The 144,179-nt window shown below is 36.1% G+C and overlaps 1 protein-coding gene and 1 non-coding gene across 2 annotated transcripts; one reads left to right on the top strand and one right to left on the bottom strand.

Moving 5' to 3' along the window:
• Positions 1 to 50,051: 50,051 nt before the first annotated feature.
• Positions 50,052 to 136,443, top strand: LOC120854135 (low-density lipoprotein receptor-related protein 1B-like). The gene is made up of 10 exons (XM_040227931.1): positions 50,052 to 50,186; positions 51,786 to 52,022; positions 58,206 to 58,377; positions 63,491 to 63,634; positions 69,238 to 69,474; positions 109,272 to 109,452; positions 116,270 to 116,489; positions 117,831 to 118,020; positions 125,419 to 125,541; positions 136,277 to 136,443. Exons 1-10 carry the CDS (start codon positions 50,052 to 50,054, stop codon positions 136,441 to 136,443), a joined length of 1,806 nt encoding a protein of 601 aa, XP_040083865.1.
• Positions 77,829 to 77,900, bottom strand: TRNAC-GCA. Its single transcript has one exon. It is a non-coding gene; the product is annotated as a tRNA-Cys (tRNA).
• Positions 136,444 to 144,179: the final 7,736 nt, after the last annotated feature.

Below are 144,179 nucleotides of genomic sequence, written 5' to 3'. Positions count from 1 at the left end.
TGGAAGGAGTGATGTTAAAGCTGAAACTCCAGTACTTTGGCCACCTCATGCGAAGAGTTGACTCATTGGAAAAGACTCTGATGCTGGGAGGGATTGGGGGTAGGAGGAAAAGGGGACAAGAGGATGAGATGGCTGGATGGCATCACCGACTGATGGACATGAGCTTGAGTGAACTCTGGGAATTGGTGATGGACAGAATGCTGGCATGCTGTGATTCATGGGTCGCAAAGAGTCAAACATGACTGAGCAACTGAATTGAACTGAACTGTAATCATTAGTTCCCCATTTCAAGAAAAAAAAAAAGAAAACACTTTATAAGACTAAGACCAAGGTATGTTGAGAAAAAAAAAAAAAAAAAGGACACTTGACCTTTCTTCCTCCTTAAGAATTCCAGACGTCTATCTCCTCCTCAAGACCCCCAGACCCCTTTCTCCTCCTTGGGGATCCCAGACTTCTTATCAACATGACTAGGAATTGACTCTATCATTACTTTCTAAGAAGTCTCTGGGATTTGGTAAAAGTTCTTTTGAAGCTGTCAGGTAGTTGGTTGGCATATTGAATTTTTGATTAAAATTGACAATTTTAATCTACTTAAGTGTGTAACTTAAGTAGAAAAATATTTACTTTTGCTTTATTGACTATGTCAAAGCCTTTGACTTTGTGGGTGACAACAATCTGTAGAAAATTTTAAACAGATGGGAATACCAGACCACCTGACCTGCCTCTTGAGAAATCTGTATTGCTGGTCAAGAAGCAACAGAACTGGACATGGAACAACAGACTAGTTCCAAATTGGGAAAGGAGTATGTCAAGGCTGTATATAATCACCGTGTTTATTTAATTTATATGCAGAGTACATCATGAGAAATGCTAGACTGGATGAGGCACAAGCTGGAATCAAGATTGCCAAGAGAAATATCAGTAACTTCAGACATGCACGTGACCCCACACTTATGGCAGAAAGCAAAGAACTAAAGAGGCTCTTGATAAAAGTGAAAGAGGAGAGTGAAAAAAACGGCTTAAAACTCTACACTCAAAAAACTAAGATCATAGCATCTGATCCCTTCACTTCAAGACAAATAGATGGGGAAACAATGGAAACAGTGAGCCTTTATTTTGGAGGGTTCCAAAATGACTGCAGATGGTGCCTGCAGCCATGAAATTAAAAGATGTTTGCTCCTTGGAAGAAAAGTTATGACCAACCTAGATAGCATATTAAAAAGCAGAGATATTACTTTGCCACCAAAGGTCTGTCTAGTCAAAGTTATGGTTTTCCCAGTAGTCGTGTATGGATGTGTGAGCTGGACTATAAAGAAAGCTGAGCAGTGAAGAACTGATGCTTTTGAACTGTAGTGTTGGAGAAGACTCTTAAGATTCCTTTGGACAACAAGGATATCCAACCAGTCCATCCTAAAGGAAATCAGTCTTGAATATTCACTGGAAGGACCGATGCTGAGGCTGAAACTCCAATATTTTGGCCACCTGATGCAAAAAACTGAATCATTTGGAAAGACCCTGATGCTGGGAAAGATTGAAGGTGTTAGGAGAAAGGGATGACAGAGGATGAGATGGGTGGATGGCATCACGAACCCAATGGACATGAGTTTGAGTAAATTCTGGGAGTTGGTGATGGGCAGGGGCGTCTTGCTTGCTATAGTCCATTGCAAAGAGTCTGACACGACTGAGCAACTGAACTGAATTGTAGTATGTAACACATAACTAAAAAACTTTAAATACTTTTTAGTGAAAGGTGAGGATCACATTGCAATTAGAAAAATAATATTTGAAAGAGAAGGAAAGAGATAGAAGTGCATTTGTCATTGATGAGACATGAGTAGTTCATGAAATTGAATAGACTATTTTTGTTGTAAATTCCTTACTTTCACAAAGGGTACTCATATTTATGCTCTCAATCATACAGTAGAGACATAGATGTACCTTGTAAGAGATGGCCTTTAGCATGTACAAAATGATACCCTGACTTAAATTTAAAAAATAATAATAATAAATAAAAGGAAAAAGTTTCAATAAAATATAACAATGTTCACAGTGCCATCAGTTGCTTCTATTATTAATAAAAAATTCATGATGGCATGGTATTTAGAACTAGGTATGCAAAGATGCATAGAACCCAGGTTCTGTTGCCTGCTGTTTATTTAGAATCACTGTCTAGTCAGAAAAACAGACGGGAAACTCAATAGCAGTTGAATAGCTGTTTTAGGAGAGATGTGCCTTACTATGTCTTAGAAGTCAGATGAACTTCCTATAAGTGATAATCTGAGCTGAGTCTTGAACAGTGAGTAGGAGTTAGGAGAGGAGACAGAAGGAAGGGAGATATTTTAGATAAAGGGAAGAAGGTGAAATTTTTAGAGAAAATAGAACAGTAAGTCAGGGAACTGACATCGTTTGGCTGGGACAGTGCCTTGCAAATGGGCTAAAGAGTTGGGTAAAAAGTAGACAGAGATCATAAGGTAAAGTGATTTTGCCACAAGGAATAAGCAAATTTTTAGTACACACACCCTGCTAGACAGATATATTGTACTGCAGAGGAGGAAAACTTTCCCTCAACTTTCTTAGGATCCCTGGCTGATTCTAAAAATTAAACTGATGAGGACAGATTAACAGGAGAAAAGAATACACATTTTATATTTCATCATGCTATTCCCTGGTGGCTCAGATGGTAAAGTGTCTGTCTACAATGCGGGAGACCCGAGTTCGATCCCTGGGTCAGGAAGATCCGCTGGAGAAGGAAATGGCAATCCACTCCAGTACTATTGCCTGGAAAATCCCATGGACAGAGGAGCCTAGTAAGCTACAGTCCATGGGGTCGCAAAGAGTCGGACATGACTGAGCGACTTCACTTCACTTCACTTCATGTACATAGGAGACTTCACAAGACAATGAAAACATGAATAATGGCCAGAACAGAAAGGTTTTATACCTTTTGCATGTACACATGCCAAGTCACTTCAGTTGTGTCCAACTGTTTTCTACCCTATGGACTGTAGCCTGCCAGGCTCCTCTGTACATAGGATTCTCCAGGCAAGAATATTGAAGTGGGTTGCCATGCCCTTCTCCATTATACCTTTTACATACAAAACAAACAATAAATTTGTGAGAAATAGACAAGTCAGAGACATTAAGACTTAGTGTAGTGAATGGTGAGGAGTAACTGGAAAGATAATGGTTAGTTTAACAAAGTTTGTACAGATTTCTCAGTCCCAAATTACCCATCTGCAGTAATTAAAATGTCTTCTTTTCTTCTGGTACATGGAGAATACCTTTCAATAGGATTTTTATGACTTGTTTCAGGAAAGAAGGGTGAAGGGGGAGAAAGTCAGAGTGACTTCCTGTTTCTACTATTTTCTTAAATTCTTTCACCTTAAGGTGAAATATCTTAAGATATTCAATATACCAAGATGCCATGCTTTCAAGTAGCATGTCTGAGACCCCATGAGTATCATTAATTTGATGTTCCTTTTTTTTTTTTTAATGTCTTACATTTATTTAACTCTAAAACTGGTTTGATCTTGGATTACATCTGATCAAGCAAATTACACACAGAACACAGTTTGTATACATAGAAAATCTCTAAAAGATTATGTAAAAACATGATAATAACTAGTTATCTCTGGGTAGAAGAGCTAAAAGCCAAAAAAAAAAGCCATAGTTTGTGTTTTGAGAACATGGAGAACATGTGTTCTATAATGATTTAAGTAGTTGAGACAGAGTGTTTCTTATGGTAATGAGTATTTCTCATGCTAATGAGTGAGTCATTACCTTCATCAGATTGTCAGTCCTAAATCCTGTCATTTGAGCCATAAAATCAAAATTTTCATGATTGACAAAGAAGGCAATCCTGTGGTGAAGAGACACTAAGTGACTAACCCATAATTTCAGGAAGTTGGTAGCAGCAAATTCAGAATGTGACCTCTTTTTTTTTTTAAGGGACTTAGCTGCTGCTAAGTCACTTCAGTCACTTCAGTCGTGTCTGACTCTGTGCAGCCCCATAAACAGCAGCCCACCAGGCACCCCCATCCCTGGGATTCTCCAGGCAATAACACTGAAGTGGGTTGCCATTTCCTTCTCCGATGCATGAAAGTGAAAAGTGAAAGTGAAGTCGCTCAGTCTTGTCCGACTCTTCACGACCCCATGACTGCAGCCTTTCAGGCTCCTCCGTCCATGGGATTTTTTAGGCAAGAGTACTGGAGTGGGGTGTCATTGGCTTCTCCGTTTGAATCCTGCTGCTGCTGCTGCTAAGTCACATCAGCCATGTCCCACTCTACGCGATCCCATAGACGGCAGCCCACCAGGCTCCCCCGTCCCTGGGATTCTCCAGGAAAGAACACTGGAGTGGGTTGCCTTTTCCTTGTCCAAGGCAGGAAAGTGAAAAGTGAAAGTGAAGTTGCTCAGTCCTGTCCGACTCTTAGCGACCCCATGGACTATAGCCTACCAGGCTCCTCCATCCATGGGATTTCCCAGGCAAAGAGTACTGGAGTCTATTTTTAAGACACTTGAATGCCAAGCTTATATGTCTGCATATCTTTAGCCTGTTTTTGGCTTGTGTAATAATCAGCTGTTGAGGATAATTTAAAATGTGGTTAAATTACAAAGCAAAATATTTAAAATATGACTTCAAATGAATGTAGTCCTTGAAACTTTACATTCTTTTGTGAGAGGAAAAAATAATACTAAGAACAAAGAATATGTGAATGTGTGCTAAGTCACTTCAGTCATGTCTGACTCTTTGTGACCCTGTGGACTGTAGCTTACAAGGCTTCTCTGTCCATGGAATTCTCCAGGCAAGAATACTGGAGTAGGTTGCCATGCCTTATTCCAGGAGATCTTCCCATCTCAGGGATTAACCCATATCTCATGTCTCTTGCATTGGCAGGCAAACTCTTTAACACTAGTGCCACCTGGAAAGCCCTAAAGAATCCATGTAGTTATTGATTATGTGTATATTATAATTTTGTTTCTAATAGGTAAGAGTTCTATGAAATATGTGAAATATGTATTTTGCGTCATCATTTTTACTCTCCATCATGTTTATAATAATGTAACTTCAAGAAGGAACAAACATTGCAGTAAATATATTAAAGATATAACTACCTTCAGGTGTTCCATTTTAACAGAATGAAGCATATCTATGAGATATGCCTTCATTTAGAAATGGAACATTTTTGTTGTATCCAGATCAATATGGCAAAGTACTGAGCTCACTCTGCCCATGGACACAACAAAACTATATTAAGAGACATTATCTGTAAGAGTGACCTGAAAGCTAGCAAGACAGATTTTTTTTTTTTTTAATAACAACTAATAGTATAAAGAAAGGCCACTTTGAGACAGGTAGGGGAGAAACTCAGTCTAATCAGAAGCCACACCTCCATGAAGAAACCTTCAAGCAAGATGGATATCACAACTGTGAAGGTTCCTAAAAACTCACATCAGGCCTGTAGCCCAGGGACCTGTACCAGGAAGATGAACCTCCATAACATCTTACTTTGAAAACCAACAGGACTTCTGTCCAAAAGAGCTGATGACTATGGGAAAATGAGGCTCCATTCTTGAAGGGCTCAACACAGACTTCCCTGTTCCAAGTCACAGTGCAGAGTCAGCATCTTGAAAAGCATCTGGGCCATACAACAAGGAGATTCTTTGACTAGCGTATGTGCTGAAGGGATAAGGATCTGATAAAACATAATTTGAAGATGGAAGTGATGGCAGACTTGCCATAGCTGGCCCCTCCAAAGTGACCCCACACACAATGTGCCCACCAGTGTCATCTCTACTGCTCAGCCTTATAGATCCAGAGCCATCCAACCACCATGAGGCCCTTAATAGTGGCAGCCGAGCCTTCTAGCTACCTGACCTGGGGGCAAACCCTGCTCACCATCATGCCTGCAACAATCACAGTCCAACAACCACAGTAGGGTACATGTTGCTCACACAGGGAATGCCTCTGGAGCACCTGGTTCTGGTGACCAGGAAAGAATGTACCCCTGAGACCCACTGCACACTTTCTAGACAGTATCACTGTTTCATGATGGAGAGACCTAGTTGATATATCTAATATATAGAAACAGGCACAGAGAGGCAAAATGAGAGGACAAAAGAATATCTTTCAATTAAAAGAACAGGATACAACTTCAGAGAAAGAAGTAAACAAAATGTGGATAAGACATTTACCAGATAAAGGGTTAAAATCAGTAGTTTTAAAAATGATCACAAATTTGGGAGAATGAAAGAAGGAACTCACTAAAAACTTCAGCAAAGAGAAAACATAAAAAAGAACAAATCAGAACTAAAGAATATAGTAATGAAATGAAAAGAATGCTATAATGACAGCAGACTAGAGAATGAAGAAGAACAAATCAGGAGGATGGAAGACAGGGTAGTGGAAATCACTCAACTGAAACAGCAAAAATAGAAAATAATTTTAAAAAATTATACTAGATATAGAAAACTCTAAACACCTCACCCCACAACTTTTAGAACTAGTAAATTAATTCAGCAAGGTTTCAGGATACAAAACTGATATAAAGGAATTATTTTGTTTCTATACATTAATTAGAAATTATCCAAAAGCAAAATTAGGGAAACAATCTCATTTGCAATTGTATAAAAAATAATAAAATACCTAAGAATAAATTTAACCAAGGAGATTGAAGACTTGTTCATTAAAAATTACAAGACATTAATTTTAAAAAAAAAATTGAAGAAGACAGAAAGCAATGGAAAAGTATTCTGTGTTCATGGATTGGAAGACTTAATATTGTCAAAATGTCTATATCAGAAAATTAATCTATAGATTCAATGTAATTCTTAGCAAAATAGCGATGGCATTTTATAGAACTGGAACAAAAATAATCCAAAAATTTGTGTGGAAATTGTAGAGAAGACTCCAAATAACCAAACCAGTCTTAAGGAAGAGAACAAAGCTGTAAGTATTATGATATAGATATAGATGCACAAAATGGGTCATTATTCACCCATAAAAATAATGAAATCTTGCCATTTGTAATAACACAGATGAACCTAGACAATGGTATGCTAATTGAAATATGTCAGAAAAAGACAAATACCATATGATTTCATTTGTATGTGGAACCTGCAAAGCAAAACAAAAAAACAAAACAGAAATAGGTATAGAAAATAAACAAGTGGTTGCTGGGGCAGTCAGGGGTTGGGGCACAAAATAGGTGAAGGAAAACAAGAGATACAAACTTTCAGCTATGGAATTAAAAAGTCATGAGGATGTAATGAACAGTATAGGGAATTTAGTCAATAACACTGTAATAACTTTGTAGAGTGACAGAAGATTTACTGGACTAACCAAGGCTTGTAATTGGTAATGTACGTAAATGTAGTATATCAGTCACTGTGTTATACACCTGAAACTAATATGTATTCTATGTAAACGATACTTCAATAAAAGCAAAGAAAAAGTGAAGTAGAACATTTGCTTGGCATTAATATGCTTCCTTTCTTGAAATGTGTGTGCATATGGACAGATATGCGCATATTACTTAATATTGAGTTTTCCATGAGAATAATTTTAGTATTGCCTTCTTTTTATTTAATGTTTCTTTGTTTCATAAGTGTCCTGTTAAGGAACTACTCTTTAGGATTTTAGAGAATGGAGAGTTTTACTTTAAAATTGCATATATTTTCTAGTAGCTAACCAGGTGGCTCAGTATTAAGAATCTGCCTGCCAATGGAGGAAATGCAGGAGACATGGGTTAGATCCCAGGGTTGGGAAGATCCCCCAGAGTAGAAAATGGCAACTGACTCCAATATTCTTGCCTGGAAAATTCCATGGATAGAGGAGCACGGTTGCAGTCAGACAAGACTGAGCATTCACACATGCAAATTTATAAATGCACACATGCATTTATGTTACTGTTATCTCTGCATCCAAATATCTGAATAGTGACTGCTACCAACTTGTAGTGTGTGTATATGAGGAAAATATTACACATAAGCATCCTGGAAGATTAAAGGTAAAACATTTGCATTTTAAATATCATCTTTCAGTAGCATCTTGGTGTCAATCCCCAGAGGTGAGACAGCAACACTGGTATGTCTTAGTAATAAGGAATTCTTCCAAAGAATTAGAACTTTAAAAAAAAAAAAAAAAAGAGCACTTAACGCCAAACTTTATTTAGAATCTAATGCTGAATGGTTTAGACTTAAGCAGCCATTCAAACTTTAAGAAAAGGAGCTGAAAGTCCTCTTAAGGGATCCAACTAATCAATTGTTATTTAAAAGAATCTTTATTCAACATTGTGTAACCAAAGGCTTCATGAGGGTTCTTGTTTTAAGACAAGTCACCCTTCATTTTTGTCATTGTTTGCTCAAAAAAGCTTTCTAGTGGATATTTATTTTAGAAACATCCATGGTTTCTTCTTCTTCTTTTTTTCAATGAGCTTTTAGTTGCTCTGAAAGCAATAAATCTCTTTGGTTCACTGTCCTCTTTCATAGGCATTCTTTTCCTTGCCAGCAGTTTCTTCTTTATTGTTGCTAAAAAAGGCAGTATTATGCTTCCACTTTTAATTTCATGTCTGCAGTCACCATGTGCAGTGATTTTGGAGCCCCCCCAAAATAAACTCTGTCATTGTTTCCACTGTTTCCCCATCTATTTGCCATGAAGTGATGGGATCAGGTGCCATGATCTTAGTTCTGCAGTCCATGGGGTTGCAAAGAGTCAGACAAGACCAAGCGACTGAGCAGAACTGAACTGAAGCTGAGTTTTGTATGTTGGTTCCTTTCAGGAATAATACTGTAATTAACGACATCACAGGTAAAATTTTGTTCGTAGATATAGTGATTTCCATAGTACCAGGACCAGTTTCTAAAGAATTAGAGACCAAAGTTTGAACAAGTGTAAGGCTGTTTATGTATATTGTCAATTTACTTTTTCAAAAGGTGGTACCAGTCTGTATTTCTGTTGCAGACTTGATTTAACAATGCCCTGCTCAACACTGATGCACTTTTTTTTCCCCTAAAAAAAAAATATATATATTTCCAAATCTGATAGGTTAAAATAATGCTGCTTAATATTATTTGATTTAGCTTTCCCTGATTGTTAATCAGAGTTTTAATTTTTGAAATATAGTAGATTTTCATTACTCACTGCAGTTATATTCTATAAAGTTGCAGTGAACACTGAATTAACCAGTATTGAACCATTGCTCCTGGGGAATTCTAGAGTTGTGCTCTTGAGAGCCTCTGGTCACAACATTTTCAACAACAGATCAATACATAACCTTATTTTATGTCTGCTTCTATTTAAAGACACCTTATTAAATATAAATTGTTGACTCATTAACATTGAACTCATGGTCAATACCTCTATAACTCATGCCTCAATAAAGCTTACTTAACATGCTTTTTTTTTTTTTTCCATAATGTACATCTAAGCTTAGAATTACTAGACAGTGCTTCCACACAACACATGGGGGCCATTAACAGCCAAATCACCAACAAAAAGCACAAAAATGAGGAAAAAATAGTACTAAAAACACACAGGAAAAGTAAATTTGTTTATAGTATGAGAGTGGAAACAAGCATTGCCTTGTTTGACCTGAACTGGGAATGTGCACGTCAGGCAACTCAAATTTTTTGCTCCTCTGAGTATGTCAATGAGTGACCACAAAAAAAATACTAAGAGTATTGATTTGAGGTTACAGATAAATTTTAGCAAGTAAGTGAATTCACAAACACAGAATCCATGAATAAGAAGGACTGACTGTACCTGTTTGCTATTTGCATTTATTTTTATGTTTGACTTTATTTTTCTATAGAGGTTTTAGAATTAGTCTTACTAATTTATAGATACTCAGGGCTTCACTGATGGCTCAGTGATAAAGAATCTGCCTGCAGTGCAGGAGATGGAGGAGACACGGGTTTGATCCCTTGGTTGGGAAGAACTCCTGGAGGAGGGCACAGCAACCACTCCAGTAATACCATGGACAGAGGAATCTGTTGGCTACAATCCATGGGTTCGCAGAGAGTCGGACATGACTGAAGCAACGGACAAGCACCACATGCATTAAATATGTTCATCTGTCATCTTTGTCATATGCTTTCATTTCAGTTAATTTGCCTTTTCTTTTTTTGTGATATATTTTATTTTCTTATATGTTTAATGTATTATTTGATTTTAGTTTTATTGCATATAGCCAGAAAATGCAGCCTTTTGAATATAAATGTTTTTTGGCTATGGTATCTGGTTACCCAGTGGTCACTAGAGTGGATTCAACTTATTTGTCTGGATGATTGACATTTCTCCTTGGCTATTCCATTCTGTTAAGTAAAGATGCCTATCTTTGCCTCAATAGACTACTTATTTTATGTGAAAAATCTCTGAGCGCGGCTATATATTTAATGTGTTGGCCCACTTGGAACCCCAGATTTGGTATGAAAATTAAACTGTAAACATTTACGATTCAACAGATGCAGAAAGAAAGTATCCTCAGAACTTCCCTTATCTGACTAGCTACAGAAACTTCTGGGAATTGAGGCTGCCATAAATCCTCTGTATGGGGTGACTTCACTCCCAGGGAGACAAAGAATGAAGCTATCATGATTGCCTCTTGGAAGGACCACATGCACAAACAGGCATCTCAAATTTTCCTTTCTCATATTTGTTCTCCAAGAAACCTGTTTTGCTCACTTAAGGAAACCCTTATGGAACTGATAGGTGGCATTTTGTGGGGACTCCAAAGAGCTCCAATTCTTTATGTCTTGTGCAGAAAGAATTTAGTGAGAGGTAAAGTGATATATAAGAAATAATTTCTTAGAATAGGACTTACAGGTAGGCAGGGAAGTGAGCATTGAACTGCCCTGGAATACTTATTGTGTTACATTTTTATAATCCAAGGAAAAGAGGGGAGAGGGAGATGATCACCCTCTTCCTTGTTCTTCAAGTCTTCCATCATTAACTCCTTCTACCTTCCTATCAGACAGGGGAGGTCTCTGATCCTTTATGGTTCATCCAGGACTGTCATGATGCCATGGAAAAATTATTTCAAGTCTCAGTATGATGAGGGTCTTTCACTTTGAAGTGTCACATTTTCCTAAATTCTTTTTTGTGAATGCACAGAGCATGTCCTAAGGGGTATTCGTTTGCTGACATCACTGCAGAATGTAAGCCCTATTTTTCTACTATTGTTTTGTTGTCTTGAGGCATGACTTCTGCTTCCATTTCATAGTTTTGTTGCTAAGCAAGTTAGCTTGGTTTTGTTGTTAGGCAAGGCAGTGTAGCTCTGATGCTAAAAGATTTGCTCTGCTTCATGAGTCAAACAAGTGCACATTGTTTCAGGACTTTCCCATTGCTTCCTTAAGCGATCGTTATCTTACTATGGTCTCCCAAAGCCTCTAAAGTTCCCTCTCTATAATCCCTTAGTGGGATTTCTAAATGCTATTTGATTATCCTATTCTATTCCTATTAATAAGAGCCTTTTTCTCCTCTTCTCTTTTTCTTTATTAAGTTAGGTATATCAGCCCCTGATTTTAGCCATTTAATGAACTGTTTCTTCTGTGACCTCCCATATAAACATTAACAAACTTTTATTTTCTCCAGTTAGTCTATCATTTGCCACTTTTAAAGGCCTCCAGGGGAACAAAACCTGAAGGAAAATTTTTTCCTTCCTAACATTAGTTTTGTGAGAATTTGTTGCATATTATGTATGGCTTAATAAATATTATTTTGTGAGTATCTCAATGATACTATTTTTTAATTAAAAATTAAATTTTTATAATGGTTTTATCTGTAGATCAACAGTCACTAACCTGTGGGATCTAATGTTTGATACTCTGAGGCAGAGCTGAAGTAAGAATAATAGAAATAAACTGCAAAATAAATATAATGTCCTTGAGTCATCCCAAAATCACCCCTTGCCAACCACTCTACCCCCACCCCCACCCCTACCCCCAAACGCATGTTCCATGTCCATGGAAAAATTATCTTCCATGAAACTGGTCCCTAGTGCCAAAAAGTTTGGCATGAATCCAAACTAAATCCTTTTGTCACTATGCCCTTGTTTATTTGGTATATACTTTCTTTTAAAGAGAGATTTTTGTAATTTCACCTTGTCTGTCTAATATTTTTATACCATTGCTGTTTGACATAAATGTGCTGTTCAGAAAGTTTCAAATATATTGTATTTTTATGTAGGTAGTTTCTCTCACTCTGCAATTCCTCTTTACAGCTTCATCTTCCATATCACTATCATAGCCCTTCTTTCAGTTTGGGCTTCTATGGACTATTTAGATGTCCACTTGGGGTAACTTTAATCATCCTGCTTGGTTAAGTCTTGAGTAATTTGCAGTCAATTATTGATGAAGGCCCTCAGGCACCACCAAAGCTGACCTTTATTTGTATTTTCAATGTGACTCCAAATGTTCCCTTTAAAGGCAAGGAAAGCCTTACCTCCTTGCTTTGACTACTGTTAGCTTTCTCTAGACAAAGTCTTCTCTCTTTGACATCTGCCTTTCTGATGCCCTATATTGCCCTATATTGCACCCAGTTCTGATATCTTATCCCTCGGGCATTTTGTACAACGTTGTAGCCCCTTTTTCTACTTTTCCCCCAACCAAGTGAGTGACTTGTCTCTTCTCTAAGAGGCAGTGTTGTAGGATCTTCTTTCTCTCTGGTCTTTCAAGTTCCTTGTTATAATATGTTTGAGTCTTCTCTAGGAATTTTTAACTAATTCCCATCTGAAGGTCAAATAACTGAAGATTAATCTTTTCTTACTCTGCATTCCAACTATAATGATCTGATTGTTCCTTCATTCTTTGAGAGTTCTTTGAAAGACTGAAAAAGGATGTAGAAAAGCAGGACAGAAAGAACAGTTTATCTTTCTGATTTATTTTCTTTCAAAAAAGAACCTACTTTGCCCTTCTAAATTTGTTTTGACAGTTAAGTCTGTTCTGCCCAAAGTAGCTCAAGTATACCTATTTTCTCTATTATGTAAATCTTTGTTCATATTTCTAATTTTTTTAATCTTCATGTGTCTTTATTGAGTTCACCACATGTAAAATTACAAAAATTACCTGTTAGATTTTTCTCTTCATCAGAAGCTTTTCAAAAATGTCTTTACTTATTTCATCTTTTATGCTTTTATTTTATTTAATTGCTATTTTTAACACTTTCTTTGTGTTTTATCTATTTTTATAGGAGCCCTGCTTTATTTAGTTTTTTGGTGTTTACAAAAGTATATTTTCTATGTTTTCATCTGATGGTTTACATTCTCAAATAATTAAATTTTAAATTTCTTATTATTAAAATCAAAATATAAAATGAAGAATTTGTTGTTTAGATATTGTACTTGTAACTGAACGCAGGTTCAGTTGCTTGCCTGTCCAACAGCCAGCAAATTGATGGGCAAGATTTAGTAAAGAAAGGTGGTGTAGTCAGAAAAGCTGGCAATAAGGGGAGACAGTGGAATTATGTCCAGAGACCAACTCCAAAGATTTTGCTTAGTTATGACAGTTTTTAAAAGGAAAAAGGGGAAACAATCTCAGTTAATCATTGAAGCAAGAGCTCAGATTATTTTTCATCTTTCCTTTGTGTGTAGACTTTCTGACTTCTCCTGGTAATCCTTCAGATGTTGTCTTGCATGCATGGTCTGTCGGTGATTCTACGTTCTATTGCCTGCATGGTTGGCCTGTGTCCACATGGTCCACTTACAAATTTACTAAGAGGGAGCTAAGAGTAGAGGGTTAGTCTTAATTACTTAATGCTTCATGCGTACTCCTTCTAATCAAGGAAAGGAATCATCAGGTTAGGTAATTTGTTATGTAAATATATTTAGCAAAGCAAAAATTAAGAGCTAGATTAAATGTTGCCTAATGATCTCATCTTTATGATTATGGTCTAAAGATGGGGATGATCAAATAGAAAAGAGGTAAAGGAGTGCTTACAAATCCCCACTGTCAAACATTATTCCATTTCTGTGGGATTAGGTCCATTTTCTGTAACTGTTTCATGCTAAAAAAAGTGTGCTATATTCTCAGAGTGGAAGATGTCAATATGACTGTGTAGCAGCTCTTTGCTAACAATTTTAGTTGCCCACTTACATATATGGCAGAACAAGCTACAATTATTTTGATGCCCACAAAGATATAGATTATAATGAAGAGCAGTGTTAATGTGATTCTTTGAGGCCAATACTTGGAATTGTGCTAGTCACATATCCACTACTATTCAAGTTAAAGCAGCTTATGTCATGGCTATAGTCTGGTCATCATTCAGTTACCCCGCCCCCTACACCACCCCTTTGGTGGCAGTTACATTGTCTATTTAAAAAAAAAAAAAATCAGGAATATGCATCAGACACTGAGTTCATGACTGTTGTCCTGATGATTAACTGCTTGGTTTTACACTGGGGAGTGGAGGCAAAGGGACCCTGCAGGGTTCTTGCTCAATATTAAAAAATCTAATATTTTTTTAGATTTATTTCTCTCTTTAATCTCTTCCTAAATATTTTTATTCAACAACTTTTCAAGAACTCTTATTTGATTTATGTCTTGTTATAGTGGTATAGCTTTTCAAGGATGTATATAGTTTTCAATAGTTGTACGTGGTATCATGCTTTTAAAATCTTTTTGTATCTAATCATTTCTTCTGATACATTTACACATGAAGGACATCTGGTCAGGTTGTAGAATTCTTGTTTCAGAAGATAAGTAACTTCAAACTTGGTAGTGCTGTAGTATATAGTCGCACAAAATGTCTGAAGACTAACCTAGGTTTATTCTTATAAATGAAACATCTTTTTATCTGAATGATTCAAATACCTTTGACATTAAAATATTAAAATTGTACCTTGTACCTCAATCTGTAACTTATTAAATACCTTTTCATAATTATTTGAGCCCCTTCCCCTGCCCACCATATCTATAGTTCTGATATTAGAAGTTCTTAAAGCAGACACATTTAGACATGGATTCCATAGGAGGAAGGTAAATTTCTATTCCTTTTTCAGTGTTTACTTAAATGTCAGTGTTCTTTTGCTGAGGTATAGTCAGAAAATCCAGTACCCCCTAATAATATTTTAATTGATTATATTTGTTTAAATAAAATGAACATTGTCACTCTTCAAGCTGGTATAATGAGTACTTGGTAACACTGTACTATTCTTCCAACTGTGTATATAAAGGTATGATTTACCAATTCTAAAAAGCAAACTACACTTGGCTATGCATTGTAGAGAAAATATACTTTGATTTTACTATGCTAATGATCAGAATTTTGTTTGCATTAGAATATAGTCACACTCAATTACAAGCATAAGTAAAGGTTATACAATTTCCACCAATATTTTCTTTCAATGAATGATTTCAATAATATTGTATAAAATGAATCTCTTTATATAAAAAGCCAGGTAAATCTAATGCTCTCTAAGATCAAATGCAGCTTAAATATGATTTTTAAAAGTTCTAGTTTAAAACAAATTCTTTCAAAGATATAGTTAAATTCTATGTGATTAAAATTATATAAAGCATAAAATCATTCTAGAACTATGACTACAGATTTTATTTTTAGTTCCATAATTTGAAACACCACATGAAAAGTTTTCAGTGATATATTATTATCTACTAAGTCTTTAAGGTATAAGCAGAAATCATTGTTATTTCACCTATATTTTAATTTTTATTATAAATACTATGAAAAGCAAATATTATAAATTAACTATACTTCAATAAAAAGTAATAAATAAATAAATACTCTAAGGAAGAATATTAGATGATACATTTCTCCAAAAAAAATCCTAGGGAAAGAATTAAAGAAGTTAAAAAAATAGTAAAATCAATGAAACCATCTACTGGCTCAATAGAAAATAGCACAATATTAAAACAAAGAAAGAAAAATAATGGTTTTTAACTTGCAGATATCACAATTCACAAAAGAATTATATATACATGTATATATATATTTTAATATCAAAGTTCAGTTCAGTTCAGTTGCTCAGTCATGTCCAACTCTGCAACCCCATGGACTGCAATACCCCAGATTTCCCTGTCCATCACCAAACCATGAGCTACTTAAATTCATGCCCTTTGAGTCGGTGATGCCATCCAATCATTTCATCCTCTGTCATCCCATTCTTCTCCTGGCTTCAATCTTTCCCAGCATCAGGTTTTCCAGTGAATCAGTTCTTTGCATCTTGTGGCCAAAATATTGGAGCTTCAGCTTCAGCATCAGCCCTTCCAATGAATATTCAGAACTGATTTCCTTTAGGATTGACTGGTTTGATTTCCTTGCAGTCCAAGAGATTCTCAAGAGTCTTTTCCAACACCACAGTTCGAAAGCATGAATTTTTTGGTGCTCAGCTTTCTTTAAGGCCAACTCTCACATCCATACTTGACTACTGGATAAACCATAGCTTTGATTAGACCGACCTTTGTGAACAAAGGAATGTCTCTGCTTTTTAATATGCTGTCATTTTGGTCATAATTTTTCTTCCAAGGAACAAGCATCTTTAAATTTCATGGCTGCAGTCACATCTGAAGTGATTTTGGAGCCAAAAATAAAGTCTGACATTTCTATTTGCCATGAAGTGATGGGACCAGATGCCATGATCTCAGTTTTTCAAATGTTGAGTTTTAGGCCAGGTTTTTCACTGTCCTCTTTCACTATCAAGAGGCTCTTTAGTTCCTCTTCTCTTTTTCTTCCATAAGGGTGGTGTCATTTGCATATCTGAGGTTGTTGATATTTTTCCCAGCAATCAAGTTAAATAAGCAGGGTGACAATATACAGCCTTGACATACTCCTTTCCTGATTTGGAACTAGTCTGCTATTCCATGTCCAGTTCTAACTGTCGCTTCTTGACCTACATACAGATTTCTCAGATGGCAGGTCAGGTGATCTAGTACTCCCATCTCTTGAAGATTGTCTCACAGTTTGTTGTGATCCACAGAGTCAAAGGCTTTGGCATAGTCAATAAAGCAGAATTAAATGTTTTACTGAAACTCTCTTGCTTTTTCTATAGTCACTTTTATGTACATTCTTCCTTTTGTAGTAAATATAATTATTGTACCTTTCAGTTTTAAAAATGTGTATATTGTCATTGTGATAAATAGTTAAGAAAAACTATTTAAAAATATTTAGTCTTAAGAACCAATGTGTTTTTCTTAGCTTGTGGGCACCTTGGAAGCTGTAAACTAAACTGGAACTTTCCCCATTATAGTTTTTCTCCTACTAAATACATGAAAAGAAGTCTTGAAGACAGTATGTTTTAATTTTCAGGAAATTTTATTAGAAAATAATAAAGTTTTGAAATATTGTCAGCTTTACAAATATGAGATTACATTTTTAAAGTACCTTGTGGGTTTTTTTGTTGTTTTTATTTATTTATTTATTTTTTAATTTTATTTTTTTACTTTACAATACTGTATTGGTTTTGCCATATATTGACAAGAATCCACCACAGGTGTACATGAGTTCCCAACCCTGAACCCCCCTCCCACTACCCTCCCCATATCATCTCTCTGGGTCATCCCAGTACATCAGCCCCAAGCATCATGGAGCAAGATGAAGTATCAAATGATGAGCTTTATTTTTAAAAAGGTGTTGAAATATCAACTTAGAAACCAACTTAGTATTCAAGTAACTTTCTGTTTTGGACAGAAGTTGTCAGTGTTGATGGCCTCTGGATTCCCATAATCTCCCAAGTTTTTATTTTTGCTGCCCTCAAGGTCCCTAGTGCTTCCCAGGTGGTGCTAATGGTAAAGATTCTGCCTGCTAGTGCAAGAGACGCAAGAGATGTGGGTACGATCTGAGGGTCAGGAGGATCCCCTGGAGAAGGAAATAACAACCCACTCCAGAATTTTTGCCTGGGAAATTCCATGGACAAAGGAGCCTGGTGACCTACTGTCCATGGGGCTGCAAAGAGTCAGATATGACTGAGCGACTGAGCAACAGCAGCAACTCCCTGGACCACTCATTGGTTTCTCTGCCTCCAAAGTGTCCTCTCTCCAAATATTCCTCTATGCTAATTGCTGCAGAGTAATAATCTTAAAGCTCAAGTTCACTAACTTCCTTTTATGTAGATGAGTGTGGTCGCTCTGAGATTTCAATGACAGTTATGTTTCTGAATAATTATAAATTAGAGCCAGTGAAACACATGCTATCATGGGACCAAAAATCATGCATTTGGAAAATCACTTGAATTTCAGTGCAAGGTTTACAAAATTCATGAAATTTAAAATGTGTATATTTTGATAGAAAAGTCACATCCATTTGTTATTTGGTAGTTATTTTTCTGGCTTCCCTGGTAGCTCAGAGGACAAAGCGTCTGCCTGCAATGCAGGAGACTCGGGTTTGATCCCTGGGTTGGGAAGATCCCCTGGAGAAGCAATGGCAACCCACTCCAGTACTCTTGCCTGGAGAATCCCATGGACAGAGGAGCCTGGCAGGCTACAGTCCACAGGGTGGCAAAGAGTCGGACACAACTGAGTGACTTCACACAGCTATTTTTCTAAAAATTATTTCAGAGAATCAGGATCCAGTGATTTTTCTAAAATGTTTATTTTGAAAGTCTGTTCACTACTATTGCAGCCGTAACAAAATATTTTATGTTTTCTTTCTTTGCTTTTACAGCAGTGTCTACAGAGCTGTTTTTTTTTTATTATTATTTTTTCTTTTTGGTCTTAGTAACACAACTAAGGGTGTGTGGACTAAGTCTAAGTGCTGTATTATTTTGAGCTACAGAGACTTTAAAAAAAATCTTACAAATTAATCAAGAGATGGGAAGCATAAACAAAAGTAAATATGGCACAAAGATTAAAAATAGTTGAATTTTTAGAAAAAAGTTTAGAAATTCAAAAAAATATATATTTAAGTGATACTTGTCTTCTTCAAAGAATCAAAAACTCATATCTAAATTGATTGAAATCAAACATTATCTGGGTATATGAAATGCAGATAATCTGAAGAGATTTGTCAGTCCCCCACCCCCACCCCACATTATGAACAGCCTCAGGGATGTGAGTTATCTGCAAAACCTAAATGCTTTTCCTCATTCTAATTGTGTGAACAATTCTAATATGACAGACATTATGCTATGGTCATTAATACTACTAATGCTTTACTTATTGAATATTATATCAATCTAGGGACCACGTTAGGCCATTTTGTTCATTTCTTAGTCATCATAATATCTTTGTGAGATAGTGAGATCACTATAACTCCACTTTATAGATAAGGAAGTGGAGGTTTTAGACAGTTTCAAATTCACAGCTTTACTCAATAAATTGTTGTCTGTTGAAAAAATTATTGGGATATAGTTGCTTTATAGTGTTGTGTTAATTTCTACTGTACATCAAAGTGAATCAGCTATGCATATACACATGTTCCCTCTTTTTTTGAATTTCCTTCCCCTTTAGGTCACCACAGAGCACTAAGTAGAGTTCTTTGTGCTCTACAATTGTTGTTTAGTTGCTAAATTATGTCCGACTCTTTAGTGACCCCACCAAATGTTTATGCATAGTCTCAGCAGTGTATATGTGTCAATCCCAATTTCCCAGTTCGTCCCACAGTCCCTCTTCCTTGGTATCCATACATTGGTTTTCTGCATCTGTGTTTCTATTTCTGCTTTGTAAATAAGATTGTCTAGACCAGTTTTACAGATTCCACATATATGCGTGAATATTTGTTTTTCTCTTCCTGACTTGTTTCACTCTGTATGACAGTCTCTAGGTCCATTCATGTTTCTATAAATGACCCAATTCCATTCTTTTCTGTGGCTGAGTAATATTCCATTGTGTATATATATCATATCTTTTTTATGCATTTTTCCATTGATGGGCATTTAGCTTTTTTCCATGTCCTGGCTATTGTAAATAGTGCTTTAATGAACATGGGGATACAAGTCTTTTTGAATTATGGTTAAGTTGATGTCTTAATATCTTTTAGTGCCAATAGAAAGGTCAAACACTCAGTTTCTACTAAGAGGAAGCAAATATTGTTAATGAGTGAAGTAACAAAGTAACAGCTATAAAATAATCCAAAGGAGGAGGAATGTGGCAAAACTGGATAGTGACATTTTTGTCCAAAGTGAGATCAGCAGCAGCTCTAGTCTAGCTGATGGTTGTTTCGGAAATAATTCAGGTTCTTAGTTTCCAGAAATTTTAAAGATAAAACATAAATCTAGGTTTTAAAACTGTTGCTCAATTTTTAAGTTTTAGAAACAAGTTAAAAATAAATACAGATCCAAAAAAATGATATTTGTAAATTGAATCGAGCATCTAGAAGGAGACATAATAAAATTCTATTCTACCATTCATTTCATTTCAAATGATTCTACTAAAAAGAGGGCTTTCCTTGTGGCTTAAACAGTAAAGAATCTGCCTCCAATGCAGGAGACCCAGGTTCAATCCCTGGGTCAGGAAGATCCCCTGGAGAAGGGAATAGCTACCCACTCCACTATCCTTGGAGAAGGCATTGGAAACCCACTCTAATACTCTTGCCTGGAAAATCCCAGGGACGGAGGAGCCTGGTGGGCTGCAGTCCATGGGGTCACTGGAAGTTGGACATGACAGAGGGACTTCACTTTCACTCTTCACTTTCATGCATTGGAGAAGGAAATGGCAACCCACTCCAGTGTTCTTGCCTGGAGAATCCCAAGGACGGAGGAGCCTGGTAGGCTGCCGTCTATGGGGTCGCACAGTGTTGGACACGACTGAAGCGATTTAGCAGTAGCAGTAGCAGCAGCAAGTTAATTCTAAATGTAGTTGTTACAAAATGATTTCCTTATCAAAATACCCTTTTAAAATATTTTGCTGTGAGTGAAAAAAGAAACTATAGCAGTTTTGTACAGTTTAAACATAGTGTTTTCTGACATATCTACTATATAATCACTTATTTACACCATTTCTATTGGTAAATATTTTATTTAAAAAAGGGTTTCCTCTAAAGGAAAGCTTCCAATTGAATTCTCTTTCTTTCACAGCTGTGTTGTCAAGAGTTAAATAAACTTAGTGACTTGAAAATGTCTGTTGGCAAAGAGGACATAGCTACTGGAGCAGAAGTACACATATAAGGAACATTTTTACTCCTTTTCAATCAGCTGGTGAACTTTCCAAGAGAGAGTGTGTATGTGTGTGTGATGGCCCTGCCTCTGTGAGCACACTTACACTCCAATTTAATTAGTTGATCTGTGAGTGAACCCAAGATTGAATTCTGTTACTGCCACAACTGAGACAAGCCAATCTGATGAACCACACTGAGTGAGCAGCCAAGAAGTGGCATTTCATAAAATGAGTTCTTTAAATAATTTCCCTCTCATTGACAGCAAAACAATTATGTTCATTACCTTTCTTTTAATGTTTATTATAAAGAAAAAGAGGTCTCTTTTTTTTATTGCTTTAGATTGCAGATTTACTCTTGAGATAATTTTAAGGGAACTCAAGTTGGTTTGATATATTCAAGACATATAATTTCCAGATTTGTGCATAATGTTTTATAAGCTTTTGAAAAGATATTTAGAGTTGCATTTTTTGTGTGACAAGGATGAGGCAGCCTCTCAAATATCAGCATTGTTGACATTTATTTTAGCATAGATCATTAAAAATCAAGGATAAAGGTATTTTTAATTTGTTTTTAATAAATATTGAAATAAAATGATAAATATAGCATTGCCTTTAGTTGGCTTCATCACAAGATGTTATCATAATCTATGGTAAGCATGATAATATCATAAGATTAGTAATAATGTATGAAAATGTGGTTGGCATTCAGAATTTGTGCTGATAATTAAAAACTACCTCTGGGTAGATTTAACAGTACAAAGAAAAAGATTTTCTTATTATATCGTGATTTTCAAGTAATCCTTTAAAAAAGCTGAACTGAGTAGCTTTAACTATGTAAATGGTCTTGGTATACAAAAATCAAATTTTTATGTCAACTTGGTAGAAATCTTTGAAAACCTAACAATATTAAAGCATTCTTGGATTCACTAATATTTTCTGCTCATGTATTCCCTTCCATTTTCCTGGACTTTGGGACCTAAGTTGGTTTGCCTTTTTTAATGCTTTTCCAACAAATATATACCAACCACACATAATTCATTCCATTCAGTGTTCTTGCCTGGGTAATCTCATGGACACAGGAGCCTGACAGGCTACAGTCCATTGGGTTGCAAAAGAGTTAGCAACTAAATGACTTAGCAACTGAACAACAACAACAAATAGTCCAGAGGTTCCAACTTGAAAAGTTGGAGTTCAGATATATGTGAGTTTGAAGTTGTACTTTTTTATTAGTAATAATGATTTCCAGTTATATGATTTAAGGAAAGTTAATTGATCTTGTAAGACCTGAATGTCTTTGCAAAGTGACTTCTGATACCCACTTCCTAGTTCATTTGTTTTAGGAAATTAAATGCATAGAAATATTCACCTACTCGTTACACCTAGCATTTAGCGGTTACAATATTCACAAAGGAGGGGCTTTTATTATTTTGGTATACAAATACAACCATTAGTCTTTTGTATTTTGATTATGTGAACCACTTTTGCCACCTCTCAATTTTCTTTCATCTACAGACTAGTATATCTATAAGTTTAGAATTTCTGCATTTATATAGACTTTAGATGGAATTATCCAATGTACCAGATTGCTTACACTCAGCTATCTGCCCTTGGCAGCTACACATGTGGGATAGTTTACAATGTTCTACCTGGTTGTAAAGATCTCAGTTTTTATTTGTTGTTGGAGTCTTACTATGAGCAACTAAAGTGATCTCTTCTTTAGTAGAAGAGCTGTGTGTGTATGTGTATTTGTGTATGTGTGTGTACACATGAGTACATACATGTGTATCCAAATGCATGTGTGTTTGCACAAGCACTCATAGGCAGGCTTCCTGCAGAAAGCTTTGAAATCTATGCCATTTGCTCCATAAAAGCCAAAAGATAACAGATGTCTAGTGTCCATATGCATTTGGTGTTGAACAATTAGAGGAAGTCCTGTTAGAGGAAGTCCTGTTCCCTGCATGCTATATCTGCATTAAACAGATTTCTCCAGTGCAATTAAAATGTGATTTATCACTTTTTAACAAAAGATTAAAGAAGACTTCACTAGAAAGAAATTAATGTGCTAATATAAACTGCTTGATATACTTGTGCTTTACTTACATTCTAAAGAGCTACTCCTAGAAGGAAAACAAGAATATATCAAGGGCTTTTTCTGTCAAAGAATAAATTATAGATATTTAGTGAGTGCTGATTACAGGTGAGACACTGTGTTAAATGCTGTACTTAAGGAAGCCCTTTAGCACTAAATTTTTTTAAAGTGAGTTTTAGAATTTTAATATTTTGCAATTGCAGTATATTTGGAGAGATTACTATTTTCAGAGTCCCTTGGGTTTATATTTTTACCCGAAATCAAAAGATCCTTAATTTTTTTAATGGCCTTTGATCATTTAGGAACTGAGCAGCTAAACAAGTTCTTAATGAGACCTATTTTAAGGGCTATTGAAAATATCAATTAGTAGCCTTACTGAATTCATAGATGAGGAGAATATCACGTTAAACATGTTAGATTTATTCTTCTTAATTATCATGGAGCACTGAGGTCTGAGGTCATATGTCAGCTAGAATGGGATTTCATTACAGAGTTGGAGTATTAGCCTGAATAGAATCAGTAGAGAAGTCTGAGTATCAGTGATAGGTAAACAGTAGTTCTAAAAATACTCTAGGAATATTTAATGTATCTGTTACTATGCTTTCTTATAATACCTGAATAAAAATAAAACAGTACCACATGACACTGTACAGTAATCAAGTAGAAATTCATATTAACTGATTTGAAAGAAGCATTATAGTGTTTACAAGAATGAGTATAGGATATAATTGAATAGAGATATTAAAATAATAATAAATAATTATTGTGTGAATGAATCCATGTATGATATTTTATTTTCTCATCGTATCAAAATATTTTTGCAATCAGTTAAGATAGCAAATACTATGAATTAGATATCTAAGAAGTAGAGAGATATTTCAGTTTATGGCAGAAAGTGAAGAAAGACTAAAGAGCCTTTTGATGAAAGTGAAAGAGGAGAGTGAAGGAGTTGGCTTAAAGCTCAACATTCAGAAAACTAAGATCAAAGCATCTGGTCCCATCACTTCATGGGAAATAGATGGGGAAACAGTGGCTGACTTTATTTTTCTGGGCTCCAAAATCACTGCAGATGGTGATTGCAACCATGAAATTAAAAGACGCTTACTCCTTGGAAGGAAAGTTATGACCAACCTAGATAGCATATTCAAAAGCAGAGACATTAGTTTGCCAACAAAGGTCCGTCTAGTCAAGGCTATGGTTTTTCCAGTGGTCATGGATAGATGAGAGTTAACTGTGAAGAAAACTGAGCACCGAAGAATCGATGTTTTTGAACTGTGGTGTTGGAGAAGACTCTTGAGAGTCCCTTGGACTGCAAGGAGATCCAACCAGTCCATTCTGAAGGAGATCAGCCCTGGGTGTTCTTTGGAAGGAATGGATGCTAAAGCTGAAACTCCAGTACTTTGGCCACCTCATGCGAAGAGTTGACTCATTGGAAAAGACTCTGATGCTGGGAGGGATTGGGGGCAGGAGGAAAAGGGGATGACAGAGGATGAGATGGCTGGAAGGCATCACCGACTCAATGGACATGAGTCTGAGTGAACTCTGGGAGTTGGTGATGGACAGGGAGGCCTGGCATGCTGTGATTCATGGGGTCGCAAAGAGTCGAACATGACTGAACAACTGAACTGAACTGAACTGAATGCATTTGAATGCTCCCTTTTCATTTCTCCCATATTTGGAGGTACTACTGAATTTAATTCCTGTTGACTGTGTGATTTGATCTGAAAAAGACATCACAATGAAACTTTTCAAATATTGATAATAAATTAAATTTTCTATTCCAAACATAAAATTCTCCATGGCTTTATGTTTGCATCCTGCCAATTAAGTCACTCAGTCGTGTCCAGCTCTGTGATCCCATGGACTATACAGTCCATGGTATTCTCCAGGCCAGAATACTGGAGTTGGTAGCATTTCCCTTCTCCAGAGAATCTTCCCAATGCAGGGATCAAAACCAGGTCTCCCACATTGCAGGTGGATTCTTTACCAGCTAAGCCACAATGGAAGCCCAAGAATACTGGAGTGGGTATCCTAACTCTTCCCCAGTGAATCTTCCTGACCCAGAAATTGAACCAGGGTCTCCTGCATTGCAGGCAGATTCTTTACCAACTGAACTATCAGGGAAGCCCTAATTATAGACAAAAGAAGCATATAACACACAGGCATAAAAATAACAAACAAAACACAAATAATAATATTCATTATTCTAGTTATAAACTCTTAACACTGTCCTCTGAGTGTACAATATTACAACCCATATATCCCACTATATATTTCCCTCCAAACTGTTACTCCTTCTAAACTATATTATTCCACACTGTCCTTTCTCTTTTCAACTTTCTTTTTATTCTCCTTCAATATCATTCCCTCTTATGTCAGTGGGAAAAATGAATACATTACAAAGGATCCTTCATATGAAACTCTCTCCCATCAATCACATCTATAGGACCTAGAATATTCTGGTACACTGGAACATACTTGATATACTTCTATCTCAAGCCAGTTTCTTTCATTCTACACTACTTTCCTTCCACTCTTGGCTAGTTAAAAACAACTTTTCCTCTATTTATCCCATCATATTTTCTCTTGTAGCTATCATTTCCATAGGTCTTTAGCATGCAATAATCCCCCCTCATATGTTGCTGCTGCTAAGTCGCTTCAGTCATGTCCGACTCTGTGCGAAACCATAGACGGCAGCCCACCAGGCTCCCCCGTCCCTGGGTTTCTCCAGGCAAGAACAATGGAGTGGGTTGCCATTTCCTTCTCCAATGCATGAAAGTGAAAAGTGAAAATGAAGTCGCTCAGTTGTGTCCAACTCGTAGCGACCCCATGGACTGCAGCCCACCAGACGCCTCCGTCCACGGTATGTTCCAGGCAAGAGTACTGGAGTGGGGTGCCATTGCCTTCTCCTCCTCATATGTTAGCTATATATATATCTTGATGTCAATTACTGTTTTCTTTGCTTTACAGAAAAACTCATTATAAAAGTCTTCTCTTCTCTGAATCAATTCTTCTCATCCAGTTCTATCTTAAACCACTTTAGTTATTCTTTCTCCCTTGCTTCTTCACCAACACCAGTCTTCAGTTCAGTTCAGTTCAGTTGCTCAGTTGTGTCCGACTCTTTGCGACCCCATGAATTGCAGCACGCCAGGCCTCCCTGTCCATCACCAACTCCCGGAGTTCACTCAGACTCGCGTCCATTGAGTCAGTGATGCCATCCAGCCATCTCATCCTGTCATTCCCTTCTCTTCCTGCCCGCAATCCTTCCCAGCATCAGAGTCTTTTCCAGTGAGTCAACTCTTCGCATGAAGTGGCCAAAGTACTGGAGTTTCAGCTTTAGCATCATTCCTTCCAAAGAAATCCCAGGGCTGATCTCCTTCAGAATGGACTGGTTGGATCTCCTTGCAGTCCAAGGGACCCTCAAGAGTCTTATCCAACACCACAGTTCAAAAGCATCAATTCTTCGGCACTCAGCCTTCTTCACAGTCCAACTCTCACATCCATACATGACTACTGGAAATACCATAGCCTTGACTAGATGGACCTTAGTCGGCAAAGTAATGTCTTTGCTTTTGAATATGCTATCTAGGTTGGTCATAACTTTTCTTCCAAGGAGTAAGTGTCTTTTAATTTCATGGCTGCAGTCACCATCTGCAGTGATTTTGGAGTCCAAAAAAATAAAGTCTGACACTGTTTCCACTGTTTCCCCATCTATTTCCCATGAAGTGATGGGACCAGATGCCATGATCTTCGTTTTCTGAATGGTGAGCTTTAAGCCAACTTTTTCACTCTCCACTTTCACTTTCATCAAGAGGCTTTTTAGTTCCTCTTCACTTTCTGCCATAAGGGTGGTGTCATCTGCATATCTGAGGTTATTGATATTTCTCCCAGCAATCTTGATTCCAGCTTGTGTTTCTTCCAGCCCAGCGTTTCTCATGATGTACTCTGCATAGAAGTTAAATAAGCAGGGTGACAATATACAGCCTTGCTGTACTCCTTTTCTTATTTGGACCCAGTCTGTTGTTCCATGTCCAGTTGTAACTGTTGCTTCCTGACCTGCATACAGATTTCTCAAGAGGCAGGTCAGGTGGTCTGGTATTCCCATCTTTCAGAATTTTCCACAGTTTATTGTGATCAACACAGTCAAAGGCTTTGGCATAGTCAATAAAGCAGAAAGAGATGTTTTTCTGGAACTCTCTTGCTTTTTCCATGATCCAGCGGAGGTTGGCAATTTGATTTCTGGTTCCTCTGCCTTTTCTAAAACCAGCTTTAACATCAGGGAGTTCACGGTTCACATATTGCTGAAGCCTGGCTTGGAGAATTTTGAGCATTACTTTACTAGCATGTGAGATGAGTGCAATTGTGCGGTAGTTTGAGCATTCTTTGGCATTGCCTTTCTTCAGGATTGGAATGAAAACACCTTTTCCATTCCTGTGGCCACTGCTGAGTTTTCCAAATTTGCTGGCATATTGAATGCAGCACTTTCACAGCATCATCTTTTGGGATTTCAATTAGCTCAATAGGAATTCCATCACCTCCACTAGCTTTGTTCGTAGTGATGCTTTCTAAGGCCCACTTGACTTCACATTCCAAGATGTCTGGCTCTAGACGAGTGATCACACCATCATGATTATCTGGGTCGTGAAGATCTTTTTTGTACAGTTCTTCTGTGTATTCTTGCCACCTCTTCTTAATATCTTCTGCTTCTTTTAGGTCCATACCATTTCTGTCCTTTATTGAGCCCATCTTTGCATGAAATGTTCCCTTTATCTCTAATTTTCTTGAAGAGATCTCTAATCATTCCTGTTCTGTTCTTTTCCTCTCAGTGAACTAGATTACAAAAGAATATATTAACTAAGTATTGGGATTACATGAGTTTTAGCTGAGTAGGAAAGGAGTAGAATTTGGTAGTGAAATGAAGGAGGGTAACACAGTAAGAAAGATATTCAGAGGGATTCAAATCACAGAAAACAATCCTATGTGTTGAGCCTCCAGAAATAGCAGCCCACTATGCCCGAAGGATTGCTGTGAATATTGGTGCTGCTATTAGCATTCAGTTTGGACTATAATGGATTTTATTTAGACTTTACAACACTGCATCTCTTTCTAAGGATATCCACATGTTGTGAGAATATTGCCAGGTAGTCACTTAAAATATTGGGAGGTTTCATGTGACTCTATTTTCTCTGAAACTGTCTGTAAAAGTCACAGAAAAGCTTTACAAGACTGATAAAGGTATAACATGTGTGACTTTTGTTTGTTTGTTTTCTTTTTTAAGATCTAGACAAATCCTTTTATCTTGTCTCAGAGGACTCTGCATTCAACTGGCTATGGCCCTTGGGTATTGTCTTCTAACATAAGATGCCAAGGCAAAGCATGACATCCCTAGTCATTTTGACATTGATTTTATAGGACCAATACGTTTATTTATTTATTTATTTTTTATTCAGGACACCAGAGAGTTGCTTTCTCTGACAGTATCTGAAACAAGTACTGAGACCATACTTCTATTCACCTTGCCCTTTCTAGCAGTACCTGTCATAGAGTCTCCAAAGAGTAGGCACTCAGTAATGCTGCCAACTGACAAAGGCAAAATGACTGTAATCTTCCTATGGCTTATGACCTCCTGAAAGAAATGTAAGTCACTTTCATTTCACATAATACAAAGCTGCTTATGAGCACTGATGGAAGAAAGGTTTGTAGCAGCTAAGTTTCAAGTGTATTTCTCTAGAAATATCCTGGTCTGGAGTCCTCATTTTCAAGAACATTTTTTAAAAAATTGGCTTGTGAACAATATATTTTTCTTAACATTTTATTTTCCCCTTTATTATTTAGAATGGTTTCAAAAGATTCTTCTTTGTGGAACTGAGAGCACTTCAACAATTTCCACAGGATTGTATAAGGATTTCTGTTTGCACGTGGAAAAATTCTAATGCCCCACCCAAAGCCAAAGTCCCTGCTCAGTAGAATAGGCATGTGGAAAGAAAATGCCTTCTTCCCTCCTTGCTCCACCAGAAAGCAATTTGTTGGACTAAAAATATAGCAAGACTTAGAAAGCTAAGGTGTAAGTCTACCTCTTATCCACATTATGTACTTGTGGTCAAATTATTTTATCTCTTTGAACTTCAGTTTCCAAAGAATAATATCTGTCAGCAAATACATGTTGCAAGGGTTAAAAAAAGGCATATGTGAGGGCATTTTCAGTGTCATTTCCATTATGGTAGCTCTGTGAACAGGACTGGTATGTGAAGTTCCATGGGCTCAAGTCCTTCTCTGGGCTTTGCATAACTTCTAGCTCATCCTGATCTTCCTGGCAGACACCTAGTCTCTCTTCATGTCATCATTCAAGCCTCACATTCTTAAATTTTCCTGGAATCCTCCTGGCAGATTTAGGCATCTTCATCTCCCCTTGAGAGCCCTGCTCATCTTGAGTGCTCATTGTTGGTTTGCATCAGTGATTTCCTCCAGCTCTCTGAGCTCTTTGATAGCAAGAACTATGTCTTTTTATCTATCTGGCTCTCGTTCATTATACATTGCTGTCCCCTAGTATGTACTATATGAATATCTGGTAGTTGAATATACATAAAGCAGGTGAATAAAAATGACTAAAAATGTTTATAAGCTGTACACCGAAATCATCATTCACCATTACATAGATGGGATATGAACCCTTTTAGAAAGTCTAACTTGAATGGTGAAATTTTTCCTTCTATAGAATTTCTTGGTAGAATGGCCAAGTTGTCCCTTTTTGTTTTGCTTTTGGTGTCTGATAAGCTGACCTAGAGATGGAAAGAAAGTGAGAACCAGAATGACTACAAGTCAGAAGTAATGAACATCACTCTATTCTATGTCCTGTGTACCAGCAGAGTGCATGACACTGAATAAATGCTAAATAATATTTTTAAATGAATTGGCATCAGTCTTCTTTGTGACTCTGAGTAAATGCTACATTATATTTTAAAATCAATAAACTTCAGTCTATTTACAAGAACTGAAATTTTGGAGGGAATAGTCTGGTTATTTCAGAGAAGGCAATGGCAACCCACTCCAGAACTCTTGCCTGGAAAATCCCATGGATGGAGGAGCCTGGTGGGCTGCAGTCCGTGGGTTCCGAAAGAGGTGGACACAACTGAGCAACTTCACTTTCACTTTTCACTTTCATGAATTGAAGAAGGAAATGACAACCCACTCCAGTGTTCTTGCCTGGAGAATCCCAGGGACGGGGGAGCCTGGTGGGCTGCCATCTATGGGGTTGCACAGAGTCAGACACGACTGAAGCGACTTAGCAGCAGGAGCAGCAGCCTGGTTATTTAGATGCTTTTTTTTTTTTTTTTTAACATAATGTTTCTCTGAAATTCAGGTTGACAAATCTGCATTTCTGCCACCGCAAGCCTGTATTTACCCTCAGTGGTATATAAGCAGTTGCTTATTTTCTGTAAACACTAGTAATATCTTTAGACCACTTCAATAACTACCAATAAGTCCCTTCTCATTTCCATACATACTATGTATCATTGGCAGCATCAGACCCATCAGAGTGCAGAGCAATAAGCAATCTTCTGTTGATTGATACTTTTGATAACACCCTGCTGTTTATTGAAAGAACTTTCATTGATTGACTACTCCAGGTGTTTTTTGATGAAAAGATGGATTAAATAGGAGGGTTGGCTCATTGTTGGATCCTTTTTATTGGGCTGGGTTCTATGAAATCCTCACATGACCTACTTATTTGTATAGACTTTTTCCTGCTACTGCTTTTCTTTGATTTTTAAGACAATTTCTATACATATAAACTTTTATTTATGTGTAATGTATATTTGGCTATGGGCAAATGAGCTACTTCCCAAGTAGTTCAGTGGTAAAGAAACTGTCTGTCAGTGTTGGAGCTGTAGGAGATACAGATTCAATCCCTGAGTTAGGGAGATCCTCTGGAAATGGAAATGGCAACCTGCTTCAGTATTCTTGCTTGGATAATCCCAGGGACAGGGGAGACTGGTAGGCTACAGTCCCTGGGGTCGCAAAGAGCCAGACACAACTGAGCATGCACACATATTTGGTTATAGATGAATATAGATTCATAAAATTATCTATATACATATAATACTATATAATAATCTTCAAATTTCCTTTTCTTATAAAAAGTCCTGACTGAATTAGAGCAACACTAATGGCCTTCTAAAAAAAAGATGAATTACCTATTTTAAAACCGTATCACATTTTGAGGTACAAGGCATTATGGCTTTGATGTATGAATTGAGGGGGGAGGTACAAGATTCAGGCCATAAGAGGTTACATAAGGGATTGTCACATTTCTTAGGAAGTACATGTAGAACTGAAACGTGATATCTGCAATTTATTTCAAATGGTATAGCAGGAAAAAAGTACTACATGTCTATGTGTATGTATGTTTATTACACATATTCACACATACGTAATACACATTTTCTTTCCGCCTCTGTGTCTCTTTCCTCTCTCTCTCTCTACTTTCTAGCTCATCCCCCCTTCTCTCTAAGGACAACATTTTAATAATTGATGAATCTGCATAAAAAGGTAATCTTTTACCTTAAAATTTAAGAATTTTCAAAATAAGAATTGGAGGGGGACAAGAAATATAAGACATAATTCTGTCCTGTAAGAATCTTACAGTCTGGTTAAGAAAAGGAAGGGATATGTAATGAGTCTCAAATAAAATGATAAATGGTGAGATAATAGGTGCAGATTACATAAAGGAAAAGGAGGAAAAGGAATCTTTTATTCACTCTCCTCCTTTATCTGAGAACAGAGTTAATTACAGAGAAATTAAACTGTAACAACCAAATACGATAATGTGGCAGAAATTTAGCATTACTATGTGGTCATTACCAACATTTTCCATTTTATGTATGTGATCAGTACACTAACAGTACATCATGAGAAACGCTGGGCTGGAGGAAGCAGAAGCTGGAATCAAAATTGCTGGGAAAATATCAATAACTTCAAATATGCAGATGACACCACCCTTATGGCAGAAAGTGAGGAAGAACTAAAGAGACTGTTGATGAAAGTGAAAGAGGAGAGTGACAAATTTGGCTTAAAGCTCAACATTCAGAAAACGAAGATCATGGCATCTGGTCCTATCACTTCATGGGAAACAGATGGGGAAACAGTGGAAACAGTGTCAGACTTTAATTTGGGGGGCTCTAAAATCACTGCAGATGGTGATTGCAGCCATGAGATTAAAAACGCTTACTCCTTGGAAGAAAAGTTATGACCAAACTAGATAGCATATTCAAAAGCAGAGACATTAGTTTGCCAACAAAGATCCGTCTAGTCAAGGCTATGGTTTTTCCAGTGGTCATGTATGGATGTGAGAGTTGGACTGTGAAGAAAGCTGATTGCCAAAGAATTGATGCATTTGAACTGTGGTGTTGGAGAAGACTCTTGAGAGTCCCTTGGACTGCAAGGAGATCCAACCAGTCCATTCTAAAGGAGATCAGCCCTGGGTGTTCTTTGGAAGGAATGATGCTAAAGCTGAAACACCAGTACTTTGGCCACCTCATGTGAAGAGTTGACTCATTGGAAAAGACTCTGATGCTGGGAGGGATTGGGGGCAGGAGGAAAAGTGGACGACAGAGGATGAGATGGCTGGATGGCATCACTGACTCGATGGACGTGAGTCTGAGTGAACTCCGGGAGTTGGTGATGGACAGGGAGGCCTGGTGTGCTGCAATTCATGGGTGGGGTCACAAAGATTTGGACATGACTGAGCGACTGAACTGAATTAGACAAATTCAGAAAAGGCTAATATTTATTGGGGCTACTGCTGCAGCAGGAGCGAGCAAAAACAAGAAACACGTTTTCTTGCTCGTTCACTGATGCAGGGATGATTGGCTCCCTACATGGGATGAGGGTAGGGGTTGGTTTACGGTTCAGGTTGGCAGGGTGGCTTAGGTAATCTGCCCACCCCCTTGGTGGTGCTGTGTGTTTTTTTTTTTTTTATCTTTTTGTATCTTGTCATAATTTGCCCAACTGCACATGTATGCAGTTATTCTTAGTCCCTTATAGTTTCTTTGTATTTTGTTGCTTAGGAGACATTTGTCTAAGTGCGAGCACTGCAGCAAAGGGTCCAAGTCCCAGCCTTCTTACAAGGGTTATCGTCTTTATTTACAAATATAGGAAAAGGAATGAATCATGCACTTTCATCAATTAATCTTTCACAGTCTCTCAGCACATTAGAGCTCTAGCTACACTTATTTCAATGGTCCAAATACTCTGTAGAAACTAAAAAATGCAATTGTTATTCCTGTTACTTGTTTATCAGACAAAACTATTTTATATACTATAGAGACAACTGATTTTTTTTTTTCGCTAAAGCTTTTACCTTCTATTTGGAAAAGCAAGGTAGAAAGTCTAAATGCCATTTTTTATATTAATATTTATAAGTGATAGTTAAAAATTCACACAATAAAAGGTATATCAGTTCAGTTCAGTTCAGTCACTCAGTCATGTCCGACTCTTTGCGACCCCATGAATTGCAGCACTCCAGGCTTCCCTGTCCATCACCATCTCCCGGAGTTCACTCAAACTCACGTCCATCGAGACCGTGATGCCATCCAGCCATCTCAGTTTTTTAAGCTTAAAAAAAGAGAGAGAGAACTGGAAAACACTGGAAGGAAATTGAGCACAGCACATGTCCATAATCGAAGAGATCTGAAGTTTTATACCAAATCTTGTAACTACTTATCTGTATATCATCCTGGGCAAAAACACTTTATCTCTCCAGATCTTATAATTTAATAATCCTACTGTTCAAGGTGGAGAAAACATAATTTCATTAGGGTAGTACAGATACAACATTAACTCAGAGTTATTTTTATTTGGTACAATTAACCACTGCATTTCTAACTTTATTTTATTTTTTTGATAGCATCACTTGAAGTAAATTTTTGTTAACCATTCCTCATTTCTGGTTAGCAGACCCACTACTTAACATAATAGTTTGAAAGTGGCCTTTGAGAAGGCCACTTCTCACATTCCCTATGAGGGGTTTAAGGTCATGTTTGAGCGAAGAGAGAATGCTTCTTTCTTTATGGTTGCTTCATTACTTTTCTCTGTCTCTCTCTCCATACCTTTTATCTTTATCACTATCTCTATTTATCTCCCTCTCTCCTGACAAGCTTTTTCTGCTGCACTCATACATTCCTTAAACATAGCTAACCGGTTCCCTGAATGTATCTGTCATTCAAGCCAGAAGTCACTATGAGCTTCCTGTGTCATATTTTAAAAATAAAATCAGAAAACCTGATTCACTCGCAACCAGTTTTTTGGATATCTAATGGCTAGCTAACCACCACTGGTCTAATACAGGGAAAGGAATCAGGTTTAGGAAGGACTACAGTTGGGCTATAGGAGCTAAATCTTGTGGGGGAAGGACTTCTTCCTTGAAGAAAACAGAAGAAAAAAAGATCATGGACTGATTTAAACATTCGAAACTAAGTTTCCTAATCATAACATTCTGTATTTTACAAAGAGTATCAGTGCATCAATGTCAGAGCCCAGGTTCATGGTGGATAATACAGTGTATTTAGGATATCCTGGTTACTGGCCAGTTGGATATTAAGTCATAAAGCCTTAAGTTAGCTCACTAGATCACTGAATCATTTTCATTCAGCTGCACAACTTTCATCTTTCTTTTATAAATATTTGAAAACACTTTTGCCTCACAATTTAATTTCTAAAGATGTAAAACCCTATTTTAGTGAATATGTAAAAACTGTTATTTGGATAATTTACTTTATGGAATACAGATCTTCCTGGACTTATCATGGGGTTATTTCACAATATCCATCAGAAATGCATTTAATATTGCTATCCTACCAAACATCATAGCTTAGCCTAGCCTACCTTTAACAGTCTCTGAACTCTTTATTAGCCTAGAGTTGGGCAAAATCATCTAACACAAAGTCGTTTTGAAATAAAGTGTTGAATATCTTATGTGATTTATTGAACACTATATAAAAGTGCAATACAGAATGGCTAGATGGGTACAGAATGGCTGTAAGTGTATTGGTCATTTCCTCTTGTGCTCATGTGATTGACTGGGGATATGACTGACACCAGTGCCCAGCATCATTTGAGAGTCAGTGTCACATACTGCTAGCCCAAGAAAAGATTAAAACTCAAATTTTGAAGTACATTAGCTCCCCCACCCACCCACCCCTGCCCCCAGCTCACACACACACTTATCTACAAAGGATACATTCTAAGATCCCTGCTGCTGCTACTGCTAAGTTGCGTCAGTCGTATCTGACTCTGTGCAACCCCATAGATGGTAGCCCACCAGGCTCCCGCGTCCCTGGGATTCTCCAGGCAAGAACACTGGAGTGGGTTGCCATGTCCTCCAATGCATGAAAGTGAAGGGTGAAAGTGAAGTTGCTCAGTCGTGTCCGACCCTCAGCGACCCCATGGACTGCAGCCCACCAGGCTCCTCCATCCATGGGATTTTCCAGGCAAGAGTACTGAAGTGGGATGCCACTGAATGATTAAAACTGGGGATGGTACTGAGCCCTTTATGTACTCTTTTACTGTCCTGATGAGTGGGTAGCATACACAGCATGGAGTGCTAACAAAGGGATGATTCACCTCCCGAATGGGACAGAGCAAAACAGTGTGAGGTTTTATTAGTGAAGTCACTCAGTCATGTCCGACTCTTTGTGACCCCGTGGACTGTAGCCTACCAGGCTCCTCTGTCCATGGGATTTTCCAGGCAATAGTACTGGAGTAGATTGCCATTAATAAAAATGGTTCATCATTTAAAGCTTATGAATTACTTCTGAAATTTTCAGTTTAATATTTTTGAACCACAAATGACTATGGTAGCTGAAACCTCACAAAATGAAACCATGGATAAGGTGGGGATACTATGTGGCTTCTAGTCACTGATTATCACTTTCATACTATTGAATAGTCAAAAAATCATAAGTTGAACCATAATAATTCAGGGATTATCTATATGCATATATATATATTTGAAAGTTTTATTGGCAGATGGAGATTGCATTTATTCATAATGGAATATGAACTTTGTTATTCTACTTATGCTGTTTTCCGTGCAAAGCAAAACAAAGTTTGGGAGCTTTTATCGAGGAAATTAGTCATGTATGGATGTGAGAGTTGGACTATAAAGAAAGCTAGGTGCCAAAGAATTGATGCTTTTGAATTGTGGTGTTGGAGAAGACTCTTGAGAGTCCTTTGGACTGCAAGGAGTTCCAACCAGTCCATCCTAAAGGAAATCAGTCTGAAATGTGCACTGAAAGGACTGATATTGAAGCTGAAACTCCAGTACTTTGGCCACCTCATGCGAAGATCTGACTCATTTGAAAAGACCCTGATGCTGGGAAAGATTGAAAGCAGGAGAAGGGGATGAGAGAGGGCCAGATAGTTGGATGGCATCACTGACTCAGTAGACATGAGTTTGAGTAAACTCTAGGAGTTGGTGATGGACAGGGAGGCCTGGTGTGCTGTAGTCCATGAGGTCGCAAAGAGTCAGACATGACTGAGCAACTGAACTGAACTGAACTGATCAAGGAAATTATATATATTATAATCTTAGACTTCTGAATTTGCCAAGTATTGCTAAAAAAACATTGATTACTCAAATAACTTTTCCTTTCATTTAAATAAAATAAAATTAATTTGTGGTAGTTGCATATATATTTTTAAAATTTCCAACTTTCCTAAGTAATAATTTCATAATACATTTGTTGTCTGTGGAATATTTTACTTCTTTTTCCTGTAGTTTTGATAGGTGTTTCAATTACTATTTGTCCTAACTGTGAGTATTTATCACATAAGAATTTTCCAGTTATAAATGTTAGAAAACTCCATTCACTCAGCTTAAGCAGATAAGATGAAATTTAATGGCTCAGATTTCTGAATAAACAAGTGGTGCTTCCTATGGTGTAGCAGATTTAAGGTTCTAAAATATGTCCTCAGAACCTCTGTTTTCTTCATTTGGTTTACTGAACAAATCTGGTTCATTGATACTCTAATTTCCAGTTAGTTGAACTATTAATATCTATTAAATATTTTAAATTCACATTTAATGGTGGACTATTCTCCTAAATAGTTTTTATGCACTCTGTCAAAGTTCCAAAAGAAAAAAAAATGAACCAGTAGGATTTATAAAAAATGTATATATATTTTTTTTTTCTTAAGGAATTGACATATACGGATGTGGGGGCTAGCTAGTTAGGATGAAAATGCTTAGGGCAGACAGTCAGGAAGGCAGGCTGGAAATCTTGAACAAGGGCTGATGCTACAGTCTACATTTAAAATTTCTTCTTCAGGGAAGCTTTTGTTCTGCTTTTAAACTTTTCAATTGATTAAATCAAGCCCATCCAAATTATTGAGGATAATCTGAGATAATTATATATACAAAACATCTTCTTAGTAACAGCTGAATTGGTATTTGATTGAACTGGAGACTATAGCCTGTTAAAGTGGTATATAAAGTTGAATATTATATATACTGATTTAGAAGAAAAAATGTCGTGAAGGTTGAGCAGCAGACAATAACCTAGGAAACTTTCTAATACAAGATAAACCTAATTTGTTCTCTTTGAAAAACTGATTGGCTTCCATGTTAGAAATGACTAAATTGAGAAAAGATTACCATGACTGAATAGCCTGTGTGGCTGTGTTTAGCTGTTTAGTTGTTTCTGACTCTTTGTGGCACTTTAGGCTGCCAAGTGCCTCTGTCCATGGGGATTTTCAGGCAAGAATACTGAAGTGGGTTGCCATTTCCTTCTCCAGTGGATTGAACCTGAGTTTTCTGTCTCCTTCATTGCAGGCAGATTCCTTACCTTCTGAGCCATTGGGGAATCCCCTTGAGTAGCCTACTGTTTTTAATTCTTTGAGTATGACACTAATAAGAATTTGTTAGTAGACATTGCTTCTATCAATTAACAATCTGCAATTACCCAAGCTGATCATCTCTGAGTATTTCTTCATAAGTTATGATGCATATTTATCTTCAATAATCTTGTTCCCCATTCCCTCTAGAAGTAGAGATTAGATATTTTAGAATCCCCTGTTGTATTCCCAGAATCTTGAGCTCAGGAGATAACAAATGAGTACATCTAAGGAAGGAATAATGAGTAGGGATAAGGAAGGAAAGCTGAATAAAAATATTTTGCCATTGTTACTAATGTTATAGTGAATAACTTAGTGCATGTATTGTCTCTTATTTGTGAAGATTCATCTCCAAGATAAATTTCTGGAACAAATATTGTTGGATGAAAGAGATTTTACATGCATATTTAATTCTGTTAGGTACTCCCCAAATTCCCACCACAGTGATTGCAGAAGACGGAGATTTCAGCAAGATATCTAGATGCTTATTGTGTACAATAAAACTTGAAAATCATTGTTTAGAACATGGATATTTACCTTTGGGAATATTAACTTTTTGCCCAAAAACATCTGTAGGAATACATATTTGCTGGCCTACTTTTCAATTTTCACAGCCTGCAAAACTAGCTATGGATGGAGCCCCTAAAGGTCATCCTGCTCAAGAAACCCTAGTCTAGTCTAGAAGCATCTAGCAATTATCACAATTCCTGTTTTGCCAGGGGCTTTGGGCTTCCCTTGTGGCTCACCTGGTAAAGAAAGTGAAGTGAAGTCACTCAGTCATGTCCGACTCTTTGCGACCCCGTGGACTGTAGCCTACCAGGCTTCTCCGTTCATGGGATTCTCCAGGCAAGAATACTGGATTGGGTTACCATTTCCTTCTCCAGAGGATCTTCCCAACTCAGGGATCAAATCCAGGTCTCCCACATTGGAGGCAGACGCTTTAACTTCTGAGCCACCAGGGAAGCTGGTGGAAGCCATCAGGAAGCAATTCAGGAGACCTGTGTTCGATCCCTGGGTTAGGAAGATCCCCTGGAGAAGGGAAAGGCCACCCAGGGAAAGGCCAGTATTCTGGCCTGGAGAAGCCCATGGACTGTATAGTCCATGTGGTTGCAGAGTCAGACCTGACTGAGCAACTTTCACTTTCACTTTCTCTCGTAGCTCATTTGGTAAAGAATCTGCCTCCAGTGTAGGAGACCCAGGTTCAATCTCTGAGTCAGGAAGATCCCTGGAGAAGAAAATGACAAACCACCCCAGAGCAAGAACAGTCCTTTTCCTTAATCAGCTTCCTTTAGCCTCTGAAGTCTTAGCCACACTTAGTCTACACTTGATCCGGCATTTCAATTTAAAACTAAACCAAGACATTTGAGTAATGTCACTTATAAAGAAGTTCTTTTACAGGATGTTTGCCTTATTTTTCCAAGTATATATCTGCTTTTCACAGCTAGGAAGGTGAATATCAAAGAAATCTTTAGTTTCTACATTGTGGTTTTATCTCTGTAACCATATGATTTTATCATCATTGCAATATTATCACACATTTTATTCCAACAACAGACTAAGAGATGCATACAAGTATAAACAATGAATAATGTATTAAAAATTACTATGCTGCAGTTAAGCTTCATTTTCACCTTGCTGCTTTTTCCTCCATTTAGTAGGAATTTAAAATAGAAATTGACAGTTCAGCTAACTGGTAATTAGCATAGCAGTGAACCAGATTTGTTCAGCGGTCCACAACTTCATGGATACTTACCTTAGCTGCTTCTGAGACAGCCATCTATGTTATTTCATCTCAGAAAAATGCCTTTATAAACCAGTAGGACACCCTAAGTGTGGAAATTAGGTTATACATCTCTGCATATTTCAAAGAACAACTTTTTGCATCCAATATATTACTGCAAATATTCTACTATTCCACATGAATCAAGTATATTGAGCATGAGCTTTTCAGTACTGACATCCTGCATTCTGACCCCTGAAGAAGACCTGAGATAGTGTTGCCCTTGGTCATGGAAAGTAATATGCCCAAATTGTAAAATCCTTTCCTCATATTAAATTCAATGACACCTTGCAATCTTATGCCTGGCAGATTTCCTGAGAAAAATCTGAAGCCTCAGTATATTCCATAAATATATTTTGCGAAATTTGTTATAGAGCTAGAATGCTCCTCTCTAATCACCCTTATTTTCACTGAATTTAACTGTCAAGTCCTATTGATATAGACCCCAAAATACTCCTTGAAATTTCTCTCTTCTTTCCCATTTACCCCTGTGCTAATGCTTATCTACCATACTGGTATCTCCTTATCTAATCTTCTAACATTTGAGTCCATCTTCCTCACAGGGGACAGTATAGTCTTCAAATTCATGTTGATTATATAAATATCCAACTTTAAAGTAAACAAAGAAACAAAACTTTGCTATATTCTGGAAGTAGATGGTCTAAACCCCTTAGAGATACATGCAAATGTTGTTATAATCTGGTATCTACAGGTAGGTGGAAATTCGTATTGAGATTTCATTAAAACTGAAAATTGGCCAGATAAAGGAATACTAGATCTTACTATGATCTAATATCACTACTCCCTACAAGTTCTGTAAACAGAATTATGTACAAAAGAGGGCAAAGCAATAAAACTGAGGCCAGCAATAATTTTTTATTATTATTATTATTTTTAATAATTTATTAACTAATGATTTAGGAGCAAAGAATTCCAACCGGCTATGCTGGATAATGTGGAAAACCAACTTATTTTCATACCCTACAATGGCCTTATCCATATTTTTTGCCCTTTTAACATGCTTTTAAGTCTGAGTTTAGATTTTCTTTTCTATTATGGGGGGATAAATTCAGAGCTTATATAGATATATGTAGAGAGACAGAGAAACAATATAGGCAGATAAATGGTTCCGTCGTGAGTGTATAGTCCTGAATAAAGCAGATATAGTCTTTTTCCCCTTGGAGACTATAATCTACTTAGTAAACAGATCTTAAACTAACCATTGTATGTGTGTGTGTATGTGTGTTTGTATGTATCTGTTTTATGCAATTAAATAAGAAAGGATGTGATAAAAATACAGAATGCCATGAGAGTTTATCAGGCAGACCTAACTGATACATGAAAAACAGGAAAGGTCTTTCACAGAAATTGACATTTAAGTTAAAAGCTAAAGCCAGTTTTGGAATAGTGTGGTAGAAATTATTTTCCAGACTTGGAGACAGGATACGTCCCCTGGAGAAAAGAAGAAATGAAGAAAGGAAGAAATTGTGTATATTGTTTAATGAACTGAAAGATGGCCAAGTTATTTGAATTATATAGAAGAATACTATTAAGTTCAGTTCAGTCGTTCAGTCGTGTCCAACTCTTTGCGACCCCATGAATCGCAGCACGCCAGGCCTCCCTGTCCCTCACCAACTCCCGGAGTTCACTCAGACTCACGTCCATCGAGGCAGTGATGCCGTCCAGCCATCTCATCCTCTGTCGTCCCCTTCTCCTCCTGCCCCCAATCCCTCCCAGCATCAGAGTCTTTTCCAATGAGTCAACTCTTCTCATGAGGTGGCCAAAGTACTAAAGTTTCAGCTTTAGCATCATTCCTTCCAAAGAAATTCCAGGGCTGATCTTCAGAATGGATTAGTTAGATGTAGCTATTAAAACTGAGAAAGTGTTATCTCCAGACAGCTGGAGAGGTAGGTAGAGATTAAATTATCTGACTGTTTGGGGCAATGTTGAGAATATGAAGTTTTATTCTGATTGTTATCAACAGATAATTTTAATAATACATAATTTAACTTGAGGATGGGTGCTGTCATTGATGCAGTCTATTAATGAGACTCTTGAAAAAACATGAGATGTTACAAGATAAAAAGAGAGTAGTATTCTGGAATTAGTATTCGAGGAGGCACTGAATTTAGATCTACTCCTGAGGTTCTTATAAGAAGCCCACATTTTCTGTGACTGCTGGTAAAGAATGAGCTCAAGAGATGCTAAATTTCAGTAAAGGCAAAAAGGTGGAGTTAACATTCAAAGTTTAGTCTTAGGATATTGGGGATTTTGTGATCATAGGAGATTCAGAGGGCAGGTGAAAAGTGTCTGGGTAGGAAGAGAGGATGTTGTATCTGTGGACAGATGTTAGGCTGCCCTGTACTTTAGGCAGAGACCTGTGTAAATAAGGGTGAGGATATTGAAAACTTACATCTGGAATATAGATGAGTTTATAAGGTTTCAATTACAGCTTGAGAAAAATGGCTGCCTGAAAGTCAAAATGTTAGGCCAAGTACGTCATTATCTTTTAGGTGATTAGATGTGGTAGTTCCACTTTAAGTGTACTCATGTGTGGGTGGTAGATATGAATGAATAAATATAAGCCAAGTCTCAGGCAATGCTAACCCAGGGAAATAGGGTTAGTTACTTATCACATTGTGTCCCCATCTGTGTTAAACACTGATGAAATAGCTATGTAATAAAGATAAATAGAAATAATAATGGGGGCTTCAGAATCTGCCTGCAACGCAGGAGACCCAGATATGTGGTTTGATCCCTGGGTCGGAAAGATCCCCTGGAAGAGGAAGTGGCAATCCAGTCCAGTAATCTTGACTGGAGAATCCCATTGGAGTTGCAGAAAAGTCAGAGATGACTGAATGACTAAACAAAAACAATAATAATAATATTAATATGCAAATCTTTTTACTTTTCTTTTTTTTCCTCTCTTTGTTTACAGTGGGAAGCTTATTAGTTGCTGAATTAGCTTCTAGCTCTCAGAATATGGAAAGATGAAAAACAAATGGGAATTAAAGCTTAAAAGATAAATTTGCTTGAAATAAAAAAAATGAGTTAGAGGCAGGGTTAGGATAGGATGGAGATTGATAAGAGTTCATATATGAATTTGTGAAAGCATTTAGAGAGCTTGGAATTGGGAAGAACATTTGAAAATCTGTTGATATGTCCTGAGTAATATATTGAGTTTTTAAAAAATGAAGAAAGATGATTAAAAAAATATTATCCATTATTAATATCTTTCTTTTCTGTTTTCATGGGAGATTACAGAAAAAAAATCAGACGCTTTCTATTTATATATCTATATATATTTATGCCATGTTGGGGTTACATGAGGGTTACATGTGAACATTATAAAATGATTCCTTTACATAGAATTGGTATTTCAATATGTTTTTTCTGCTTTATTGACTATGCCAAAGCCTTTGACTGTGTGGATCACAATAAATTGTGGAAAATTCTGAAAGAGATGGGAATACCAGACCACCTGACCTGCCTCTTGAGAAATCTGTACGCAGGTCAGGAAGCAACAGTTACAACTGGACATGGAACAACAGACTGGTTCCAAATAAGAAAAGGAGTACAGCAAGGCTGTATATTATCACCCTGCTTATTTAACTTATATGCAGAGTATATCATGGGAAACTCTGGACTGGAAGAAGCACAAGCTGGAATCAAGATTGCTGGGAGAAATATCAATAACCTCATTTATGCAGATGACACTACCCTTATGGCAGAAAGTGAAGAGGAACTAAAAAGCCTCTTGATGAAAGTGAAAGAGGAGCATGAAAAAGTTGGCTTAAAGCTCAACATTCAGAAAACGAAGATCATGGCATCCAGTCCCATCACTTCATGGGAAATAGATGGGGAAACAGTGGAAACAGTGTCGGACTTTATTTTGGGGGGCTCCAAAATCACTGCTGATGGTGCTTGCAGCCATGAAATTAAAAGACACTTACTCCTTGGAAGAAAAGTTATGACCAAACTAGATAGCATATTCAAAAGCAGAGACATTACTCTGCCGACTAAGGTTCGTCTAGTCAAGGCTATGGTTTTCCCTGTGATCATGTAGGGATGTGAGAGTTGGACTGTGAAGAAAGCTGAGCGCCGAAGAATTGATGCTTTTGAACTGTGGTGTTGGAGAAGACTCTTGAGAGTCCCTTGTACTGCAAGGAGATCCAACCAGTCCATTCTGAAGGAGATCAACCCTGGGATTTCTTTGGAAGGAATGATGCTGAAGTTGAAACTCCAGTACTTTGGCCACCTCATGTGAAGAGTTGACTCATTGGAAAAGACTCTGATGCTGAGAGGGATTTGGGGCAGGAGGAGAAGGGGATGACAGAGGATGAGATGGCTGGATGGCATCACTGACTCGATGGACGTGAGTCTGAGTGAACTCTGGGAGTTGATGATGGACAGGGAGCCCTGGCGTGCTGCGATTCATGGGGTCGCAAAGAGTCAGACACGACTGAGCGACTGAACTGAACTGAAGGTGGTGTACATTTTGATTGTTCAAAATCTTTAGTACAAGAGTTATCTGAATCTTTAATATAAGACATTAAACAATGTAGTGTTTTACTTCTGGCACATTAGCTTCCAAGTACAGAAACACCCCACCAAAGCCACTCAAATGTGTATAGATTTCCAAGAGGCTATGATAACTCCCATGTGTTTACCTACCTGAGGACAGGAAATTAAAACAGACTCCTAGAGAATTTCTTGCCCAAAGACTGCATGGCTCCTTCCATCCTGTTTCTATCTCATGACCCCTCTATATCTATGAACATGCTCTGGTTTTCCTCCTCTCTGTACCCACCCCACCTCACCCCACTCCACCCTCCACCCATGTTGTCACAGCTGCCCTCTAGGTGAGCTGCATACCATTTGGTATGGATTCATGAGAGAAAGGGTCTTAGTGATTCAGCTTAGCCTATAATTTTATTTTGCTTGCATCAAGTCTCCCCAAGGTGGTCGTAGGGGGATGGGGAAGGGATAATATTGCTGCATAGGGATGCCACTCTCAGGAACACTAACTGAGTGGGGCAGATTCAGGTAAATGAGGATGTTAATTGACTAAGCCATGTTGATTGATATATCTAATTCATTAACACTTCCAGCAGAATTATTAGTGGGAGTATTTCCAGAATATAAAGTAGCCAGCTATATGTCAAGTTTAATTTCTGTGTGTTTATGTATGAACTGAAAACGAAATTCAAGAGAGATTTTTCAAACAATGAAAGCAAAAACCCCAACCAAGTAAAAATCAATAAATCACTGTCTTGAACAATCTTGGCTAGACAGAGAAAATAGTTTATGTATCTTCTACATCCCTTAAGTAGCACGAGCTAATAGAAATTGAATTTAAACCTGTTACTCTGAAGACTCATTATTCTTTAATATTCACAATTGCATTTTAGAATTACAATGATAAATATTTAATATTTTAACTTTAATTCAGTGTATACTTTAATTACTCCATATAATGTAGAAAATCACTTTCTTGTTCAATTTCTGTAAACACAATGGAAGAAAAATAAAGTATTAAAACTGATGCTTTTTGGATAACATAGTTACTTTTAAAATAAGATCAAAAACTGATGTTTCTAATGTAATTGTTGTTAAGAAAAATACATATATTTTTCCTGAAATGTGAAGATATGAAGTTCTCTAACACCTGATTAAAAACATGGAGAATGTGTTAGGCCCTTATCAGAACAATGATTTTTCTTCTAAATTTAGCAATATATGGCTTTTGAGTTTTATGCCTCATTCCCTTCTTATTTATTTCTTAACCAAAATCTTGTTGTATAACCTCATTTTTAAACAGTTAAATGAATGATAGATAATTACATTGTGAGAACTCTGAAAATTTCTAAATTCCATCTTTAAGCTATAACCAAAATGTTAGCAGTAAGAATGACACAAAGCCGGAGTGGACTCTACAGTTAAAGGATATGGAAGGGGACTTCCCAGTGGTCCAGTGGCTAAGACTCTATGCTCCCAATGCAGGGTTCCAGGTTTGATCCCTGGTCAGGGAACTAGTTTCCACATGCCACAACTAAGATTGAGCACAGCCAAATGAATGAATGAAGACTTAAGAAAAGGTTGTAGCTTTATTAAAAAAAAAAAAAAAAGATGAAGATAGGACTCTGGTATGTTTAAATTCCCCTTTGTCATTTTGGACAATGTACAAAAATATGGAAGAATTACTTAAAGCAGATATCATTTGAAAAACTAAACCTATTTTTATCAGTTAAAGGAAAAAAAAAAAAGAAAAAAAAAAGCACATGTTTTAAGACATCAGTATGTATAACAGTTGCTTTGCTTTAAAACGTAAGGATGATTGGGGCCATAACTCTGTAAGCACAGTGCTGTCACTGTCGGTCAGTGCTCCCTTTGTGACTTTTGATTTATGTCTGGCAAGTTTACCAACAATACTCAAAGTTTCTTACTATCCCCAACTGTATAAAATACTTATATGTCTATAGTAAGATAGGGCTAGTCATGTAATCAACAGGGACATCAGATAAAATCAGTTTCCCATATGAAATGAGATAAAGAAGCCAATATGACAAACTCCTATTTACTCCAGCTGTCAAATTACGATTAAGGAGTTGGATGAATAATTAAAAGTTTGAAGGACATTTTCCTTTCCTTTATGAATGAATAGTTAAGCATACATTAGAGACAGTAGTTGGGATGTTGTTTCACTTTAATTTTTGTGTTAGTGGAAATTGAATAGAATGGCATTCAAAAAGGAAGTTAAGAACAAGAGAATAGAAATCTCAATTTAATTTCTTCTACTTTCAAGAGAATAAAGAAATAATTGGTATAGGGTCTATAGGAAAGAACAGGGCAATAGGATATGCCAGTATTGTAATCCCAAGAGAATAAAGTATAGGACAAATTTGGGAACGATCTCCACCAGCCACCATGAGTTTCATATGCAGACAGCTACAAAGGCAGCTCCTTGGCTGTACTAGAAGCAGCAGAGGATGCTTGGTCCTTGTGAGAGGAGATGCTGAAAGGATGACTGAAAACCCTGGAAATTAAGAGTCAAGTGTTCAGAAAACACTGAATAAGATGGGATAAAGGAGATTTCAAACCACCAACTGTGCTTCATTTTAGGGAATTTCTTGAATAGAGCATAGGCTTACCATTGGTTTCTAAACCCAGAGGCATACATAATAATATATAAAGCTATTACATTTCAGTTCAAAAAGCATAAAATAATCTAATTATGAGAAAAATTAGGCAAACTCAAGATAGGCATATTGGAGATTTCTATGGTGGTCCAGTGGTTAAGACTTTGCTTTCCAATACAGGGGATGTGTGTTGGATCCCTGGTCAAGGGCTAAGATCCCCACATGCCTTATAACCAAAAAACCAAAACATAAAACAGAAGCAATATTGAAACAAATTCAATAAAGAGTTTAAAAATGGTCCACATTAAAAAAATTTTTTTAAAATAGATTTATTCTTCAAAACAACTCATGTTTACACTTTAGAAATAACAAACAAACAAACAAAAACCAATGCAAGGCTAAATAACTATTCAAAATTAAAGGAGTCTAGAGAGAAGGACTGGTGCTGAAGCTTAAACTCCAATAGTCTGGCCACCTCATGCAAAGAGTTGACTCATTGGAAAAGACCCTGATGCTGGGAGGGATTGGGGGCAGGAGGAGAAGGGGATGACAGAGGATGAGATGGCTGGATGGTGTCACCGAATCGATGGACATGAGTTTGAGTGAACTCTGGGAGTTGGTGATGGACAGGGAGGCCTGACGTGCAGCAATTCATGGCATTGCAAAGAATCGGACATGACTGAGTGACTGAAGTGAACTGAGAGAGAAAAGACAATTAAGTGAAGTATATGATTTTGGATTGGACCCTAAATTATAGAAAAAAAAAGAAATTTTTACTGTATAGAACATTATTACTCAACAGGCTATATTTGAATAAAATCTACCTATTGTAGCAGGGTTAAGTGCATCAATTTTGTTAGATGTACTATGGTTATAAAAGAGAATGTCCTGGTACTTAGGAGATGCACACTGAAATCTTGGTTGAGGAGGGTCATCATTTCTGCAATTTAGTGTCAAATGGTTCAGTTGGTACTAAAAATGTCCAGAGGAACAAAAGTTGAAAAACTGGTGAATCTAGGTGAAAGGTATACACATTTATTCTACAAGCCTTACATCTTTTCTGTAAGTTTGAAATTATTTCAAAATAATGCATTAAAAACAAAAGGCAAGACAAATATGTGTGTTATGGCTCTGACAAGCTGTCCATGTGGACTTGGAATCTATTTAATCTGTAAAATAGAAATAATCTGACCTTTCTATCTCACAAACATTTATTAAGATCAGTGAGATAATGGGATTCATTCTTTATAAGAAAGAAAAGAGTGATTTTATCAAACCCTAGCTATACTTTATCATGAATGAAATTTAGTTATGTTTCAGACAATTAAAACTATAGCTTCTGTTTATAATTATAATAGTCATACATCAATTAAACAATGCCCTTGGAATGAATCTTTTCTCTGTTAACAGTAGGAGACAATTTTAAACTAAAATCAAACTGTATTAAAACAAACAAAGAAACATCTACAGTCATAATGACAGCCATAATCATGTGACTATGGATATTTATTGCTTGCAGATTTATGTTCTTGGTGCTGCTATCCTGGAGAACACTTTCATTTCTTGAATTTCAATTATAAGTGAATTGAGCTTATCATAGTCAGTATTCTCAAAGCTGGGAAAGCTTAATTTGATGGAAAGACCTTTTATATCACCACTCAGCACTGTTCTGCTTTGTGCTGGAAGTACAATGACAAATTCTTCGCTGTTTCTTCTAGCTCAATGCTATTTCACATACCCAAAGCCCTCTTTTTCTTTTGGTTTTATGTTTTCATTAAGACAGCAACATTTTCATGAATCATATATTTATACTTTTCTTTCACACTTTTCTTAAGCTTATTCAGAGTTGCCTCAACCAGTTTTATTATGTCCTGCAATTAAGATAAGAATCACTTGAATCATCCCTGCAATAATAGGTTAGTCTTTGGAAGGAATGATGCTAAAGCTGAAACTCCAGTACTTTGGCCACCTCATGAGAACAGTTGCCTCATTGGAAAAGACTCTGATGCTGGGAGGGACTGGGGGCAGGAGGAGAAGGGGACAACAGAGGATGAGATGGCTGGATGGCATCACGGACTCGATGGATGTGAGTCTGAGTGAACTCCGGGAGTTGGTGATGGACAGGGAGCCCTGGCGTGCTGCGATTCACGGAGTCGCAAAGAGTTGGACACGACTGAGTGACTGAACTGAACTGAACTGAACTGATCACTGAAAATCTTCTTGGACAAATTATTTACATTTTCCCAACCTCCTTTATTATCATCAGGTTCATTTTTCCTCTATAACTAAACGTTTTTTTTTCAGACAGAAGTACCAAAAATCACTAGTATTCTAACAAATACCAAACTCAATGACATCTTTTAATTTGTATTCTTTTTTTTTTTTTTATCTTTTTTTGTTTTGTGAAGTGACTGTCGCTCAATCGTGTTCAACTCTTTGCAACCCCATGGACTATACAGTCCATGGAATTCTCCAGGCCAGAATAATGGAGTGGATAGCCATTCCCTTCTCTAGGGGTTTCTTCCCAACCCAGGGATCAAATCCAGGTCTCCTGCACTGCAGGCAGATTCTTTACCAGCTGAGCCACCAGGGACACCCGACTGACCCAGCCAGCCACTCCAATTCTTTATCAGGGAACTTTTCTCCCTTAGGCCTCTATAGAGTCTATGTCTTTGATCAGGCTTCCCTGGTAGCTCAGATGGTAAAGTGTATGCCTACAATGCGGGAGACCCGGGTTCGATCTCTGGGTCGGGAAGATCCTTTGGAGAAGGAAATGACAACCCACTCCAGTACTCTTACCTGGAAAATCCTATGGATGGAGGAGCCTGGTAGGCTACAGTCTACGGGGTCATAAAGAGTTGGACATGACTGAGTGACTTCACATTCCTTCTTTCTCTAATCTTTTTTGGTCTTCTTTCTTCAAAAATAGGCCTCCAGGCTTCTTGTCTTGGCACTCTTTTCTTTTTGTCTTTTTAGGATCACATCTAATTAAGTCACCTCAGGGTGACTCGAGAGAAGTTCTAATCTCGAGACTCATCTTTCCTATTCATCCTCATGTAGATAGTTGGAACCCCCTCCTTCATGTCACTATACGTAGTCTATATACAACATGCTAAACACAGTGAGCCAGAGCATCCAACTGTCTGTGCCAAAGCCGGGCTATCTGCATACCAGCATCTATCTGGTCTATGAAATGGACCAGTTGGAAAAGAAAACTGTAAAAGGACAGGTGTTTTGGTATGAGGTGAGAAAGAGAGTTTTTATGATAAGAACAGTGGACAGTGTTCTTTTTTTTTTTTTTTTTTTGAACAGTGTTCTATAGTAAGAAAGAGGTAAACTGGTAATCTTAATAGTAACTTAATTTGAGATGACCATGAACAAATTGATTAAGAAGTGAAGAAAGAGAAGATGAAAGATGAAAGCAGGAGGAGATTGTGGTAAAGATGAGAGGGAGGGAGAGAGGGAGGAAGGATGAGCCATCATAGGTGTAGAAGTTTGAGTAATTAGCATGACAATAAAATGTACCATATGCCCCTTTATTTCTTCTTCACTGGAATAGAAATCTCTTCACCTGAATGGAATGTCACTTGAAAAACATTTTTTAACTTATCATGATTTTTTTCCAGGAAAAATTAGGATGAAATTTATTTTATTTTTTAAATTATTGTGATAAATTGATCTTTCAACAGATTTGGGGGAATATATACTCATAATAAAATCTGGCTCACACTACATATGCATTAATGTTTAAAAATTAGTCACAGCTTCCGATAGCAAAAGAGCTAAATTAAAGCCTAAATAATATTCCTTAGTATTGAAAGATACCCCCATACTGTGAGCTGATGCAATAGTGTTGAGACAGGTAACTAAAAACTAATTCACCAAGTTTGCAAAATCGAATATTCTATACTCTAGGTAATCTTAATATTGCTCAGTCACTGGAAATAAGATTATTCTGGAGATGGGTTTTTAAATGAAGGCAACATGGTCCTCCATTTACGAACATAATTTACTCTCATGAGTAGATAATCTTGTTAAAATATTGTCAGGTTAATTGAAATTGATTTCTGTTTACTAAACATAGTGAATACTAATCAAATATTAGACACTGAGATGTTAGAGGTATTTAAACCTTTGACACATGCTGTTAGCACTTGATAGAAGGATTTCTTGTCTCAGAGATCAACATTGCTTTTCAGCCTTTTCTTTAAAATATATAAAGAGAAAATGAAAGGAAATGGCCTGCATTATCTTTATTAAATTTTGTCAGTTGGGGATATTTGGGAGAATTTGGGATTGGTTTGGGGGTGATTATTTATTTTCATTGCTATAAATGGCACATTTGCTTTTCCATCTGCTTAATTCCACTGCAGGGTTTCTATACTCTACTACTCATAGCATCATTGAGTCCACATAATAGCTTTTATAGGAGACAGACATTACCGGCAATTTGAAAAGCAGGTTGAAGATAAAGCCTGATAGCTCACATGCCCTGGCCTGGTTACTTGGCTCACTTCTGAAGCTTATTCCAAATGGGCTATACAGATCTCCTGTGGTATATGTGTACCAGCTCTATGAAGCTTAAAGAAACATTTCCCCTAATACAAAAATAAACCCACCATAATCATTCATTCTGGGGAAATTTTACAGTTGTTAGTTAACCTACTCCCTTATGCCCTGCAATATTCATTAGCAGATTTCCTTGTTTATGAGTGATATTATATGGAAATGGTTATGGGAAGCTAACAGATGTAACCCCTGAAGTAAATTAGAAGGAAAAGTTCTGGTTTTACAGATGGTTCTATTGACTATGCTGCCCCCACCCTTCCACTTTAACATTTAGTTTTCTTTCAACAGAAAACTTTTCTTTACCGACTATGGGAATGTGGCCAAAGTGGAGCGGTGTGACATGGATGGGATGAGCAGAGCAAGGATAATTGATTCTAAGACAGAGCAGCCAGCTGCACTGGCACTAGACCTAGTCAACAAATGGGTTTACTGGGTAGATCTTTACTTGGACTATGTGGAAGTAGTGGACTATCAAGGAAAAAACAGACATACTATCATCCAAGGCAGACAAGTAAGTACAGTTTGGTTGGAAAATGCAGCTAAGGTAATAAAATGAATGATCTCATACTAGAAAGAAGACTGAAAATTGCAGTGTTGAAAATTTCTTATGAAGTCAAGCTGCAGTGGATCATAAAAATTGTGATGTGTTTGCTATATGGAAGAATGTTCTTTTCACAGTGTACTCCATAATACATGATGGGGGAGGACTTGATCTCCCTCCTTCCCTCTATTTAAAAAAAAAAAAAAAAACAGCACACAAAACAAAAACCAACAGAAATAAATCAAAAACAGCCAATGCAACCAGAAATTCTACACTAGTAAGAAAGAAAAGTATTAGAATAGGACAGATGTTATAACCTACTTACTAAAAACTAATTTAAGTATTTCATTTGTAAAAACCTGAACTATCATTTGTCCTGTGTGGCACAATAGGACAATATAGCTAATAATGCAAATGCTGGCTCACAGAAGTGTTATTATTATTTTAATATATTGGATTATATTTTGCCTTCTGAAGTGTTTAAATATTTACTTCCCAGAATAAAAATTTTGTGCAAGACACCAAGGTCAAATTTTTTCTCATTTGTGTTTTTTTTTTCCTTTGCTGAATTACAAGGTTTTGTAAATAACATTCAGTTAACAATTGAAGAAGATCTCTAAGTGGAGATGTCTTATTCACTAGAATGCTTTTGAAATTCAGTTTTATCTCACTGATCTTACTAATTTCATGTGAAATTCTCATTCTATAGAACTGCAGTAAGTGGCTTTCTTTGCTTTTTTCTATAATGCAAGGTACAAATACTATGTAATTTTCATGTCAAGTTACTTTTCCTTTATAATCAGCATTTAACAATGAAATATTTTCACTTCCTTGGAAGATAAACAAATGCACTAATCTGATCTGGGTGTCTAAAAAAAAAGTGTCCAATATTAGAAGTGAGGCCACTTATTTTTCTCTCACCTTCGACTGCCCTCAAAATCTTGATTTCTTTAGCCATCTTTAGTTATGACCTTAGAGCACCTAGTCTCTGAAATGATTATGATGTACCTTCTTTGGTGTCTATGTAATTGAAATTTCACATCATGAAACAGGATGAGGAATTCAAATGATCTACCTCATGGCTACTTTTAAAAGGTTTTTTTTTTTTCTTTTTTAATGTCTGAAGTTTTTAATTATCCATTATTTCCCCATTTCTATTGCCTGTGTTTTGCTGGTTCCCTAAACATGTTTAGTCTGCCAGTAAATATTCCAACATAGATAAAATTTTGTAAGAATTTGTCCTGTAATCAGAATGGCCTGTATACCACACCTAGTTCCTCCCACCTCTGTTGGGGATTGTAAGCAGAGTAACACTTTAGGTACTTTATGGTAAATACATCCTTCTGAATGCAAGCAGGGAGGCAGAGAGTAAAATTTGATCTTTATCGTATGAACATGTTTTCTACCCTCATCAATTGCCACCTCTATAGTCATGCTTTCTCTCTTAGACTGTGGATTGGCAACTAAGTAGACAGCAGTGTGGGTATGCCATGACTTCACTCTTCCAGATGGTTGGTCCCACACTTAGAACAAAGCATGCATTAAAAAATGGAAATAATGGAAGACTTTAGCTTGTTTATAACTTTTATAGGAAAAACATATTGCCCAAATCAAAATTGAGTTTTATATATATATATATAGTGAATATGATGTCAGTTATGCAGAAAATATTATTGATAAATACACACATTCCCTCCTTTATGACACTTGGTTTAGTAGCTAAGTCATGTCTAAGTATTGTGACCCCCTGAACTATAGCCCGCCAGGCTCCTCTCTGTCCATGAGATTCTCCAGGCAAGAATACTGGAGTGGGCTGCCATTTCCTTCTCCAGGGGATCTTCCCAACCCAGGAATCAAATCTGGGTCTCCTGCATTGCAGGTAGATGACTTACCCTCTGAGCTATGAGGGAAGCCCTCCTATGACACTTACTGGGGACCTTATGACACTTACTGGGAACTAATACTAACATAAAAAGTGATTACTGAAGTTTTAACATAGAATAATTCTCTCCCTTAATTTCTAATCTTTCATTTGTTGCCTAGACATGAAGAATTGAAATATGTCCAAAAACAATATGAAAAACCAGTCTTTTAGTCAACATCTTACATGAGAGGATCAGAAATTATAATGAAGAGTCATTAAGAAGATAGCAAATCAAATGAACTAGCAAGATTTCCTAAGTATAAATGTTTGTGATTTTGTTCTATAAATTTTTTTATAATAAATCATGGATAACTTCTCAAATTCTTTTAACTAAAAATCTATAATAAAAAGTGGACTAAAAATGCAATATAATGCCAAAGAATAGTGACAAATGCTTTTTCATCAAAATCTCTATGGCAAATCAATTGACAGATCTACTATACCCTGGTCCAGGACCATTTTAAATTAAATATAATACAAGGAATTCCCAAAGGCCTTGCACCTAGCATGTGCCCTATTGTATGAGAAAATCAGTATACTCATTCTTCCTTTGCTTCACTGGAAGTTTTCCATCAATTCAAGAAGTCTATTCTTACCCATAATCCCTAAGACATCTGCCAAGCAGGAAAGTTATGCTGTTAACTATAAAATGGCAACCCACTCCAGTGTTCTTGCCTGGAGTATCCCATGAATAGAGGAGCCTGGTGGGCTACGGTCCATGGGGTCGCAAAGAGTCGGACACGACTGAGCGACTTAGCGAGTGATGAAGTGTCATGGAGAACAGTAAACACTGTTATTTTCATATCACAGAGTTTCATGTTCATTATAAATAGACTTTAGAAAGAATGTAATTTCTGAGTAGAGAATGCTGACATTATTTATAATTATACTAAATATATGATTTCATTGTTTATTAATTTCCATGCGGGGAATAGTAGTGTAACCTGTATTTTTTTAAAGGGGATTTTCAAAGGTGCTTTCTCATCAGTCCTTTCATAGGCAAAACCAGGATTTTATAGATTATGTATATCCATGATTATATACATAAGTGGCCCACAGAAATATCTCAAATTTTATGTAACAATGCATAAGCATATTATTGAATATGCTTGAAAGTTTGATTTTCACTAGCCTTTGAAAAGTAGCTACTGAAAATGTTTTCTTCATGAAACATGGGGTTTTTAAGGCAAGAATACTGAAGTGGTTTGCCATTCCCTTTTCCAGGGGACCACATTTTGTCAGAATTCTCCACAATGACCCGTCCTTCTTGGGTGGCCCTACAAAACATGGCTCATGGTTTAACTGAGTTAAACAAGGCTGTGGGCCATGTGATCAGATTGGTTAGTTTTATATGATTGTGGTTTTCATTCTGTGTGCCCTCTGATGGATAATTGAAGAGGCTTATTGAGGCTTATTGAAGCTTTCTGATGGGAGAGACTGACTGAGGGGAAAACTGGGTCTTGTTCTGATAGGCAGGGCCATGCTCAGTAAATCTTTGATCCAAATTTCTGTTGATGGGCTGAAGAAGCTGAAGTTGAATGGTTCTGTGAAGACCTACAAGACCTTCAGGAAATAATACCCCAAAAAGATGTCCTTTTCATTATAGGGAACTGGAATGCAAAGTAGGAAGTGAAGAAATACCTGGAGTAACCAGCAAATTTGGCCTTGGAGTACAAAATGAAGTAGGGCAAAGGCTAATAAGAGTTTTGAAAAGATATACCCTGGTCATAGCAAACACCCTTTTCCAACAACACAAGAGAAGGTGATACACATGGACATCACCAGATGTCAACCAAAATCAGATTGATTATATTCTCTGCAGCCAAAGATGGAGAGGCTCTATACAGTCAGCAAAAACCAGACCAGGAGTTGACTGTGGCTCAGATCATGAACTCCTTATTGCCAAATTCAGACTTAAAATGAAGAAAGTAGTGAAAACCACTAGACCATTCAGGTATGACCTAAATAAAATCCTTTACAATTATACAGTGAAATTGGCAAATAGATTCAAGATATTCAATCTGATACAGAGTGCCTGAAGAACTGTGGACAGAAGTTCATGACATTGTACAGGAGGCAGTGATCAAGACCATCCCCAAGAAAAATAAATGCAAAAAGGCAAAATGGTTGTCAGAGGAGGTCTTACAAATAGCAGTGAAAAGAAAAGTGAAAGGCAAAGGAGAAAAGGGAAGATAAACCTATTTGAATGAGAGTTCTAAAAAATAGCAAGGAGAGATAAGAAAGCCTTCCTCAGTGATCAATGCAAAGACATAGAGAAAAACAAAAGAATGGGAAAGACTAGAGGTCTCTTCAAGAAAATTAAAGATACCAAGGGAACATTTCATGCAAAGATAGGCACAATAAAGGACAGAAATGGCATGGACCTAACAGAAGCAGAAGATATTAAGAAGAGGTGGCAAGAATACGTAGAACTATACAAAAAGATCTTCATGATCAGGATAATCACGATGGTGTGATCAATCACCTAGAGCCAGACATCCTGGAATGTGAAGTCAAGTGGGCCTTAGGAAGCATCACTATGAACAAAGCTGGTAGAGGTGATGGAATTCCAGTTGAGCTATTTCAAATCCTGAAAGATGATGCTATGAAAGTGCTTCACTCAATATGCCAGCAAATTTGGAAAACTCAAATGTGGCCACAGAACTGAAGAAGGTGTTTTCATTCCAATCCCAAAGAAAGGCAATGCTAAGGAATGCTCAGACTGCTACACAATGGCACTCATCTCACATGCTAGCAAAGTAGGGTTCAAAATCCTCCAAGCCAGGGTTCCACAGTATGTGAACCATGAACTTCCAGCTGTTCAACTGGTTTTAGAAAAGGCAGAGGAACCAGAGATCAAATTTCCAACATTTGTTGGATCATCAAAAAAGCAAGAGAGTTCCAGAAAAACATCCGTTTCTGCTTTATTGACTATGCCAAAGCCTTTGACCATGTGGATCACAACAGACTGTGGAAAATTCTTCAAGAGTTAGGAATACCAGACCACCTGACCTGCCTCTTGAGAAATCTGTATGCAGGTCAGGAAGCAACAGTTACAACTGGACATGGAACAACAGACTGGTTCCAAATCAGGAAAGGAGTATGTCAAGACTGTATATTGTTACCCTGTTTATTTAACTTATATGCAGAGTCCGTCATGAGAAATGCCAGACTGGATGAAGCACAAGCTGGAATCAAGATTGTCGGGAGAAATATCAGTAACCTCAGATACGCAGATAACACCATGCTTATGGCAGAAAGTGAAGAACTAAAGAGCCTCTTGATGAAGGTGAAAGAGGAGACTGAAAAGTTGGCTTAAAGCTCAACATTCAGAAAACTAAGATCATGGCATCTGGTCTCATCACTTAATGGCAAATAGATGGGGAAACAGTGGAATCAGTGTGATACTTTATTTTTAGGGCTTCAAAATCACTGCAGATGGTGACTGCAGCCATGAAATTAAAAGATGCTTGCTCCTTGGAAGAAAAGCTATGACCAACCTAGACATCATATTAAAAAGCAGAGATGTCACTTTGCCAAAAAGGCCCATCTAGTCAAAGCTATGGTTTTTCTAGGAGTCATGTATGGATGTGAGAGTTGGACTATAAAGAAAGCTGAGCGCCAAAGAATTGATGCTTTTGAACTGTGGTGTTGGAGAAGAGTCTTGAGAGTCCCTTGGACTGCAAAGAAATCTAACCAGTCCATCCTAAAGGAAATCAGTCCTGACCGTTCCTTGGAAGGACTGATGCTGAAACTCCAATATTTTGCCACCTGATGTGAAGAACTGAGTTGTTTGAAGAGACCCTGACGTTGGGAAAGATTGAAGGCAGGAGGAGAAGGGAATGACATGAGATGGTTGGATGGCATCACCAGCTCTATGGACATGAGTTTTAATAAGCTCTAGGAGTTGGTGATGGACAGAGAAGCCTGGTGTGCTGCAGTCCATGGGATTTCAAAGGACTGAGCAACTGAACTGAACTGAATGAAACATGAATACAATTTTCCCCATACATTTGAAACTGCTTTATCTACTACTGCATAATGTATTATTTTTATAGAAAAATTTTATATTAGTGAAATGTTGAATTCTTTGAGAGAAAATAAATGATAATATGCTCATGACTCTCCTATTATGGGGGTTTTCCACAGTAGTAAAAGCAATTTTTTTTTCTTTCAAGTTGAAAGCAACATAATTTAAAAATCATAGTTATTTTTGCATCCTTTCATAGGTCAAACATCTGTATGGTATAACTGTGTTTGAAGACTACTTATATGCAACTGATTCTGATAACTTCAACATCATAAGGATAAACCGATTTAATGGTAGTGATATTCATTCTTTAATTAAAATGGAAAATGCTAGAGCAATCAGAATCTATCAAAAAAGAATTCAACCAACAGGTAAGATTCCAAGACTTCTTCATAGCCTTCATAATGGTGAATTCAGTGGGGATATGACTCATGCCTTTGTGTGGTGTCAAAATGGGTGAGCCATAAATTCTCTATTTTGATAGCAAAAATGTACATGTCTGCATGATAAAATATAATAGAGCTCCCTTCCAAAGTCTAAATGACAAATTGTTCGGTTCCTAGTGGATTATATCTACAGCCATATAATTGAAATGATGGCTAGGTTTAAATTCAGGAAGAAACTTTCACTCTTGAGGTATGTACACAGAAAACTCAGATGCTGAGATGCTAGAGATTTTTCTTTCTTTTTTTTTTTTTTTTTGTATATCATTCTGGAAGACAAACTTCAAGTCAGGTGACTTTCTTGCAGTATCTGTCTATTTTTTATTGCAGTCACTTGGGGGGTATCTCTTGACTTAACTTCCCAACCATTTCTTAACACATGTTAATTAAAAATAATTTTTACCAAGAAAGCTGCAACATTGCTAAGTATCCCTGAAAAATTATTTGGCATTGTAGGTTAATGATGCTTGTTCATCAATACAAAGTAGGCTCAATTATATAGAGAACAATGTAACATACAAAACTACCACCCAAATTTTCATTATCTTTTTGTGCTTCAAATTAAAACTAATTTAGAATTATTTATCTATTAACATAAATTCAGTTTTTCTGTAGACAAAGTATTGTTAAACATATGTTTACAGGAAATTCAGACTTGGGATTCTGTAGATAACCTTTTCAAAGGTTTAAATTTGGTCTTATTAATTTACCAATTATTTTTGATCATTTATTAATACTATGTGCCACTAACTATTCTATGTACATTGAGAATACAGCTGAGTAAAACATACTAAAACATTATTTCCCTTATAAGATTTGCATTGTTGTAAAAAATACATAATGTTTTTCTTTTAAAATAAGTAAATTATTATATTAAAAGATAATAAGTGCTATGGAGAGAGATAAAGTAGATGAGTGTCATGAATAAGATTAGTTTACAATTTTATATTTAATGATCAGAGGAAATCTCATTGAAAGATAAAATTGCATGAAGACTTGGAGTAATTAAAGGAGAGAGACAAGTAGAAAGATCAGTAAGCTCAGTTGTGTCAAACTTTTTGTGACCCCATGGGTTGCAGTACCCCAGGCTTCCCTGTCCATCACCAATTCCTGGAGCTTGCTTAAATTCACATCCATCAAGTTGGTGATGCCATCCAACCATCTTATCCTCTGTGGTCCCCTTCTCCTCCTGCTGTCAATCTTTCCCAGCATTGGGTCTTTTCCAGAGAGTCAGTTCTTCACATCAGGTGGCCAAAGTATTGGAGCTTCAATGAGGAAGAGGATGCTTGGATAGTGGATAGTTCAGTGAGCAGTAAGGAGACCCATATGTCTGAAGCAGAGCAAACACAAGGAAGAGAAGCAGGCAATTAAGTTGGAAAAAATGAAGAACAGTAACTAGTAGGGCCCGACAGACAGTTATAAAAAAGTTTGCTTATACTTTGCATGACATGGATAGTCCTCAGGAAGCCATACATAGAGGAGTCTCAAAACCTGACTTACTTTTTAAAGAAACCAGTAGGATTGCTATGTTGACAGTAGGCTATGGGGAACAAAGATGGAAGGTTAGAGATGACGGTGGAATGGACCAAGATGGTAGCAGTGAAGGTGGTGAAAAGTAGACTGAGGATATATTTGAAAGTATAACCAACAGGATTTCCTGATGAATTTGATATGAGTTGCACATTTAAAAGAGAGACAAAGGTGATGACAATGTGTTGGGCTGAGTAATTGGAATAACCAAGTTATTTTTGAGATTTAGGAAAACTAAGTTTGGAGAAAATTGTGTGTAAATAAGATATATATATATTTTTTTTTCACATATTATTTTGAATGCCTATCATAAATTCAGGAGGAGATATCAAGAAGCTATTTGAATATACAAGACTGGATTTCAGGGGAAAATCCTAGCTAGACATAGCAATTGAGCATCATTGGCATATAGATGACAATTTTTTTTCCTTTTAAAAGAAAGTAAAATGGATGTGATCACCAAGGAAGTAACTATAGATTGGCCATTGGACTCAACAGTCAACAGTGTGAAGCTCGTAGGTATCTGACAAGTGCAATTTTGTGGTGAGGAGAATGTCTGGTTAGAATGGATCTGAGAAAGGAAAGAAATAAATTGTACAAAATGAGCATGGATAACTTTGAAAAGTATTGATATTAGATGGAGCAGGGAAATGGGGAGCTGATTGAAGGATTGCTTGGAGAATTAAGATTAAAAGTAGTTATTTTCCCTCCAAGATGCAGAAGCAATGGCAGATTTATAAGCTGATGGGCATGATCCAAAGGAGAGAGCAAAAGTAATGCAGAAAGTTAAAAAGTGAAGACTTGCTAATTAGCTGACAAAAGATGTTCTCTAGTGTAGAAATGGGGTGAAATTGGAAAGTAAAAGCAGTCAGCTTAGTTCAGTCACTCAGTCGTGTCTGACTCTTTGCGACCCCATTAATCGCAGCACGCCAGGTCTCCCTGTCCATCAACTCCCGGAGTTCATTCAGACTCACGTCCATCGAGTCCGTGATGCCATCCAGCCATCTCATCCTCGGTCATCCCCTTCTCCTCCTGCCCCCAATCCCTTCCAGCATCAGAGTCTTTTCCAATGAGTCAACTCTTCACATGAGGTAGCCAAAGTACTGGAGTTTCAGCTTTAGCATCATTCCTTCCAAAGAAATCCCAGGGCTGATCTCCTTTAGAATGGACTGGTTGGATCTCCTTGCAGTCCAAGGGACTCTCAAGAGTCTTCTCCAACACCACAGTTCAAAAGCATCAATTCTTCAGTGCTCAGCCTTCTTCACAGTCCAACTCTCACATCCATACGTGACCACTGGAAAAACCATAGACTTGAGTAGATGGACCTTAGTCGGCAAAGTAATATCTCTGCTTTTGACTATGCTATCTAGGTTGGTCATAACTTTTCTTCCAAGGAGTAAGCATCTTTTAATTTCATGGCTGCAGTCACCATCTGCAGTGAATGCTTTTGGGCAAAACAGATATTTAAACTACACTCCAGCTATCTTTTCATTTAGAGAATGTGGAACATAAAAAGCATAGCATAGTTTTAAAAAACACATACATTTTAATATTAGAAGAAAATTATCATATTATTCATCACAATTCCAAGTGGTGATTAAAAAGAAATGTACTTACAATCATATAAAAATCTTACTGATTTTATTCCTTTTCTCTTTGACCTGTTTCTTTTTCTCATCTTCTCCACCTAGTGCTTTTCCTATTTTTTCATTTTGTTTTTCTCTAATTTCTACACCCATGAAATATTCTACTATTCCATAATACCTACATGCAAACTCAACCTTCTCCTTTAACAGTTACTATGCGCACACACACACACACACACACACACACACACACACACACACAATTCATGTATGGGAGGGTCCTCCAAATGACAATGAATACAAAATTGAAAAAAAAAATTCAGCACTTCTCAATAAAGGTGATCACTGAATCACATTTATTCTAGTTTAGTGAGCTTGTGTGCTTAGTCATTCAGTCATGTCCAACTCTTTGTGATCCCATGAACTGTAGCCCACCAGGCTCCTCTGTCCATGGGATTTTGCAGGCAAGAATACTGAAGTAAGTTTCCACAACAAACTGTGGAAATTTTTTAAAGAGATGGGAATATCAGACCATCTGACCTGCCCCCTGAGAAGTCTGTATGTAGGTCAAGAAGTAACAGAACCAGAAAGGGTACATCAAGGCTGTGTATTGTCACCCTGCTTATTGAACTCCTATGTAAAGTACATCATACGAAATGCAGGACTGGATGAAGCACAAGCTGGAATCAAGATTGCTTGGAGAAATATGGATAACCTCAGATACTCAGATGACACCACCCTTACAGCAGAAAGTGAAGAGGAACTGAAGAGCCTCTTGAAAGTGAAAGAGAAGAGTGAAAAAGTTGGCTTAAAACTCAACATTAAAAAGACCAAGATCATGGCAGCTGGTCCCATCACTTAGTGGCAAACAGATGGGAAAACAATAGAAACAGTGAGAGACTATTGTTTTTTGTTTTTTTTTTGCACTCCAAAATCATGGCAGATGGTTACAGCAGCTGTGAAATTAAAAGACACTTGCTCCTTGGAAAAAAAGCTATGACAAATATAGACAGCATATTAAAAAGCAGAGACATTACTTTGCTGATAAGGGTCCATCTAGTCAAAGCTATGGTTTTTCCAGTAGTCATGTATGGATGTGAGAGTTGGACCATAAAGAAAGCTGAGCACTGAAGAACTGATTCTTTTGCACTGTTTTGTTGGCGAAGACACTTGAGAGTCTCTTGGACTGCAAGGAGATCAAACCAGTCAATCCTAAAGGAAATCAGTCCTGAATATTCATTGGAAGGACTGATGCTAATGCTGAAATTCTAATATTTTGGCCACCTGATGCAAATAACTGACTCATTTGAAAAGACCCTGATACTGGGAAAGATTGAAGGCAGGAGGAGAAAGGGACCACAGAGGATAAGATGATTGGATGGAGTCACGGACTCAAAGAACATGAGTTTGAACAAGCTCCAGGAGTTGGTGATGGACATTGAAGCCTGGTGTGCTATAGTACATGGGCTTGCAAAGAGTCAGACACTTTGCGGTGTCAGTAAGTCAGTCACTAAGTCTAATAGTAGATTATTTCAGAAGAAATCTTTTCTGCTTTAACTACAAACCTGGGATATTTTAGTAGTATTTTTTTGTATTTGTCACAGAAATGTATTTTTTAAGTGTGATAAACATGTACCAAAAAATCATGTTACTTTTATTTGGTTTGCATGTTCACAGGTTAGATTAATATGAAAGCATTTTACTTCTTACAATTTTTTTTAAAGGTAGCCTTAGGAGTATTTGGGCAAATCCCTACCTTCCATGGGGTTTAAACTCTTTCCAATTGATTATGATATGATATAGTTGAGTAGATTTTTTTTTTTCTAGAATTCCCTCTTCTGTGCTGTCAAAGTTTCAACATACTGATGCATGTAATTATATCTCCTTTGGAGAATTTCAAGCATGCTGTTTTTCATTTGTTGTAGTCAGAAGCCATGCGTGTGAAGTGGATCCATATGGAATGCCAGGGGGATGTTCACACATCTGTCTGCTCAGCAGCAGCTACAAAACACGGACCTGTCGCTGCAGGACTGGCTTCAACTTGGGAAGTGATGGCAGGTCATGCAAAAGTATGTTATTGAAAATCAAACATTTGCCAGCAGCTAATGCTTCAGAGTAGGATTCTTAGAATTAATTAAGAGCATCAACATCAGCTAAATGTGAGCTATCACCAGGTCAAATTTGCTGTGAAATGTATACTAGCCATTTTTCTCAAAATCAATATTTAGGTTTATTTTTTCTTTTGTATGTGCATGGTAATGTGAATGAGAAAGCTAATTGGACTGTAGAGTCACTAAATTTATGAATCTTTGGGAAACATACTTTAGGGAAGATTTTTAGGAAATCCTTTCCTTATTACCTAAAAAATGTTTGTGATCTAATGAGCCTTAATTATTGGTTGGCCAGATTTTCTCTTTTCTGAACCAAGATGCTGCTTCTAATAATAGGTGTGTTGTTTAGTCCAACAGAAATTCACATAAAGTAATACTTCACCTTACCAGCATTGGGGGGTGAAATTTATTTTATTAGTTCATTTTCCATGTAACCAGAGCTATACTAATTAAATATCAATCTTTTTAATAATTTTGTTGAAAAGCTTTCTAGTAGCTAGATCTTTGTTGTATTTCTGATATATGCCAAAAAATTTCATTGTTCTTAATGTTCATAATCAGATATAGTATTAATGTTCCTCATAAAGATGGTATCCATGTCGAGACTATCAGTCTGTTTCCCAAATACCATAATTTTTAAGGTTATGATATCTGCTTTTTATAGTGTATATTTAATTGTTCTTAACTTAAGTTTAAATTTTGCACAAGTATAATTAAGGTCTTCATAATCAGATATAATAATATCCCTCATAGAAATGATATCCATGTTGAGATTAAGAGTGTTTAAATGTTTCCCCAAAACCATACTTTTTTATATTTATCTCTCTTTCATCATGACCTTTTTTTCCTGTCTGTGCTCTCTGTGGTCACTGTCCTGCCATCTCTTTTACTTTCTTGCCATTGGCTTGATGAAGATAGTGAGATGAAACCTCTAAATTTATTATAATTTTAAATCTAAGTGGTTAGAATTCATAGCATAAGTACTTTTAAATTAAGAACCAAAAAGGCTTAACTGTGATAAAATATATGCATTTTTGTACTGTTTTAAAATTTCTAACTTTGTGGCAAATGCTAGGAATATTATAGAGACACCAACTCTGATGTTCAGGAAGTCCTCTAGATAATTGAGGACATTGTGTCAGAAGCCTCAAGATAGGAGTGTGTGTGTGTGTGTGCATGTGTGTATGTGTGTGTAACCAGCCTTTAAGCCACTCTCCTTACCACTTGGAAAGTGATGGCATGTCATACAAAAATATAAACATGAACACTTCAGTTCAATTCAGTTCAGTCGCTAGTCGTGTCCGACTCTTTGCGACCCCATGAATCGCAGCACGCCAGGCCTCCCTGTCCATCACCAACCCCCGGAGTTCACTCAGACTCACGTCCATTGAGTCAGTGATGCCATCCAGCCATCTCATCCTCGGTCGTCCCCTTCTCTATGTGCATGTGTAGGTGTGCATATACATGTTTGTTATACCGGCAAACCAAACAAAAAGACCCTCTTCCTTTCCTCTTGACATACACAAAAGAAAAAGAGGGATGTGGAAAAATCGTTTCTCCACCACTGCTACTGCTGCTAAGTCGCTTCAGTCGTTTCCGACTCTGTGCGACCCCATAGACGGCAGCCCACCAGGGTCCCCCGTCCCTGGGATTCTCCAGGCAAGAACACTGGAGTGGGTTGCCATTTCCTTCTCAAATGCATGAAAGTGAAAAGTGAAAATGAAGTCGCTCAGTCGTGTCCTACTTTTCGCAACCCCATGGATTGCGGCTCACCATCCTCCACGGGATTTTCCAGGCAAGAGTACTGGAGTGGGGTGCCATTGCCTTCTCCAACCACTAGATGTATGTATATCAGCAGAAGCAGCAAAAGGCGGTTTCATTTCCACATTGCAAACTCAAGCTAGTCCATCCTGAGTACTAACCCAACTTTACATGCATATGTGCTTGGAGGGAAAATTGAAGAGCAGAGCTTCATAAGCTTCAGTTGTCTCTAACACAGTGATCAGTCAAAGTACCTGCATGCATGTTAAGTCGCTTCAGTCAGGCTCGACTCTTTGTGACTCTGGACTGTAAAGCTCTCCCTGCTCCTCTGTCCATGGGATTTTCCAGGCAAGAATACTGGATTGGTTGCCATTTCCTCCTTCAAGGGATCTTTCCAACTCAGGAATCCAGCTCAGCATCCTTTATGTCTCCTGAATTGGCAGGTACATTCTTTATCACTAGTGCTCCTGGGAAGCCCTCAATCAAGGTAAATTAAATTAACATTTAAATTAACAGAAACAGTAATATCTATTTTAAGCAGAAAGGATCAAACACAAATAGATAGGTACTTAAAAAATCATTGAGGTGCCTGAAGCAGCAGCTTCTAGACTGACTTAGGAATTTTCCTTTTATAGCCATCACAGATTAGCCTGGCTTAAGCTGAAACACCTACCACCATCAGAAGCTAGGGTATCAGGAGGCCACAAATGGCAATGATAATTTTAAAAGCACAATTTTAGCTGAGTTCTACTGATTAAGAAGTTTGTAACATAACTATTAGCTTCATAAATTAAATATACTGGCAAACAAAACAAAGTGCAATCAAAAGATGCCTTTTTCCTTGCCACTTGATATACACAATAGAAGATTAATGTGGAAAAATTCAGTTTCTCCATTAGATGAATACCAGCAGAAGCAGCCAAAGATGGTCTCATTTTCACATTCCAAACTCAAGTTAGTATATCTTGTACTAACTCAACTTCGATTTAGGTACTTAAATAAAAATTAGAGCCATGGCTATAATAGTGTCTGTGGAGTGTAATTTTTAGTTTTCAATTGTCTATAATAGAAGAAAACACATTAGAAGAAAGTTAAGGTACCCAATGATTGAAAAAAAAAACTGAATAAAACAATGGGAAAACAGTTACCATTCTTGTTTAAAATATGCATGCACACGTACACATGTATTAAACTGATGAGGTCTACCGATTACTAATTAAAGCATCAATTAAAAATAAACATATGTTAGAAGAAATAAATGTTAGCAAAAATGAGTATTGAGAAACCAGTTTTCTTATGCATTACTAATAGAACTGGAAAATCTATATATAATATACTGTATTATATATTATAAATTGATATCACTATTGGAAAGACATTTGATAATATATACAAAAGACACAAAACTGATAACATCCTTTAGCATCTACTTTTGACTAAAGAAATCCATTGTAAATGCATGTATGATAACAAAACCCCAGAAACCATCTGAATATCCTACACTATGTAAGGAGCTGACTATATTATATTGCCTCTCTAACAATATACTACCATTGATACTGCCTCTCTAACGTGATACTGCCACTGAAAAGAATGTTTTGAATATTTTTTAATAACAGAAAAAAATATTGTTAAATTTTTTTAAGTGCTAAAATGCATAGTTAAGATCTGGTTTAAAAAATAAAGTATGTATATAATGTTGGTAGGAAATGCACAGGAATGTTAATTTTCAAATGAATTTACTTTTTAATAGTGTACAATGATATTGTTTTTAAAAAATAAGAAGTAGGTAAACACTGAGTGGTTGTAATAGGAATGAGAAAGAAGAGGGCTGTTAATATTATTCAACCAGTAATTCCAGTTTTGGAAATATATACTAAGAGATCATCTAAGAAAATATATAAAATATCAGGTTGAAAAAATGCATATCTAAGTGTTATTATAAGAGGAAGATAAAACCAACTGAGGAATGATTTGACATATTTTCACATATTAGAATGACTATACTTAAGAAATGTTAAGACAAAACAATAGATCAACGTAGGATATATTTTAATGCTAAGATTTAGTAATGAAAACAGAATGCAAAAGTATCCTCTTCTCACTAGTGTGCATTAGGAAAATAGCTGGATAAATTAAAAATAGTCACACAGAGGCATATAATATATCCATGAAAATGAATGAATAAGAACCATAACAAGCAGAGATGAATATAAGTATATAATAAGAATAAAATCAACTCATAGCACACATGCAGTTCAAACATACAAAAGTCAAACAATCTACTGTTGAGAAATACAAACAACGTATGTGCCAAAACTTCTAAAAATTACATAATAAACACAATAACCATATTATTGTATATTACCAGAGAAATTGGTTGTCTCTGGGATGGAAGGGAATAGATTTGGGACATGTGCATGCATTCTAACATCCTAGAGATATTCTTAAGATCTGTGCTAGGTACATGAGATATGTTTTATTTCTATTCTTTAAATATTACAATTATATATACTATATATTTAATATGGGCTTCCCTGGTGGCTCTGACAGTAAAGAATCCACCTACAGTGTGCAAGATCTGGGTTCAATCCCTGGGTTGGGAAGATCCCTGGAGGAGGGCATGGCAGCCCACTCCATTATTCCTGCCTGAATAATCCCCATGGACAGAGGAGCCTGGTGGGCTACAGTCCATGGGGTCGCAAAGAGTCAGACATGACTGAGCAACTAAGCACAGCACCATATTCATTTACACTAATTTTGAAAGAAAATAAGAGAGACAATATATAAAATGATAATACAGTTTGGATTGAAGGTGTTGTGTTTATGAGTAATTACTTTGTTTTTTTCTCCAAATTTTAATAATGTAGTTACTTTAATAGGAATTACATTTATGATATATTTATCCAAATATAATAGTCTTATGTATCCTCAGTTTTAATGAAACTTTCTATGTTTTCCTTTCTGTATGAAATTTTCCCTTCAAATTATATAACTAAACTAAGTATAATGTGCCCTAGCAATAGGAGAGCTTTGTGTGTAGTTTCATATAAACATCAAAATAAGTTCATTCATTCTCTAGAAAAAACTTCCTTGATTCTGGCATTTTAACCCATGACACAGATTTTGTTTTCTTTAGTTTTTGATAAAGGCTGTGTTGTATGTCAGTTACTGGCAGACAGCATTAACCTCTAAAGTTCTAATTAAGATATGGAAGAGGAAGTGATGCTGTAACTGGCATTTGATTTCATTTCTTAAAGAAATAAATCACATGTTCATACAAACTAATATATTCTGTGTAAGTTATGTGATAGTGTGTGATTATTTTTGCTTCCCTTGTCAGTCTGCAAAGCAAATTCTGAGTAGGGGGCATGTTTTAAATATTCTGAAGTTTTCAACATTGTCAACATAATGAATGCTACAGTTAGTATCTACAGATGTGTTAGATAGATAGTAATGAGTGGTAAAATTAAATGTGCTGGATGTTTCCATAAATGTCCATTTTTCAGTTACAAGTTATCAATTATTTATCATGTTTTTGCTACATAGACAGTTACAGACAAAAGAATAATTAACTTAATATAACCTATTAATGGAAGTAATTTCTGTTTGAATTAAAGTAATACAGTTAGCTGGCTGGCCTTCTTACATCAAGATACATTTGGCATATTTTAGGGTTTAATTTTTGGTATTGAATTTAAAAAACACTAATTGTGCCAGTTAATTAAACAGTGGCATTATGCATTGTAAAGAAGATTAGGCAGCATCAGTTGTTTATGTTTGTAATCTTTCTTCTGCAGGACCAAAGAATGAGTTGTTCCTCTTTTATGGGAAAGGACGCCCAGGAATTGTTAGAGGAATGGACTTGAATACCAAAATAGCTGATGAATACATGATCCCCATAGAGAATCTGGTAAACCCACGTGCTTTAGATTTTCATGCAGAAACCAGTTATATCTACTTTGCTGACACCACCAGTTTCCTAATTGGCCGGCAGAAAATAGATGGCACAGAGCGAGAAACCATCCTGAAAGATGGTAAGTGACAATGCGTAACACAGATTTCAGACTGCCCACAGACAAAGCATTTTAAAAGGATAAATCTAATGTCTGTCAAGCTAAATTTAAGAAGAACCCAAGTGACTGTTGATTTTAAAATATTTGTTAATTTCATTTTCTTTAGTACTAATATTTCTAATGCTTTTTCCACATATCAGCTTATTAAAACTTTCATTGTAAAATAGAATTGCAGTTGTCCTCTATGCTTTAAATATTATGGGAATTAAATTGAGCAACGTATCCACCTTCATGGGAAATGCAGATTTACACTTTTATGTTTACAATGCTATACAGTAGAACATAAGATTTAACAGGACATCAGAGACTCTTTAATACTTGATTCTTACTAGGATATTGGTCATGTTGCTCAAAATGCATTAAAAATATCAATGTCCCCATTGTCATCACAATTCTTGCATATTGTTTTTTATTTTATGACATTGCATATTGAGTTCTTTAAAGTTACTCTTGAAATGTTCAATTATCTGCAGAGAAATTTTTATATCTATTTTTATTATAAATACATATGTTATTGCATATATATAAGTATATATGCATATACTTTATTAAAATGAGTGAGTTTCATAAATTGCTTGGCTTAGAACAACCAACCAATTAACAAAATTATATAACTTTTATATGAGTAGAAAACATCTGTAATAATCAGGCACACTATATCTTTGACAGCTAGTTACCTTTAGGCATGTTGCTAATGATTCTGGACCTCAGTTTCCTCACATAGACAGTTTGCTTACTTCTCAAATATTTAAAAACTGCTTGTTTTAAGGACATTAATCATATGCTTATTATATGAAGGACACTGTACTAGCTATCTGAAGAGATAAAACAAATGTTAAGAAATGGCTACTGTCTTCAAGGAATTCATAATCTACCTTTGGAGGTAATATAAGCATCTCCAAAATATAAAGACTTTGTAACATTTAATTTAACAAGTTCAGAGCTGGCCCAAAGAGATGCATGATTAATGGAGAATGTCTTTGTAATAAGAATACACAGGAAGTAAGAGATATCTTTTTTTTCCAGATTTTTTTTATGTATATATTTTTTAATTTGGCTGCATTTGGTCTTAGTTGTGGCACGTGGAATCTTTACTGAACATATGAGATATTTCACTGCGGTGCACACAGGACTCTCCAGTTGTGGCACAGAGGCATGCAGACTTAGTAGTTGCTTCCTGACATGTGGAATCATAGTCCTTCACCAGGAATCAAACTTGCATCCCCTGAATTGCAAGACCCATTCTTAACCACCAGACCATGGGGGAAGTCCCAGAGTTGTCTTTATGTGGGGATTCTCAGAGAACTTTTTTGTGAAGAAAGTGGTATTTGATCTAGAGCTTAAAGGAAGAATATCAAAGGGGAGTGGAGGATACTTCAGCATCAGGAATTCCATGAGAAAACAAAACAAAACACCAAAAGACATACTCAAGAAAGAGGATGAGAGGAACATTAAATAGGTCACTAGTGTAGTTTTAATTTACAAGTAATGGTGACAGAGCAGCTGTGGATCCCAAAAGGTGGTGCTATCAGAAGCCTTAAAGGTGAGGTGAAAGGGCTTGGATAGAATCCTGAAGGGGTAAGAGGAAATAATTTTTAGCCAAGGAATAATGTGAATGAAAAGATATTTTGGAGAATCAGTCTGGTAGTGGAGTAGAGTGAATCAGATAGTGGAAGAAGAGAAAAGTAGAGAAACAGTAGAGAAAAGTAGAGAAATAGACTAAAATTATTTACAGCATGAGTGGTAATGAATGGGGGTGTCTCCTGTCTTGTAGAGGAATTGGGGGCAGCCTAAGAAGATGATTCATTCACTGCATGTTCACTTTAACCGAAACCTTTAATGATAAAAGCTATACCTTCTGCAAGTGACAAGTGAAGTCCTAAAATGAAGAATATCCTTGTTTTTGTCTTTGTTATAGTTTACTGATTAAGGCAATATAAATTTACCATGACTTAAACACTCAAGGAGTGTCTAATTAGAGTTAAGATTTTTACTCTAAATTGAACGAGGCAGAGGCTGTCTGCCTACTTTTCTCTGAAATGCAATGACAGATAATAGGAACCTGACCATTTTAGAAGGACAGTGAACTTACATATTTGAACTACATGCATCTGGATGGCTCTCGTTTTGACCTAGACATTTTTAAGAGGGACCGAAATGTAATATAGAGGATTCTTGGTTTCTTTTCAAAAAGTGTCAGTTCCTGTGCTATGAATGAATGTTCCAGCTAACAGGTCTAATTTTGATAACCATGTCTTCTCAGTGACATTGGAGTTTTGTATATTCTACCATAGCTGCTGCTGCTGCTGCCAAGTCACTTCAGTCGTGTCCGACTCTGTGCGACCCCATAGACGGCAGCCCACCAGGCTCTGCCGCCCCTGGGATTCTCCAGGCAAGAACACTGGAGTGGGTTGCCATTTCCTTCTCCAATGCATGAAAGTGAAAAGTGAAAGTGAAGTCACTCAGTTGTGTCCGACTCTTCGCGACCCCATGGACGGCAGCCCATCAGGCTCCTCCGTCCATGGGATTTTCCAGGCAAGAGTACTGGAGTGGGGTGCCATTGCCTTCTCCGACCATAACAACAGAGGTCAACAAATAGCTGTTTGACTGCCAGGCATGTTCTGTACGGTGGTGCATTGGCAGCAGGAACGTTATAAAAACATTTTGTTGATTGTCATACCTGAATATATATTTAGCATCTTGATAATCCTAGAGAAGGTATAGCTTAATATCATTTTTGTTAGTTTATATTATTTCGTATCAGTAAGGAGAATAATAATAGACATTATGCTACAAGGTTAGCATGTCAGAACAGAACTTACATTTGGCAAATGACAACTTGTGATTCTTGGGATCAGAAAAGTTAAGTTCTGTATGTGTTCACTCATTTAACTAGATTCTCTACCAATAACCTGAAGACTGAGAACTAATGCTTGGTTTGACAAATGATTTTGTAAGCTTAATAGAAATTCTGAGTCTTAGATAAATTTGTACAGTTTGAAGTACTAGGCTTCATGATTTTGCTGATTTTACATCAAACATAAACATCTTGGTCATATCCTCTACAAGCTCAGATTCTTTCTATATAAGAAAAAAAAAACAGCACTTCAAGGAAAATACATATCTTTATTCATTTTTTGGATTTTGTTTTTCTCTTATTTTATTGAAAACTACCTAAATGTGACATGTCTTATAGTCTTTGTGTAATATTGTGAATTAAAACAGTACATAGTTAAATGAGTTAGAAAGCAAAACTTATCCATTTGAGATATTTGCAAATATCTCAATAATTATGGAAAATATCTATGAAATAAAGACATATTAGTGATTTAAAAAATATATAGACTTTCTATAAGGACAAAATATTTACCAGTCTTTATTTTGTTTTACTCTTCATTACTTTTGCCAAATTCTGGTAACATTTATACTCTTTATCTCTTTTAGTTAATTACTAGATTTATTTGGCTGGTCAATAAATATTCATTGACTGCCTTCTCTGAACCAGGTGCTGTTCTAGGTGATGGGAATACTGTAGTAAATAGCTTGAAGCTTCATGTTTAGTTGACAGCCAAGTGGTGAAAAATAGATATTAAATAAACACATAAATGAACAAGATAATAATAAATGTTCTAAAAAAATAAAAAGATATCAACAGGAAGCAAAAATAGATGAAATGGACAGATAATTGAGATTAGTCATGCTTTGGGCTTCCCTTGTGGCTCAGATGGTAAAGAATCCACCTGTAATGTGGGAAGCCTGGATTTGATCCCTGTGTTGGGAAGATCCCTTGGAGAAGGGAATGGGATCCACTACAATATTCTGGCTTGGAGATCCCCTGGAGAAGGGAATTGATACCAACTCTAGTATTCTGGCCTGGAGAATTCCATGGACTGTATAGTCCTTGGGGTTGCAAAGAGTCAGACTGTTACCAAAAGAGTCAGTCCATTACAGTCATTCTGTTACCAAATTAGGTCTTATGAACCCTCACTTGAACCTCAACACAGCCGGGCCCACTGCCTCAGTGGGGAGGGTTCTTCTCCCATTTGGATCTGCACAGTCAAAAATGAAACTGAAGCTGAGATTGAAGCAACACAATCATTATTCAATGACCAGAGAATGGAGAGATAGGAAGTTAATCACAAATCAACTTCTCGCCCAAAAGGCTTTTTTTAATTAATTATTTTTAATGGGAGGATAATTGTTTTACAATATTGTGTTGGTTTTTGCTGTACAGCAACATGAATCAGCCATAGATATGTGTTTGCCCTCTCCCTCCTGTACCTCTCCCCCACTTCCCAGCCCACACCACTCCTCTTAGGTTGTCACAGAGTACCAGATTTGAACTCACCCAGGGGACAGTAAAGGCAAGATTTTAAGGGTAAGGCTAACGAGGGGGAAGCATATATACTGGTTTTGTGGAAATAGGCGGGTTCTTCCTGGAACTAGGGTGTTACCTCTTTTCTGTCCTTGAATGGTCCTCTGGTCTCTCTCGGCTAGAAGCCACATCATCTCTCACATCATCATAGACAGCCAGACAAGGGTCTTACAGATACAAGATGGTAATGAAATGCAGGGTGACATTTGTCTCACTTTTGAAGTTGAACCTGTTTGCAACAGTTTTCTTATAGTGAGACTCTTGTTTCTGTGTTGTGAACAACTAGAGGGTATGGTTAGTTGTGATTTTCTACAAAGTTACCTGGAGGGAAGCCTTCCCAGGTATAGCTAGTGGTAAAGAACCTGCCTGATAATGCAGGAGATATAAGAGATATGGGTTTGTTCCCTGGGTTGGGAAGATCCCCTGGGAGATGGCATGACAACCCACTCCAGTATTCTTGCCTGGAGAATCCCATGGACAGAGTAGCCTGGTGGGCTAAAGTCCATGGAATCACAAAGAGTCAAACATAACTGAAGGGACTTACCACGCATGCAGGCACTGGGAGGGTGGGCCTGGGGTATGATTCCAGGGCAATAGCCTTGGTAACAATTCTTATGGATATAATCATTACTTTCTCTAACAGAACAAGACAGATGTTCTTTATAAGATTGAATTAATGTTGATCTTCTTGATGTCTTATCCAAGATTCATTTTTCATGGCAGAATGAATTAGAATTTCCAGCAGAAAGGGAAAAATATGAAAATGATAACTTAGTATTCAATTTATAATTGCATATACTCTATTAGTGCAGTACTTGTTTTTAAGCTATATAAGTTAATTCTACTGGGATACATATATCCAAATAGAAGGCATGTTAAACGAATCTTTCCCATTGTTTCATATCCTTAAAGTATATTAAAAAAAATCACTCAAAACCTTTTTCCGGAGTTTGAAAGTTATTAATGCCTGCAGCTACAACAGAAAAACTGTAGTTTCAATAGCTCCCATAATTAAACTGTAGCCTTGAGGTCACCAAGTTTGTGTTAATTTGTAACAATAGCCACAGGAACTAATGCAAAGTCTATGCTCTTAGCACTTTGCTATTCTGACCTTACATATTAATACTTCTTAAGGTAGATTCTACTTGATTGAGATCTGGAGTAAGTAGATATCTCCACACCTCAGAGTCTTCCTTTAACTGAAGACAGGATCCATTAAGTTAGAGAACAGTGAATAACTTCCGGCAGCATGTGAGATAGGCTTTCTTTTTTGATAGGAGTAGAAATGTAGCCATGAGGAAGAGGAGACAGTCTCTCTGGCAAAACATCTTCCAATTGATGTGTTTAAATATGTTGGCATACAATCAAAGTATCAAAGGGTGTATTTATGTGATTTTTTGTGATTGCTTGTCCAGCATCTGAAGGGTTAAACTGTATTCTTCACTCAGTCTCATCTCCAGTGTCTCCATACTGCCCTGGAGTGTTTTAGAATCCAACAGTTCCTCCAGATTTGTGTTGAAATATATAATATTATACCTGAGCCATAAATTATTAATTGATACTCCATCATTGTAATATTTACCTGCTACCACCACTGCCACCACACACACACACACACACACACACACAACCACCAACTTAAGACACACTTCAGAACTCTAAAAATATTCCCAGGCCTCTATTCTAACCAGTACTAGGGTAGCCACTCAAAACAGATTATAAGATGTGATCTGTCTTCAAATGACACCAAATAATTTTTGTTTCTGGAATCACCATTTGTTCTTGGATTCCAATGAACTTTACCATTATATAAATCTTTAAGAATTTCAAGTGTCTCATTGAGTGTTATAGTTGATGAAATAAACATGGTGAGATATCATCAATAAATTATGAAAGTTAGAAAGTTCCCTTGAACATAACATAGTCATTATGCCTTGCAAAACATTTTAAAATTAAGAACAAGCCTTTATTATCTGCTATTAGATTGCAGGTGAATATCAGTCTCATTTTTCTGTCATTAACTCCAACTTTTTCATAAAGAAGAGCTCTAAAGACTCTGGGAGATGTAGACTCTGACCAACCATTAAAGGAAATAATGAATACATTTGTCAGCCATGAGACATTTCCTAATTAAAAGTGAAGCAAAGATTTGCAAGCATTTGCAGCTCTTGAGAATCTAATGGATATTGTTGTCCTGCTGAGTAGCAAGGTTATAGCCTGTTTGTATACACTGACTCTTGTTGATTATCAATAAGATGTTTTCCCAGAATTTGCTGGAGATTTGAGTCCTGAAAACATTGGTTCAATTCATGTTTAGTTTGTATATTTCTCATAGTTATTGATGTTTCTCATAAAGTGTATGAGATATTTGGAAAAAAAAAACTTTAAGTCAATAAATGTCTTTTTTTTCCCCTGAAAAGTTGGCATGAATATGAAATCTAGGTTCTAAAATATATTAATTCATAAAAAAATAGAATTGGTCATGTGGCTAATAGGTTACTGTAAACATAAAAAACAGCTTTCCCTTCATTTCTACCCAACACAGGAATATATACATATGCACAAGCATGGACAAAGAGCTTACCACACACACACACACACACACACACACACACACACACAAGCTAAGAATAGATTTAGAAGTTTCTGCAAAGTCCACTATGAAAAGATAAAACATGAAATACTTCATAATCTCCAAAGTACCAGTGAAATATTATTACAAATATGATTGTTGCATTAAAATTATGATCAGTAGAACTTTTTGCACATGTTAAATAAATTTCAGGTTTCAGCACGAATTGAAAGAAATACATCCAACCTACTTGCTTAATTATTCTTTGCATTAAATAATCTTTATTACTTCAGAAACCACTTGAGAATCCTCTGTTAACCTAGGACTGGTATTATAATCATTGACTATAATTGTACTTTTGCTTAGGTTAATACAAATTTCTGATGAAAAATAAAAATTTGATAAATCAGTCTTGGCAGATTTTACTATGAGAGCTCTAAAATAGATATGCTAGCTCAAATTGTGGTGACAGTTAATACCGCAATGCCAGCTGAGCAAGTTCCCTTGAAACTAGTCTTTTTGAGAGGATTTTAAGGGAGTGATAATAGTCATTGTCTATATAACAAATAGGTCAAATAATGTGACTCTAACCTATCTAAAGCATAATTTTATTTTTGTCTTTCATTGACTATTAAAATGTATTCAGTAGAGTGAATATTCCTACCCTATAGAAAAACTTGGTCAAATCCCAGTCCTTTCTGCAATAGCCAGATCTCTCCATCATATTAAGTCAGAAGCACAGCCTCAGTTTGGTAATTAGCATGCTCACTCCACCATATACACATATATGAAAGGGAAAGTGTTATTCGCTCAGTTGTATCTGACTCTTCGCAATCTTACTAACTGTAGCCCACCAGGCTCCTCTGTCCATGGAATTCTCCAGGTAAGAATACTGGAGTGGGTTGTGATTTCCTTCTCCAGGGGTTCCCAACCCAGGGATGGAATCTGGATCTCCTGCATTACAGGCAGATCCTTTACCATCTGAAAATTCAGTGTATCATCAAATCTTCCCTGCTTCCCACTCATGTTGTTTTCTGGCCAGAAAAAAAAAAAAAAAAAGGAAAGAAAGGTAACTTTGATTCATTCTTTCTGTGCCATGTATTTCTTTTTCTTGCCATGCATTTCTTTTTCTTGCCATGCCTCCTAGCTTGCTAGTGAGTTTCCAATGCCCACTCACATCTCAGCATTGATAGGAATAGGTGAGAGTAAGATAGGTTAGGAATGACAGTGAAGTGAGTGAAGTGAAGTTGCTCAGTTGTGTCCAACGCTTTGCAACCCCATGGATGGTAGCCTACCAGGCTCCACCACCCATGGGATTTTCCAGGCAAGAATACTGGAGTGTGCTGCCATTTCCTTCTCCAGGGGATCTTCCCAACCCAGGGATCGAACCTGGGTCTCCTGCATTGCAGACAGACGCTTTACCGTCTGAGCCACCAGGGAAGCCCCTAGGAATGATGAGAGAGCAAAGGACTTATGCGATCTAGTTATATTATAAATTGACCTCTCTCTGAACCAGTCATGTCTTTAAAAGTCACTGTTGGGGAATGTATATGTGTATGTGTTTATGTGTACACATGCAAGCTATTTGGAGGTGTTCTGCTGGATCTCTCTACATTTCCCTTGGCCAAGGGGCATAAAACTCTATGCGTGTGACTCTGTGTCCCTGAACAACCAGTCCCTGTCCTTCTTCTTATTGTTTGAGTCCCTGTAAACAACCAGATTGCAAACATCCTGAAGGTAACACACTCCCCTGTGTGATCCACATATGGCACCCCCTACCAGATGATTTGTAAACTCTCTGCCTCAATCTGGGAGTTCAAATAGAGGAAATCGACCCCCACTAAGTATTCTGCCACCAGGGTCTACTTTAGCTTTGTCAGATGTGAGACTTTCTCAGGTGTGAGTTTTGCACATTTGGAAAAAAGCAAGAATTCAAAGATCTCTTAAATACCCAAGGCAAAGCCCCATCTCTAAGAGTTAAGGTAAAAAGCACCCTTCCATTCTCTCTTTCCTGCCACCTTGGTAGATTAAAGGATAGGGACTAGAAAATAATAGAACGGCAGCATCTCTCTCCAAAGAAATCTCCTTAAACTCTCCCTTTACATCAGGGGTCTCCAACCTCTGGGATCTAATACCTGATGATCTGAGGTGGGGTTGATGTAATAATCAGAAATAAAGTGCACAATAAAAGTTATGTGCTCAGGTTCAGGATTGGGAACACGTGTAACACCCGTGGCAGATTCATGTTGATGTATGGCAATAAAATTCTAAATAAATAAATAAAAAAAATTAAAAAAATAAAAGTTATGTGCTTGTTTAATCCCGAAACCATCCCCATGTCTAAATAAATAAATAAATAAAAATAAAAAAAATAAAAGTTATGTGCTTGTTTCATCCCGAAACCATCCCCATGTCCCTGATCCATGGAAAAATTGTCTTCCATGAAACTAGCCCCTGCTGCATTACACCATTCATCTGGTTGAGGTATTTAAGAGTTATGGAAACAATTGTGATCTAGTTGATTGTAAAATATGAGGACTTTCCCCCTCATACTCACTTTTTTTTTTTAATGCTTTTGACTTCTAATCAAAGTTTTAACATCCCATTACAAATGTTACAGTGAATTACTATTACTCCTAATTCTGCAACAGTGATCAACCAAGTTGCAGGATATTCTAATAGTCATTAGGTGGTAGTCCAAATGACACCTGAAAAGAAAATATAAGAAAAATAACAGTAAGACTATTTTGAAAATTCACTTATAGGTGACAACAAATAGTATTTTCACTTGTTTTTATCCTCCTAGTTTTTTTTTAATCAGGTTTTAATATCAGTTTAATTCTTTTAAACTGTAAAACTGATTTTGCAAGGCTTAGATTTGTCTTTACAAATTGAGTGTAAACAACAACATGAAAGTACACACAAATATCTCTTAAGAATCTCAAGATGGTCTCATCATTGGACATGAGCTGAGAGAGCAATGTCTCACCCTCTTATCCTTTCCTCCAAATTGTAACAATTCAGATGTCACTTTTGCCTATACTTGTAAGGAAAACCAGATTTGACATATTTTCTAAAATTTTGCATTTCAGTGAACAGTATTATCGGACTTAATTTTCTGTACAAATTCTTTAGCATGACAAAACATATAAAGTTGCATATAAAAATTAAAATTATTTTCAGTTTCAGATTGGCACTAGCTCTCAAGAAGGATGGAAAAATTGCTTATTTGCTATGCAGGACAAATGCTACAACTATTCCTGTTAATCAGGTCCCATTGCTTATACTGTTTTAACTCACACCCCAAAGAAAATTATGTTACTTTTGGAGATACCAGTCATGATTTGTGAATCATGAATATCATTTGAACAACTGAGTTATGGGAACTGTGCCCTAGCTGAGGGAACCTATGGTACTTGGCCAGTATATACACCCCATACCTGTTCCATCACAGATTGATTTTAAGGCAACCTTTGCCAGATACATTTAAATGCAAAAATCTTAGATTAAATGACCCTGCAACTTTGAAAAGCATTTTCAACAGGTTGAGGAGTTTGACAGGTTCTTATAAAGTTATACATACAATTCTTGTATTAGCATGTTCACTCTCAGAAAAGAAAACACATGTCCATATAATAATAGTTGTTATCTGGTATCATGTAGCTAAAACTCTAACCATTTTGTTATTTATTTTATACTAACCAGATGGCTGAATTAACTGGTAATTTGTTAGGTCCAAAATGGCTGCAAATTTGACTGTAAACACTTATAGTTTTCTTCTGATAAACTCTTGTATTTTAAAAAATTAGGTTCATTACAACATAATTTATAAATGGCAAAATTCACCTTTTTTTAGGTAAAGAGTTCAATGTATTCAGTTGAATAACCACCACCAGAGTCAAGTTGAAATAGTCCCATCACCCGAGAAAGTTCCCTTAGTTTTTTACAACCACTGAATCTGATTTCTATTCTGATTTGATTTATTTTTCTGTAGTTTAGTTTTTCTGAAATGTCAAAACTATAATCATAAAATGTATAACCTTTGTGTTTGGTTCATTTTAATAAGATAATGTTTTTAAGGTTTTTTTGTGTGTGTGTTGTTGGTGAGTGTATCAGACATTCACTCTTTTCATGTAGGGTTGTATTTTACTAAATGGATGCACCACAAAACTTTTATTCTTTTCCAAGTTAATTTTCAACTGGATTGTTTCAAGTCTGGTCAATTTTGAAGAAAGCTATTACAAGCATTTGTATACAGTGCATTATATGGACATGTGTTTTCTGAAAGTGAATTGCATACTAATAGAAGATATTAAGAAGAGGTGGCAAGAATACATGGAAGAACTGTACAAAAAAGATCTTCACGATGAAGATAATCATGATGATGTGATCACTAATCTAGAGCCAGACATCTTGGAATGTGAAGTCAAGTGGGCCTTAGAAAGCATCGCTACGAACAAAGCTAGTGCAGGTGATGGAATTCCAGTTGAGCTGTTTCAAATCCTGAAAGATGATGCTGTGAAAGTGCTGAACTCAATATGCCAGCAAATTTGGAAAACTCAGCAGTGGCCACAGGAATGGAAAAGGTCAGTTTTCATTCCAATTCCAAAGAAAGGCAATGCCAAAGAATGCTCAAACTACCGCACAATTGCACTCATCTCACATGCTAGTAAAGTAATGCTCAAAATTCTCCAAGCCAGGCTTCAGCAATACGTGAACCGTGAACTCCCTGATGTTCAAGCTGGTTTTAGAAAAGGCAGAGGAACCAGAGATCAAATTGCCAACATCCACTGGATCATGGAAAAAGCAAGAGAGTTCCAGAAAAACATCTATTTCTGCTTTATGGACTATGCCAAAGCCTTTGACTGTGGGGATCACAATAAACTGTGGAAAATTCTGAAAGAGATGGGAATACCAGACCACCTGACCTGTCTCTTGAGAAATCTGTATGCCGGTCAGGAAGCAACAGCTAGAACTGGACATGGAAGAACAGACTGGTTCCAAATAGGAAAAGGAGTATGTCAAGGCTGTATATTGTCACCCTGCTTATTTAACTTATATGCAGAGTACATCATGGGAAACGCTGGGCTGGAAGAAACACAAGCTGGAATCAAGATTGGCGGGAGAAATATCAATAACCTCAGATATGCAGATGACACCACCCTTATGGCAGAAAGTGAAGGGGAGCTAAAAAGCCTCATGATGAAAGTGAAAGAGGAGAGTGAAAAAGTCAGCTTAAAGCTCAACATTCAGAAAACAAAGATCATGGCATCTGGTCCCATCACTTCTTGGGAAATAGATGGGGAAACAGTAGAAATAGCATCAGACTTTATTTTGGGGGGCTCCAAAATCACTGCAGATGGTGACTGCAGCCATGAAATTAAAAGACCCTTACTCCTTGGAAGAAAAGTGATGACCAACCTAGATAGTATATTCAAAAGCAAAGACATTACTTTGCCGACTAAGGTCCATCTAGTCAAGGCTATGGTTTTTCCTGTGGTCATGTATGGATGTGAGAGTTGGACTGTGAAGAAGGCTGAGCGCCAAAGAATTGGTGCTTTTGAACTGTGGTGTTGGAGAAGACTCTTGAGAGTCCCTCGAACTGTAAGGAGATCCAACCAGTCCATTCTGAAGGAGATCAGCCCTGGGATTTCTTTGGAAGGAATGATGCTAAAGCTGAAGCTTCAGTACTTTGGCCACCTCATGCAAAGAGTTTACTCATTGGAAAAGACTCTGATGCTGGGAGGGATTAGGGGCAGGAGGAGAAGGGGATGACCGAGGATGAGATGGCTGGATGGCATCACGGGCTCAGTGGATGTGAGTCTGAGTGAACTCCAGGAAGATGGTGATGGACAGGGAGGCCTGGTGTGCTGCAATTCATGGGGTTGCAAAGAGTCAGACACGACTGAGCAACTGAACTGAACTGAACTGAACTGAACAAGAATTGTATGTATAACTTTATAAGAAGCTGTCAAACTCCTCAATCTGTTCAAAATGTTTTTCAAAGTTGTTTTTCAAAGTTTTGCTTTCTAGGGAGGAGAGTTCCGGTTGTTTTGCCTTCTCTCAAGCACATGATATTATCGGTCTTTTTTTTTTCCCATTTGAGTCGCTCTGATAGGTGTATGTTGATAACTCATTGTCTAAATCTGAAGGTCTCCATATCAAGGTCATCTTAAGGTCTGATTCTATTTACAGCTTTGCCTCTTTAGTTGACCATTTTATCTCAATTGGTTGTTTGTCTTCTCTTGCTTTCTGTCTGTCTCATAATTATTCTCTGAATTTCAAATAGTATATGTTGGAAAACCTTAGAGACTTAAATAAGTAAAAAATTATCCAGGAGCATTAAGTACATCTCTCTGTCAGTGTGTTAGTGTGAAGAGTTTGATCAGACATTGGGCTGCGTTTGGATGTTGTTCTTATTATAGTTACCTTTGGTAAACCAAACCTTTCAGATTCTTTTAGCAATGAGTTGATACTACGTTGTGCTTAGTGTGCACCCTAGACTGTGCCTGCTCATTCTTCAGCTTTCAGTACTTCCCTCATAGCTGCTTCACTGAGGGGTCTCTCTCCACACTCTTGCCCTCTTTTTGATGGTAGAATATCATGATCTGTTTTTAAGTGGAAGGCTCATGGTGGGTGGAAGAAGGATTCTCCATTCTCTTGGTCTGGCCTGTGGTCTTAGATTCTGTGGTTCTGAGCTCTGGAGATGGAACGTTCAATGCATCTCCTCCCTTGTCAGTCAGTATCTGCCATAAAACTATAAGAAGTCTTGGGCAGGAGATAATCTTTTTTCCCTTACCACAGAGTGACAAATTTCTGTGTTATTTTCGTTTTGTTTGTTTCTTTGTCCAGGATTCTGGGTCCAAGTACCTTTACTGTACACCCTCTAGAGGCAAATAGCTTTGCTCCAACTTTTCCCTGAGTGTCACCTTACCTTTGTTTTGGACTGTTGGTAGTAATTTCTTATGCTTCTCAAAGTGCTGGGCTAATGTTGCGTGTTTCAAGTAGCAGACTCGTGGTGGGACCAAGGGTGTTTCCTGCTCCACTCTCTGAGTCACATGGCTTTGGCTTCTATTCCTCCCTCGATGACAGTTTCTCTCTGCTGTTCACCTTACTTTTGGTGAAGGGAAGTTTTCCTGCCCTTTTTCTAGGGGCAGATGACTTTTTCTTTCTATTCCCCCCTCACAGGCAGAGGATCTTTATCTTCCTTCTAGGAATGGAACAGTCTGTTTCCCCCTCCCCAGTGGTTTAAGAGATTTCCTTTGTATGAGAGGAAAGTCTAGTGAACAGGTTGGGTTTTATGTGTGTGAGACACACAGGGTTCTCTTCTCAGTCCTCTTACTGTGCCTTCAGTTTTTCTTTTGTGAACTTAGTGACAGGAATCTATTGTATAAAGGTTTCCCAATAATTCTTAACTCTCACATTAATTCACACTTGGTTTAAAAATTTTTTTTTACCATTTTAGCTTTTTAAAAATACTATTTTTATGGCAGTTACCTCTTCCTCCATATATTATGGCAAAGGTACCATTCATGTACCTGTTTTTGCTGGAAAAGGACTGCCACTCTGGATTTCTTTTCATGTTTCCTTGGAACCCAGCTTTTATTTGGACTCAACAAAAATTGTAATTTTGTAGATTGTTGGTCTTTCTATTTATTGTTGTGTGTTTCAATATTCTTTTATGGCTTTCAGCATCCAAAGTGAAACCTAATTCTGCAAGTCTATAAGTCTTTAATAAAAATGAGAATTTGAAGAATTCTCATTGAAGAATGAAGTTGAAATATTTTTAAAACTGCTTTTTCTTCCTTCGCCTTAGCATTAGAATCAATTTTAAAAAGTAGTTGAGTTCTACTATGGATATATATGAATCCCTTGTGATGCTTTTAAACATCCACAGTTTATACATAAAGGCATTTCGCTTGAGGCAAAAAGATTTATGTGTTTTCTACTTTCGATAAACTCACTTTGTATTACATTTTAACTAAAAAATAATTGAAAGTAGTGATGGACATTTTCACTTTGTGAAAAGGAAAATTGATTAATGCATTATATTATAAGAAAAATTTGTTATTATTAAAGAGATGATGAAGGGAGATGTGATTAAGGGTTATCTCAAAATCTGATTATTATTTATGGCTAATATTTCTAGTCTTATACCTATATAAAACATTTAATTGCTAAAGATTTCAGATAGTAGTTGAGGTGTTTACTGAAAATGTAGCTGTCATTCTGAAAGAGTTTTCATTCAGTTTGAATGCATCTGTCATATTATAAATGGGGTGAAGGTTCACCCTGACTTTGCCCTCTTTATCCCCCACAAAAAAAGAAAAAAAATCACTGAAAAATACTTTTTTAACGGAGTAAATTGATACCAGCACTGCAAAATTGAAGAGTATATCATCATTGATCAGAGTTGATGGGAATTTCTTATCTAGAATTCATATGGGACCACACTGACTAGACTATGAAAAATCATAACCTAAAGTATTGTAGGTACAAACTTCAAATATATAGTCAGTATGATTCCTATCAAAATACCAAAGCTATTTTTTCACAGTACTAGAACATATAATTCTAACTTTTTTTTTTTAAGTACCACAAAAGCTCTCAGTTAGCAAGGCAATCTTGAGAAAGAAGTTCCAACTAAAAATGACTTTACACAGTGAATAAACTCATCAACAAAATGGAAAAGAATCCTAATGAATAGGAGAAGGTATCTGAAAATAATATATTTGGTAGGGAGTTAATAATCAAAATTTATAAAGAACTTATAGAAATCAACATAAAAGTCCTATTAAAAACTGGCAGAGAATCTCAATAGACATATTTCCAAAAGAGACAAATAGCCAACATGGACATGTGTTCAACAGCACTAATCAGTTAGATGCAAATCAAGTTCACTAAAAACCATTGTATACCTGTCAGAATGGCTATCATCAAAAACATAACAGAGTGACTGTAAGACTATAGAAGAAAGGAACCTTCATACATTGTTAGTTGAAACAGAAATTGGTATAACCACTATGGGAGACAATATGGAGCTTATTCAAAATATTAAAAAATAGAAATACTATAGATCTAGCAATTTCATTTCTGGATATTTACCAGAAATAAGAGCTTCCCTGGTGGCTCAGATGGTAAAGAATCTGCCTGTAATGCAGGAAACCTGGGTTTTCCTCAAGAAGGGCATGGCAACCCACTTTAATATTTTTGCCTGGAGAATCCCCATGGACAAAAGAGGCTGGCAAGCTACAGTCTGTAGGGTCGCAAAGAGTCAGATATGACTGAGCAACTAAGCACAGCACACAAGAAATAAAAACACTAATCAAAAAGACATATGCACCGCAGTGTTCACTGGAACATTATTTACAGTAGCTGAGACATGGGAGCAAGTGTCCAAAAATAAACAAGTGAATAAAAATTATGGGATGTACATATGCACATAATGGAATATTACTCATCCATAAAAATTAATGAAATTTCATCATGTGAGTAACACTGAGTAACATGGGTTGACTCGGATAGTACTATGCACACACAATGGACTATTACTCAACCATAAAGGTAAGTGAAATTTTGCCATTTGAAAGAATAGATCTTGCATAGGAACCTGGAATATTAGGTCCATGAATCAAGGAAAATTGGAAGTGGCCAAACAGGAGATGACAAGAGTGAAGATCGACATTCTAGGCATCAGTGAACTAAGATGGACTGGAATAGGTGAATTTAACTCAGATGACCATTTTATCTACTGCTGTGGGCAGGAATCCCTTAGAAGAAATGGAGTAGCCATCATAGTCAACAAAAGAGTCTGAAATGCCATACTTGGAAGAAATTTCAAAAATGATAGAATGATCTCTGTTTCCAAGGCAAACCATTCAATATCACGATAATCCAAGTCTATGCCCTGACAAGAAACACTAAAGAAGCTGAAGTTGAACAGTTCTATGAAGACCTACAAGAGCTTCTAGAACTAACACCCAATAAAGATGTCCTTTTCATTATATGGGACTGGAATGCAAAAGTAGGACGTCTAGAAACACCTGGAGTAACAGGCAAATTTGGCCTTGGACTACAGAATGAAGCAGGGCAAAGGCAAAGAGTTCTGCCAAGAGAACACACTGGTCATAGCAAACACCCTCTACCAACAACACAAGACTCTACACATGGACATCACCAGATGGCCAACACTGAAATCAGATTGATTATATTCTTTGCAACCAAAGATGGAGAAGCGCTATACAGTCAGCAAAAATAAGACTGGAAGCTGGCTGTGGCTCTGATCATGAACTCCTTATTGCCAAATTCAGATTGATATTGAAGAAAGTGGAGAAAACCACTACACCATTCAGGTATGACCTAAATCAAATCCCTTATGATTATACAATGGAAGTGAGAAATAGATTTAAGGGACTAGATCTGATAGACAGATTGCCTGATGAACTATGGATGGAGGTACATGACATTGCACAGGAGACAGGAATTAAGACCATCCCCATGGAAAAGAAATGCAAAAAAGCAAAATGGCTGTCAAAGGAGGACTTAAAAATACCTGTAAAAGAAGAGAAGTGAAAAACAAAGGAGAAAAGAAAAGATATACCCATTTGAATTCAGAGTTCCAAAAAATAGCAAGGAGAGACAAGAAAGCCTTCCTCAGTGATCAATGCAAAGAAATAGAGAAAAACAATAGAATGAGAAAGACTAGAGATCTCTTCAAGACAATTAGAGATACCAAGGGAATATTTCAAGCAAAGATAGGCACAATAAAGGACAGAAATGGTATAGACCTAACAGAAGCAGAAGATATTAAGAAGAGGTGGCAAGAATACACAGAAGAACTGTACAAAAAAGATTTAAATGACCTAGATAATCATGATGATGTGATCATTCACCTAGAGCCAGACATCCTGCAATGAGAAGTCAAGTGGGCCTTAGAAAGCATCACTATGAGCAAAGCTAATGGAGGTGATGGAATTCCAGTTGAGCTATTTCAAATCCTGAAAGATGACATTGTGATAGTGTTGCACTCAATATGCCAGCAAATTTGGAAAACTTGGCAGTCGCCACAGGAATGGAAAAGGTCAGTTTTCATTCCAGTCCCAAAGAAGGAAGGGCAATGCCAAAGAATGCTCAAACTATCACACAATTGTACTCATCTCACATTCTAGTAAAGTAATGCTTAAAATACTCCAAGCCAGGCTTCAGCAATATGTGAACCGTGAACTTTCAGATGTTCAAGCTGGTTTTAGAAAAGGCAGAAGAACCAGGGATCTAATTGCCAACATTCGCTGGCAAGAGAGTTTCCGAAAAACATCTACTTTTGCTTTATTGACTATGCCAAAGCCTTTGACTGTGTGGATCACAATAAAACTGTGGAAAATTCTTCAAGAGATGGGAATATCAGACCACCTAACCTGCCTCTTCAGAAACCTATATGCAGGTCAGGAAACAACAGTTAGAACTGGACATGGAACAACAGACTGGTTCCAAATAAGAAAAAGAGTACTTCAAGGCTGTATATCATCACCCTGCTTATTTAACTTATATGCAGCATACATCATGAGAAATGCTGGGCTGGAGGAAGCACAAGCTGGAATCGATTGCCAGGAGAAATATCAATAACCTCAGATATGCAGATGACACCACCCTTATGGCAGAAAGTGAAGAAGAACTAAAGAGCCTCTTGATGAAAGTGCAAGAGGAGAGTGAAAAAGTTGGCTTAAAGCTCAACATTAAGAAAATGAAGATCATGGCATCTGGTCCCATCACTTCATGGGAAATAGATGGGGAAACAGTGGAAACAGTGTCAGACTTTATTTTTCTGGGCTCCAAAATCACTGCAGATGGTGTGCCATGAAATTAAAAGATGCTTACTCCTTCGAAGGAAAGTTATGACCAACCTAGACAGCATATTAAAAAGCAGAGACATTACTTTGCCAATAAAGGTCCGTCTAGTCAAGGCTATGGTTTTTCCAGTGGTCATGTATTGATGTGACGGTTGGACTATAAAGAAAGCTGAGTGCAGAAGAACAGATTGATTTGAACTGTGGTGTTGGAGAAGACTCTTGAGAGTCCCATGGAGTGCAAGGAGGTCCAACCAGTCCATCCTAAAGGAGATCAGTCCTAATTGTTCATTGGAAGGACTGATGAAGCTGAAACTCCAATATTTTGGCCCCCTGATGCAAAGAGCTGACTCATTTGAAAAGTCCCTGATGCTGGGAAAGATTGAGGGCAGGAGGAGAAGGGGATGACAGAAGATGAGATGGTTGGATGGGATCACCAACTCGAAGGACATGGGTTTGGATAGACTCCAGGAGTTGGTGATGGACAGGGAGGCCTGGCATGCTGAGGTTCATGGGTTTGCAAAGATTCAGACAGGACTGAGCGACTGAACTGAACTGAACTGAATGGATCTTAAAGGAATTATGCTAAGTGAGATGTCAAAGAATTACAAATGCTATAGAATTTCACTTTATATAAAGTCTAAACAAAAAAAAGCCAAATGCACAAACATAAAACAAACATACAAAAATTTACAGATACACAGAATAATCATGTGATTGTCAGAGGGGATAGATTTATTTGGGAGGAGTAAATGTGTAAAGAGACTTGAGAAGTACAAACTTACATTTATAAAAAGCAAGTCATGCAGCTGTTATAAATATCATAAGGAATATGTTTAATAATATCTTAATACCTTTGGGAATAAATGATTACTAAATTTATGATGATATCTTTGTAATGTATGTAAATATCAAATAACTATGTTGTATACTTGAAACTAATATAATATTGTATGTCAACTATATTTAAATTAAAAAGTTCATAAGGTAAGCTATAAATACAGATACAAACAGAACTCCAGACAAACTGATAAAGTGAGCCAAACAGTGCTTTTTTTCTGGCAAGACAATCCATGTTTTATAAGTATTTTAAATATTTGGTAAAGTTAATAAACTGTTTTTATACTTTTTTTCTCTAGGGAGGGCCACTTGAATGATTATACTGCCATCTGATTGTCCTCTTCAAATACGTACAACATGAAATTAATCTATATCCTATTGAAGTAAGAATTTAAAAGAAAATAGATATTACAAACAAAGAAATGCAATTATTGGTAAACAAAAGGGAGGTTTAATGCAATTAGTGAAACTATGATCACTTTTGGTCACATTAATATAAGTATTTCTTCAAATTTACCTCTTAAATGAATACTACTTTAGTTTGTTTTTTTGCCTGCTACGGCCTTTCCCCATCTTCATAGCATTAAATTTCTCCCATCTATGTTTTCATCAGAGCTATTTTCTAAAACAAAAAGGGTTTCTTTTTGCAGGCTATTTGTGCTGCATCTTTGCCTCTTATATTATCACAAACTGTCATTCATGACTTAATTAGCTGCTAAAACTAATAGCTTCAGGACCAAATTTTTATAATCTACACAGACTTAATTATTTTGGTAAGTCTTATAGAACACTTCACTTTAAGACTACTGTATTATAAACTTAAAATGTAGCAAAAGGAAAAAATAAAGTTTGTTTCATAGCGCTTTAAAAAATTTTAAGAAATTATCGAATCAAATATTTAAAATACTAAGGATAGTTAAAATTATTGAAACTGTTAATCTCAACTAATATATGTTCTTTAGTGTATAATTTGATGAAATTTTAAAATAATTTTATAATTATTATAAAGGAAGAAATAAATTCCTTTATAAATATATATGTACATATGCATTGTATATAAATATAAATATTATATATATTTGACATTGTATATATATATAATACTCCTTCAGTTTAACAGTAATTATTTTTACAAATTTAATGACTTCAGTACTTAAATTATTTTAAACCAATTTAGATCTGACCAATTAGCACATTCTATTAGTAAGGCTTTCCTGGTGGTTCAGACAGTAAAGAATCTGTCTGCAATGCAGGAGACCTGAGTTCGATCCCTGGGTTGGCAAGATCACCTGCAGAAGGGCATAGCAACCTATTCCAACATTCTTGCTTGGAGAATTCCATGGACAGAGGAGCCTGGCAATCTACATTCCATGAAGTCACAAAGAGTCAGATAAGACTGAATGATTAACACTTTCACTTTTCACTTTTTTTTGTTAATAACAATAGCACTTACTAAGCTTCTAGTATGCACCTAACATTTCATATAAGATATTCTGAATCCTCATGCTAGGCTTTGAATGTAAGAAATATACATATATATATATTTATATATAATTTTTGCAAAAGTTAGGAACCTAAGTCTTCCAGGAATTAAAGAAAGTTCTCTTAAAATCCAACTGGTTTAGTGCTATGCTAGCATTTTAACCTATTTTGTTGCAAAATTCCCAAGTGCCATCTTCCTTATAAGAAGTCATATTTCCTCTAGTTATGCTGAACATAAATTACCATAGGTTGGGGATAATTATGGAGCTTCCCTGATAGCTCAGATAGTAAAGAATCTGCCTGCAATGTGGGAGTCCTGAGTTTGATCCCTAAGTCAGAAACATCCCTTGGAGAAGGGGATGATTATAAAACAGTTAGTTATAGAAATTTGGAAAAGAAAATGTCCTTCCAGATCATGGTAAGATAATACAGAAGTTAAATGAGCAGGTGCAGAAGTCAAAGTGTCTAAACTGGAATTCTGGTCCATGACTTAGTAGTTATGGGAGCTTGGGAAGGTTATGTACACTCTCTGAAGGTTTGTCTATTACATCTGTATAATGGGAAAACTTGTTCTCAGTTGTACTGAGGATTGGGAACCATGATGTTTTTAAGGCACTTATTATATGGTACACAATAAAGAAATGGATGGCCATATGTGTGTGTGTGTGTGTGTGTGTGTATTTTCTGAATTTTACATAGGAAGCCAAATGGATTCAGAGAAGATATATCATTTGCCCAAAGTCTATCTAATGGATAATTAGCAATAGAGTTGTAACTAATATCCCCATCTCACAATTTATATAACCATCCAAGTATTTAGTATGTTCTAAATTGTTGTTGTTTTAGTCTCTCAGTTGTGTCCAACTCTTTTGTGATACTATGGACTGTAAGCCATCAGACTTCTCTGTCCATGGGATTCTTCAGGTAGGAACAGTGGAGTGGGTTGCTACTTCCTACTACAAGTGATCTTTCTAATCCAGTATCGAACCCACGTTTCCTGCTTGGCAGGCAGATTCTTTATCACCAAGCCACTTGGGAAGACTAATATGTTCTAAATGCTAAATAATAAATGCAAAATCATTTTAAAAATAAATAAGTTCTACAATAATTATATTCTAGAAAACTGTGAAGTTCAGATTAATTTGAGTGTTTAAATACATGGATAAGAAGCAACTTTCCTAATAGTTGTCAGGGATCCTGGGGATGGTAAACCAGATGAGATAAATATGATTATTACAATTGCTACACATTCTTTAGAAAAAAATAATCAAAAATCTAGAAAGATATAATATTTATCAAATGCCTAGTTTCAAACTATAAGCACCTTTAATTATGGAAAGACAAATCTATTTCTTATTAAACAACTCTTGAGATTGCTCTTGGAATATTAGATAACTTGCTATTAAAGTGATACTCAATTTTCTATCTTATCTCAGAGATTTTTTCCCCTTACTCTGTTTTTTGTCTGTTTTTGTTTACTTTCCCTTTACTCTTTGAATTAAGAGCTGTTGCCCTGTAGTAACAGAATACAAATTATTCTTTATTGAATAAAATTGACCTATCCATGCATTACTGGCATTCCATATTCACTAGTACATTCAACTGTAGAATATCAAGAATGGAAATCATTCACTCCAGTATTCTTGCCTGGGGAATCCCAAGGATGGAGAAGCCAGGTAGGCTACAGTCCATGGGGTAGCAAAAGAGTTGGACACAACTTAAGCAACTAAGCAACAATGACAAAAACAACATGGGCTTGGTGATGATGAAAATAACAAAAATACATCCCTTATAAGAAAAAAAAAAAAAGAATGGAAACTATTTACTTCTTATTGAACTTTTCATCACATAGCATTTTTTAAGTAATATTTTCATCATCCAAGGTATTAACTAAAAGAGAAACACTTCCTAAATTTTGCCTTTGAAGCTCCTGAGAATACTGGTGGCATATGTCAAACCATGGGGTGTGATATATCTTTAGCCTAATTAAGACCTATGTCTCCATGTGAAAATCTGTGTATGTTCATATGTGTGATTTTTCTCTCTGATTCAGTTATCTGTAGGTGGTACCTATGAAAAACAAAATATTTTTTTATGGTTCCACATATTTGAGTATTTGAAAGGATCTAGTGGTTAAACTAAGAATTAAATTTTTCTTCTAGGTATTTGGTACTACATGGAAATACAGGAATGATAATCAGATTGAAACAATAAGTATTCCTCACTGATATTCTGGAGTAAATAAACTAAACAAACACACATGCCCAATCCCCTGTTTTTGTTTTTTTTTTCCATCCCTTGGATATGTAGTGCTTAATTTATTCATTTTTTAAATATTTTACAAATATTTACCAAGCCTTTAGTATTGATCTCTACTAGGGGTTTCAAGCATAAATGATACTTGTATCCTCTCTCCTGTTCCCTAGAGGCAATTGGAAATGTTGGCTTGTCCATACTTTAAGAAACTTAACAAGGCAATAGGTGGAAAGTATCAAGAATGGGACACAGATATAGTTCTAAGGGAGTTTAGAGGACAGATGAATTTCACAGGGATAATAAGAAAAGATATGTGTAGCAGACAAAAAGTTAATTGGGCCTTAAAAGAGGAGAAGGATTTAGAAAATGGAAATGCAAAAAAATAATGGAAACTATTTACTTCTTATTGACTTTTTCATCCATAATATTTTTAAATAGTAATACTTTCATTATCCAGGTAGTCTTATTATAAAAATTCTTATAAAGACTAAAACGAAAGGAAGCAGAAAAGTAGATTTCTCTCTGATACAAAAGTCCATGTTTTTCCAGAACAGCACAGCAATTTGCTGAAAGTAGTATCATCCAATGCAGAAGCTTGGCTCATACAGTTTATAAAAGGGTTAGTGGAAAATAATTACAGAAGGCATTGTGGTATGTCATTCAGAGGAAAGTTAGAATTATCCATGAGGTATTTGTGAGTCATTCACTTACGTGTTCATTCAAACAATTTATACTTATTGAGACCATTTTATATATGTTCTAAGTTCTGGAAATTTACCAATGAACAAAAGATAATATCTTGCAAAAATATATTGGAAAATATCTTGAAAGCGCAGGTTTCATAGATGACTAAAAGAGGGAAGTCATACGTACACCCGTGGTGGATTCATGTCAATGTATGGCAAAACCAATACAGAATTGTAAAGTAAAATTAAAAAATAAATAAATAAATAAATAAATAAAATTAAATTTTAAAAAAAAAGAGGGAAGGCATAACCCTAAATTCTTCAAGATATTTTATTTTTGACAGAAGTCTTGTTTGCTTTCTAGATTTGCAACAGCAAATTAGCCTATGGTATCTGTTTATACATGACCAGTTTTATTTGGTTCCAGCCTCACACTTATCCTAGGAAACTGTATTATGTGTACTTATACCTTTTTTATTTTTTATTTTTTTGTACTCATACCTTTTGCATATCCCTGACTGTGCCACATCCCTCCCCCCAAAAAAAGAAAAGGTAAAAGAAATGATGACTACTCAGACCTTCCTTAAATGACATATAGCATCTCTTTTCTCTTTTACCTATTACTTTTATTTTCTATTCACTATTCCTATGCAATTGGAAAGAATCAAAGTTCTCATCAAAATATGCATTTTGGCTCTGAGTTTTTCAGTTTTTGTTGTTTAGTCACTAAGTCATATCCAACTCTTTGCGACCCCATGGACTGTAGCCCACCAGGTTCCTCTGCGCATGGGGTTTTTCCTGGCAAGAATACTGGAGTGAGTTGCCATTTCCTTCTCTAGAGTTTTTCAGATATAAAACAATAAATCAGCTATCATCCAGTGTAATATGCAATATTTAGACAACTTGAATGAATGTATTTTAATGCTGCTACTATATTTTGTGGATGGTAATAGTCTGATAATGGTATGAAATTTTGATACACATTTGTTTTCTTCTTTGGTTAGTACACATCTACTTCCACAGGATAGCTGTGCTTCCCTGGCTCCAAAATTAGCACTTTTTGCCTCTGTTACTAAAACAAATTTTCATAAACCTTATTGTATATTTTGTGTCAGAGTTACCTTGATATTTTAGCTGTTAGGGTATTTAACTTCTCTCAAACAGTGAAATTTCAAATAGTAAAATTTAGCTCACAACTATTTCAAGTAAAAAACAAAATGTACCTTTTTTATATTAAAAAATGTATCTGGGAATATACATGAAAAATATCATTCTGAGATAAATGTTCCCAAGATATGTGTCACAATGTTTATCCATGAAATGTTCACCATTTTTCCTTTTATAGTATTTTTTAATATATGAAATTACAATGAAATTTAGTCCACTCAAACTGCATATTTTTTAAAGAGCAAAATATTTTGTATTGCTACAGTACTAGCTACACATATCTAATATTCTCTGGCAATTTTGCCACGAACATATTGCAAAGAACTTTTCATTTGATGGCAAGAAAATTCATATTTATAGAAATCAAAATGAACTAAAAAAGTTTGAGATTTATCATTTATTTACTTTCAAGGTAGAACTCCAACTTCATAGAGCAGGGTAATTTTGTTTTCCAAACAAAACAAAGGATATTGGCAATATATGGACTCATTTTTGGTTATCACAACTGGAAAAGGAGGTGCTCCTAGAATTTAGTAGATGAAGACTGGGGGTGCTAAACATCATGCCATGTTCAAGACAGTCTCCTATAACAAAGACTCATCAGGCCCCCAGTGACAATAGTGCCAAAGTATGAGTATTGGCATAATTGCACTGGTTCCTGGTCGGTCCCCAAGTCTCACAGGGCAATGTCATGGCCTGGATGGATGCTAAGCATGGGCTTGGTTGTGCTGTGTCTGAGGGACCCATTGTGTGGGCATAAGCACTTTTTGAGCAAACAGCTGATAATAGTGCAAATAGAAAACTTTCAAGTGTCCCTGTCTTGTAGAGTGAACAGTTTCATGGTAGGTGCCCTGTGGTAACGTTTCGTCACTTGTGTGACTGTTACAGACATTATTCAATATCAGAAGACAGACAAGCCTTACTGTTCAGCACACTCAACAGCAAAGTTCAGGGAGACGCTAGGTCCTTCGAGGACTGCCTCTCCCGATACCTACACACAGAACCCTGGAAATAAACACACATTATCATAAAGAATCACTTATGTCTATAGTTCATGAGGATTTTACATGTAATCATCTGAAAAATGTTCCACATAAGTACTTTTAAATTCATAGGGGAAAACAACAACAGCAAGGCATTAGTTGTTTTTCTTCTGTATAATCCATAATAACCCTGAGGCTCTTTTCTGAATTCTCTTTGTTATCCCGTGAACACTCTGAGTGTGGCTCCACCCTCAGGCATTTGCATGTCCTGTTCCTTGTGTCTGGGATGCTCTTCCATCAGATGTCCCCTTGCTTCCTTGCTTCTCTCCTTTACCTCTTAGAGGTCTTTGCTTACAGACTGCCTCCTCAGACAGTCCTTGCTGGCCAACTCATCTCAAATTGTACATCTACACATATTCCCCACCTAAATCCTTACCACCATTCTCTGGTTACTTTTTTTCTTTAGTACTTATCCTGGTGGCGCAGAGGTTAAAGCATCTGCCTGCAATGTGGGAGACCTGAGTTCAATCCCTGGGTCAGGAAGATCCTCTGGAGAAGGAAATGGCAACCCACTCCAGCATTCTTGCCTGGAGAATCCCATGGACGGAGGAGCTTGGTGGGCTACAGTCCACGGGTCGCAAAGAGTCGGATATGACTGAGCGACTTCACTTTCTTTTTCACTATCCTAGGTATATAGTGAAAGTCACTCAGTTGTGTCCGACTCTTTGCAACCCCATTGACTATAGCCTGTCAGGTTCCTCTACCATGAAATTCTTCAGGCCAGAATACTGGTGTGGTAGCCATTCCCTTTTCCAGAGGATCTTCCCAACCCAGGGATTGAGTCCAGGTCTTCTGAATTGCAGGTAGATTCTTTACTATCAGAACCACCAGGGAAGCCCTAAGTATATATTGTTTGTTTGTTGTCTTGCTATAAGAATGTAAGCTTAGAGGTATCAGAGGTGTTTGTTTATTTCATTCTTTGATAGGCCCTTAGGGTTTAGAACAGTGCCTGGCATATAATAGATAGGCAAGGAATATGCATTAAGTGAATGAATGAGGCCTTTTATTTGGCTATCATTACTTCCCCTGGTGGCTGAGACAGTAAAGAATCTACCTTCAATGCAGGAGACTGGGAATCAGTCCGTGGGTCCGGAAGATCTCCTAGAGAAGGGAATGACAACTCACTCCAGTATTCTTGCCTAGGAAAATCCCATGGACAGAGGATCCTGATGGGCTATAGTCCATGGGGTCAGAGTCGGACAAAGCTGAGCAACTAACACTTTCACTTTGAAAATAGTAATTAAACTGATTAAACACAACAAAGGATGATTGAAGAATGATTCTTTTTTCTAAAATAAGAGATAGTAGGTTGAATCATTATTATTATTCTTTGATTATCTTAAGTTACTTTGATACTTACTGAAATTGTTCTAATAAAGAGCTTCTCTGATGACTTTTAAGAAATCTAAAATTTTACGTATTTTCATAATTCATTTGAACTTTGTTGCTGTTCAGTCACTCAGTCATGTCTAACTGTTTGCGACCCTATGGACTAGAGCATGCCAGGATTCCCTGTTCTTCACCATCTCCTGGAGCTTGCTCAAACTCATGTCCATTGAGTCAGTGATGCCATCTAATCTCATCCTCTGTCATCCCCTTCTCCTTCTGCCTTCAATCTTTCTGAGCATCAGTTTTTTCTAATGAGCCAGCTCTTTACATCAGGAGGCCAAAGTATTGGAACTTCAGCTTCAGCATCAGTCCTTCATGTGAATATTCAAGGTTGATTTCCTTTAGGATTGACTGGTTTGATCTCCTTGCTGTTCAAGAGACTCTAGAGAGTCTTCTCCAACACCACAATTCAATAACATCCATTATTTGGCACTCAGCTTTCTTTATGGTCCAACTCTCACATGCATACATGACTACTTGAAAAACCATAGCTTTGACTAGAAGGACCTTTGTCAGCAGAGTAATGTCTCTATTTTTTAATACACTGTCAGATTTTCTTGCAAGGAGCAATCATCTTTTAATTACATGGCTTCATTTTACTTAAGTAACATTTTTAATAAAAATATTATTTTTAGTTAATATACATAAGACATCCCTGTCTTAAACGTTCCCAGACTTTCCAAGTAAACATCTCATTTGCTTGCACAGTTTCAAGTTTTACTTGCAGTTTCATACTTAGCTTGAATGAATTTATCAGTTCATATCAGTTCAGTTGCTCAGTCGTGTCCGACTCTTTGCGACCCCATGAATTGCAGCACGCCAGGCCTTCCTGTCCATCACCATCTCCCGGAGTTCACTCAAACTCACCTCCATCGAGCCCGTGATGCCATCCAGCCATCTCATCCTCAGTCGTGCCCTTCTCCTCCTGCCCCCAATCCCTCCCATCATCAGAGTCTTTTCCAATGAGTCAACTCTTTGCATGAGGTGGCCAAAGTACTGGAGTTTCAACTTCAGCATCAATCCTTCCAAAGAACAGCCAGGGTTGATCTCCTTCAGAATGGACTGCTTGGATCTCCTTGTAGTCCAAGGGACTCTCAAGAGTCTTCTCCAGCACCACAGTTCAAAAGCATCAATTCTTTGGCGCTCAGCTTTCTTCACAGTCCAACTCTCACATCCATACATGACCACTGGAAAAACCATAGCCTTGACTAGACGGATCTTTGTTGGCAAAGTAATGTCTCTGCTTTTGAATATGCTATCTAGGTTGGTCATGACTTTTCTTCCAAGGAGTAAGCGTCTTTTAATTTCATGGCTGCAGTCACCATCTGCAGTGATTTTGGAGCCCAAAAAAATAAAGTCTGACACTGTTTCCACGGTTTCCCTATCTATTTCCCATGAAGTGATGGGACCAGAAGCCATGATCTTAGTTTTCTGAATGAATTTATACTATATACTTATTTATATAAATTATTTAGCATTAATTTTCTTTATCAATTTTCTGTGGAATCATAAGGATTTATTTAACTCACTAACTGTTAGAAAATATAGCATTAATATCGACCTTTTTCACTATCCCTTTCTTCCTACAAATTATGCTCTAATTAACCTTTAACATCTTTACATTTTGTTGTTGTTTAGTTGCTCAGTCATGTTTGACTCTGTGACCCCATGGACTGTAGCATCCATGGCTTTCCAGTTCTTTACAGTCTCGTGGGGTTTGCTCAAACTCATGTCCATTGAATTAGTAAATTCCATCCAAACATCTCTTCTGTCATTCCTTTCTCCTTCTGCCTTCAGTCTTTCCCAGCATTGGGTTCTTTTCCAGTGAGTCAGCTCTTACCATCAGGTGGCCAAAATACTGGCACCTCAGCTTCAGCATCAGTCCTTCCAATGAATATTCAGGGTTGATTTCCTTTAGGATTGACTGGTTTGATCTTGCTGTCCAAGGAACTCTCAAGAGTAGTATTCTCCAGGACCACAGCACAAAAGTATCAATTCTTTGGTGCTCAGCCTTCTTTATGGTCCAACTCTCACGTCTGTACATGACTACTGGAAAAGTCATAGCTTTAACTAGGCAAACCTTTTTTGGAAAAGCAATGTCTCTGCTTTTTAATACACTGTCTAGGTTTGTCATAGTTTTTCTTGCAAGGAGCAAGTGTATTTTAATTCCATGGCTATAGTCACCATCTGCAGTGATTTTGGAGCCCCCCCAAAATAAAGTCTCTCAATGTTTCCATTGTTTCCCTGTCTATTTGCCCTGAAATGATGGAACTAGATGCCATGATCTTCATTTCTGAATGTTTAATTTTGAGCCAGCTTTTTCACTCTCTTTGACTTACATCAAGAGCTTCTGTAGTTCCTCTTCACTTTCTGCCATAATAGTGTTGTCATCTGCATATCTGAGGTTATTGATATTTCTCCTGGCAATCTTGATTCCAGCTTGAGCATTATCCCACCTAGCATTTCACATGATGTACTCTGCATATAAGTTAAATAAGCAGGGTGACAGTATACAGCCTTGACATACTCCTGTCCCAATTTGGAATCAGTCTATTGTTCCATGTCTGGTTCTAACTGTTGCTTCTTGACCTGCATACAGGTTTCTCAGGTGTCAGGTAAGGGAGGTCTGGTATTCCCATCTTTTGAAGAATTTTCCACAGTTTGTTGTGATCCACAGAAAGGCTTTAGCATAGTCAATAAAGCAGAAAGTAGGTTTTTTTCAGGAATTCCCTTGCTCATTCTATGATCCAACAGATGTTGGCAATTTGATCTCTGGTTCCCCTGCCTTTTCTAAATTCAGTTTGTACATCTGGAAGTTCTTGGTTTACATATTGTTGAGGTCTGGCTTGAAGGATTTTGGTCATAACCTTGCTAGCATGTGAAATGAGTACAGTTGTGGGGGAGTTTGAACATTCTTTGGCATTGTCTTTCTTTGTGATTGGAATGAAAACTGACTTCCTTTTCCAGTCCTGTGACTTCTTATTACAAATAATAATATATTTTTATATTACAAATAGTATAGTCTTTATATTACAAATAATATTTATATTATTTGTATTTATAAAACATTCTTTTAATTGATTAAATTTTAAAAATTAATTTTGAATTACTTTTATTTAGGTTGGTGGAAAAACTACAAAATGGTATAGAGATTTTTTGATATCCCTCACAGTTTTCCTAGTAGTAACATCTTATCTAATAAAACAATTATCAAGACTAGAGAATTAAAGTCGATACAGTCCTACTAAAAACCTTACTCAGTTTCACCAGTTTTTCCATCATGAATTTAGTAGTTATATTTTCTCAGTTTTGTGTATACTATAGCAATGTCTCAATTTTTCCTTGTTTATTTTAATATTTGACTTCCCTCATACAGATATTTATTGAAACTACATTATCAGCCATCTAATGTATTTAGGTCAGAAGTCAAATCTGCAGTTTATTGAGAATAATGTTTTGATTGGAAGGTTGTTAAATCCTCCTTTCCTTCAGTAATCTTACTTATCTCTACTCCTTTCTCTTTCATGCCCCACTGTTTCCTGCTACTAAATTGTTGCTTATGTTAACTTTCTTTGGATCTTGGTTCAATTTATAATTTTTCTTTTTACAATGCTAGAGATCCAACTTTATAGTGGATAGGTACATTGGAACATGAGCCATATTTCCAGACTGACTGAATTAACTACTAACTAAATGTGGGTTCCTGTGAATAACTTTAATTTCCAGGGTTTTTTTTTTTTTTCTTCCATGTTTGGTAGATCTATATGTTGGACTATATAATTCTCTTGTATGTATAGTCTCTAAGCTATGTCTGACTCTTTTGCAACCCCATGGACTTTAGCCCACCAGGTTCCTCTGTCCATGGGATTTCCCAGGCAAAAATACTAAAGTAGGTTGCTATTTCCTTCTCAAAAGGAGATTCCTGGCTCAGGGATCAAACTTGTGTCCCCTGCATTGCAGGCTGATTCTTTCCTACTAAGCCACCAAGGAAGCTCCATATGATTCTCTAGCTGCCTTTAGTCTCTGAAATACCAGCTTTAAAACTAGATCCCTGTCTAGTTTTATTATTGAATCTTCCCCTGATTCACTGCTTAAGTTTTATAAGTCTACCTGTGGACTAAAGAGGGTTATGACTGTATACATTTTCTTAGGTAGCTATATAAAGTTATTGTGAGATAAATTACTATTAAATACTATTAAGACTTCCTTTATTACGTTTACCTATTATCCACACATGTATTTTGCCTATCACTTTCCCACTAGGTACTAATGAGGGTCTGAAATAAGTACACTTTTGGTAATTTAATATGTTAAGCTAATCTGCAGGAAGATGGTTGGATGGGATGACACATTTGTTCTTTGTCCTGGTTATTATAAGTATAATGGAGATGTACAGCCTCTGACTTCTAAACTCAACATGAAATTTAATGGTCACTGTCTTTCACTAAACATGATGCCTAAGCAAAGTGTGTTTCTTTTCAAGGTTCAGTAAAAATTATAAACTGAAGTGACATCTATTTGGATGTTTAAATTACTAAATTCAAAAATATGAAACATATTAGAAAATAAAATATAGCTAGTAAAAACATCACTTTTTATGAAATGAAATTGTTCAAGTGACTTTTCATGGAGTTGCTTTTTCACTTAATAGAAAGAGATGGAGTAATTTAGTATTAGTGCAGTAAGTTCCAAAGTATTTTCTTTTTAAAAATGATAACCACTTCATAGGACCAAACGGAATATTCAAGAATATCTCCAATATTTTATGTTCAGATGTTGAGGCAATTTTTACTCTCTTCTCTCTCTCTCTTGGGCTTCCCTGGTGGCTCAGAGGGTAAAGCATCTGCTTGGAATGTGGGAGACCCAGGTTCATTCCCCAGGTCAGAAAGATCCCCTGGAGAAGGAAACTGGCAACTCACTCCAGTACTCTTGCCTGGAAAATTCCATGGATGGAGGAGACTGGTAAGCTGTAGTCCATGGAATTGCAGAGTCACACATGACTGAGCAACTTCACTTCTCTATCTCTCTTGCTAAGTGGATGGAATTGGGTAGCAAAAGGTTGTTAACAGAAGTTCGGAGCAAAAGCTTTTCCAGATCACAGGCATGGCAGTGATATATTAAGATTCTCTGGAGAAACAGAACCTATACATTGTATACATAAAGAAGAAGAAATAAAGATATATACTTAAAAGAATTGTTTCACACCGTTGTAGAGAATAACAAGTCCAAAATCTACAGGATAGAATTATAGGTTGTAGATTCAGGGAAAAGTTGATGATATTGCTGCTTGAATCCAAAGACAGTTTAGAAGCCACATTCCTTCTTCCTCAGGAGATCTTAGTCTGCTTTCTCTTAAAGCCTTCAATTGATGGGATTAGATCAACCTACATTATGGGGAGTAATCTGTTCTATTTAAATTACATTGATTTAAATGTTGATATCATCTAATAGTACCTTCACAGAAATATCTGGACTGATATTTAACTGAGTTTCTGTGTACCATGCCCTGACCAAATTGACTTATAAGTTAGTTATCACACATAGCTAGTTGAACAATATAAAATGTGGTAGTATAAATCAATAGAGAATTCCCATAGAGCTGTAGCCTGGAACCCCAGAAATGATTGTTATTTACAATCATGTTCATATGCTTCTTCACTTCATCTGCATTGTTAAAAACATAAATTATAACTTTTTAGGATCTTTTCTTAGGAGACACTCCTCCATGGATCTCTCAGATTTCTGCATATCTTAGAGGAAGGCACCAATTGCCTTTTGTTCTGAAATATTCTAACAAGGATGTTTGCATGGAACAGAAACTTGGAAGAAGAGGTAGAACATCCATCCAATGCAAATAGGTAGGGCTGCTTATTGCCCATTAGAAGATACTGGGTTTTCTAAATTCAGAATTCTTCTCCTATGTAATGGAGCCCACTGTGTGTGAAGGCATCCATATAGGCCCATCCCATTTGGGATTGTGGACTAAAGGGACATCAGTCTGCTGATGACCATGCTTCTAGCTGTGCCATACCTGAACTACAAGTTTTGTGTCATCCACCATCATCCATGAAACAGAAACAGCTTACTTGTAAGCTTGAAAATAGGGTAAACATCTCAGTTCTTAACAGGCTTTAATATGTTTCATTTTATTCATCACTTTAGATTACTGTATTGGTAAGTATGGTGCATGCTGTGACATTCTCTTTATGCTCATATATCACTTCATGGGAAATAGATGGGGAAACAGTGGAAGCAGTGTCAGACTTTATTTTGGGGGACTCCAAAATCACTGCAGATGGTGATTGCAGCCATGAAATTAAAAGACGCTTACTCTTTGGAAGTAAAGTCATGACCAACCTAGATAGCATATTCAAAAGCAGAGACATTACTTTGCCAACAAAGGTCTGTCTAGTCAAGGCTATGGTTTTTCCAGTGGTCATGTATGGATGTGAGAGTTGGACTGTGAAGAAGGCTGAACACCAAAGAACTGATGCTTTTGAACTGTGATGTTGGAGAAGACTCTTGAGAGTTTCTTGGACTGCAAGGAGATCCAACCAGTCCATTCTGAAGGAAATCAGCCCTGGGATTTCTTTGGAAGGACTGATGCTGAAGGTGAAACTCCAATACTTTGGCCACCTGATGCGAAGAGTTGACTCATTGGAAAAGACTCTGATGCTGGGAGGGTTTGGGGGCAGGAGGAGAAGGGGATGGTGGAGGATGAGATGGCTGGATGGCATCACTGACCCGATGGATGTGAGCAAAACTTTTGAGTGAAATCCGAGAGTTGGTGATGGACAGGGAGGCCTGGCATGCTGCAATTCATGGGGTCACAAAGAGTCGGACACGACTGAGTGACTGAACTGAACTGAATGCTCATTATTGGATCAAAGATGAAATATCTGAATGTTATAGAGAGACCACCTGTATCACCTTCTCCCCAGACTAAAAATAAAAACATGTTCTTTTTTAAAATAGAAGGAAATCACTGTGTTTGTAATATATTCTCTTCATCTAGAAATCAAGACCCCTATATACACTTTACAGATCTCTTTGAATAAAACAGCAAAATACTTTGTTTCCATTGTGAGTATCTTGTGTATTCACCCTCCTCAACCTAATAAATGAACTGAGGAAGGACCTGGAATGAAAAATGAGGATGAGAACATCAGCCTCAGCTAGCCACTGGGGGCAGATAATACAGAAAACTTTAGTCTGGCCAAGTACTCCTATAATCTTATGAGATAGGCAAACGTTGCCACAGTGTTAATGAAATGAACTTCATTCACACATGTCAGATACATATGAGCTATGACACCTTGGGCCTTATTGAAATGCACAGAAAGAATTTGTATTAATTGAACTATAGGAATATGAGGCAGGAGAGTTGTCCAATCACTAACTCTGGCTCTGGACGTGTCTACATTTGTAGGGTACTTTCAGTTATTTAAGGCATGTGGTCATACTTTGCACTCATGCCAACACTTCTGGAATTTTAATACTTTGCTCTAACTCAGAAAAATAATGTTCATACTAAGGATAGAAAAACTTGAATACTTTGGAAAAATCTAAGCCCTATGTTTTAATAGTGGCAGTGATGGGGTGTAATTTCCAATTAATTCCTTACAATATTAATCAAATTATTTTGTAAAGCATTAAGACTTATACATTAACCTGGAAATATGATATGCACCTTAAGGAAACTAAAGCCATTGCTCACATCCTTAGCCATTCATTCATTCATTTATTTATTTATTTATTTATTATCTTGGACCCATTCTTAAAAGTTGAAGGTTTCATTTTAACTATGAGAACTTTAATCTTCTTTTCCATAAATATGTAATATCTAAAAATCATACCTATAATAATGCTTTAGTTTTAGAATATATTTTCCAACTTCTTTTTAAATGCTTGTTTCGCCTAATCCTAGATATTACATTAATTAAATAGCTTTGTTTTATTTTAAATCAATATAATTGTTCTTTTTCATTTACATAAGTTTAATTATCTTTTCTTCATCTTCACTTCATTTATGGTAGGTATCACTTATAGGAAATAACAATACTATTGTCAAGAATTTTTCACTTCAGTGAAAAATCTAGATTTTCATGGAGATGTATATTTTTCTAGCACACTATTATATATTATGTCTATTTATAAAAGTTATTCTTGATGTACTAGAACAATGTTTACAAAGTAAACTTTAATAATTTGAGTCAAATAACATGTTAATCTTAAGTATTCACAGAGTACATGAAAAGTCTATTTTCAATCTGAAATTATATAGATAAGTGTCTCAATTCTTTACTTTAAAGGGGACATACAGACATAATCTCAATCTATAAAAAATTACAAGAAGCCATTATTATTAGAATTTTTGTTTTTTTGAAAAACTACAAGTAAGTTCTTTCCTATTGATAAATGAAAATTTTGACCAGATTTTTTTAAATCTGTGTAGTACTGATGATGCTCATGAGGTACTGAATGTGGATTTTGGAATGTAGACTACTTCAGCTCTTACCCAAAGGTATCAAAGCAATCTACTCTGGCAAGTTTCTTTTTAACAAACAACTTTCTTTCTTTTGAACAGTCATGTGTTTCCTTGAACTAGCAGTTAGTGTCTCTGTAGTTACCTATGTTTGTTTGAAGTTGAGTGTCATAAACCTTCATATGTCATTGATCACCTAGTTGAAGGTTTCTTGTTATGGAATTCCAAATAGTCAATCTCAGGCAAGTCTCAACCAAACCCTCTTGAATAAAAAATGATTTGTATATAAAACTAATGTTTTAGTTTTTCATCTAAGTCATAAGATAAAGAAATATGCCAAATGATATAGAGGTGGAGTTTTACCTTACCAGTGTATATTTGTTGGGAAAAGGATCCATTGATTGTTCAGGCTTTGTCCTACAATTCTAAGAGAGGAAATTTCTCTGTGTCCAGTTAAAGATAGCCTAAAAAAGATTCCCAAGTGGCACATAAGATTCAATTTTTACTTTTTTTTTTAATCTTAAAATTTACATTCAGCTTCATTCTTTCCAGAAAAGAAAAACACACACACAAATAATATTAAAAAACATTTTAAGCTAGTTGATTCATTTCTTTCTCAAAAGATAGATACCTAAAGAGATTATAGTTAGCAGTGATACTGTTAGTAATGATATTCATAGCAACATTTATATAGTACTTATTGTGTATCACATTATTTTTAATAATTTTGCATATATTAATGAATTTAATCCTCAAAACAATCCTATGCATTAAACACCATCATTACACCCATCTTAAAGATTAGGTGTAACTTGCTCCATTAGAGAATAAGTGAGTGTCAGAGCCTAGGAAGTGTGGTTCAAAAACTTGTGATTCTAATCTCTACTTTATGCAGTTCAAACATTTCATTTTTCAAAGACAAAACCAAACTAATTAGAGACAGGATCTTCCCACATTCTGCTTTTTAGAATTCCATTCCATTCCACTCTGTTTATTCACAGCTGATTCTGTATATCCTATTTCTAATTAAATTTGGCCATTGTTCAAAATGCAGGAAATCATTACTGAATAATCATTTTAAAAGAGAAAAACATAAGGTATATTCCTATCAAAAAAGCCCAAATATATATACATTTTAATCCTGATGAATTAATAAAACTAACACGTGTTGAGAATTTACAATATTGCAGGCAGTATGCTAAGTATTTTACATGCAGTAGCTAATTTATGTCTTGTTATCATCTCACAAAAGTAGGTGCTATTATTATCATTCCTTTTTAAATGGAAAAAATTAAGGATCAGAGTGACTGAATTGCTTACCCAAGTGTCAGAAATACAATTTCAATCATATAATGCTATAACTGTTTCATATAAAAAAGAAAACTGTCAAGTCGATTTCAAAAGATGTTTTAAAAGTGCAAAGGTTTTTAAAGAAAGAAGTTTCTGTGCTGGAATAGATTTCAGATGTAATATAAATTTTGAAAACCAATAATCAAGATAAAAACCAGCCACAGATTATGATAAATAGAAGAGAGTAACCAGCTATTCTTTTCCATTATGCTAGAGCAAGAGAGTGCTCAGTAGAATTAAGCGTCAATAAAGCAAAGGCAAAATTAAACTTTTTTCTAAGCATAGGCACAATTAACCTGTGCAAATTACTCATATTGGTTGTAATGAAGCAGATAGCTTAGTGAAATTGAGAACAAATCTGAATCACTCTAATGAGATTTTCAGTTAGATCAAATCACACCTTGCATTAGTTATCCTGAGCTAGAGCTCATACTAATTAGCAAAAAGGGTCACAAAAGAAAATTTTATTTTTCCTAAGGCCAGAAGGCCATGATTAAAGAATATGATAACAGTCAATATTTATGACATCTATATATATGGGGGAGTGTCATGTAGATGGGCACAATAAAGGATAGAAATGGTATGGATCTAACAGAAGCAAAAGATATTAAGAAGAGGTGGCAAGAATACACAGAAGAACTATACAAAAAAGATCTTCGTGACCCAGATAATCCTGAAGGTGTGATCACCAACCTAGAGCCAGACATTCTGGAATGCAAAGTCAAGTGGGTGATTTTGGCCATGAAATTAAAAGACGCTTGCTCCTTGGAAGAAAAGTTATGACTAACCTAGACAGCATATTAAGAAGCAGAGACATTACTTTGCCAACAAAAGTCCATCTAGTCAAGACTAGGGTTTTCCAGTAGTCAGGTACGGATGTGTGAGCTGGACTATAAAGACAGCTGAGCGCTGAAGCATTGATGCTTTTCAACTGTGGTGTTGGAGAAGACTCTTGAGAGTCCCTTGGACTGCAAGGTGATCCAACCAGTCCATCCTAAAGGAAATCAGTCCTGAATATTCCTTGGAAGGACTGATGCTGAAGCTGAAACTCCAATACTTTGAACACCTGATATGAAGAGCTGACTTATTTGAAAAGACCCTGATGCTGCGGAAGATTGAAGGCGAGAAGAGAATGGGAGGACAGAAGATGAGATGGTTGGATGGCGTCACCTACTCAATGGACTTGAGTTTGAGTAAGATCCAGGAGTTGGTGATGGACAGGGAAGCTTGGTGTGCTGCAGTCCATGGGGTCACAAAGAGTCAGATATGACTGAGCAACTGAACTGAACGGTCATGTAGATTTCCCAGGAGTGTGTGAATGCTCATCTCTGTCTCTGATAAACTCCTACCTGTTGTGTCCAGTAAGTGCCAGTTCTTTATCTCATACCAGAAGGAAAAGAGACAATGGTTTCCTGGGTTTTAAAGAAGAGGAGGAGTTCATGGTAATTTTTTCTGCCAGAGGAACAGTTATATTTATGATGTGTACAATTTGGAAATGAGGAAAAGACCATAGAAAGAGTGTAGTTATAAAAATCTCTACATTAGGGATCTATTCTACTGCTATTATGTGATAATAGACTGTCAACCTTCATTCATAAGCATCAGAGTTTACCTTTTTATAAAGATTTGAATTAGAGGAGTTCATATGATTGTATGTTTAGAGTATTCCTTTAAATTATCAGTGCTTGTCTCTTATAGGAGCCAGTGATGCTGTCCTTTTTCAAAATGAGTCTGGAATATACAGAAATATTTTAACATTTCTTTGAGTTCACTCTTCCTGCAGTTCTATGGAGACAACCTTTTCTGGGCTTTCAGAGATGTTCTTCCACTGAACCTCTTCATCTCTTGGCAAAAAGGCATTTGCGTTGTTTTGGTTATTCACATTATATATTACATGTTTAAACCTGCTTACTTTTGAACATGCTATTGTCATGCTGTCTGACATTTTACTTCTGAACAGCCTATAAAACTATATTTTTATTCTGAAGACTCATTTTCACCCTCTTATCTCTCATCATCTATTTTCCTATTTTTTTGGCAGATCACTGTTTCAATTAAAATATCTCAAGAAAGGGCCTGTCATTCACATAATATGATGTTCAAAACAAAAGTGAAATCTGTTCTATGGGATGATATTGGCAAAAGTCTGACTCTAGAAGAATTTACGGATCAGAATATATTCCTTTTACAATTAAACTTTTTATGAAGTAGAACATAAGTAGTGAGCACTAATATAAAATCTGTTTCTTTCTTGTTTTTGTTTTTTGCAGATCTGGATAATGTGGAGGGCATTGCTGTGGACTGGATAGGAAATAACCTGTACTGGACAAACGATGGCCATAGGAAGACCATTAATGTGGCCAGGCTAGAAAAGGCTTCTCAGAGTCGGAAGACTCTCTTAGAGGGAGAAATGTCCCACCCCAGAGGGATTGTGGTGGATCCTGTTAGCGGGTATGAGATGTTTGATTAGCTTTATATAAAGAAAATGATGCTAGATAAATTTGTTTTTTGCATACCTAAAAGAAGTAAGTTTTATTCCAAATGCACATTCACATATCAATGACCTGATTAAGAAAAGTTACTCATTTAACGATTTCCTCTCCTAGAGAATATGCTAAGTAAACTTACCAAAATACATTGAACTGATATAGATTATTTGTATAAAGAATACATTTACTTGATTTATTTGGACAAGCACCATCATTCTCCATTTTAGATGGACTGGCACCAAGATAAATAATTCAAACCAACAAATCAATTGATTTAACTTTTAATTAAAGGCTATTGAAATTTAATGTATTCAGAAAATAGCAACTTTTTGTTATTGTTCATTTACTAAGAATAAGGCATTGTATTAAATAGGTTACTGTGTTCTGTCCATGATCCCCTATAATAATCCTCTGAATTAGTTGCTATTCTTGTTCTTCTTTTGCAGAGATATTGGTAACAAATCTGCCAAAAGTTTTTGATTATTAAGAAACTGTATAAATATTTAAACCAAGACTTTATTCAAAACCACTTTACTGCACTACTCTTGATTAGTCTAGATTGGGAATCATGTAATTTTAGATATAACCAGTTTCCACTTAGTGACATCATTTTAAAATAGTAGGTACTACTTTCTTTAGGATGGATTATTTTGTGCTATTTATGGGACTGTATTTTCCTTATATTTTTGCTCAGAGCTAACCTGAATATAAATAATACTGTATGTATGAAAATATTGAAAAAAAGTGAAAATTCCTAATAGAATCTCAGAATGAAATGAGTTGTATGCATATTTTACACGTTCAGTTTTTGTCTGTGGTTTTTATCCCCTTCATAGCTTGTATTTCAGTGTTTCAGAATAGGATCACAAAATTTATTTTTTATACTGTATCATATATATACAAAAAATAATTGACTAGGAAGCACATGACTCACTTGTAATTTGAGATCACCACAATTCTGTTCCTAAAATTGTGTTGGGAATAGCTCAAGATACAATCAGGGTGCTTCTTTCTAGGCTGACCTAAGCAGCAGGTGAACTCACTGATTTTTGTAAGGCATAATTATAAAGTAATTTCAGTGGTTTTATGTGTGGATTCTTTAAATTTCTATTTTGTTCCCAGACTTTTAAAGCAAGTCATCTTTCTGACCTTAAACCAAGGCAATCCTAATATTAAAAGAAAATATTTATTCCACATTTTCAAAATTTCCTTGAGGCAAGATGTTTCAAATATATCTTAAAACAAAATCTTCTTTCTAAGTATTATGTTAGAGGAAAATATTTTCCAATAGAATTAAAGGCTTTTTCAGGTACTCAGGGAAATGACACTGAGCGGAGGTTATGGAACCAGATGATTTGGAAGTAAATTCATGTCCCTAGTCCCATCTCTTTCTTCAGATTCAGGAATCCATTTTAAACTTTCCTAAGAGGCAAGCATCCAGTTTAGATTTGAAACCTACAGCATGTAAACACATGATTCAAAACATTTAGGGACAAATCTGATATGACATTTTTTCTTTTCATTAAGTCAATTTCTGCATCCTTGTAGATCCTGTCTACCAGCTAATCCTATGTTTGCCTCTAATGCTGCAAAGAATGAGTCTTCTACTTCTCCAATCAGACAGATTTTTAAATAGAATACTGCTATCATACACCAACCTAAAAAACAGATATGAGCACTTATATATCTATGTATGTATATGTGTATACACATGTGTATACGTGTATACACACATTTTTCCTGTAAAAATATACTACGCTCGGAGGGCTGCACTAGAACTACAGTAGGTAACAAAACAGGCATATTCTTAGCCCTCATGAAGCATTTTGTGTTATCTGCAAACTAGGGACTGGGGAGCTGCAACAGTAAATAAGTACCAAATGAACAATTAATGTAATTTCTAGAGACCAAGGGCTTCCCCTGTGGCTCAGCCGGAAAAGAATCCCCCTGCAGTGCAGGAGACCTGGGTTCGATCCCTGGGTTGGGAAGATCCTCTGGAGAAGGGAAAGGCTACCCACTCCAGTATTCTGGCCTGGAGAATTCCATGGACTGTATAGTCCATGGGGTCGCAAAGAATCAGACACGACTGAATGACTTTCACTTCACTAGAGACCAAGAAATGGAGTCAAATAAGCATGTTAAGGTGAAGGAGACTAACAGAAAACTGTTTCAATAGGTTTGCTGAAAAGCTTCTTTATGGTGCCATTATTTAAGTTGAAACTTTGTTTAGAGAAGGAACAAGCCATGAGGGAAGAGTTCAGATCAAGAAAATGGTGCAGTTGAAGATTTTCAGTGGTTAGAGGAACTGCAGTGAAGACAGTGGGGCTGGTTGTAGACGGCAACTGGGAAAGTGACTGAAGATATAATCGTAAAGAAAGCAGGGCCTTGTGTACCATGATGAGAACTTTGTTCTTCAGTGCAAGTGTAAAACACAGTTGTGATGGCATCAATTTATATTAAAAAAGCAAACTACTCTTACTATTCTGTGGTGAATGGATTGGAAGACAAGTAGAAATAGGACCATCTGAATTTGTATCCAAATAATTGCTTGACCCTAATATAAGTTTTTTTTTTTTATGAAGATGTGATTTAAGTTTGAAAAGCTCTATTTTAAATAGATAATATAATTTTAAGCAAAACATTTTCAGAAAAAAGCTAATTTAGTCATATTTTTTCTACCATAATACCTTTTGCTGTGGTACAGAAGAAAGCATCACAGATATTCTCTGCCATAACAGCCTATTACAAAAAGTACTCTGTTCAGAACTATGTTCTTATCAAAAGCTTCTGAACCAATTATAGAATTAGTAAAGGATTCATTCATTTATTTGTTTAATAAAATACATTATTAAAAAATAAATAAAATAAAATAAAATACATTATTAAGTAACTACTGTATAGATAAATAGAAATCAGTAAGGTGATAAATGTCTTCAAGGATGTTATAAAGCAGTGTGTTTGCTATAAACACACACACACAAACACACACACCCCAGATACACACACACACACACACACACAGCACACAATTTATCTATAAATTCAAATAGAATTAAATGCATACTCTTTGGGAATTTACTGAGATTTTAAAAGATTTTTGAAATTTTAAAGTTCAGAATTGAACTTTAGAGGATGGGTAGGATTTCCAAATGAATTTCCTCAAGAGCTTAGAGTTTGGGGTCATACGTTAGTCACTGTACTCTGAGGGGCAATATGAGTACTTGTTTGGAAGCAGGGGGTGTTAGTGGTGATTCTGAAGTGAGATGAGTTCGTTAAGACTAGAATCGGGGGCATGTGAAAGAATATAGCAGAAGGTGAGACTAGAACTATGCAGCAATCTTCAATGTTGTAATTAAAAGCTTTAATTTATTTTGCTGACAACAAAATAATTAGAAGGTTTTGAGGATAAAAATCGCATTTTTTTTCAATTCATGATTTAGGAAGACAAGTGAAAGGCATAGGACAGCTCTGTGAGAAACAACCCATTGGGAGCTCCCTTTGAAAAGTGATGAAAGACAGATGGTAGCATTTGTAATAGTAATAGAAATGTGAGAATTGAGACAGGAGACAGTGAAAGAATAGGATTGGCAGGGCTCAACAGTTGTCAAAATGGGAGGAATTAATTATGATGGACTGTTCCTCAAGGTGATAGCTCCAGATTAACTCCCCTCTTCCAAACATTTCACATTTCATAACACCAATAACTTAGAAACTTATAACTCCAATTCTGATTTCTCAAAACATTGTCTCTAAGAAAAGATAAATGAAAACAATGCATATATCCCTCCAATCAGGATTTTCCATAACCCTGTCTTAAGTAAGAGTACCACATCCTCTAGTTGAAAGCTAGATATTATCTCATCAACTCAATCAAGTTTTAAAACAGTAAAATTTATTTTAATTCCATGACTGAAAATCTTATAGATTTAAAATTTGGGGGGATTGACCATCAGATAATACAGTTTAAATTGGAGACATGATTAATATCAACAAAACCAAGTTTAATGTTACAGAGTACAAATATGAATTTTTAAAAATAGAATTATCAGACATGCAACACCCTCAAAATCAATATAAGGTATAAATGCTATAAATTCTATAAGATAAGAACTGTCACTGGGAAACAGAAAAAAGGGCTAATTTTGAGAGAAAAGCTAGGGATAGACTTCATTAAGAAATTGCATTTGACCAGGTCTTGAAACATAGAGGTGTATTCTTCCTTGTAATAAGAAAGGACAGCTTAACCTAATTTTTATTTGAGGGATACCCCAAGTCCCACCTATAAAAATATTTGTTAGCTCCTGCTAATTTTATGGGCTTCCCTGGTGGCTCAGACAGTAAAGAATCCACATGCGATGTGGGAGACCGGGGTTCGATCCCTGGATTGGGAAGATCCCCTGGAGGAGGGGCATGGCTTATTTTATAGGTTTTTCTATTTTGTGCGTTTTTGAACGATCGTCTTTGATAATGATTATACGGCTTCACAATATAACTTTTAATCAGATAATGAAATGGGGAGGTAATGATCACATATCTAGTTTCTGTCAGATGTGTTGAGTGTGTGTGCTCAAGTCCCTTCAGTCATGTCTGACTCTTTGCGACCCTATAGACTGTAGCCTGCAATGCCCCTCAGTCCACGGGTTCTCCAGACAAGAATACTGGAGTGGGTTGTCACTCCTTCTTCAGGGGCTCTTCCTGAGCCAGCCATCAAACCCACGTTTCCTGAATCTCCTGCATTGCTGGTGAATTCTTGTACCGTTGAGCCAGCGGGGAGGACCCATTTTTGTCAGATAGGCGTCACTTATTTAAGTTTTGTTTTTCTTATATTTTGTTTGATTAAAAATAACGTCAGGTAATGGATTGTATCACAAACAATTCTGTTTTTCAAATAGTAATTCAATATAAAATACGTTAGGCTTCCCTCATAGGTCAGTAAGTAAAGAATCTGCCTGCCATGCAAGAGAAATGGGTTTGCTCCCTGGGTCGGAAAAGGAAATGGCTACCCACTCCAGTGTTCTTGCCTAGAAAATCTTCATGGACTGAGGAGCCTGGCAGGCTACAATTCATGGGGTCACAAGAATCAGACACGGCTTAGCGACTAAATCACCACCACCAGGCTATCGAGAATTATTTTGTGTGTGTGTGTGTGTTTATGTGTATGTTTGCACCCTCATATATGTGTGATTTGGGTTATGATTAACTGTTTAAAATTTCATGAAAGATATCAATAGAGATGAAAAAGTTTTCTACTTCTTTTACATAGTTGATTTATATAGTTGAAGTCAAGTAGTTTTACCTAACTAGTACTGGATTAGAGCAAATGAATCTTCTGTTTATTCCTAATTTGTCCCAGTAATAAAGCCACTTTAACAGGCATGATACAAGCTAAGCATAATGCCATGTTTTTTTCTATAATTAGAATGTATTTTGACTTGCTAAAGTCACCAATCTAAATATATTTCCTCAGGTCTAAAAAGGAATATCAGCATAATTATAAACTGTTAAGAGAACTTAAAAAGAGTTTAATTGACATAAACAAGTGGATGGTGTGTTGTATCCTTAGCTGTCCCCAGTCTGCTTGCTCAGATCACACTAAGATTTTTAGTCATGAACACAGATTTGTCTGAAATTACCTCAGAAATTCTTTAAAATCCAGAACATGTGAGAGGCAAAGGTATTTAATAAGGGCACTTCCAAGGTTAGCAGCTTAGAAAAGCTTTGAAGCTTTATAAAGTCGTATATAAGATGACAGAATTAAACCCTACACTTTAATTAGTAACTCAGGAACTTTCACACGACCCCCAAGAATACAACACATGTGGAGGGTTTTAACCTTATTCATGAGGCAGTTGGAACATTAGCTCAAAACCCCTTTTCCCACTGTTATAGCTTACACAAAAGATTTGTTTTTAAAGGCAGATGCTTTGTTTGAGATAGAAATTAAAGCTCAAACTCTCAAGGTCAGTCAACCTGCTGTTATTAAACTTATGTGCAGCTCAATCATCTTCTGTGGGTTTGGGGGGTAATGATAAACAGCAATAAAGCATAGATAATTTGCATCAGGAAGACAAATTAGACCTGGCCAAACAAACCCAGTATGCCTGTGTCCTTTAGAACTAAGACAATCCAACTGCTTGTCTTAAAAAAAAATAATAATAATTTATCTGGGCTTAAATAATGTCTGGAGTAGATCATTACCTGTGCTATCATTCTCATGCCAGTCAATCTACTATTTAATCATATAATTGATTATATGTTTTATAAGTGAACATTTAAAAATAACAATGCCTCAAGAATCATTTCACAATCTTGGTATCAACACACACACACAAAAAAAGGAATCAATATTTGGCACTTACTGATAGGTTAATGAATAAACGAGTCTAGTAAGTATAATAGTAGGGGTTGCGGGTTTTCTGAAATGTGTCTACTTGGACTGGCTTTACTTCACAATTTTTGTTTAATTTTTAATTGAAGGATGATTGCTTTACAGTGGTGTTGGGCCTGACAACAACAACAGGAATCAGTCACAACTATATGTGTGTGTGTGTGTGTGTGTGTCCCCTCCCATTTGCACCTCCCCCATCCCACCCCACTGCACCAATCTTAACTTCCCTGAGTATTTCATAGCTGCTTCCTCCTTTGGGCAGATAAGCATTTAGATAGGAGAAAAAATCAGGATGTAATTAATTTCTGTGGAGCTGCCAAACCTGAGGTAACATCCCACTATATTGGCAGCTGATTGAAATAACACACATGAGCTCTGTTTTTTGTCTTAGCTGGATGTATTGGACAGACTGGGAGGAAGATGAAATAGATGACAGCGTGGGAAGGATCGAGAAGGCCTGGATGGATGGCTTCAATCGGCAGATTTTTGTGACTTCAAAGATGCTGTGGCCAAACGGTTTAACTCTGGACTTTCACACCCACACGTTATACTGGTGTGATGCCTATTATGATCATATTGAGAAAGTGTTTTTGAATGGAACTCACAGGAAGGTAAAAGACAAATGCTGCTGTTTTAACCCACAGGCTTCTTTTGCAGAGCCCTGTTGTGTTGTGTTAAAAATACTTTCAAGTTTATTTTTACCCCTCAGAGGTAGCTGCCAGTAGTCTCTGTGGGGTGGCTGAAGGAGGCTGAGCATTAAGCAGTGCAGCTGGCACTTGCCTCCGGGAGACCGGGCCCAGCTCACTGTGGTATGCCAGGATTTGTGGGATTTCTAAAAGAATCTCTTAGGATATCAGAGCTGTTTGAAAATGGCATTTCTACAGTATTGATGTTTGCTAGGACAAACCAACTCAATTTGGTTCAAATATCTTCAAGTATTTGGAGCTGAAATTTAACCTAAGTATTGTGACAAAGTTATTATAATTCACGTACTCAAATAAAGAACTTCATAACATTGGAACTGAAATACAAGAGTAGACTGAATTTCAAGCCCATGGATGTGAATAAATATAAACATCTTCTTACCTCTTTTGGTAGAATCATTACAAAATGATTTTGAAATAATTTTGTGAAATTGACGATGCCATTGACTGTGTGAGAGAGGCAACATTGGAAAAATATCACCTCTATATTCTCTCCTACAGTCAGTCACCTCAGCACATATAGCCTTATGAATGGCTTCAATATTTAGTTAAATAGTGAGAAAATGGAATATGAGAAATTACCAAAATGTTTCCCTTGACAATATACTTCCTTCTTTTCTTTGAAAGGGTATTTGCACAATTGACCAAGCCTATCTACTAAAGATTCTGTTTGAGAAATGTAGTGCATTAATCAGTTAAGACTATTTCAATCATTGGTTAACTCTAACAGTGCTTTAAATAAGTAAATATTTAAATAAGTAAGACTGATTTGCATTTAACCTAATGTTACAGACTTAAGAAATATTAAATCAATACATTCCATCCACTCCCAGTGTTATAAGACCATGTTGTATCCCTTGGCTATTGGATGAGCAATATTGCAAGATATATAATGCCACTAATTACTCAGATCAATTTCTATCCCAGAATATCTTATTGAAATGTCATAAGAAAAAGAGATAGGGAAGAGTATCAGACAAAGGTCTTTTATTGTTTGTATTTCTTGACCATATGTATAATTTTGTGTATGAGAGAATTGAAATGGATGCAATGTAAATGGTCTCCTTCAAATAACATGTCCTAATATCAGGAAAATATGCTCACATTGTGAAATTCACTTTTCAGATATACTGAGAGAAAAGTTTTTAGTTAGATCATTGTTCTACTTATTTGAGTATTCTCTCTAAATATTTGGTTATGTTTCTAAAGGTCAGTTCTGATTTTTCACAATGTGTTTATATTTTACAGATTGTTTACAGTGGGAAAGAGTTGAACCATCCTTTTGGACTGTCGCATCATGGGAATTATGTGTTCTGGACTGATTATATGAATGGTTCCATTTTTCAACTAGATTTGATAACTAATGAGGTGACATTACTGAGGCGTGAAAGACCACCCCTGTTTGGGCTTCAGATTTATGATCCACGAAAGCAACAAGGTATTAAAAACCATATAAAATTGCATCTGAGTTTTACATATAATAGTACTTCACAGAAGTTGCATAAAAATTTTATTTTGACAGTGTTGCTAAAGTTTTATGATAAAAGGTGTCTATTCACTTCGAAGTCAATCAAACCTTAGCTTTTGTTACCATAAAAATGTGTTATTTATTGTTCAAAATATCCTGAGTGAGTAACTCTGGGAATTCTATTAGAGTGAAGTTCAAGGTTTTTTCCAGATACTTCCTTTTTCATGTCATTTCTACTGGAAAAGGCTGTTATTTAAAGTAAAAATCCTCAGTGTTTTCAAAGAGTCAGTATTGTGAAAAGTGGAAAAACTTTCAGTGTGGAAGCAACATTATGGGAAAATGTTAAAATATATATATGTATAATATAAGGATAATAGTATTTTTAAAAATATCTTAGTATATTTATCTGATCAATTCATATACATTTGAGGTATATTAAATTATTATAGATGTTATAAAAGTGAAATAATCTACTCTGATATTCATGTCTTATTAAATCAGATAAAATTTTTATATTTTTTAATCTGCATGAGTTATTAATATTTATTAGGCTATCCACAAACAGAATTACTCTGAATTTAGGTAACAGAGTAATGTTTAAACATATACATTACCATATGTAAAATAATAGCCAGTGGGAATTTGCTGTATGACTCAGGGTGTTGTCTTATTGAGAATATGTGTTCAGCCAAATTGATTATTTTTCATTAACTTAGGAGAAATAATCAATACTTTGAGTTTTCTATCCAGAGCAGACAATAGAATATGGAAATGATGCCTGGTCAACATCTTTTTTGGTCAATAGACATTGAAATTAGATAACCTACTTTGAATCTAAATGTTTGCTACCTTTTTCTACATTGATTAAAGTGGTCAGATTATGAAAATAAAATGCTCTCTGGTATTCAAATGCAAACATGTTATCATGTTACATTTTTCTTTCTGTGGGATTTATCTTTGCATCTTTAAATGTTAAATATTAATAAATATTTAGGAACATAATAATCAGTGGCATATAAATTTTGATTAAATGCTCTTGACAGACATTTTGAAAATAAACTTGTAATTGAGTAGAAAACCAAGTCATACATATCATTAATTCTTCTTGGAAGAAAATAAGCTGATCTTATATAGCTTTGTACCTTGTTTTTCTACAGTATATGACTGTATATACTATGAGGTATTTAAAGAGAGGGTTATAAAATTGTTCCATATAGCTTATATAAAAGAACAAAAAAGCTTATATTTATAGTATAGAGTATATTTATATATATTATTCATATATATGCCTATGAGTACATGCATATAAATACATAGATGATAGCTAATATCATACACACACACAACTGCAGGAACACCATGAAAAATATTTAGGAATGCTATCAATGCCATAACCAAACTCTTAGACTCTGTGTTAGAAAATTAGTAATCAGGAAAAACTCTTATCAAATTACTTGGTAATATGCCAGTTAATTTCAGAACGATAGATATATAATCATACTAAACAGAAAGTTACATTTAGGAATTAATTTGTAAGTAATTTTTAGGGGCTTATGGTCAAAATGTTTTTATCATATCAAATTGTTTCTTCTCATTTAATTGAAAAGCTTTCTTTCGTTTTCATTTACATTAGCTATCTAGAACAATTTTATAACCCTCTCCTAAACTAATTCATAGTAAGTATAGGCAATGGCACCCCACTCCAGTACTCTTGCCTGGAAAATCCCATGGACAGAGGAGCCTGGAAGGCTGCAGTCCATGGGGTCGCTGAGGGTCGGACGTGACTGAGCGACTTCACTTTCACTTTTCACTTTCATGCATTGGAGAGGGAAATGGCAACCCACTCCAGTGTTCTTGCATGGAGAATCCCAGAGATGGGGGAGCCTGGCGGGCTGCCATCTATGGGGTTGCACAGAGTTGGACATGACTGAAGTGACTTAGCAGCAACACTTTTTTAGCTTTTTATTATCTAGTTTCAGAAGTGCACTCATATTTCCTCCATATTTAGAGAATGACATCATTACATAAGGACAATATTCTTAAAAATGTTGATGAATAATTTCCCATATCAAATTAAAAGTAATAGATCAGCTTCTATGATAAATATATGAAATTTGTTGTTGTTTAGTCATTAAGTCACATTTGATTATTTCTAACAGTTTAGACTGTAGCCCACCAAGCTCTTCTGTCCATGGAATTTTCCAGGCAAGAATACATAAATAGGTTCCATTTCCTACTCCAGGGGATTTTCCCAATCCAGGGATTGAACCCATGTCTCTTGCATCTTCTGCACTGACAGGCAGATTCTTTACCACCATGCCACCTGGGAAGCCCTACTATCTCCCAGAGTTTGCTCAAATTCATGGCCATTGATTGGGTCAGTGATGCTATCTAACTATCTCATCCTCTGCTGCTCCCTTCTCATGCCCTCAATCTTTCCCAGCATCAGAGACTTTTTCAGTGAGTTGGCTCTGCACATCAGGTGGCCAAAGTATTGGAGCTCCAGCAACAGTCCTTCCAAAGAATATTCAGGGTTGATTTCCTTTATGATTGACTGATTTGACCTCCTTGTAGTCCAAGGGAAGCTCAACAGTCTTCTCCAACATCAAAATTTGAAACCATCCATTCTTCAGCACTCAATCTTCTTTATGGTTCAGCTCTCCCATCCATACATGACTACTGGAAAAAGCATAGCTTTGACTATCTTTACTTTCATGGCTTCAGTCACTATCCACAATGATTTTCGAGGCCAAGAAACTAAAATCTGTTACCACTTCCACTTTTTCCCCATCTGTTTGCCATAAAGTTCAGTTTAGTTCAGTCATTCAGTCGTGTCTGACTCTTTGCGACCCCACGGACTGCAGCACACCAGGCTTCACCGTCGATCACCCACTCCCAGAGTTTACCCAAATGCATGTCCATTGAGTCGGTGATGCCATCGAACCATCTCATCCTCTGTCATCCCCTTCTCCTCCTGCCCTCAATCTTTCCCAGCATCAGGGTCTTTTCAAATGAGTCAGCTCATTGCATCAGGTGGCCAAAGTATTGGAGTTTCAGCTTCAACATCAGTCCTTCCAATGAACAATTAGGACTGATCTCCTTTAGGATGGACTGGTTGGATCTCCTTGCAGTCCAAGGGACTCTTAAGAGTCTTCTCCAATATCACAGTTCAAAAGCATCAATTCTTCGGTGCTCAGCCTTCTTCACAGTCCAACTCTCACATCCATACATGACCACTGGAAAAACCATAGCCTTGACTAGATGGACCTTTGTTGGCAAAGTAATGTCTCTGCTTTTTAATATGCTATCTAGGTTAGACATAGCTTTCTTTCTAAGGAGTGTCTTTTAATTTCATGGCTTCAGTCACAGATGGGGCCAGATGCCATGATTTAGTTTTTTGAATGTTGAGTTTTAAGCCAGATTGTTTACTCTCCTCTTTCACCCTCATCAAGAGGCTCATTAGTCCCTCTTCACTTTCTGCCATTAGAAAGATATCATTTGCCTGTCTGAGGTTGTTGATATTTCTCCCAGAAATCTTGATTCCAACTTGTGATTCATCTAGCTGGGCATTTTCCATGATGTACTGCTCTGAATATCAGTTAAATAGCAGCTGACAGTATATAACCTTGTCATACTCCTTTCCCAATTTTGAACCAGTCAATTATTTCATGTCTAGTTCTGACTGGTGCTTCTTGACTAAGAAGTTTCAAATCCTAAAGGCACTAAAAATGAGTCCAGAATTGATATTCCCCTCTCTCTACTTCCGAAAGCCTGCTAGCTCTAGTAATTATCTGAGGAGTGGTCAATACTCTTCACCTTGACAAGGCTGTGATCCATGACTGGGTTATGAAATTTACTAACTAATAATTATCTGTGATTATAACTACCAGTAAGTGGGCTAAATATTCGTATTTAAATCTCACAGAAGACATTTAATATAAGTCCTATTAATTTATATTATACATATGAGAAATCCAAGAGTCCAGCAGATGTAGCCATTCTCCTCAGAAAACAGGGTTCAAATTCAAGTTTATCTGACCACAAAAGAGTTTTATGTGATTCATTTATGTAGCCATTTTAATTAATGAAAATTATATAGCTACTATATTTTTAGATATGGGAAAGGGACATGTTTTTTTTAATCATTGTAATTTTATCATTATTAAGTTTTTTATTCAATTAATTTTTTTTAAATATAAAGAGTCCCTGGACTACACGTTTATAGAATTGAGGATTCAACAATCTTAGACTATGAAGCACTAGTATATCATATACAGCTTTAAAAATATATCTTTAGTCTGCCTTAAAATGCAAATTTTGTAGCAGAGATTATGTATATTCTTACTCACATAGAAACAAGATACCTTATGTGTTATTTGATAGTTATATCTATCAAACATATCTGTCCACATGCTTGTACCTTGTTTCTACCCACACAAATAACTGTTACTGTCCTTCAACTTGCTAACTAGAACTTTCATTCATTCACTTACACAGTCTGTGGCAGACACTGTAAGGGGCAGAAGATTTCTACTTCTCCTAATTATTAGATTGAGGAAAAACAGCAATGTTTTTGGTCCAGACAGACCTTACCTTAAACTTCATTTAAAAAACTATTCGTCATTCATTTTCCTTGCATATTTCATTTTTTTAAAAGTACTTCCTAAATGACTTAATCTAGAATTTTAGTTTGTTGTTTTCAGTTATTTTTATGACCCTTATTGATCTAATTTTATTTTGTCATATATAAACAAGTTAGAGTATAAGAGCATAAATTTTAGATTAATATAAATTATTTATATTCATTTGGAAAATATATGAAAAAAGAAATAATATGGATATTAGTATTATTACCTAAAAATAAATAATAATTTGTGCTCTAAATCCTTACTTTTATAATTATTATTTATATATTTTTTTCTAAATATTGGAGAAGTCATTTACTTCTTTAGATCTTCAGTAGTTTCACGCACAATGAGATGAACCTATTTTTATAATTGTATTACAAACTTAAATTAAAATGACAGTGTATGTAAGGTAACTAACCCTGGGAATGATGAATTATAGATATTCAAAATGAAAGCTATCAATATGTTAATGAACACTTTTACTGATATTTATGTGTAAAGATTTTACTGCTCTTTGTAGTCAGTCATCTTTTCAATAAAATATTTCTATATGACTACTTTTGCAAGGTATTAACATTTCAGTAAAGACTATTATATAAATTCTATCTGGAATATGTTTAAGTGATAAATTAAAAACAACATTGGGATATAACTAAAATAAAAACATTCTAAGCAGTTCTAATGAGATATAGAATTATTTGTATCATGACAGTAAAAATAACAATTTCTCTCTTTTAATATACTGTACTCACAGAAAATGAATATACTTTAAATCTTGAATATAGTAATTTATTTCTAAATGCTTAAATTTATATTCAGTGGCAATAGTAAGTATGAATCATGCTATTGAATTAAAGAGTATGACTTTCAGCATATATTTTTGGTAGGAAAATATAGCCAATTATTGTTTTTAATACTTTCTTCTTTTCTTACTGCTGTAAATTATTCATATACTTCTTAAAATATTTTGAGTTAATTCCATTTTCCAGATTCTTTATGTTACTAAAATATTCACTATGTAGTTTAATCCTGTACAAAATGTGCATAATATAGACAGAACACCTAAGCATCCTATGAAGTATTATATGTTTATTCCATTGTCTTGGAATAAATATGACTAAATCTGGAAGTTGCTTAAAAATATTCTTTATTCCCTGTTGAAAAAAACCTGAACTGAACTTAATTTCCTTAGCTTTTAAAAATATATATAAATGTATATATATATTTAATTTTTATAAACACTGCAAATTGAATTTACTTGTCAGAATAATGAGAAAAAAATAATTATACACTTTAATTTTTTTTCTGATCTGAGGACACAATGATAATCTATGGGAGTGAGTTAAATATTTATTGCATATAGCAATATTTCAAGTTTTTAGCTCATTTATTAATGCTCTTCACATCTAACCCCTGAAGCCCAAAGTACAATGGCCTAGTCTGTCACTTTTGTCACATTTTTGGCACTTGAACTTTAACTGCCAATACAGTTTTAATCATCATCTTATTGACTATATATCTCCCAGTATTTAAAACTCTTAATTTTTAATGTTTGAGTAAAACATTCTGATGTAATTGAAATGTTATTTATTGATACCTTGGAAAATGCAAGGTGTATACATAGTGTAAAACGATCCTGGCATTTACACTGCCAGTTGGGCTGCTGGTCTACACATATGTATCTCAGAAAAGAGACTTTCTTCCTCACCTTTCCAACTTGTGGGAATGAATAAAGTCAAAATGATGACAACCTAAATTTTACTTTTATGTACATATTTATAGAACAGATTCTCCAGCTTCTTCAAAAATTTACCTCAGTTTTATCTGAGTCTCCAAGGGTGTCTCACAAATGTTCATAAATAATACCATTATGAATTTCCCTTCGAGCCTGCTTTATTGATAGCAATCGGATGTCTCTTCAGTGCCTCGGCTGTTTCCTCCCCTGGGACAACACTTCACCCTTGTGTATTGTACATTCTCCCGATGCCAGTGAGGCTGCTCATTTTTAAGCCTTCACAGCCAGCCTGCATTCCTTGTTTCCTCAATACACTGACATGCCAGTGTACTCCTTGCAAAAGAGGAAGGAAAGTCCCTCCCATCTCCCCAGTGTTTACTTTCTGTTTGGTGTTGGTTGCTCAGTTGTGTCGGACTCTTTTCGACCTCATGGACTGTAGCCTACCAGGCTTCCCTCTCCATGGGATTTCCCAGGCAAGAATACTGCAGTGGATTGCCATTCCCTTTCTCCAGGGCATCTTCCCAACCCAGGGACTGAACCTGGGTCTTCTTCGTTGCAGGTGATTCTTTACCATCTGAGCCCCCAGGGAAACCCTTTCTGTTTATTTGGAATTCAAAGGCACATCCATAATGCCTGTCTGTAGACTACTTTCTGAAGAACTCAAACTTGCATATAAAAGGCCTCTTCTAGGAATCTATCCTGGACAGACACCATTTAGTCCACTCTGTCTTTTTCTCTTCTATTGCCTGTCTGCACACAGATCCCTATATCTTCCAAGCAACATGTAAATTCTTTTTATGTACCAGTGCATCATATATTTTCAAGCCTTTTTAGATTTCATTTATGATTCAGCAGGAATCCTGATTACATGAATGTGTCCATGGTATATATGTGTGTACATCTGTATGCCTGCAAAACATCTCCTAAAAAGAACATGAACCCCAACTGGCTAACTTTGTATGGAGTCAAGAGTTCTCTGACATACTTTCTTCACTCTTCTTGCAGGTGACAACATGTGCCGAGTCAATAACGGAGGCTGTAGTACACTGTGCTTGGCTATCCCAGGAGGCCGAGTATGTGCCTGTGCTGATAATCAACTTTTAGATGAAAATGGGACCAATTGCATATGTAAGTGTCTTTTCATGTTACACTCATGGTTTCTTTGTGTTTTTTTGACAAAAAATAGCAGATGAAACCAAAAGAATTAAAATCAAACTTGGAAAGAGGAATTCAGATAATAACAGGTATAATTCTTTTTAGACTATGAATAATTGAAGGAATTAGTGTCTAATATACAAATGAATAATGATAATAATGCAGTTTAGCTGAGTATCCTGGCACTGCTGCGTCTGTCTTGTGCTGTGCTGTGCTTTGTTCAGTCGCTCAGTTGTATCTGACTCTTTGCGACCCCATGGACTGTAGCCCACTAGGCTCTTCTGTTCATGGGGATTCTCCAGGCAAGAATGCTGGAGTGGGTTGCCATGCCCTCTTCCAGAAATCAGACCAGGGTCTCCTGTATTGCAGGCGGATTCTCTACCAGCTGAGCTACCAGGGAAGCATCTAGCTTAGTAAAAGTTAAAAATAATTATATGCCACAGAAGAAGATATTTCTTGAAATTGTTAGGGAACCTCACCATCAGTAACTGTAACTGCATATAAATGAAAAATCTATCTATAATGTCATTATTTAACAATAAACTACTAGGGCATTTCAATGTGTATCATCCAGTATAAGAATCCAACAACTATTACCTATGATTATTATCAGTAATAGAAATAATAATAACTTATATATAATTATAAGGATCCACATCAAAATGCCCTAGTAGTTTATTGTTCAATAATGGCATTATGAATGGATATAGCTTTAGAAATCAACATTTTTATTTAAAAGAAATAAGATGTTGCAGATTAGTTGAAATCTTCTTTATTATACTTGCTACTTAATGACCAAACAAAATTTGTCTTCAAAATTCTAGAAATGTTCTTTATAACTAGAGAATATTTTGATCTAATATACTTCAGAATACAAATATGAATTTACCCATGGGCAAGGTTTTTTCCCCCATTATTAATAGAATTTTAAAAATTGCCTGTATAAGACACTGCCTTTAGGAAATAGTTCTCTAAGGTGTACTGCCTTTGATTCAGCAGATGGTATCCCTCCATTTGTTCAGTGGTTGTTGTTTGCTTACATCAGAAGAGAAGAGATCTACCAAGACCTATAGTTTGGGAACAGACAGGTATTAAATGTTGCTCTGAACAGCAGAAATTCTGTCGAGTTGCCTGGTAGATTAAATCTTATCTTAGTTATTGGGATAAATGGTATGATTCATGTGTATATTTCTCAGTTTGATTTCTAGCATAGATCCTTTTAAGATTATTCTTCTGGTATAAAATGAGATTCTTTGCTACTCTAGCTAGATGACTTTGCCATCAGAACAGATGCAATGCACACACACAGAGGCACATACATACAAAGATAGTAACCTTTGTGAATCTTCACCAGGTCCATTCCTGCCTTTGCTCTATCCTGAGAATTCCTCTCAAAGATGAAAAGTAGCACTGCGGTGTCTCCTTTTTATGGTCGCCATAGACCTTACTGTCAGTACTGGAGGAACAAAGGGAGTTTCATTCTGCCTAAAGATAGATAAGCTTATTCAGTTTCAAGTGGAATAACTTAGGCTTCTCATTGAATATTAAATCTCATCTTCTTGGTCTTGCAGAAAAGTCAAAATTCAGTAAAGATAGTGTCAATAAAATGATCAAGAGGCTGATTTCTCAGTAACTTAAGAGTTTATATTTTTCATCTTTGTTTTCATCGTGGGTAATTGGAAGGAAAGGGTATACATCAGGCACTAATAACTAGATGACTTTTTAAGCTTTACATTTTCTAATTAGCTCTTAAATGTTAATTGTGTAAATTATAATATTATATATTATTTGCTTCCCTATTTCCTTTATTCTTATGCCCCATTAAAAATTAGATTCCTTATGTGTTGGCATATCTATACCTATATTGATATTGATATATGAAAGATTTATCACTGGATTATCTCCATATAAATAAAAATTAGGTGACTTTTGCTTGTAAGGAAATACTATGCATAATGTTGGTAATTTAGCTGATGTTAAGAGATTTGATATGATAGTTTATATGTGACTATACATATGGTGAAAGTTAAAGGAGATTTCTGTGAGACTATTGGTATATTTTAATATTTATAATTCATGGATGAGGTAACCCCAATTCAATTAAAGGGGATAGAATTAGTATTTTTATCTAGAGATATTACACTAAACAATGTTAAATGATAAAAGCAGGTGAGTATTTATTTGAGAATTTGTTATTGCATTGGAAGTTTAAAATTTTACTAGATTTTTCAAATGCATGAAATTTATCTAGATTCTTTTCTAATGTAATGGGGTAAAATTAAGAGAAATATTATAGTAACTAATTTATTGCAAAAAACTTAAAGTGTTTTTATATAAATTATTCTAGTTTCTATTCATTTAGTAGCAATTTTTTTATAAAGATAATTTAGCCTTAGTTTGCAGATGAGGAAATTAAAGTTCAAAAGGACATGAATACATGGAGTTCATGGTTGCAGACTGTAAGGCTAAACAAGTATCAGTGTGTCACTAGCCTCTCTTTAATGTTCATTTCTCTGGGCTTCTGACTTAGTTTAGGCCAGATTACAGACTTGTTGTTCAACTGGAATAACATTTTAACCAGCTTTAAATATAAATCTATAGTAAAACAAAACAAAAAATACATGTTGCAGTCATTGAGATATGATCTTCCTGGTTTTAGTCATCCTCACTGAACTGACATCAGATGAACAAAAACCCATTGGCAGATGGTCAGGCCAGAATTAGACACCAGTGGTTGTTTCTCAATGAACTTGTGCCAGAAAGTAGTGCCAGAGGAGGCATTCACCCAACAGAAAAATATTGGTATGCTACATGGTTGATTACGGATGCATTCTAATGCCATGCCTGGAAGGAACTAAGAATGAGAGTAGGCTGGACTTTTCATTTTTGTGAACCTCCTGTGTCATGGTCAAATCTTCTCACATTAGAAATGAGACCTGGTGTAGTGTAGTTGGGTTTTGACACTATGGCTCAGACAGTAAAGCGTGTAACGGGGAACTTACTGCCCTGTAGAAGCATATGTAAAACCAGTTGATCACTGATCAAATGAGTTTATTTCTTTTAAATTTATCTTGATGACTTTGTAGGGAAAATCACAACATAGAAAATTAATAAATGAGAACATGAGTAATACCAAGAAAGTAAGATAAGCTCCTGAAAAAATGATAGTCACTATTTTTTTTTTCAAAATAGCATAATAATTTGGTCTAGAGTATTGAGACAATAGCACAGTAATTATTTAAATGCCTCTTTTGTGGCCTGGAAAAAAAAGAAAAAGAACAGAATTTTCCAATATGCCTTACCCAAGAGATCAACTTAAACATTGACCAAAATATTGGTCATCGAAGGGTAGCATTTCACAATTATGTATCAGTGGTACTCTGTGACCTTCTCCACCTTCTGGAACACCAGATATATTCCTCTGTCAGAAACAGTGCTCTGCTATGGCTCAGCCATTTATCTGTTCAGCTGTGACAAGCCTTATGTTCTAGGATATATGCAATCTAATGTGTAGTAAAAAGTTTAAGGCAGTAAAAAGTTTAGAAGCCTCATCCAGATGAATATTTATGGTCTCCTGTGCATAGGAACTCACAGAAGATTATGTACCACTTAGGTTGGCTGCTCAGAAGACCACTCTATCTAATGAAAGGTCATCCTGCTATGATCTAAAGGAGAAAATTCAAAAACCATAGCAGCATTTTTCACACTGCCTTCCTATATGGGCAAGCTTACACAGAGTCATTCAGCAAACTACAACTTCAAGTTTTCTGTTAGGTTTTTCTCTTCCCCTATTCAAATCAAGGAATAGTTAGAAATGGTGTACTCCCAAAATGCAAAAAAAAAAAAAAAAAATCTGTTAAGCAAATAAACATATCCTAATGTGAAACATACAGGAACAATTGGGAAATTGTACTATATTTTTATCTTAGACTAATGGGTTTTATTACTAAGTGATCATAAGTTTGGTATGCTACTGCTAAGTCGCCTCAGTCGTGTCCGACTCTGGGCGACCCCATAGACGGCAGCCTACTAGGCTCTTAGGTCCATGGGATTTTCCAGGCACGAGTACTGGAGTGGGGTGCCATCGCCTTCTCCGAAGTTTGGTATAGTCAACAGCAAAACATCAATTGAGAGAGGAGATAAGAGCTAGTTTAGAATAGATTACCACGATGGGGTTGAAGAGAGGAAAAGCAAAATTAGAAACATAGAATCTTATTCTTGGGCACCAAAGCTTATTAAACCAAGGTCAGAACCATATGTATTAAATTCAAACACTGAACTGAAGTCCAAATATATGATTTAAAACTAAAATAATTAAAAGTTTATTATTAAGCTTTCTTCATTTACTTCTTTATAATCTGGACATTAACACAATCAATCATTCTACCAGTTTACCAAAGAAAAGAGTTAATTCTGGAGTGCATATTTCCCTTGCAGTTTATTGATGGGTCATGCAGAGACCTTCTAATTCCACTGCTCTAACATCAGGTATCATAGGATGTGTGAAAACTGGCAGTCCCTTGCCAGGCATGTCATGATTCATGTCATTTTATTTTCAAGCCTAAATTAAAGGATTGTTTCTTACTTTGTCAGTTTTCTTACTCATGAGATAATGTTATAATATTTTTACTAGAAGTGACCCTGACAGTAGAATTATAGGTTTTGAATCAGTTTTCAAATTCAAGTACAACTCTGAAGCTAAGATTATAAGCATACTGTCTGTTAAGATGCTGAAAGTAATTCATGGTTGTGCCTAAATACTCAAGTGCAACATGGGTTCCATCACATTAACCCTTGGAACAAAGTGACATGGATGGTGGAGCTTTTCCTGTATGTTTTTGGTTATGGGGAGAACTTTATCACTCTTTCTTTCTAGTTACATATCTTTTTTTTCCCCTTTAAACTAACTCTGTTCATGTTCTTGATTGATAGAACATTAATTGCTGAGCCAGTTGAAGTTTTAATGTAATTATTGAAGTATTAAAGTATTTATTCAATCTCCAGAGATAGAATACCTCACTGCAATAATGGCTGTAGTGTAGAATTATCAGCCTCTGTTAATTCCAGGAAATCAAGCAACAAGTATTTTTGAACATTTCTTCTGTACCTGGTTCTATTCTAGGCATTTTTTTTGTTCTGTAATATGTGACATTGTCCTTCATATAGTCAAAAATCTTGTGAAAACACAAGCTATGTGAACATTACTTATAAAATAATGCCTTTGTAGAAGTTTGTGCAAGGTGTACAGAAAAATATTATTTTTAAGTGGAAGCTATTCACTCTCTTCATTGATGCTAGATGTACTTGCTTCATCATCTTGTTGATTCTTGCAAGGTTTGGTAGATTGCCTGGCCATCAGTTTGGGTTATTTGCTAGATAATGTTGCTACCCAGTTCCACAGATAGGTGAATGCTAAGAAAAAGACCACATTTTGGAATATCTAAATTGCTATCTTATCCATATTATCACCTATCACATTAGATTTTAATGTGATAATGGGCATTGTGGGCTCAAAGATGACCTGTCTTTTATCATTATGTCCTGAACAAACCTAGTCAGCATTGATAACATGATTTCTTGTGATATAACTACTGATTACATCTGAAATACGTGGGTTAGGGCTGAATACATTAATGATGCTGAATGCCCTGGGAGATATCGGAAATTAGAACTCAACATCTTAAAAAAAATCTTTATGAAGAGTCTGAAAGTTTACCCACGTTGCCAACTAACATATTAACCCACCAGAGTTTCATAGATTTAGACAGAAGACATGCAATTCCTGGATCAGGCACAAAGGATTTTATTCATCAAAGCAGGTCACTAAGTTGCACATTCACTTTGATTCTCCTTGCTCCATCCCACCTCCATGTCATATGAAGACGAGGCCTAGAGAGGCCAGGTAGAGGCAGCACACAGAATGTGTTTGTACCACAGATGAAGAACTCTTGAGCTTAAAAGTCTGCTAGAAAATCTACCCAACCTTTGCTTTGAAGGGAGATATTATCTTGGTTAAGGAGCAAACCTACTCTCTATTCTAAAAGGAAGCACCATTTGTGTCTTCTAAGGCTGTTAGCTATTTAAACATCCTTGAAAAAATAGTCCAGAAAGAAGCTGACACAAGACATGTAGAAACGCCAAGATGCCTGTCCAACAAATTATAGGGCTTAGAAGAATTGTAGACGAACTTTTAAATGTCAAAAATATTCATATATGTTTAATATGTGTCATTATAGATATAAGTGATACCTAACTGCTGTTATAAGTGATTACTCATATGTATTAATGACATTGATATAAATCATTATCAGAAGCAGTAAATACAAAAGTTAAATTATCTCAGGAGGTAAGCTCTACTGTTTTTCAAGCAATTATCCTTAACCTTTTATGAAAAATGAAAATGTAACCTTTGTAATCTGTTTTTGAAAAGTGCCAACTGTATATGAGCAAACATCATTTAAAAATAACCCACTACCCACATATATATGAAACTGTGTTTAAAACGAGTTTAGAAATTATTCCTGTTTTCAATCATTCCATAATGATCTAATTATCAGTTGAAAGCATCTGAACCTTCAGTTCAGTTCAATTCAGTCGGTCAGTCGTGTCTGACTCTTTGCGACCCCATGAATCGCAGCACGCCAGGCCTCCCTGTCCATCACCAGCTCCCAGAGTTCACTCAGACTAACGTCCATCGAGTCCGTGATGCCATCCAGCCATCTCATCCTCTGTTGTCCCCTTCTCCTCCCGCCCCCAATCCCTCCCAGCATCAGAGTCTTTTCCAATGAGTCAACTCTTTGCATGAGGTGGCCAAAGTACTGGAGTTTCAGCTTTAGCATCATTCCTTCCAAAGAAATCCCAGGGTTGATCTCCTTCAGAATGGACTGGTTGGATCTCCTTGCAGTCCAAGGGACTCTCAAGAGTCTTCTCCAACACCACAGTTCAGAAGCATCAATTCTTCAGCGCTCAGCCTTCTTCACAGTCCAACTCTCACATCCATACATGACCACTGGAAAAACCATAGCCTTGGTTAGACGGACCTTTGTTGGCAAAGTAATGTCTCTGCTTTTGAATATGCTATCTAGGTTGGTCATAACTTTTCTTCCAAGGAGTAAGCTTCTTTTAATTTCATGGCTGCAGTCACCATCTGCAATGATTTTGGAGCCCAAAAAAATAAATTCTGACACTGTTTCCACTGTTTCCCCATCTATTTCCCATGAAGTGATGGGACCGGATGCCATGATCTTTGTTTTCTGAATGTTGAGCTTTAAGCCAACTTTTTCACTCTCCTCTTTCACTTTCATCAAGAGGCTTTTTAGTTCCTCTTCACTTTCTGCCATAAGGGTGGTGTCATCTGCATATCTGAGGTTATTGATATTTCTCCCAGCAATCTTGATTCCAGCTTGTGTTTCTTCCAGTCCTGCGTTTCTCATGATGTACTCTGCATATAAGTTAAATAAGCAAGATGACAATATACAGCCTTGGTGCCCACCTCTTCCTATTTGGAACCAGTCTGTTGTTCCATGTCCAGTTCTAACTGTTGCTTCCTGAGCTACATACAGATTTCTCCAGAGGTAGGTCAGGTGGTCTGGTATTCCCATCTCTTTCAGAATTTTCCACAGTTTATTGTGATCCACACAGTCAAAGTCTTTGGCATAGTCAATAAAGCAGAGATGTTTTTCTGGAACTCTCTTGCTTTTTCTGTGATCCAGCAGATGTTGGCAATTTGATCTCTGGTTCCTCTGTCTTTTCTAAAACCAGCTTGAACATCAGGAAGTTCATGGTTCACGTATTGCTGAAGCCTGGCTTGGAGAATTTTGAGCATTACTTTACTAGCATGTGAGATGAGTGCAATTGTGCGGTAGTTTGAGCATTCTTTGGCATTGCCTTTCTTTGGGATTGGAATGAAATCTGACCTTTTCTAGTCCTGTGGCCACTGCTGAGTTTTCCAAATTTGCTGGCATATTGAGTGCAGCACTTTCACAGCATCATCTTTCAGGATTTGAAACAGCTCAACTGGAATTTCATCACCGCCACTAACTTTGTTTGTAGTGATACTTTCTAAGGCCCACTTGACTTCACATTCCAGAATGTCTGGCTCTAGATGAGTGATCACACCATCGTCATTATCCGGGTCATGAAGATGTTTTTTGTACAGTTCTTCTGTGTATTCTTGCCACCTCTTCTTAATCTGTTCTGCTTCTGTTAGTTCCATACCTTTTCTGTCCTTTATGGAGCCCATCTTTGCATGAAATGTTTCATTGAAGATCTTGTCTCTAAATTGATTATGTTAAAGAGTATTTAATTTGGAAATATCAATTTTCTTGGGTAGTTTGTCTTTCCCTAGACAAATTAAACTTCTTTAATATAGATATAATTTTTCAGGAGCAAGTATGACTTCACTCTTGTCTATGGATATTTTTGATCATTTTTTAAAACTGCGAATTAAGTTATTTGATCAAAGATCATGTTAAAAAGTCTTTTAATTTAGGGAGATTTTTATCAGTTGAAATCAATCATTTCTTGTTTTCTGCAATCTTCAAGCTGTGAGACAACTGAATTGACTATATCTTTTGACATGATTTAAGAAAATCTTAAACCTGAACTTAAGTAGGGAAGAAAACTGATTACATCTCCAATCAGGTTTCTTGTTCCATAGGAAAAAAAAAATAATGCTCAGAGACTATTGACTATTAGGCTTAATAATTATAAAATAGAAATTAACCAAGCTACTAATTCCAGTTCTAAGTTGGCTTATGTAGAGTCAAAAGAAGGAACTATACCATCCTCAAAGATCTTAAGATCTAACCAAGGAGACAAAGTTAAAAATAAGGGGAATTTGCATGTTGTCAGTGATCAGTTCTAGAGATTCTGAGAGAAAAGCTAGATCCTAGAGATGCTCAGACACATCCCACATTATACCTCCATTTCGTCATGATTCCCATCCTCATTCCTAGTTGCTACTATAAAAAAGTTACCCTGAGATTGAATAAGAGACCCAATGACCTCCCTTTTTTTTATTTATTTATTGTCATTTCCTTGAGATGTGTTATCTTTTTTCTTTCTCTCTTTATATATGTGTGTGTGTGTGTGTGTGTGTGTGTGTGTGTGTGGTGTCATGCCTGGTGGCTCAGTCTCCAGTATTCTTGCCTGGAAAATCCCATGGACAGAGGAGCCTGGTGGGATACAGTCCATGGGGTTGCAAAAGAGTTGGACACACACAAAACAACTACACATACACACACACACACAGACACACACATATAATATACACACATGCATAATGCATGCCTATATATACATTTATATGAATATGTACCTATATATTCTTTTAAAAATTGTTACTTTCAAGTGACTTTATACAATGGCAGCATTAAAGAAATTGCTTCTTCTGCATTTTGTTATTGAGAAAGATTAAACAAGGAGGAAAAATTACTGTTAGGTCCTATATACAGAGTCTGCTTTTGTGAGAGGGAACAGAAAACACACAGGATTACCTTTGATCTCATTAAATATTTCACTCACCACACTGACTATATTTTTCACCCTTAAGACCTTAATTTTGTAAAGAAGACCTTAACTGAGAATCTGGATTATACGGGACAGTTTTCTGTTCTCTACCCCATGCACCCACATGCCTTGTGTCTTGTGGCCTAACTCTCTGAAGCAGAGTCTTTGCAGCTATGGTTCAGTGCTGTGGTTTCCTCTTCCATCCTCTGCATCAGGGAAAATACAAGGGTTAAAGGAGGGAAGCACAGAGTGTGCGGGGAATGCCACATATGTTTTCTCAGTACCCCTTATTATTGAAGTCCATACAGGCTTTATGACAGTTCATCAATGTGAACCAGCTACCCCAAATAAAATTTAAAGCCATTAGATCTAGAATGGGAAAACTGACTTCTGTCTCTTCTAGTAATAAGCCACTTTTATAATTCAGTGTCTTTTCCAGTCAATGAAATACAGATCATTTACCTTAGCTGTCATCACATTTCCTTCAGGTTTTAGATTCTATTGAATCCACTCAGAGAAGTGGGCTACTACAGTAGCCCTTTCAGTATGTGAATAAATCCCAATTGATGGAATCTCTGACATTTGATTAGAGAATATGGAATATATGATAAAAACACTCCAAAGAATCTGGATGTATAATGAGATTGTTTGGGTTAACTTAAAATTTCCATAAATATTTAACCAGATCTAACTGGTTTGTTTGTTTGTTTTTTGCACTTCCAGACCAGTGATATAAACATAACCATCAATGCTGTGTGCTATTCCCTTGTGTTTTCACTTTGATTAATTTTTGATGTATTTACATGTGAAAAGTGAAAGTGTTAGTAGCTCAGTCATGTCTGATTCTATAGGTGGAGGTAATAAAATTCTTTGCCATGCCTTCAGTTAAGCTTCTGAATAAAAGTTCTTTAAAAAGTAAAACTACAAACAGCAAAAATGTAAGATAGTATTTTTTTATTGTTGTTATTATTTTGGTGACATTTGCTTAAAATGAATCTCCACAATTCTTGTGGAATAATTATTGTTAGAAAAACAAAATTTTCTCATTTCCAGTGATGGTTGGCCCTACAATGCTTTCATTATTTTCTGTGAAATGCAATGAAATCAATATGTTATTATTATACAAAATTATCTTTTAATGAATTGAAAATATCCAGTATTGCTTATATACCTTGTTTGTTTGTTTTTTAAACCCTAGTTAATCCTGGAGAAGTATTGCCTCAGACATGTAAAGCTGGAGAATTCCGCTGCAGAAACAGACACTGTATCCAAGCTCGGTGGAAATGTGATGGTGATGATGACTGTCTGGATGGAAGTGATGAAGATTCAGTCAGTTGCTGTAGGTTCTCCTACAAGTTATATTAAAATTTGCTGAGTTATTGAGTGTGTGAACTATTAAAGCTGTCTGGGGGAGAATATCTAAAATTATCATTAATGCAAATTGAACTTAGTTTTTTTTTTTCCCCAGTCATCGTTTTGTATAGACATTAGACCTAAATGACCTTCTTTGTATACCTTTAAAGCACTATTTTTTTCATCCTTCCACATGTTTGAATATTACTTCAGAAATTCTTCAGAATATTGCTTCAGAAATTCTTCAGAATATTGCTTCAGAAATTCTTCAGAATATTGCTTCAGAAATTCTTTTCTTTCCTGTTTTGTGCCATCAGCACCACCATACCATTGTTAGAAGGTTGCTCTAGGAGACCCCTTCAGATCTCTGAATTTAAAGATGAGAAAAATCAATTTAAACTCCCCCAAGGCTGAATTACTCATAAAGAAGGTCACAATCCACTCCATTGCTCCTTGGCAATAGAGCCTTGGAGATGGTCCAAGGAAACAGACATGTGTTTGGAACATGTTATTACCTAACTTCACTGACTCAGTTCATAGTAGGAGACACATATGGGACACTCAGACTATTAAGGAAGTTAAAAGTTTGATTTCTCCCCTTCCCTTCTTTTTAGTTCTTCATCATTTGTTGCAGTAGGAATAATTTCATGTTTCTCATAGGGATCAGGGTATGACCCACAAATGTAGAGGAAAACAATTTGAGAAGCAGATTAAATAAACTTTTTAAAATATATTTGATTTGAATCACTACCTTAGTGTTGTTGAAAGATATAAAATATTTTATATGGAGAGAAGTATATGTTGGACATATTTATCTTTAGTCTTTTCATTTGACTTAGATACATTATTTTTAAAAAGAAAATGATTATTTTTCAATTTATGACTTTTAAGTTAAAGTGGCTGAATTGATTTAGAGTTGATTGGCAATGCTCCATTTTCCTTTTTTTAAAAATCAAGAATATAAAGATGAAGTTTGAAAGATTCTTTGTTAAAAATGAACAAAATTCATCTGAGCACTTGTAATATGAATTTGGGCACAAATTCTTAAAATATGGGCTTTAAAAATTATTTTCAAAGTTTATAAAATATATAATAAAATAAATTTAATTAATATGTAAGTATAGCGCTACTTTCTCTTCATTTCCAAATATTCAACATTATGTACTTCTTTTTTCAATCCTATTAATATTAATATTTATACTCTAAATTGTGCCACAAATAAAATGTTAAATATTAAATTGATACAACCAGCCAAAAATTTTGAAGTGGGATGAGCCTTTCATCTAAAGATAAAGGGTGTTTTCTTCATCTTCTTTTTAACACAAACAATACGTTATTTATTGATTAGATTGTCTAATTCTTCATAACTCTAATGTTTATTCATGGTTGCAATGAATGCTCCCTATGTATCAACTCCTTGCATAGTCACAGTGCCTGTGCAGAGCAGAGGTATTTCATTACAGTACTTAGGAATTAATCCTATAGGTTCATGTTCTGTGTGATTGTTTTTTTCACCAACTCACAAGCTAGTTTCCTTCAAGAGTATAAGGGACATTGCATTTGCACTGTTAATTGTAATATTAAAATTCCTAGTCTGTATTGTTCATTATTTTTAGTACTTATTTATCCCCCCATCCAAGCCTAACACCATGGGCTTTTCCTGGCATCTTCTATTTTATGTATGCTTGGTGGTGGTTTAGTCTCTAAGTCATATCCGACTCTTGCAACCCCATGGACTGTAGCCTGCCAGGCTCCTCTGTCCATGGGATTCTCCAGGCAAGAATACTGGAGTAGGTTGCCATTTTCTTCTCCAATTTTATGTATAGTCCATATTCATTTCTAGTCTTTCACTAGTCTTCCCTTAACTAAAGCCCACTTTCCATACTTCTTCCAGATTAATAGCAATGTAATATTGTTGCTTCAATAACTGGATAATGAGAAAGTTAAATTCCAAAATTCACTAACTCTTATATAAAGTACTTCATGTTATGTCTGACATTTACATTTTTGACTTTCAATGTCTATCATGTTTCTACTTACCCTCTTTGTCTTTATCAAGTTGAATTACTTATAAATCTCTAAACATTTTCTTTTCCTTTACTTTTTGTCTTCGGTGACATTGCATTCTCTGTTCCCAGTTATGAGGTTCACCACAGTTTACCACTATCTCCACAGGGAAGTCTTTTTTTGTATGCTAGCCATCTCTTTTCTCAATACAGCCCACTTGAGTTAAGTGTCTCTTGAATATTCTTTTATTATGGTAGTTGCAAAACCATATTGCAGCTACATGCTTATTTGATGCATCTAATAGATGAATATGAGGGGACACATTAATTTGTAGCATCTTTGTAGTCTCAGTGTCTAGCACAGTAGCTAGCACATGGATGAATGAATGACTGAATCAGAGGGGCAAAGTATAATTAAACATCTCTGGTCACCTTCCAGCAATACGGTGTCTTCTTTAAACATTGCAATGATTCTAAGCAGCATTATATTCCTGGGATCCCATAGTTAATATTATTATCAGCACTGCATAATTCATTTCAGGAGTTTATTTTAGATTACAAATACTCATAAGCTTCAACCTTGAATTCTGTTATCATTTTACTTCTCAACTCCAAATCGCAAGACAATGGATTATATTTGGTCCTCCTTTTTAACCTCCCATTTATAACATTGTGAAAATAGCAAAGGTTTCTGATCAAGCTTCTCTAAAGTGCTTATGCATGATGTTAGTACTTGAAAATGTTGACCCTCTAATATATTGGATGACTTTTATCCTCCCGAGCAGCTATCCTTGTTAAAGTCCCTAAAGTGAATAGAAAATGTTAATCACACATAAATACCAGAAAGCACAAGGCCTTTTCCTCACATTTATGTACTATGCACAAAAGAGAACTTCTGAAAAGTGATAAAAACTGCTTCATCACTATGACTACTTTAAATAAATAGTGTTTTGTAGAAACTGACTAGAAAGGAATACATTTGCTATGCAACAGCATGAAAAATTGGCTATTTTTTCAAATTCTAAATAAAACTAATACCAACATGTATTTTTATCATACAGAAGTACAACTACTGGGCACAAGGAAAATTACCTCAGAAAGAATTTTGAAATTATGAAACAGATACTGAAGAGCATGCCAAATCAGTTAGGAATTTAGACTCCAGAATGCAGGGGAAAAGATCACAGGAGGTAAACTGTGAATGGCCTCCTGCTGTGCTTAGATTATTAGAGGTTTAATCCTTAGCTGTGGTCAGCTTCCCTTGGAGGGCTGATCATGTCCTCAGTATATTTTGTGGCTTCAAGTATATTTGTTTGTATCAGGGGAAAAGACTCATGATGATTATTTTCATTATTAAAATTACTCAGAATCTCCTATTTAGCACCAACTCCAGCAATGCATTTTTTCTCTAGAATTTTCCTCCTAGCCCCAGGAAACATTGAGCAAAACGTAACACAATCAAGCTTACTTAATGTTTCAAGAAGTACTTGTGTAGATTATGGTTTTAAAAAAAGTATTTTTGATATATGATTAAGTTATTTGATACATACTTGTTATGTTCCACATTAGCAATTGAGGTTATAACTTTATGTTTTGAGTAAAATATATGAAGCTAAATCACCTATTGTGATTAGGGATGAGAAAAGAGAGTCAGTTGGTTTTACTGAAGACTTGAAAAATGAATATATTTCCTAGTATATGAACTTGAATTCCTTGATATTTTCTATATGACTACTACATTTTAACACAGCCTAGTGTATTATTATTTGGTATAAAATATGAGACATTGAATGACAAGATATAGATCAATTGTACTATAATATAATTACTATAAATTATCTATATCTTTCCCTTAAAATAATCATAATTTTATCTAGTTTAAAATTATTAAATTTGCTTCTCCTCTTCTCCCCCTTCCCACTCCAGACAATCACAGCTGTCCTGATGATCAATTTAAATGCAAGAATAATCGCTGTATCCCCAAGAGATGGCTTTGTGATGGAGCTAATGATTGTGGGAGCAATGAAGACGAATCCAGTCAAACATGTTCGGGTAAAGGTTTGCTTAGATGCATATGTAAATCTCTTCCACACTTAGTCTTCATAAAAATGCCTGAAACTAAACTGAACTTTCCTAGTGCTGACGATCTGATTATTGCAGTAGCAAATGAATTCAGAGTTCGATGCCACAAAGGCTAGAATACAAACTATCTTTTACTTATTCTTTGGGTATCACTCTGCTTTTCAAAGGAATTTGGCATATTATCCATGCAGGTTGACTGTCAATACACCACTTGGACAAAATTTGTCCCTGCTAAATTTTACTTGGTAATGGAGGGAGAGGTTTGTGAGGATACTATGATTTAGGCTATCTCACAAGGATAATTATTATTATTATTATTTTAACCTTGAAACAATAATTTATATGTTTTTGTTTAGTCTTCTGTAGAATATCTCTGTAAATAGGTTTCTGTTCCTGGCACACTATTCATGTGTGTTTTTTGTTTTTTAATTTTTAAAAATAAAATCCCAAGTCCACTAAGCCTATTTATATTTCCATATTATTTATTGTATTGCAATAAATCTTTGAATCCTTAGCTAGATTCTCATTGAATGGGAATATACAGCTCGTGGTACACACTGCAGCAGAGGGACAAAAAGATCATTCTTAATCAGATAAGTGTTGAAAAATGATCCTGACTAGCAACTGCCTAGTGCTTCTTTTTAAACAATGACAAAAAGTCATATATTTTAGTGACTCTTATTAATATGATCAGTATTTTTTAATCATTACATATACTGTTAAAATCTATCAACCACCTCACCTTTTCTCTTTGCCAAAATAAGCCATACTAAATACAAATTATTATAATGCATTAGTGAAAACTGCAAAGGCAACACATAGAGAAAAGACCAAGAGGTCAAGAAGCCTCGTTTGTACTCTGGACTTTGAAAATGACATTCTTGGAAAGACTTGTGCCTCCCTGTACCTCAATTCCCACATTTATTACTTTCAACTCTGTAGAAGTATGAATTTTCCAGAGCTTTGCACCATGTACTAAATAACAGCAAGAATGAAATAGTCACCATTCTGTAATCCTAGCCTCCATTTTATATTCTTTTATTTTCCATGGTGACATATTTACTGAGGATCCATGGGCTAGTCTTCTCCTGTCCCTTGATTAAAAGCTCAGTCTACTCTTTTAGAGCAACTGATTATTTTCAAGATATTTTGTGTCTTTCATAAGAGTGTTTTGCCAAAGACTGTCTCACAGAAAGGGACCTTTAGAGACCAGTTGGGCCTAGGCTCCTGCCTTCAAGTTCATTCTTTTCATAGTTGAGGTGGAAGAAGAGATTTGCCTTAACTCATATCATTGGTAAGGATTTAGGAAAACTCACTTCATCTCTCTCCAGGGCCATTGCTCTTTTTACCAAACTATGTTATCATGAGGATTAGCTAGAAATCTAGACATGGTCAATTTAATGTTTCCCAGGTCACTCTTAGAATATGACTGCAATTTACAATGAAACATCTTTCTAAATTAGTGCATTTATTATCTTTTAGATTAAGATTCAACTCAGAAACTATACAGTATTACATCCTAAACAGATAGATCTGCTTTCACCTTAAATTAACAGGCACTGCTGTCTCAATACCATGTCTTCTTCATTTCTATTTGATTTTTACTAATCTGTTTATTTCTACATGATTTTTAAAGAAGGATTTGGGATTGTTCAGCTACTTACATAGAAAGAGTGAAAATGTTATGTATAAGAGCAAATAAAAAAAATTAATCCTAATTAGTAAGATTTTTAAGACACCCCAGGCCTTGGTTCACTAGAAAATAGAACGCCACTTGCTTGTACCTCAAGTGCTACTTTAAGTGACAGCAACTGATGTCTGCTACTCACTAGTAGGTCTTCTTATCATATTAATGATAGCGATTATGGTCACCTTATGTCTTTCTAAATTGAAAAACAAAATACAAAGAGAAAAATAAATATGGCTTTTAACTTTGAAAACTATGCTGTCATGTTACAATGTATTTCCGTTTTGTTTTACCAAAATGAATAGGTCATACAGCTCACTATCTTGGAAAAATATGGCAAATTCATTAAATGAGTTCCCTGTTTGAGTTTTTTCTCTGCATTTCTAGATATAGATGTGTACATGGATATGTATCCTAGATAAAATAATACTCATATGGGGATTGTTTTGTAATTGAATCCACTATCCTGTAGCCTTTAGCAGTGTGGCTACTTTATATTTAAATGAAAATTCTTTCCTATAACAAACTAATTTTGTATTATTTTTCTTTGGGATTTCTCCTCAGTGGATCTACTAATTCAATAAATATCTGTCACAGCATTGCAGATAGAATGAGGAAAAATGCACAGTAATTTCTTTAAGAAGTTATGAGATAAGATGAAAAGAAAGACATTCAAACAGTTCATTCCCATAGAACTATGCTGACCTTCAAATGGGAGCACAAAAAGAGCTACTAAATAATCATTGGCTCTCCTGGAAGGCCTACTAGAGGAGGGGATGCCTAAGCTAAGCCTTGCCAAACATAAATAAATAAATTAGAAAAATGTCTAAATAACCATTTGAATCATTTAATTAAAAAATATAACCTGATAAGACCATGTGGTATTCACAATTAAAATGAAAAATTAGAACTCAAATATCAACAGGAATTTCAAAAAGCAATGTAAACTCAAAATCTTGTAACAGTAAGCAATTCAGTGCCATTCATACAAAATATAAAAATGCAAAAATGTTCTATATGTGCTTGTTGATTAACAAATATATAAAAATAGGAGTAAAATACGGAGATTAAAAAAAAAACCTAAGGATAACAATTACCTCTATGAAAGAAAAGAGAAATGTGATTGGGAAAGATTACATAAGGGATTTCAAATGTAAGTATAATACTTTTATTTAAATTAAAATCTGTAGCAAATGTAGAAAAAATTAAGATTTGATAGTTCTATAAGAAGACAAATAGATTTTAATGATACTTCCTATACTTTTCTAAGTGATGGAAATATTTGACTGAAAAAAATAAGTAACTGATTTGGGACCATAGGTTGTGGAGGGTGAAGTCCTTAGAGGGTAGGGGGCTGTTGGATGGAGAGCCTGTAAGGGAAAAGGGGTACACAAAGGGGAAGAACAGAGCTGATAGGCAGGGTTTAGGAGTTGTTTTTCATCAACAACAACAAAACATAGTTTTGTGTACTTTTGAGGAAGACCGAGAGGCCAAAGATGAGAAGTTCAGTTCAGTAGCTCAGTCGTGTCCAATGCTGTGACCCCATGAATCGCAGCACGCCAGGCCTCCCTGTCCATCACCAACTCCTGGAGTTCACCCAAACTCATGTGTAGAGTCAGTGATGCCATCCCACCATCTCAACCTCTGTCGTCCCCTTCTCCTCCTGCCCCCAATCCCTCCCAGCATCAGGGTCTTTTCCAATGAATCAACTCTTCACATGAAGTGGCCAAAATATTGGAGTTTCAGCCTCAGCATCAGTCCTTCCAATGAACACACAGGGCTGATCTCCTTTAGAATGGACTGGTTGGATCTCTGCAGTCCAAGGAACTCCCAAGAGTCTTCTCCAGCACCACAGTTCAAAAGCATCAATTCTTCGGTGCCCAGCTTTCTTCACAGTCCAACTCTCACATCCATACATGACCACTGGAAAAACCATAGCCTTGACTAGACGGACCTTTGTTGCCAAAGTAATA

This window comes from Oryx dammah, unplaced genomic scaffold (assembly GCF_014754425.2).
Source record: "Oryx dammah isolate SB20612 unplaced genomic scaffold, SCBI_Odam_1.1 HiC_scaffold_27, whole genome shotgun sequence".
NCBI lineage: Eukaryota > Metazoa > Chordata > Mammalia > Artiodactyla > Bovidae > Oryx > Oryx dammah.
The sequence above is the reverse complement of the archived record's forward strand: the minus strand, read 5'-3'. Positions and strand labels throughout refer to the sequence as shown.

What these genes read in the sequence shown, in the direction of transcription:
- LOC120854135 (XM_040227931.1), top strand. Translation starts at nt 50,052, where the DNA reads ATGCTAAACACAGTGAGCCAGAGCATCCAACTGTCTGTGCCAAAGCCG. An exon ending in AAAAAGAATTCAACCAACAG is followed by an intron (nt 58,378 to 63,490) that starts GTAAGATTCCAA and finishes CATTTGTTGTAG; the next exon opens with TCAGAAGCCATGCGTGTGAA. An exon ending in TGAATGGAACTCACAGGAAG is followed by an intron (nt 116,490 to 117,830) that starts GTAAAAGACAAA and finishes TATATTTTACAG; the next exon opens with ATTGTTTACAGTGGGAAAGA.